This window comes from Camelus bactrianus, chromosome X (assembly GCF_048773025.1).
Source record: "Camelus bactrianus isolate YW-2024 breed Bactrian camel chromosome X, ASM4877302v1, whole genome shotgun sequence".
Taxonomy (NCBI): domain Eukaryota; kingdom Metazoa; phylum Chordata; class Mammalia; order Artiodactyla; family Camelidae; genus Camelus; species Camelus bactrianus.
The window spans coordinates 104,860,867-105,005,045 of NC_133575.1; the positions used below are offsets into that span (position 1 = coordinate 104,860,867).

General features: G+C 41.2%; 2 protein-coding genes and 1 non-coding gene across 11 annotated transcripts; all 3 read right to left on the reverse strand.

Annotated features, from left to right (window-relative positions):
- Positions 1-1,366: 1,366 nt before the first annotated feature.
- Positions 1,367-96,807, reverse strand: ARHGEF6 (Rac/Cdc42 guanine nucleotide exchange factor 6). Of its 7 annotated transcripts, none has more exons than XM_010952521.3 (22): positions 96,356-96,807; positions 95,058-95,141; positions 68,957-69,041; positions 66,684-66,808; positions 65,190-65,391; positions 54,479-54,549; positions 44,849-44,943; positions 41,587-41,682; positions 39,918-40,040; positions 23,202-23,340; positions 20,291-20,350; positions 18,338-18,484; positions 16,760-16,846; positions 15,344-15,422; positions 14,181-14,326; positions 12,984-13,109; positions 11,382-11,402; positions 10,188-10,281; positions 8,971-9,060; positions 6,681-6,780; positions 4,887-4,941; positions 1,367-3,766 (listed from the first exon to the last, which is right to left on the reverse strand). In XM_010952521.3, the coding sequence occupies exons 1-22, from the start codon at positions 96,518-96,520 to the stop codon at positions 3,626-3,628; spliced, it is 2,331 nt and encodes a 776-aa protein (XP_010950823.2). In that variant the 5' UTR covers positions 96,521-96,807; the 3' UTR covers positions 1,367-3,625. The 7 variants fall into 7 exon arrangements, 6 of the variants coding, with proteins under 6 accessions (XP_010950823.2, XP_074215767.1, XP_045370851.2 ...); XM_074359666.1 differs by lacking the exons at positions 95,058-95,141; positions 96,356-96,807 and adding exons at positions 68,510-68,555; positions 85,566-86,216; XR_012504800.1 differs by lacking the exons at positions 95,058-95,141; positions 96,356-96,807 and having other exon boundaries at positions 1,367-2,105; positions 2,436-3,766.
- A 39,967-nt stretch (positions 96,808-136,774) lies between these two features.
- On the reverse strand, positions 136,775-141,671 carry RBMX (RNA binding motif protein X-linked). Of its 3 annotated transcripts, none has more exons than XM_074359992.1 (9): positions 141,504-141,671; positions 140,271-140,425; positions 139,966-140,072; positions 139,314-139,485; positions 138,685-138,837; positions 138,304-138,418; positions 138,083-138,226; positions 137,909-137,991; positions 136,775-137,273 (listed from the first exon to the last, which is right to left on the reverse strand). In XM_074359992.1, exons 2-9 carry the CDS (start codon positions 140,377-140,379, stop codon positions 136,963-136,965), a joined length of 1,194 nt encoding a protein of 397 aa, XP_074216093.1. In that variant the 5' UTR covers positions 140,380-140,425; positions 141,504-141,671; the 3' UTR covers positions 136,775-136,962. The 3 variants fall into 3 exon arrangements, with proteins under 3 accessions (XP_074216093.1, XP_045370854.1, XP_010950827.1); XM_045514898.2 differs by having other exon boundaries at positions 140,271-140,399; positions 141,504-141,670; XM_010952525.3 differs by having other exon boundaries at positions 138,083-138,208; positions 140,271-140,399; positions 141,504-141,666.
- LOC123616168 (small nucleolar RNA SNORD61) lies at positions 140,151-140,222 on the reverse strand. The gene has a single exon (XR_006724052.1). It is a non-coding gene; the product is annotated as a small nucleolar RNA SNORD61 (small nucleolar RNA).
- Positions 141,672-144,179: the final 2,508 nt, after the last annotated feature.

Sequence of the window (144,179 nt, forward strand, 5' to 3'; positions counted from 1 at the left end):
GGTTGAATGAATGCCAGGAGAGTTGGGCTCATGAAGGCCAAGGAAGGAGAGATCTATCAAGGAGGCAAGCGTCAAATACTGCCGAGAGTTCAAGATAGGTACTGAAAGGGCTCCCTGGATTTGTCAACAAGAGCTCATCAGTGACTTCACAAGAGTTGATGTCAAGGTAGAAGCTGACTTAGCAAGTGCCAAGGACAGAGGAGGAAATGCAGTAGAAAGAGCATGGATTAGGGAGGCAGATAGACTTGGGTTTCAAGTCCCTGCTCCACACAGACTAGCATATTCAACCTCTGCACCCCTGTTCACTTGTGAGATGGGGATAACAATAGTGAATACCTCATGGAGTTGTTGTGCCGGTTACAGGAGCTTATCCACGTAAAACAGTACAGGGCTTCCCCCATGGGCGGTGCTGTGTTATAGCCATTGCTTCAGCGTAGGAAACATAAAGCAGAAAGGTAACATTAGGTGCCTACAAAACTGCTGGCTATAGAAGGGGACGTCAGGGGGCTTCCATTAGACTAATGGCTTCAGGGTCATGCATAACACTGTAGCTGTGATCCAAATCTAGTTTCGGAAGATGCTGCTGCTACCACCATCACTGCTGCCACTCTGATCTCCCAAACTGTGAATAGATACACTGGACTGTAGAAGCCACGAACATATCCTTGGAACTGCCTGCCAGCCACCAAGCCCCTGGAAGATGGCCTTTGCCTACTTGAAGCTTTTCACACATTGTGCAAAGGCATCTCATTAACTGAACTGAAAATATATCAGAACCTGCATTGTATCTGGAACTCTAGCTGCAAGGGAGTCTGGAATATGTATTTTTTTTTTCAGACTTCAGGGATGAGGTGGGGACAAAAAGGGGGATGGATGGATGCTGAGTAGCAACAGATAATATCCACGGTATCTGTCTTGAGGTGGAGCAAATATTTTCACCCTGACTGCTGACACCAGCATTCCAATTGTGGCCAAAATCCTGCAAAATATAAAGAGGGGTGGGAACAAGACTGAAGATAAAGGGATAAGCCTGGACAGGAAAGTGAGTATCCCTTTTTCTAATATTGGAAGGAAAATGGTGAGAAGAGGTACAGATAGTTGATAGGTTGGGGCCAGGAGGAGAGGGGTGGAAAGTTCTGGAAGGTTCTGTCTCGTGGTCCATATTATCTCTGTTAAGTGGGGAACAAATATCATCTGCCCTGAGTGGGAAAGATAGAAGCTGGCTAGGGGGCCTGATGAGAGTGGGCAGCTAACAAGGGAACGGGAGAGGAAGCTGACGCAGCATAAGAAATCCTTCTGCACACCAGATAGCAAAACAAAAACAAAAACAAAAAAAGAAGTAGAAGAAGAAGAAGAAACACAGGACTTATTTTATAAAGCACTGTTATTCTTATTTATTGAAAATGTTGATTTTAAAAGTTTTCAAAATAAAAACAAGTTAGAAAATTGAAGCTTGGGTAAGAAGGGACACGACAGAAGAGGAGCAGTTTAACTACAGGGTAACGGGACCCACTTGTAGAGTCTTGTAAACAACACAACTATGGAGACACTGCTGTCAGGTTAACATGGCTTCATTTCCTGTATATGATTGTTGAGTGTGTGAGCATGGCCACCACTCTGCACAAGCTACGTTACCCAGAGAACCAAGGGCCTCTCACCAGAAGGGCCAAGTCCCCAAAACATGCATATGTACACTTCACTTTAAAAGAAAGACCTTTTCAATAGCTTAAGCAATCCTAGATACTTTATCAACGAAAGTATTATGTAATCACAAAAATGTGTCCTAGGGATAGAGTTTGCACATTTATTGCAAGCCATTGATGGACCACAGACAGGGCAGATGCTATGATCTGTGTTGTTATTGTTGTTTTTAATTTTTAGGTGAAGAATGGCGTCTCTAAACTGTTGGGCTAAAAATAGAACAACAGCCAGTCCTAGAAATCTTCTTCGGTCTTGAGCGTCCAAAGACGGCGGTGTGTGGTTGGCTGATGCTGGTCTGCAGGAAGGGTCCATTTCCCATGGATGGTGTAATTTCTGCCATGCAGCAAGCAGTCAACAGCCCCATACTGTGTAGCTATGGGAATGGAGACCACCCCCCGCCCATACTAGAAAAGAAAAGGGCTTAGCAAGCCGGGGGGTTCAAGCTTCAAGTCTGGTTTCTAACCAACATTTGCAAAACCCACACTTATAGACACCCATCAAATGGATCTGGGAGACAACTTTGATCGGTCCATTGGCCCTTGGCCTCTCTTTCTGGTGATCTCCCCGACCTGGCCCAATTTCCCCTGCCTTTGGGAGAGACAGGGGCAGGCTGGACTGCTCGGTGGTAGAGCCCCAGGCCAGCCTTCAACTGTGCTGACTTTGGGTGTGTGCTGTCCTTCTGTGACCCTCTTCTACGCCTGCATTATCACAGTTCTAATTTCTGAGATACTTACAAAGGCGAGGATTTGACTCGACGAGCAACTTGAGGAAACCAGTTCCAAATAATTAGCTTCACTAGTAAACAGCACACAGCTACCAGAGGGGCCTTTTCTTTCCAGCTATACAAACTGGACCCACAGCACATTTCTGGAAAGAAGGCTTAGAGTCCTACTCGAAGAGGTGGAAGAATATTACAGCTTCTCACAGCGTATATGGGGGAGCAATCAAGTGAATTAAAGCTGTCTGCTAGGGCGCAACATTTCCTCAATGTAGTTTGTTTTGAAGGATGAGAGGTCACAACTTGAATATGCAATGTAGATAAAAAGTAACTGCTTACAGTCTATATCTGTAAAAAGCAAAGCGCACACATACTAGTTTACACACCGCTTGGTATGGTTGGCTGAAAGCACTGGGGAAATAGAAAACTTACACACAAGGCAGAAGGCGAGGGACAAAACCTACCATGCACTGGGACGAGGTGGGCCACTCTGCTGCCAAAGGGGAGGACTGCCCAGTGCAATTTGCTAATGCATTTGGTGTTGGCGTGGGTGACCGGAGCTTCTACCTCACAGAGTTAAAATGTCAACCAACACAAAAGGAATAAGGGCGTTCCTGTTTTCTTGGTCTTATAGACAACATAGGGTAGTAATTTTAAAAAGGTGTGCATTGAGGGGTGGCACATGATGGTTTAAGGAAGGGCATCTGGATCACTGGGCAAATGTGCTGGTGTCCACCCTACCCTAGTCAGAGTTCCAGAAGTGCTGCCTTCTGTAAATTAGCTACTGAGGGGCTTCTGGGCACAGGAAAGCATTGGGGAAGAAGTCAAGTTCACATGTCATAAGCCATGGCCAGCAGCTTTGCGAGAGCAGCCAGCGCAACAAGAGTGAGCCGAGAATGGCTGTGGAGGAGGCACTATGAATGGAAGGCCGTCTGAAGACCGTGGAAGTCATCTGCCTATGTTAGCTTTCCTTTTCTCACTGATTAGAAAAGACTCCGGAAGGCAGCTCCCCCCACCTCCTGCTCTTACCCCTGTCGGAAAAAAACAACCAATCAATAACCAAATAACAAACACTCAACCAAAGAGAGAGAGAGAGAGACTAAGATACAAAATAAAAACCAAAGAAGTGAGCAGACTGAGTCAGATTATTCAGCTGGACACTTCCCGACGCCCTGGAGGCACGCTCTGCCCACTGCACAGTGATGGTCATGGAAGGATGGCACTCTTGCTACTGGCCTCGGCCCGAATACACTCATCTGTTTGCTTCAACAGCCTCCGGACCAGTTTTTCTAGGTCCCTTCTTGATTTCAACTCTTCTTCCAGGCATTGCTTCATTCTTTTATTCTCCTATGATGGGAAAAGGCTGGTTGGTTACCAAAGAAACGGACCCCTTCTCAGGGCTCTCTGCTCAACCGCTGGGCAGCCTCCACCACTGACTACACTTTCCTCCTTCAAACTCCTCTCCCTCAGCTTCTAGGACAAGGTGGCCTCTTGATTATCTGCCTTGTTGCTGACCAACCCTTGAAATACAAACGTGCTCTAGGGCTCTGGCCCTGGCCCTCTTCAAACTAAACACTCTCAGTGTCTCTTCTCTTTCAAGTCCAGTATCTCTTAAGGGGCCTCTCCAGTCTCTCTGGTACTGATCGCATCTCATCTCATGAGCACTCAGTCCACAGTCCCCAGCGCCAACTTGAAATTTCCACCTCAATGTGTTACAAGTACCTCAAACTCGTTACGTCCTAAAGTGAACTCAGTACCTCTGCCATCCCCCAAACTTCTCTTCCTCCTGTGGTTCCCGACTTCTGTGAAGGACACTACCATATCGAACGTCAATCTCTGGCTCTTTCGTAATCCCCGCATCCCGGCCCCATTTCCCACAGGCTCTAACTCTGCCACATGCCTTCCTTTCCATCCATGTTCCTCCACCGCAGCCTCAGTGGCGCTGCCTCCTCAGTTCAGGACTTGATCAGGGCTCACCCTGAATTTTGTAATAACCTCCTAAGCGGTCTTCTAGCCTCTGGTCTCTCTCCCTTCAGTCCATCCTTTACCCTGTTACCAGGTACAGTCAGTCCTCACCTACGAGGAAGAATGTACATCGTGGGCCACTGGATCATATCTGCAGAGGAGCCCACAAATTACCATCTATGGTTCTGTTGACACCTCTGCACTCATGAATCACTTGTCTTTTCTTAAATTCTGTTGGCAAATGTCAGGGAACATGAAAGTTGTAACTAAGTCTGGGACCCCATTGTCAATCCCTTATAGGTACGGAAGCAAGGTTCAGAAATGGAAACCCAAGGCCACGTGGTGAAATCAACAAAACCCACCTTGATGACACAAGGGAAATCAGAGTCCCTACCTCACGGCCTCATTCCTGGCCCTTTCCTCAGGGCATCTACCAGCGCGTGGCAGGGAAGAGGGAGTGGGCCCATTAGGATCTGAGAAAATGACTTTCCTATTTCATTACCTGTTTCAGCTCTTTGACCTCATCCTTCAAGGCATACACAGTATCGACAAGGCTCCTAGAACACAAAGATAAAGCTCAGAGATTAACAGCTGGCACTTCAGTATTGTTAAGTAATACTTAAGAAGAAAAGCAGCTTTATGGAAATATGGTGGGCTTTCTGGCTGATCAGGAGAGAGACCTCCATGAACGGTCCTCGTCTTCCTCATTTTTACGGACTGACAACTGCCACCATGCATGCACATTCAAACTCCACATCACCGCACCTTTTCTGTACTTCCCTCCTCCTCTGCCACTGGCCTCCCAAAAAAGAGACTAGTATATTGTACACCTCTAACTTATATAAAATTGTATACCAAGTATACTTCAATTTAAAAAGGAAAAATAAAAGTAAATGATTAAAAGGAAAAAAGAGTCTGGGGCTCCTCATAAGGTTTTGATTTTTCTCTGGAAGGCAGGAAGGACCATCACCGGACATACTGTAACAAGATGTGTCACCAGGCCTTGCCTACCCTACGATATCCACACTACGCCATGGCCTTTCTCACCTATCTGACCCGACACCATCATACAAGACACAAAGTGAGGGGCATCATTTCTGGAAGATTCCATATATCCCAAAAAAGGATTAAAAGCCTTGGCTGAGTTGTGGAAGAGCCATTTCCTCTCTGGCTCTCTCCCTGGATGAGGACTTTGGAGATCTGGGTTCTAGTTCTGATCCAACAATTTACCAATACTCTAGCTCTGGGTAACCAGTCGTCTTCTCATCCTCTCTTGGTCTTACTTTCTTCACATACAAAATGGGGATAATATCACATTTCCTGAACACCCCACCAAGTTGTAGTGGCAATTAATATACCTATGATAATACTAATTATAACTGTCATCATTTATTGAGTGAATACCATGTGCCAGCCTTGGTACTTCTTATTCCATTTAACCTCACAACACTGAAAGTATTACTATCATACCCATTTTATAGATGAGGAAACTGAGGCACAGAGAGGCAAAAAAACTTGCCCCAGGGCACAGCACTAACAAGCAGTGAATTTGGAGTTGAAGCAGGGCTGTTCTTCTCTTGAGCCCAAGCGCTTTACCATCCGACTGCATCACTTCATGCACCAGATGGAAAAATGCATCGACGATGCCAAGCACTGTGAAATACGCTGTCCTATGCAAATTCGGGCCTGACTTCAGAAATGACTCAAGTTTAAACAAATGAATTGTTTGTCTACTTTGTGTTTATTTTATGAGCCTCATGGTATTTAACCCGATTTTCCATTAGGTCACCCTCACTACTGAGCAAAGGTAGGCCAGGGACATCATTTCCCTGAACCTCAGTTTCCTCAACTGTAAAAGTGGTGAAAATAATGTTTATCTATCTCCCTGGATTGCTGTGGGAGTTTCAGTGAGTCTGTGAAAGTCCAGTGATTGAGTCAATAAACGTGCGGGGCTTCCCTCTGGGCGGGGGGAGTTTGTGCTATGGCCTTCCCAACACCTCCTAAACCCATCTGGAGTGGTTGTCTCGTGTCCCCTGAAGTCCCTTACTGTACAGGTTGCTGGCTTCAGGGGCACCAGCCATGCAGAGAGCTCTGCCCCCTCGGCCTCTCCTTCCCTCTTCCCTTGGTTGTGAGGGAGCCCACCCCAGGCTCCCAACTGCATGATCAGCAAAAAGGGCCACATTCCCAGATGAGGAGGGACTGTCCATCAGGGCAGGTTTGGCAAGAGCCACGTGGCCCCGCCAGAACCGTTCCAGCCTGCAGACAAATCCAAAAAGGCTGAGCCCGCTCTACTCACTTTTCTTCGATGATGGTCTGGCCGTTGCTTCTGGTTTCTTCGATGATGAGTTTCTCTTCCTCGGGGAGTAAGACCTGTGGAACGGAGTCTTTGCGTGTACCTGCAGACAAGGGTGGCGAGAGGCGGGAGGCGGGGAGTTACTGGTGGAGATGATTTGTTGGGTGTTAGTCCCTTTCTATTATTGTTTTTGTGGGGTCTTTGCTAATGGCACGCGGCTGCCTGGCACCCCGAGCACAGTCACCCAACACTAGCTGATGAAATCTTCTTGATGTGAGAAGTTTGAAATGGCCAAATCCATAGATTCAATCCCCCGGGCAGGGCACATTTTGTAAATTCAGAAACATAACATGAAAGGGCCACCATGAGACCTGTCCTCAACCAAGACCCCAGCCTTTCCCGTTTGGCCTCCTGCCGAGCAAAGAGCTGGCCAGCCACCATCCCGTCCCTGTGCACCTTCAGGGAACGGCTCACCACACCCTGGGCTATGGTGCTATGTGGTTTAGTAAAAATCAAGCAGAGAGCAGCATTGCACTAGGACACAACATGCTTAAAGAACCTCAGAAGCATCATTCCCTGCCATGTGTCCTCTTTGCAATCCTATGGGGTGAGGCAGAGGTCAGTTAAGAGCATTTGATCACGGGCAGAGGGGGCGGGGAGATGATCACATTAGCAGCAAAGCTGCAGGCGTCCTCACCGCTCTCTGCTTCAGCCAGTCTCCAGGCTCTGGGATGGAAGAGGTGACAGAGCAGCCACGAGACCTAACCAGACATCTCTCCTGCACCTCCAACCTCCCCCTCCCTTCTAGACCCTTCCTTTCGGACCTGGAGCCCTCTGTTTTCTGTCTCCCTGAGCCACTGGCTTCCTCTTTTCTAAGCCACGTTCCTTCAAGTTGTGAACACTCGCTGCCTTCACTCAATCACCTCCCCTTTCCTGAGATGGATGTGTCTCTGTCTTCCGCAGGGCCCGGTACTTCCTTGGTGCTTAATAAGTGGGTAACAGACCGACTGACTGACCAATTGACTGGATGCAGCAAGAAACAACAGCGGTCAGTTCTAGGAAACAGGACTTCCGGCTGGGGAGGGACGGACGGTGTTGGGCACCACCAAGAGGTTTACTGCATGCCAAGCGCTGTGCTAGACACTTGACGCTTTCCCCACATGAAAGGGGGGCTATGCAGGAGGGGCGAACATGTGCCTCCATCAATGTCAAGACAGCAGGCGGTGGGAGGAGATGAGGTCAGATTTCGTATGAGGGCTTCTGGTGTCTCTGTGCCCTTCTCTTTCCTCGTTTTTGTGATAAAAAGTGCTCTCACTTTCCTTTCCTGGCTCCTCCAAACTTGTCATCAGAGCTGGGCGTGCCCAAAGCTGCAGCCAGATTTTGTCTGAGAAGCAGGTGTGACAGTCCCCCTTCACAGTCAAATGTGTCAACTTTCACATCGAACGCTTTCCCCACAGCAGCCTTAGGGACAGGTGACTGAAAGCATCTCTCAAGGCAGTCCACCCGAGGAAGCCCTCCCACGTGCAAGCCGGGGGTCAGTGGCTGTCCAGATGGAACGTTCTGGAGAATGCATCTCTTATGCAGATGCAAAACCTTCACACAGGGTATCCTGAATGTCTCTAATAATGGAAGACAAAGAACATAAACGATGTGACCTGGCTTTTCTAAAAGCACAGGATGAATCAGAAAATATTATCTCGTTTTCTGTTTCTAGCTTGAAAGTTGTTGGGGGAAATACCCTCACCTAATAATTAGGTGATAAATTGTATACACCCTGAACGGGCACTGCTAAGCAGCTACATTGCCAGATTTTCAGAGCAACTCTGAAACTTGAATTTGGTGAAGCACTGTTTGCTTAAATATGCAGCTGATCAAAGATAGTATTTTGACTTCCTCTCCAAATCTGCCTATAAGAAGAGATTAGCATCAGTTCACAGACACAGGAACTCTCTGGGCTCTTTAATTCCTAACTAGTGTTGCTGAAGTTTATCTGTGTACTTCAAAGGAGAATGACTTCTTTAAAAAATTAATTTTTTCATTTCTATCACCTCCAACTTTTTTTCTCTTGCATCTCTCTTTCTCTCTGGGTGAAAAGAAACAGTGGGTAAACAAACCGCCTGGCAGCTCAAACCAGCTTATCTGAAAGATGCAGTCCTGCACGGCTCCTCCGCTGCAAATCAGCTGCTTTCCACACCCTGCAGCCCATCTGGGGTGCTTTTCTCTTTTTCTAAGAGGCAGGGAGCAGTAGAAGAGAAACCTCACTCATTAGAGAAAGTGGCTTGGGGGCACCTACTTGAGCCATGGCCTTGTTGAAAATTTGCGCTGGTGCAGTAGGCTTCGATCACTTTCAGAATCTGAGCATCCTCTTCCAGAGCAGCCGTACCTATCAAATGGAATGAACCGTGACTCTTTGTGGAGTTATCTGCCTCTGGACCCTCAAAACGATGCGGTGAACTCTGGTGCTGGAAACTGGCTTTTCTGACCGATGGTGTTACCGAAGGCAGGAGGAAAAGCCAACCAGCCCCATGAAGGAGCAAGAGTGGCAGTGTCCCCAATGAGCTCTGGGGTCAGCATCAGCAAGCTGAGCACTGAGAGCAGCCTCCTCCAGAAGCCACCCAGAGCTCTAAATTGGGGAGTCCAGTCAGCATCTCAGAGGCCACAGAGCCAGCACTGGGCTTGGCTCTGGCCTCAGTTCTCATCCCATACACCATACCCCTCCTCTCCTTCCAATCTCAAGGAAGCTTTCCCCCATTAACTCCACCCATTTTTTCCCACCAGCCAGCATAGTCAGTGATTCTCCCTCCCTCACCGCCCCCTCCAACTCATTCTTGAAATGACTGGACGGCAGAATCCTGTGAACATGCTGACGTGCACAGCAGGGGTGGGGTGGGGGATGGGGGATGCAGAAGTTAGAGTCCACCAAAGATTTGTCCAGACAGTTTCCTACTGAAACAAACAGCTCTATCACCCCTTTGTGATACATCACTGCCTCCTTCATGTGGGTCCCAAAGTCCCTGGTTCCGAGCCACAGAGGTGAATGTACACCTATCGACTGGCTGACCGACTCTGCAGTCTGTCTCTCTGTCCAGCCGTGTTTCTACGTGCCAGCAGGCTGATTCCTTGGCTGACTGAGAACATCACGGAACATTCAACTTCCAGAAGGATCTCAGCCTTCAGGGCTATTTAGTCGATCTCAGTAAAGGCAAATACCTCAGGCATCAGAAACTTAGAGGGGAAAAAAAATGAACCCATAACAAATGGGTCCCTTTAGTGGTTCTAAACCAGGTAAGGGCAAATACTCAACACGAAAACCATCCAGATGGTGTCAGCCTAAGATGACATGAAATGCAGCAGGAGATGGCTTATTACAAAATCTTCGAAGTGACCAAAGCCTTCCATGCATTTTTCTTTATGTAAAAGATGATGCCGAGACCAAACTGCTTGAATTGTCTGCAATATTCCTTTGTGAGTTCATCAATAACCACCTTTGTACACGTACAAAACACTCACTTTTCCGGATGACATACTCCTCCTCCGATGGCTTTCTTTCAGTCTTTCTTTTATGAAGAAACTTCTTCATTGTTTTGGGGCTTTTACTAGACTCCTGTAAGGATAGAGGTTTCTTTATGAATTAAGATCCTCCCCCAAAAAAACAAATTAAAAAGAGCAAATGAAATTAAATAGAATGGCTCTCTCTGATTTTGACAGTCTCATTGAGGAGTGGATCAAAATTTAATACTATACACAATAAAAATGGCTCCGATAAAGTCTAAAAGGTCAAGTAAGACCGAGGCAATGACATTATCGTCTCAAATGCCAAGTGCCTTTAGGGTACCATCTGCAGAGAAAGTACTGGATGTATTCCTAACTTGGTTTATCTTCCCCACTGATACAGTTTTCAGGGAATTAAATAACAATTGTAGCCACTAACGTGGTATAATGCCGCTTTTCAAAGAGCTTCAAAACTAGTTAAATAAATTTTCCTTAGCAACAGCCCCACAAAGAAGAATATCAATTTCCATTTGTCGGACTGGAAAATTAAGGCAGAGAGACTAATTACATTCTCTGTAGTCAGAGAGAAGAGCCAATTGAAGGATCTCCCGATAAATCATTTGGGGTTAGGAGTAAGGTACCTACAGCTAAGCTTAAATATACATCTATAATGCCATATTTTTCATTAATGGATAAAAGAGATATGATTTGTTGGCATTGCCTTTGCCATATGAATAACCAGCAGGTCTAAAAATGTGCTAAGTACCCAAGTAAACAGTGACCATCTTATCCCAATCTCCCACGCAATGTATATACGTGATGCTTGAATACCAATTACTACCTTAAAATACATACAACAAAAGAATTTAATTTCTTCCACTTAGGCTCAGTAATCCACTTTGACTTGAAAACAGACGGACATGAAAAACTCACATGTGACAAAAATAACAGGAAAATAGCATTAAAAAAAAAACAGGAAAACAGGCCTTTTTTAGGCATTATACCATGCCTTTTCTTATACATTTTTTATATGTATTTCACAAGGGCCTGCTTTTTGAAGACAGTACTTACATGTCAGAATTGAATCTTCATATTTTAGCCACCAAATTATAACAAGGCATAAAACAAGCAGAGAGGAAAGGTTCATTCATCAAAGGTTATAGCACAGCATTATGACGTCACTGTACAGCAAAGAGATGGTTCTACCCTTACCTTTAAGATATAAGACATCCTCTAAAGTGAATATGTAAAGAAAGAGAAGATGAGCGTGAGAGGTCGATGGTTATAGTGACCAAATCCATTTATCAATAATTCTAAAACAACATTTGAAATGTTAGTGTTATCATAAATTACACAGAGAGAATTTCATCATGTTTCCCACATTAGTTTCAGAGGCAATATCATCATGCAAAAGCCCAAGAAATACAGTTCTGTGCAGAATAACAAATGCTGAAAATAACTGAAATACACACAACATAGTAAGATTGTATTAATTAACTCTCTTCTCCCAGCAGAAACAAAGTGATCATGCCTTAGTTTTAATGGATTAGTTCTGCGAAGGATTAAGTCAACTTTACCCTTCAAAGCTCACCTTAATTTGAATTTAGTAACTGACAATTATAAAGTATCCGTCATTAAAAGGGGAACTTAGATAACTATGAAGTGGCACTCCTGGTTTAGGTAATCAGAGAAGGAAATTGGATGATTGCAGGTATCACAGGTCAATTTCCAAAGCAAACCTGTGGGGCTGTTTCCTGGCCAAATTCTGAACAGAAGTACATAATAAAGATTTAGCTCAAGGATTGTTTCTTCTATCATGTCAGGATGAAAGGATCAAAAAATCCTCCACTATCCAAATATTGCTCTAATTTTACTGCACTAAGAATTAGAGGCAGGAGTTATGCAGAATCATAGCATGGTGTTTTAAATCAAAAGAAACTCAAGATCGAGCTAAGTCTGCATCACTCATCAAAACACACATTTCATACAAAAATATATATTGCCTTTGCCCCATAATTCTAAGACATGTCTCATAACTGTCACAAACTTAAATCTTCACTCAGTAAGACCTATTTATAAATGAAGATCTTTTCTGAAGGTTGAAATGATGATAAACATGTTGCGGGGCGGGGGGGGGGACACCATTTGGATGGAAAAGGTAACACGCCACATAGTTACAGAAGCTAGTGACTGACATTTCCTGACTGCAACTTCGAGAGGAAAACAAAACAAAACAAAACAAAAAAACCTTGAAATCCCCACACTACCTAAATACCAAATGTCCTCTAGGGTTGTCACTTAGAAGCCTCTTTTTAAAAGACATTCCTTTCATTACTTCTTTTCCCTTTCCAACTGCAGCAAATAGCTCAGACTTCCACAGTTCAGACCCATGGCTTGGTCCCATAAGACTTTTACTGATTTGGTTTAACAGATCAAAATGATTCAAAATGCAGACTTGGGTCTGCTTTGGTTAGCAATCCAACTCTAGAAAAGTGGCTTTTGTTTGAGATGTGTGTACATCATTACCAATTTATAGAAGTATCATCTCATCATAAAGGCAAACCACAGGCGCTGCAGGAGGGGACCGGGGAAACTCAGGCAGTGCACATAAGCCCCGCAGATATTCAGGAAATATCCGTAGACAGTGGGGAAGTAGAAAATTAAGAAATGAAAAAAATCACCGAGTCTAGCAATTCAAGATTGACTGTCAGGTATCACCTATCATAAATTCTAGCACATTCCCACAGAAGTCTTTGTACTAAGCTACAAAATTAGCTTGGCAGAAGCATTTTATACCATATGTAGCAAAATTACCTCTTTATAACCTAGTGCTGCTGATGGTCTAAGTGGAGGTGCCGGTCGCAGACAACTTAAACTCCACGGTTTTATAATTTGAGGAGGCTCCAAGGGTCCTCGGGGCTGTCCAGTAGAGCTAAAAGACTGGGAAAATGTCTGATGAGATGTTGGCAGTCTGCCCTCTGAACCCGACCTTGTGCCACAGGGTGAGAGAACACAGCTTCATTGGATCAGCAAAGCCAGCCACAGAAAGGAGAAGAGGGGAAAACAAGTCTCCAGTTGGAGAACTGGCACTTTCCGGGCAAGACTATGGGGTCTCTAAGGAACAGCACAGAACTGACTCAACACCCCAGGAGCCTGTCCTCCCTCTCTCCTGGAATTTCATTCAAGTCAGGTGTTTTTTTCCCCTGACAGGGAGGAAAGTGGAGTGATGGTCAACATTTAATGAGTTCAGTCAAGTGTCTGGCACTCGATTGGGTGCTTAAATAGGTTATTTCATCTGAAAACCCTAAGACAAACCTTAGCAAAGTGAAGTAACCAGCCAGCAATTGGCAAAGCCAAGATTTGAACCCAGATCGGATGCCCAAAGCCCTTGTTACTTCCCACAACGCACTGTGCTCAAAACTGGAATTTGGACATCACAGGTTTGAGTGTTAATAGAAAACACAGTGTATCTTTGCTCTCACTCAGCAAGTACAGTAAAATCTCATCAATTCAAAATTCCATGAATTCTAAATGTATGATAACTTGGAAGAAGGCAGTGCTCAAAGCTTACCCTTAAAGGTTCCTGAGAGAATGTGATAGCGTAAATGAGATTACATGGAGACGTTCACATACTTATGAAGGTAAACTATTTCTTCTGACTTAGCACATTACTAATCTGAGCATAACAGTTGCTAATTAAAATAAATCTTGTTCATCATTAAAACATCCGACCAGGACTTCGGGCTAGAAAAACTTTGCTAGCAGTTAGCTGGAGTAACTTAGTATTGTCAGACAAAACTGCACATCTCTAAGTAAAACTTCATGTTAATTTGGATGGGCTTCCCTCCATAACGAACTATCAGAATTAGTGAGGTTTGACTATACTTCAGACCCTACAAATACAGGCCATCCAAAGGCTAAGGGCATGCTCACCACTTCTTGTAAGTCCTCTGCAGGCAGGATTTGACAAGACACTCAATAATCCCTGGGCAGGGCAAATGGTCTACTTACGGAATGAGCGCTACAAGACGACGATGATGTTTTGGATAACGAACTGCAAGAGGCAGGTCCTTTGATCAGCCTGTACAGATGCTCCAGCCATTCCTGGAAGTCCTGGTTGTTGCCACAGTGGACCACAATTCTGTCTACTATGTTACCTGCATCATCCCATTATGAGCATTTGGAAACAAAAGGCAAGGAGGACCTTGAGCTCACCTCATTTGTAAAAACACTTCCGAGCAACTAGAACTTGGGTGTCTATTTTCAGGAGTTTTCATACCTATGGGCTAACTCTGTTGAAACTTATCAGGAACAGATAAGCTGTGATAATAAAGATATAAATATTCATATCTGATTTATAAAAGCATCCTTGGTTTGTACTGCTTACAGAATCTTGAAAGTAGTATAATACTTCACTTCTCAACAAACTCACAATCCCAAAATTTCAGCACACTGTCCATCTAGTTCATGGTCAAAAATGAGAATATTGTACTGCTTTACCCAATGTCAAAGTTGAAACAAGATCCAACTAAGACTGGTTACAGTCTTTGGGACAAACACCAAATCTCAGGCTCCCTGTTGGGAAAGAAAGGGATAAGGCATGGGGCCAACATCCCAGGGTAGCCCCTGCACCGCATCAGTGCAAAAAGTACAGCCATTACGTGGATACCAAATAGGTTTGGCCAAAGGGACAACAGGCCATAACGTCCCGGAGACTAGGCGAGATGTGGCCTTTTGTTCAATTCGTGAAGAAAGTTTCATGACTTCTTGGCACTTTTTAGAAATGCGACCAGATCTCGCTAATTCCGAGGCTGATGATAAAATTGCTGATAAAAGTCCACATCTCTGGCTCCTCTGCCACCAGGGAATAGATGACAGACAGTAGAGAAAATTGATTTACATCAGTCCATTTTGTTATTTCTTAGCTCTAACAAGGAGCTCTCATGCAAGAGAAGATTGAAACTAATGGCAAAGCCGAGACTTTGGAATGACCAGGAGGCTTCCCAGTTCTATGGCTGTACCCCAGTCACCCCGGGAAATGGAGGATACTTTGACATGCTCGTGTAGAACTTGCTCAGGGACTATATAACAGAAAATAATAGCACTGATTTATTTAACCCCACTTCATTCCAAAAAGGATTCGAAGTAGCTACATGAAAACGAAAATTACCTACCTGTGATTTCAAATGTGTAGTCATTCCCTTCAGTTTCATCTAATCTATTCACCACCATCCCTGCTATTGGTATTTTTCCCTATCAGAAAAAAAAAATTCCCATTAATTCTGTGGTTATTACAGGCCTCTGCTTCTTGCTGTTAGATTCTCTGACCCTCTTAGGAATCTGGGCTGAATTATGGCGAGACAGATTTCTCCGGTCCGTCAGTAAATAATGTGTTTCCCTGCTTTAAATTTTAATCAGATAAGAAAGCAAGGCAAAAATGTGGGTTGAGTTTTCCTAACACGCTCTAGCCCATAAGGTTAGGATTCACACACAGTTTACGTTTCTAACACATTATCGTGAGAATCAGTCAACCAAGTAGAGACTCGAATTTTAAGAAAATGAGTCATTACTAGGCCAAGATAGATTACGCAACAGTAATTTATAATCTCCATATTTTGGGAGCAGGCTGAAGAAAGTCTAATTTCCGAAGGAGCTGAATGACTTATCTCAGAAACCCGAGTCACATGATGTATTAAGACAGTCATAGGGGCAGAGGACACAGCTTTACATTTTCTTGGCAATAATGATGTGATATGGGCCTGTAAGATGATGTGCTAATTTATCTAGTTGCAGACTTAGATTTCTATTTATACATTCATAACCTAGCAGAGCAGTGGACATCCAGAATAAACTCATTATGGTAACACAAAGGTCTCTGATCAAGGGAACATCTGCTCTTATAAGTTGTTTAATTACAAGGAAGGGTCATTTTTGCCTTTTCTGGCTGGAGCTTTTTTTTTTTTTTACATTTTTTTAATTGAGTTATAATCATTTTACAATGTTGTGTCAAATTCCAGTGTAGAGCACGATTTTTCAGTTACACATGAACATACATATATTCATTGTCACATTTTTTTCTCTGTGAGCTACCACAAGATCTTATATATATTTCCCTGTGCTATACAGTATAATCTTGTTTATCTATTCTGCATATGCCTGTCAGTATCTACAAATTTTGAACTCCTTTTTTTTTTAATTTGATCATTTATTTTACTTTGTATGAGTAGAAGAAACAGAGAAATGTCTCAGGTCTATCACTGACAATTTAAATTTTTTAAAAATTATGAACACAACATATTCTAGAATGATATTATCATACATAAAGAAACAGAAAATTCGTTTTCCAGGTGGCAGACAATGTTAAAATGTTAGAATGTTTCTTTCAATTATATTTAGACGATTGGATTTCTTGAGTTTATCCTTTATCTATCTATCTATCTATCTATCTATCTATCTATCTATCTATCCATCTATCTAGGATCCATCTAACTTGGCTGGAGCTTTTAACACAATAGTGGAAATATTGCATCTGGATGGAAACCTGTTTTCATTACAGGTCCTTTTATTTGCTTTATATGAAATCTACTAACCTGATAAATAAAGCCACTCATCCGAGGACTTGCAGACAACATTATCACGACACCTGAAAATAATAGGAGGTACCGCTCCTCTTTTTCCTGAAGTGAAATGAAAAATATTAAGTGGAGAATAAAAATTGCGCATTTTTTATTACGAATTTGTGGAATCATTCTTGTAACATAGATCTTAAATAAAGCGATGAAACACAGTGATTTTTTTTTAAAGATACTCAACTAAGTACAAAACTCATCGGATTTTACTTTGTAATGGATATAAACCCAGTTTATCTGTCTCCTTTCTATACATAACAGTTAAATACAAAAAAAAACCAGGCTTGTTTCCCAAGTATGTGAGCCTGAAAAGTTAATGCCTTCCTGCTCAATCTGCAACCAGAGCACAATATATAATTGAATATAGTTCCCTGGACTATACAGTAAATCTTTGTTGTTTATTTTATATACATGGTAGTGTGCACTGGTTAATGCCATCCTCTTAATTTATCCCCCCTCCTCAGCCCCAAAGACCAAGGAAGACAATTTTAATACCTGATAACTCACACCAGGTGACATAATCAACCCTCTTCCTCAGCCCCGCCCTCTTCCTAAAAGACATAATCCATTTTCAGGCCACTGTGCTTCTCCCTGGATGTTTACTTCCCAGGAAGGCGTGTCTGACAAGGACATCCAAATCTAAAAGTAAATCTGCCTCCAAGTCTGACCTCCTACGCACATTTCTGTATGGCTCCCAAAGCTGCCTACAAGACGTCTCCACCTGGATACCTACCGTCCTCGAAAGCTACCAGGTCTAAAATGACATCCATCATCTCCTCTAGTCCTTGGCTCACCGCTTCCCATAGGCTTTCCCTTCTAAACAGGGCTCAGATTTGCCCCTTAAGTTTCATACTCTCTGCCACCACCTCCTTGGAGGGTATGTATCACTTTCCAACCCAGCCGGCCTGGCTCTAGTCCCAGCCCCTCCAGTTTATCTGACATCCATGGCTGCCAAAGTGTCCTCAACACCTCTTTCGTGGTGTTTCTCTCCTTCTCAGGACCTTCATGCTGCATCCCTCTGAACTACGCTTGCCTGACATCTGAGGTTCTCCATAACCTGCTTCTGTCTGACTCCACCCATCTGCCCAGGACGCTTCCTCTGCTCCTAACAAACAGGCTTCCTCACTGCCCTGGGGAAAAAGGCTGCATTCCTGCTCTCTCCTGAGAGAAAAATGACCTCTACCTTACAGAATCTTCCCCTTTTCTCTCCACGGCCCCTCCATAAAGTCTTCTTGCTCCCTCTCTTCTCTGAAATTCTATGGGATCCATTGTTGTGATCGCACAATATGGCATTGACTATTCTGGTTTATTTTCTAGTTGCAGCTTGTCTTTTAACCTGTCTTTAATGAGTTCTTTGAAGGCAGAGATCGGTGCTGTTCTTTCCTCCTAACTCCCTCCCACAGCACCACACAGGGGGCTGGGCAAAGGACATGTGCTCCGATTTGAAAGTTCAAGCATATTTGACCTTGATGGGAGAAGAAATAAAGGAAGAAAAACATGACAGATGGAAGAAATAGTGTTGAGATTGGAAACACTTACCTCACATGTTCCATACTGCACCATTACTTGTGACATAAAAATCACATTTCCCAAGGTTTTAATATCCTCCCCTTCCCATGCCTGAATAGGCTCCGAAAGTATCTGCAACTCCAGCTGTTTTCTCTTTCTGAGATCTTGGCACTGCCCCTACAGACCAAAGCAGAACATAATGGAGTAGGAATTCTCCTGAAACAGACTTAAAACAAGACGCAAGTAAGATGTGGCTTCTGACTCTCAGATTTCCACCGAGTCCCTATTCCTTGACACGAGTCCCATCACCAGATTTGTTCCTGACCCACAGAAAGACCCACTACCTTAAATCTCTAGCCTTGAGCCCCCGAACGTTTTGTAAGGTAGGTTCACATCTGCTGCTTGGTGTCCCTGCTCCAGCTCCTCTCCATCTTGTCTACCTTTGTGCAAATAATGCTTTTAGTTACAAAGCAATTTTATTTTTCTGACATACTCTCAATTTCCAACCAAGTAACATCTTAATTTAAAAAATGAAATTCAATTCCTTTTGCCACAGTGAAGCAAATTGATCTTAAAGCCCTATACTTTGCTTTGGGACCAGTAGTAGATTGCTATAAACAAATACTAAATTCATTTTTATCCCTAAAAGGCTTAGAAAAAAGAGATACAACTGAATTTCACAAATACAAAATGAAAATTCAAGCCAAGAAACAATATGTGGGGTATGAATACTATACATAGTACATATATACTATATATTTATATATATATACATATATATATATCACTGTTTCAGAAAATGTGAAGTTATCTTAAAATAATTTAACAGTATTCACTCCAAACTGACTATGAAAATAAGCCTATGGTTAGTTATGTTCCTGTTTCCAAATGACTGTCATCGTGTTTTGGGGTGTGTTTTCAATAAAATCTCTTCTGCCCCTTCAGCTAAATGGAAACTTGAAGAAATAAAGTTAATTGTACACATTTCTAAAGCATCTAGAATGGGAATAAATATACCATAACCATCAGAGCAAGTTTTACAAGATGTAAAATGATTAAAATGAAATATCATTTTTAAAAAGAGACATTTTATATTCAATTTACTTAGAAAAAAAGGGGACATGAATAATAATAAATGCCACGGGTTTCAGTAGGCCATTCTATTAGGTTGGACCATGTAAAACTGGCAATGTTCGAGTATTTTTTACCAACAACAGCGATTTTAACCTGACACCTTACACTCTGGTCTTCAACTTGCTGTTTAACTGTGGACACAGCAGGTATAGATCTTTCAACAGCAATAAAAAAGAGGGATGGTGAATGTGACATCACAGCCCCACAGCAAGAATCAATAACTAAACATTGATCCCCATCACTCGGAATGCTACCGAAATGTCTAAAATGGAGCTCAACTTCATCAGTCACCTCAAATAACATTTTCTTTCCTCCTAAAATGCCACCAGGTGAGTTTACATCAGTGGGTTCAAGAAGACATTAGCCATCATGCTCAAGATACAAGATTAAGGTATCTTTGAGAGCAATCTATATAAAGAAATTGTATTTTAGTAGGGTTTTTTTTCCTTTTAAGTTTGATGAAGGATTTCTTTTTCATATGCAAATAGACTCACACCTTTTGTCATAAGCAGATGAATCCAGTTTTGATGTCAATCAGTGAAGGACGAGTTGCACAGACGTAAGGTGAGCAACACTGGGGTAAAGACCAAGAGACAAAAGGAAACCCCCCACCTACACAGCCATGCTTAATGTGGCAGAGACTTCAAATGTAAGTGCTTTATACCCTCAGCCTGGCAACCTCCCACAGGTAAGCATGATGTTTGGAAGCCAACATTATATGAAACAATCACTGCGATACGGTCACTAGAGCTTCTTTCCACTCTAAAGACCTTTGCAGAAGGAAACATTATACACAAATCACTCTGTGAAGGACAAAATGGAGAATTATAATTTTAGAATATCACCTACCATGAGACTTTTGAATGCTATGATCGCTTTCAGAATATCCTGATGATCTGGATGCGTATCCTATTAGAAGAATACATTTTAAAACAACATTAATGGAGAACAGCTCATCGGTGGTTGCCAGGGGTTGGGGGTGGTAGGAGGGTGTGGCTGCAAAGAGACAGAAAGATGACATTTTGAGGGGTGATGGCGCTGGTCTGGATCATGATGGGGGTGGTGCTGGTAATCTGAATCTATACAAGTGCTAAAAGCCATAGGACTGTGCACCAAAAGAAAAAAAGTCAGTCTTCCTGTACGCTAATTTCAAGATTAAAAAATAAAATATCATTTGCGCATTTGGAATCGCAGCACCTCTAATGATTAGGTGAAGAAGAAATTAAGATAGCTGGGAACACACTATATATTTGGTAACAACATACTAGGTATGGTTATTAAGGCAAGAGTTCCCATTTCCCTTTTTGCTGTTATACTGTAGATAATAATTATTTGGGGAGCATCATTTGATCAGGTTGTTAGTAAATGACAAGAAGCAGAGAACTGTGGAAATAGAGCAGTGGTTAGAGAAAACCCAACCCAATCTCATTTCCTAAAATGCCTCCATTTTCTTTCAGCAGGCACAGCACAGCAGACGAGAAAAAAATCCCAAGTTGCAAACCATATGCTCCTTCTTAAGCAAGGTTATTATATTTGGTCTGGAATTCCATGGTACTTATAACCCCGAAAAGTGGACAGGATCAAAAATGGCTCTGAGGAATCCACATCTCCATAACTGTTTCTGAAGGCAAGGTAGAGCTTCTTGCGGGAGACACAGAGCTAACCTTTGGGATTCAGCTGGAGTAATGGGAAGACAAAATCTGCTGTTCGACCAGCCTTAGGTGATAAAATACAGAACTGAGGAGACTAGGGATCTGACCCAGGCCAAGATCAGCATGGCTTATGAAAAGACAGGCGGTATTTCGAGTTAAACTTATCCTAGGGGGGAGGGTATAGCTCAGTGGTAGAGTGCGTGCTTAGCATGCACAAGGTCCTGGGTTCAATCCTCAGTACCTCCATTAAAAATAAAAATAAACAAACAAACCTAATTACCTCTCCTCCAAAACAAACAAACTTATCCTTACCCAAATCAGCTGATAACTGAGAAGTTCAAGTTCTACTCTACCAGACTAAATGATCAGAATGTCGGATAAAGGGTCTCCCCAGATGGTGAACTCAGGCTAAGGGCAAGTATGATCTGATGGTGGGAAATGAAAGGCAGCCCCAGGCAGGTGACCCACAGCCCATGAAGGCAGGAGTAGACAGCGGCTCGGAGACCAGGAGGGCCAAGACAGAGGAGCGGGGCAGTGCGAGTCTCCGGGGATTTTTCTCCTCAAAGGAAGGCTACATTCGTGCTCGAGCATGAGCAGTTTCAGAAAGTGAGGCCACTGGTTTCTGGATTTTTGTAATAAACAAGGAGGGGCCAACCTCAAACGGTTCAGTGAACTGGTTTTAGCTTTTGGAAAGCCATCCAGAGGTCAGCACCTTCCCGAGCCCTAACTGAAATTTCATTCCGGCAGGCTTTACGCACTAGCTACCCTGCCTCCAGCTTTCCGGCAGGTCAAATAACCTGAGAATGCGGTTTCGCTCAGAGTGCACGCTTTCAATCCTTACAAATGCTGACAAGACCGGCAGTGTGCAACCTTTTTTCTTTAAAGATAATCAAACCCTTTAAAACCTCAAAACCTTTCCCCAGACACAGGAAGAGCAGGTCGGGTAGAGGCAGCCTCACCCAGTGAGCCCTCCTCTCCCACCCACGCCTCAGTCCCCCACGCGCGATCGCACACCAACAGCTCAAGAAACTATCCCTGTCAATCGGTTTTTAATACGAGGATTGGGTCTCTTGAAGCAAAAATATTCAATTCTCATGCCTCACTGCAAATCTTAATAGTTACCAAAGATGAGAGCTATGTTAACAGCCGTTGCAAGTAAACTCTAACTTTCTAAACAAAAATGTGAGGTAGCTTTGATGTAGACAGATGGATGCAGAGGGAGAGAAACTCATACTGGACCCATTTGTTCATCTGTAAGGAAATACCAGACTCTTCCATTGTAATCCAGAGTCAGAAAGCTGAATGACCGAAGTGCTCTAGGGATTAACACTTCTGTCTACAATGAAAACTGTTCTTTACATTTTCTGACACTGTTTTGTTTTATCTCCCACAATAAAGTTGGTTCATATATCAGAGCAACAGATTTCTGGGCCGAGTTTGATTGAACCACCATCTACAGATGAGAGGGCAGAAGAAAACCTAAGTCAACAAGCTAGGAGAGACTTGAGGGAAGCAACAGGACGGAGAAGTCAGGGGAGGGAGAGTGACCATGAGTATTTCATAGTAAAGGATGGGTATCTTTCAGTTACATGACAAATAAGTTCTAGGTATCTAATGTCCAGCACGATGATTATAGTTAATAACACAGTATTGTACACTTGAAAGCTGCTAAGAGAGTAGAACTGAAGTGTTCTTATCATAAATCCAATGGTAACTATGTGAAGTGATGGATGTGTTAAGTACCTTGATACAGTCCACAATGTATATGTATATTAAGTCATCACATTGTACACCTTTAAAAAATCATGTTGTACAGCCTAAGTGTATATAATTTTTATTGGTCAATCACACTTCAATGAAGCTGGAAAAAATAAATTAGAAAGTAAAAAATCTTGGAAGAAAAAAAAAAGAATGTCCCCTTCTGATTTTACTGCATAAAGAGGAAAACTAAAAGCCTGGGAAGAGGGAAGCCTGGATCAAGTAAATTTTGAAACCAAGGCTTTTTCTGAACTCCGCTGCAAGGCTAATTTGGAGGCAGACCAGCTGTTCCCTCCAGAGCAGAGGCCCAGACTTCGTACACAAGCTTAAAAAAGCTTGCCTTTCCTTACCTCCATATGCCGTTCCAACTCTTGTAAGAGAGTAACATACTTTTCCAGTCGCATGAATGGTTTGCTGAGGCTTGTTGTTAAAATGAGGATACCTGGGCTGGCTGCACCTTGGTTTTCCATAAATTGTTCCAGCTCATCACTAGCAAAAGAACGAATACAGTTTTGTTACTGCTTAATAGTTCATGGAAAGAATTCTCAGCTGAATGTTCTTGTACTCTATTTCATAAAACAGGAAATCAAATGAAACTTTGTATCACCAGCCCAAATGCTGTCCAATATATTTCAACTCAATTCAATAAACCTTTATTCCAGCTCCTCCTATGCAATCAGCATGGCGCGTGGCACCAGGCTACGGTGATGACACTCATGACCCCTGGCTTCATCTCCTCATCCAACGATGATTTATTGAGCATCTACTAAGTGACAGATCTCTGTTTTCTGTTGGGGATACAGCTAGGAAGAAAACAAAAGTCCCTGCCCTTAAGGAGCCTGTACCCCTGGACCCAAGGCATACAACCTATCAAATGACCTCAATGTTAGGTTTGAAAAAATCTTTTCTTAGTCACTGTAAACATTCTAGTTATTGGCTGGTGAGATGCCAAGGGTAGTAACTCACCAAATGCTCCCTTAACACCAGGACACCCACTTGTAATGCTCCAGAATCAAGTCCTAAATTCAGATAGCAGCACGTTTGTATGACGAACCACAAAGTCACTTAGCCTAGGATCTGAAAACAGTGCAGCAGGCTACCCAAACAACTCGGCTCAAAAAAAAAAAAAAAAAAAAGACTATTAGTATCTTCAGAACTATGTCCTGCAAATGTCTGGGTCTAAGCTTGGGTTTTCTCTGCCCTTCAGCATCCTCTGGAGTGTCTCCCTTCCACCAGCAGGATACTGAGTCTTGGGCTGCAAGATCACTGTAATATACATTTATGCAAAATAGAATTAAAGAAAGAAATCTGCTGCCTAACTGACAGCACATTTTGAAACTTCTGCTTTATCACTTGATCCCTTTTCCTTCTTGCTCGCCCATGCAAATCCAATCAGTCACAAGCCTTCCTGTGTCTTTTTGCTCCTTTTTATTCCCATTGCCAATGATTTAGTTCGGACCTTCATGTCATCCCATCTGGTTCACTTCAACAGTCCAGCGGACTTCCTAGCTTCCAGGCTTCCTGGCTTCTGAACCACCCTGCAGACCACTATTTTAATCCTGTGCCTGAGAACTATATTCAATACATTGTATTAACCTTTAATGAAAAAGAATATGAAAACGAATATATGTATATATATGCATGACTGGGACATTATGATGTGCACCAGAAATTGATGCCTTGTAACTGACTACACTTCAAAAAAAAAAATCCTGTGCCTTTCCTACCCAAGAACCTCTGATTGCCTGCAAGCTCAAGTCTTAACTTCTTAGACTCCCACTGGCCCCATCAATCTTTCTCATCAGTCTCCAGTAGGAACCTTCTACCACAAAATGACCTACTTATTCTCTCTAAAACACATCTTATGCAGCGGTTCCCAACTGTGGCGTGTTGCAGTAAGTTGTAAAATGTGGTCAAAGAAACTTGCTATCGGTGATAAAATACTAGGGGGTTTAGGGATGGGGAGGTTGCAAGTTACCCCTATTATAGACAGTCTCCCTCTTCTCGGGCTTTTGTGAACAGTAGAGAAAAGGGAGTTTCAGCTATTGTACCAGCAACCTTGAGTCACACAGAATCACTAGTAGGTCAAAGGGCAAAAGGGCTGGGAATCGCTGTCTCCAAGGAAGCGAGATCTCCTCTGAGTGGTCACATCTAACAATCCATCCTGATTATTTTATCCATTTTTACAGTCTTGCTCCAGAAGCCGCCAAGGGAGGGAAGTGCCCTGGACTTGAAACCATGAAACAGATCTGGTGACCCTGGATCAGTTATCAGCCTCAGCTGACTCATCCGTAAAACAGAGATAAAACCTACTTCCTCCTAAAATTGTGAAGCTTAAATATTGGGGTTTATAAGGCTACTGTTTCATGCTAAGATCTTTGCATGCACCCATCTTTGTTTAATAGTCACAACAACATTTTAACACAAGTGTTATCCTCATCTTACAGATGAGAAACATGAGACTCAGGAAGGGCGAGTAAAAGTAAGCACATAGCTAGGCTGGAGTTCATATCCAGGTCTGATGGAAATCACGACAGTCTGATGCTCAAGGTGGACAGTGATGGCTTGGGCCATCTCTGAGGTCTAAACCATGAAAGAAAAGGAGGGTGGGAGCTGAGCTGATTCAAATAATGCAGGGAGAGCTTCCACAAGAAATGGTGCTTGATGCAAGTGACTAGGAAACACCTAGGTGAGTATAACCGCTTGCCTCTGGATCAGATTTGGCTTAGACTTAAAAAAAAATTCATCACATATAAAATATAATTGGGAAAATCACTCGCAGCTGGAGAGTGCATTTGAGTAGAAACGTAATTTTGAGAAAATCGCTTTCCTAATTTCTTTTCAATTTGGTAAACAAGTCTTATTTTTCCTTTCCATGACTAAATAACTGCCCGCATCCTCAACATTCTACTGTAATTGATACGAGGCTTACAGCCATTAAAAGCAAATGCTAATGTGTACTTTATTACTTCCCATGTGGCATTCTAACTTCTAGGCTTGTTAAATATTATACAAGAATTTAAAAAAAAATTTTAAAGACCACATGAGATTACTATCTCAGAATAAAACATTGGCTTTGGGGGAAAAATAACATTTTACTAGTGTAACAAAAGAATAAAACTGTTTTATAAAGCCACTGCCCATTAGATCCTAAGAGACACATTTTACTTACACAAATAAATTGAATGCACCAATTGATATGGTTATACCCAAATATAATACACAAATATGTATCATTATACCAAAAAACAATCTTTAAAAAGCAGCTTTTCATTTTACACAGCCTGTTTGAAATGCTTTTCAAGTTTAACATGTTCTGTATATGTGATGTGATACAGCAGAAGTAGTTTTCAATGTCTGGATGTTGTTTGAAACTCAACATACACTTAAAGAATGCATGGTGGATGGGGCTCTAGTATATTCTGGGTTGAGCTGGAAAACTCAAGAAAATTATTGTACATTATAATACCATGACAGGGCTTAACTGTCTCATATAATGATGTTCCTGTAGAATCTTTGCATAGATTTCTGCTTGAAATGATGATGATGCTACTGAAAGCAGCTAGAAAGGGATCAGATACTTCTCCCTTCTTGTCTCACTCTCTCCGCAGTAGCCTCCCGTGGGAATCACTGTGGTCTGGAAAGTTGGGGAGTTGAGGGGTGAGGCAGGAAGAACTGGGAGGCTGGGCTTCCGGCCAGTGGAAAATCCCAGTATGCTGCTGACTTATCCAGTCCCAGAGCCTAAGCGGCTGCTTCTTTTGTGTCCCCACCACTTTGTGTTTGTGACCAGTCTCACTTGCGCCCTTCCACGGTTGCTCAAAGACAGAAACAGAACAGAATCTAGTCTCATAATTTTTCCTATGCTCTTTGTCCCGGAAGCAAGTACACAGCGCTGGGTTTTTCTTAAAGTCTTCACTGCTGACAACAGTGGTAAACGGAGGGTGAATAAAACTAACAAGAGGAAATGTACACATGGTGGTGGTGGTAGTCACTGTCATAGAGACGGAAGTAAGGTCCAGACCTGCCTGAGGGCTACCTCTCCCTCGTGAAAAAGATAGATGCCACATCGAAGCACAGGAGAGAAGTGTGCTTTTTGTAAGGGTTAACTACTCCCAGGAAGAAACAAGAGCTACATTCGCAAGCTAGAAGGGGAGAGACAGGGGAAATCCCAAAAGATCTCATCCAGAGGAGAGCAAAAGACTGGGGTAGTCATTCAGATATATGTAAATACGGGGAACAATATCAAGGTTGGGGTCTGCTTATATATCCAAATTCAGATAACGCATTACTGCATTTTTAACAAGGCACCAACACACAATCATACACTTTTCAGGCTTCATGTCAATTCACTGCCAATCGTCACAAGCATTCCTAGTGTGATATTGCCACCTGCTGGCCGAAATGAAAAAGTACACCTGACTGGCTTGCTCGGAACTCACAGTGATTTTCCTGCTACTAAGCACCTACAGCTTTAGCAGAAATCCGCCAATGTCCCTGTTTCAGCTGAAACCGTCATACAAAACAAGATTTTGTTCTGATTTTGCTGCAAATCTCATTCAACTACGCTTTGCCTCTAGTGTGTCAGCATAAACTACTAAAAGATGTATATAAAATGGCTGAGATGTAGAAGCACATCGGAGAATCCCAAGTATTTTAATTTAATTTTCCTCCCTTACATGTAAATACACCACTAAGATAAAAATTCAGTTCTATGAGACTCCAGTGAGTCTTCTATCATTTCAAGGGATATTATAAAATTCTCAAAAAACATCACTAGCCCAAATCAAGCCAACAGGGTATAATAATTCCCCCTCAAAGCTGGGAATCTTTCCATTAACCGTGGACCAAATTTTAAATCATAATGTTTGAAGGAATCACTACTCTGTTATTTATAAATAAAACTCCTAATGTGGGTAAATGCAGTCAGTAGCACTTACACATAGAATTACCACAGAAAATTCTCTGAACACTGCAAAAATCTGCCATCTGAGGTACACCATTTCTTTCTGGCATTCATCCGGAATTGTTATTCTCTGATCAAAAGGAAAAGACTGTGTGCTCATATAAATGGTGAGCTAACATGAAGGGGATCTCTTTTTTTTTTTTAAGAAACTTACCCTTATCCACACAGGATGTTTATCCATCACGGGAAAAATGCCTCTGAACTATTTTTTTTTCTTTATTGAAGATTAGTAGTAAAGTATAAAAACATTCCTGGAACTGATAAAAATAAATTCAGGACTGCAGTTCCCTCGAGTGAGGGAGGGAGGAGCAGGAAATGTTGGGAACTAAATCCAAGACTCCCATTGCAGCTTTAATTTCTTTCAGCTGGGTACGTGGGTGTACTTTATCTCTGTTCTTTGTATGCCTGAAATATTGCGTAATTTTTTTCTAAAAAACAACTAGGAGCTGGTAGAAGATGGATCAAGTAGAAGTGAGCAGTGGTGGCAACTACCTTGTACTACGTGCCGGACACTTTGTATACGTTATTGCCTTGAAGCCTCACACCAACACTGCGAGGTAGGTGGTTTTAGCCTCATTTGACAAGTGAGAAAATTAAGGCTTAAAGATTAAGTGAATCACTCTGGGTAACACAGCTTCTAAGTGACAGAATTGTAAACTGAGACAATATAAAAGTGGTTAAAAAAAAAAAGTTTAGGCTGAGATAGGAGTGGACCCAGCCTGACCCATTCCCTAAGGAAACAAGCAGAGATATTGGAACCTATCGAAACAACCATTGAAAGTCTCTAGAAAGTGTCCCAGTGGCATCCGGTAGATAAAGAAAGCAGTTATTCAACAAAATATTCTAAAACTCAGCAAGAACAAGGAGAGTTGGTGGTATTTGAGCCAGGACCTTCTAGCTCCGTCCCGCCCTCCTCCCAGCTCAGCTCGGCAGAAGCTCCGCCAGGCAAGCGTGGACAAGAGCACAGGCCTCCCTCCCCCCTCAGCTCCGGGCCCCAGGACACCAGAGCTCACGGGCCTACCTCGGCTGCGTTCCCGGTGAGAGTGGCTGAGAGGTGGAATGGAAGCTTCCTTCTCCGCTCGGCCCCTGCACACAGGGAGGATGCTCTACCCTAGGAGCAACAGGCTGAAAAATACTGGCACCATAGCGCCCTGACCCCAGCTCACTCGTAGGATGGAGGTCCTGTGCTGGGAGAGGTCAACAGAGAAGACCAGAGGCCACTGCACTGCCCGGCACCCGGCACCCGGAGTGGTGGCTCAAAGACTTTGCCCGGGTGGGGGAGGAGGCTCTGAAGCTCTCCTCAAAGGAATGGGTTGAAAAACAGTGTGAGGAAATTCAAGCCTGAGGGCTCTTGGAAAAACAATGAAGATTTGGGTGGTAAGCAAATAAGAGGAGGCTGGTAGCTTCTCTTACTTAAGAGCAACAAGCTACACAATAGGCCGGCTGGTCACTAGAGACCCAGGGAAAGAGACAGCTACGAAGTGCTAAGACGTGCCAGGACAAACTTCAAAGACTGGCCTCAAAAAACTACCCCTAGCGGGGAGGGTACAGCTCAAGTGGTAGAGCGCATGCTTAGCATGCATGAGGTCCTGGGTTCAATCCCCAGTACCTCCTCTAAAAATAAATAAATAAACAAACCTAATTACCTCCCGCCTCAACAAACAATAAAATAAAATAAAAACTACCCCTAGAATAGAAAGCCCAAGAAATAAACCCACACACCTACAGTTAATTAATATTTGACAAAGGGGGCAACAAAATACAATGGAGAAAAAAGTCTCTTCAGCAAGCGGTGCTAGGAAAGCTGGACAGCCTCACGGAAATCAATTAAGTTAGAGCACTCCCTCACACCATTCACAAAAATAAACTCAAAATGGCTTAAAGACTTAAATATAACACATGACACCATAAAACTCCTAGAAGAGAACGTAGGCAAAACATTCTCAGACATAAATCATAGCAATATTTTCTTACATCAGTCTCGCAAGGCAAAAGAAATAAAAGTGAAAATAAATAAATGGGACCTAATCAAACTTACAAGCTTTTGCACAGCAAAGGAAACCATAACAAAATGAAAAGACAAACTACACACTGGAAGATAATATTTGCAAAGAATGCAACCCACAAGGGCTTAATTTCCAAAATATACAAGCAGCCCATGCAACTCAATATCCATAACAACCCAATCAAAAAATGGGCAGGAGACCTAAATAGACATTTCTCCAATGAAGACATACAGATGGCTAATAGGCACATGAAAAGATGCTCAACATCATTAATTATTAGAGAAATGCAAATCAAAACTACAATGAGGTATCACCTTTTATCAGTCAGAATGACCATCATCAAATAATAGATACTAGAGACGGTGTGGGAAAAAAGGAACCTTCCTACACTGTTGGTGAGAATGTAAATTGGTGCAGCCAATATGGAAAACAGTCTGGAGGTTTCTTAAAAGACTAAAAACAGAGTTACCATATGATCTAGCAATCCCCTTCCTGGGCATATATCCAGAGGAAACTCTAATTCGAAAAGATACCTGCACCCTAATGTTCATAGAAGCAGTATTTACAATAGCCAAGACATGGAAGCAATCCAAATGCCCATCAACAGATGATTAGATAAAGAAGTTGTGGTGTATTTATACAACGGAATACTACTCAGCCATAAAAAATAAAGTAATACCATTTGCAGCAACATGGATGGACCTAGAGATTATCATACTAAGTGAAGTAAGCCAGACAGAGAAAGATAAATATCTTATGATATCACTTATATGTGAAATCTAAAAAATTTGATAGAATTTTATTTGTTTTATCACAATAAAAATAAAAGGAAATAAGTGGAGGTGAAATAAAACTTTCTCAGGCAAACAAAAACTGAGGGAAATTGTCACCAGTACACCTTCTATGCAAACATTGTTAAAAGAATACTTTAGAGAGAAGGAAACTTGGATCTATATAAAAAATGAAGAGTGTCAGAGAATAATAAATGCATGTAAAATAAAATCTTTTCTTTTTATTATTCTTCATAAGTCTAATAGGTTACTATTCCAAGTAATAATAGCAACAGTATTTGAGTAATCTTACCTTGTGGATAAATGGAATTAATGAGAACAATAAGAGATGAAGGGGAAAAATTGAGACTACTTTACTGTAAGGTACCTGCACTACATGTGAAATGGTAAAATGTTATGTGAAAGTGCTGTTAGATTAGTTAGTTGTAAATGGATATTAAAAACTCTAGGGAAATCACTAAAATTTTTTCAGAAGTATAATATGCTAAGAAAGAAGAGAAAATGAACTCATGTAAAATATTTAACTAAAACCAGAGAAGGCAGTAAAAGGGGGCTAGTAAAGAAAGAACAACTACAATAAATAGAAAACAGTTACAAACATGGTAGATATTAATCCGATTATTTTAATAATCGCTTTAAATATGAATGGTCTAATTATGCTAATTAAAAGATAGAGACTGTCAAAGTGGATTTAAAAAAGAAGACTCAATTATATATTTCCACATGCAAAAGAATGAAATTGGACCCCTACCACACACCACATGTAAAAATTAACTGAGAAAGGATTAAAGAACTAAATTTAAGAGCTGACACTATGAAATTCTTAAATAAGCATAAATCTTCATAAGCTAGTTTAAGCACCGGTTTTTTAGATATAACACTAAAAATACAAGCAAAGTAGATGAAATAGATACACTAGACATTATCAAAATTAAACTTAAAATGAAAACGTTTGTACTTCAAAAGATACCATCAGTGGCTCCCTCCTCCTTCAGAGCCGGCCCGCACTCTGTCTATGGAGCGTGTATCTACTTTTACTCTAATCTGAGCACCCAACCCCCACACCTCGTGGCCTTTCTCTTGCCTTTGGATGTATCTCTAAGTAAATCTACCTTTACTCAATGGTGGCTCACACTTGAATTCTTTCCTGCGCGAAGCCAAGGGCCCACCCTTGGCGGGGCACGTCCCAGGGGCTCAACCGAAGCCTGGGACACGGCCCTCCTCACGCCCCACACCCGTTTTTCCTGCATCATCTCTCTGGCGCCCAACATGGGGCATTTACATAAAGACATGGGGCTCAAAGGGCATCATCTCGATCCGCCTATTGGGCTACGGCTCCCCTCTCTTCGGAGGGTGGCAGGGGGTTTCTCCCGCGCCGTGCAGATCCAAGTAGCCCTTAGGTGGCAGCTGACGCTGCCTGCGGGATCTGGCAGAGACCAGCTCTCTAGCCGTGAAGGAGCCCACCGTGCCCAAGGCTCTTCTCCCCTCCATCTTTTCTCATTCTCTCCTCTATCGCTCTCTCTCTTCGGACTCCCCTCTGTGGTTCCTTGAGCCCAATTCCTCTTCTCTGTGCGATCTTGGTCCAGTTCCAGGAGGCCGGAACTGCGAGAGGGGGCCCAAATTAGGGGACTCCGGGAGTTTCCCTTTAAAAATCTGCGGCCCAGCCCTCCCCGAGCGTCCTCGCGGTGCAGGGCCTCATTGGATCCGAAGGCGGGAGTCGCGGGCAGGCACTCCCCTTGTGGACCGAGGTTTCTGGCACCCCTCGGTGGGGTCAAAGGTCTAAGCACCCCTGAGCGAGAGGTGCTGGCGAGCGCTGTCTTCACGGGTCGCAGTTTCTTGCACCCTTGGGCAGGGTGTCAGTTCCGTTATACCCCTGAGTGGGAGTTGCAGGTGGGCACTCCCTCAGGGGGCCTAAGGATCTCTGGTCTAGGAAGCGCTGTGGCTATAGCATTCCTGTTTCATCCTAGATTTCTACCTTTTGAAGCTATTTTGTTTCCCCTTCTCTCATAGAAGGTAATCGGCTTAGCTGTCTCAGGACCTAGGTCTGCTCCTTCCCTCTAAAGGATTTAGACCCTGGGACTCTAGTCACATTTTCTCCCACTGGCCCTTGCTCCTTTCATTAACTAGTCCAAAGGAGCCACCTCAGGCTCATGGACAGGACATCCTAACCAAAATGGGGACAACTACAAGTATCTCAAAGGACTCCCCGCTAGGATGCGCATTAATTAACTGGGAAAAGTTTAAACAGGATAGTTTGAGGGAAAAGGAGTTAATTTTCCTTTGTAATACTGCATGGCCCCTATACAAACTAGGGGACCAAGAGGTCTGGCCAAATAATGGGTTATTAAATTACAATACCATCTTTACAGCTAGATCTGTTTTGTAAAAGAGGAGGTAAACGGGGGGGGGGGCATACACCCAAATGTTCCTGACCCTGTCCCAAAACCCAGATCTAGGAAACTCCTGCCGGGTATGCCTGGCTCGCGTGCCCTCAAAGCGTCTCCCCCCACAGGAGCTCTCTGTTTCAGATGACCCCCTTATGGGTCCAGCTCTCCAGTGTCCATAGCCAGGGAGTCCCACTTCCCTCAACTCTGAGGGGAAGTCGTCCTCATCTCCGTCACCAGAGGAAACTCCTGCCAGCACTACTCGAAGTGGGGCCACCTACCAACCTCCTACCAGCAAACTCTGCCCCTTAAGGGAAGTGCCAGCCGGTGATGGAGGAACAATCAGAGTTCATGTCCCTTTTTCTAGGACCGATTTGGCTACTTGCAAGGAGAAATTTGGACGTTTCTCTGAGGACCCCAGTAGGTTTATGGATGAATTTGCCAAGCTGACAACGGCCTATGAGCTGACCTGGGGGAACCTACAGGTCCTCCTTTCAAACTGCTGCACTTTCGAGGAAAAAAGCCGGATCCTCGGCACAGCTCCACTGTGTGCCGACGAACTGGCTGTCTGCAACCAGGGACATAAAATCTGCCTTACCGAGGCGGGGGGATGCAGTCCCTGACCAAGACCCCCACTGGAACTACCACCAGGGAGGTAGAGGGCTTGAACACAGAAACTATACGGTAACTTGCCTCGTAGAGGGGATGAAAAAGTGCGTTGTTAAGCCCTTCAGCTATGACAAAGTGAGAGAAGTAACAGGGAAAAGATGAAAATCTGACCGTCTTCCAGGGCCACTTAGTGGAGGCCTTTAGAAAATATACTAATATTAACCCTGAGACCCCTGAGGGGGAAGTCCTGGTAAACACCCATTTTATCACTCAGTCGGCCCCAGACATCAGGAGGAAATTACAGAAGGCAGCTGTGGGACCCCAGACCCCCAGGAATTGGCTCGTGGAGCTGGCATTTGGAGTATTTAACAACAGAGACAGGGTTGAAGAGGCAAAAAGGATCCAGGGACAACAGCGAAAGGCACAATTCTTAGCGGCAGCCTTCATCCCTGCACCACCTCGGGGTTACCCTCCACAGAGACCCACGGTGAGGACAGGATCTAGGATGCCTGGATCAGGGCCACTGTCTCACCAAAAAGGAACCCGTGTTAAGTGCAGCCAGGAGGGCCACTAAAAAACATGCCCCATGTATGGGGAAAGTCCACCAGGACCCTGCCCCACATGCAAACAAAAAGGCCACTGGAAGTGGGACTGCCCTCAGTCCCGAAGGGGGCTTGGGGCTCCCAAACCAATGATGGCTGAGATGATTGAAGACTGACGAGGCCCGGGACCCTCCCTGGCTCCCACAGGCCACCTGGTCATTTCTCCAGAGGAGCCTCGGGTAACCCTTGACATGGCAGGTAAAAAAGTTGTCTCTTTATTAGATACAGGAGCCGCCTACTCCATGCTGACTGATTTCCCTGAACCCCTGTCCTCCCAAGCCTGTGTAATAACGGGGGTCAATTGAAGGCCCCAAACCAAGTGCTTACTAAAAAATTGGCTTTTACACATCAGTTTTTGCTGGTGGCTGAGTGCTCCGTCCCCTTGTTGGAAAGGGACCTACTTGCTCAGTAAATTCCAATTCGGAGACCCTTACATGAAAGACACGCACCAAAAAAAAATGTCAACTCTTGGCTTTGGGAGCCTGCCTCAGTCCCAAGCCAGAAGAGGTCTATCTGTCCCCCATATTGTTTCTCAAGTGAACCCTGCTGTCTGGGAAACCGAGGTCCCTGACAGAGCTTCTGTTGTCAGGTTATCATCAGAAATGGGACCACGTGAGGCTGTAGGCAAGCCTCTTCAGATCAAGGGCCGAACCAAGAACCTTAATTAAAAAACTTCTCAAACCCAGGAAGGCTCCTCAAAAGTGTTCATAATTAGATGGCCAAATGGGAGGCCATCAGTTGGACTAAACTGACCATAGCTGATATTCGGAGCCTAATAAAAATATTTTGGAAAAGTCTCACCTAAGCTAAATGGTTTACAAATCTAGTCTTTACAGGACCAGAGGTGTGGCTCCAAAAATGATACAAAGCCTACCAATACTTAAGAGACAAGACAATCTTAAGAGAAAAGTATTGAGAAAATATTTTTTTTTCTGGTGTTAAAAAAACAAAGTCTTTCTAGGAGAAACTTGACTTCCTATGCTTTTGAGATACAAATATTCTACATTGTCTTCTCAGGGAACTCTGATCTCACCATCTTTTTAAAATATAAATCTCCAAAAAAAAGGGGTGGGTGGGAATAATTTGAAACTTAATTTGTTAAGGACAACTAAAAATTTTGTCTCCTTTTCATAAATATTTGTACAAAGGCTTAGCCATCTAGATGGACAACTTTGATTTGTTCTATCTGCCAAAAACCCAGTTTAAATCCAACTTCTTGTAGCTAATGGGTTTTACTTAGTTATATCTGATTCATGACTAAAACTTTAAAATGAAAACTCTAAGGTGTCTGGTTTATATGTCACAGATGTATGGTATTGGCAAAATTAAATGGTAAAAGAGCTCTTTAATTGGCTTATAGGAAATTAGGTACTTATATAAATACTCAAACATAGAGAAAACTGGCCAAAACAAATTCCAGTTTCATGTTATCTAAAAAGTGTTCAGTACTGGTATTGGTATTAAAGCTCGCTTAACCTTGTTGGTTTAATTAATATAAACATGTCTTTACAGACATCAACGTTAAGTATAATACTTCTGTTGTGCTTAGGCCTACTAGAGGGCAAACAAGACTTTATTTTATCTGTTACAAATTTGTCAACCAAAAAAGTAACTCTATGTAAAAAAAACTTTTAAAAAAGTAAACAAATAAGAGATTTGGGGTAAACTTCATAGGAGTTTTATTTTTAAAATATCTATCTAAAACTGTCTCCAAATTTTGGTACTTAAAACTTGAAACGAAGTTTAAAACTTCACTGGCTATCTGTGTCATTTATAAAATATTAAAACATTAATTGCTGGGCAGGTCTAAGGTTATCTACCTTTGCCTTAGGAGAAAAAAACTAAAATGTAAGTTTCCAGTCAAGAAACGGTGATATGACAACCAATTCACAGTTGCTTGCTTCTTGGTTTTTGCCAGAGATTAAAAGTTTTTAAGGGTTAAAATTATAATATATGTAATTAAAGCTCCTAAAATAAGAAATATTTCAGTATACAATGGGAAAGTAAGATGTATGTTTTTAGTAAGAGTTTTGTGAAAAAATACTAAAAAAGTTTCATGCATAATCAGGATTTTAAATATTTAGCAAGTTCTGAAAATTCTTTGTAGCTCCAGCTAACTTTGAGATGCTTTAAAGAAAACCAGAGGCATCTTAGATATTAAGTTAACTAAGATTATTTAATATGTTAAGTTAAATATAATCAGCCATGATTCTAGTAATTACAAACAAGTCTCTTTATCAATTACAGATGTTTAACCATGCCCTTTAAGTCTTTTTGTCATTACAGACTGTTAAACTGTTGTTACAAAGGTGTCTCATCTTTAAGAAAATTCATCAGAAGTCAATGGAAACAGTGGGTTACAGCAGCCCCACATTAGATGCTGGCTGTGCGAGGATTCCAGCCCACACCCTCAGCCCTTGGACACAAACACAAAAGACTGTCCTGCCCCTGGGGCCCCTAGACTAGACATTCAGAAATTTTTTACTCCCTAATAGGCAGGATCAACGCCCCTACTCAGCATGGAAGTAGTTTCAGAAGACGGACCGTCGCCCCTCTGCACCCCCATAAGATTATGGGAGTAAAATCTCTGAGGGGGGAATGAGACAGGAAGGGGGCAAGTCACAGCCATTCAAGGAACAACACAACAGTTACCACCAGAATGGCAAAAGATTCAGCCCCCAGTAGGCCTTGAGGCTCTAGACGGTGGGAGATTTGACTTCTAGCAGAGCTTGAGCTTCATTATACACCCACTGTAATCTATTAGATGGTGAATAACGTGCCCACAGGCGCCATGACAGTCCCAAGGCTAGCCACAAAAGGTTAAAGAGTGGGAAACGGCCAACTTCCTGGGAATCCCAGCCCCTTCCCCAGGCTACTTAGACTGGGCCTTCCACGTATTAGCATATGAAGCCACTGAGCCCATAAAAACTGGCAACACAGCGCCTCATGGCCGCCCCCTCTCTCTCCCTCTGTCTGTGGAGTGTGTACTTACTTTTACTCTAATCTAAGCACCCAACCCCCACACCTCGTGGCCTTTCTCTTGCCTTTTGATGTATCTCTAAATAAATCTACCTTTACTCAAAAAAAAAAAAAAGATACCATCAAGCAAGTGAAAAGACAATGAAAAAAATGGTATAAAATGGGAGACATTTTTTGCAAATCAAACACCTACTAAGAGTATATAAAAAATATATAAAGAAATGGTTGCCACTCAACAAGGAAAAGATGAATAACCTACCTAAAAATGGGCAAAGGATTTGAGCAGACATATTTCCAAAGAAGATATTAAAATAAAAACAAGCACAGGAAAAGATGTTCAACATCATTAGCCACTAGAGAAATGGAGAATACTGCTACTGGGTTTTGGGTTTCTTTGTGGGTGATGGAAATGTTCTGGAACTAAATAGTGGTGAGGGTTGCACAACCTAATATATTAACAACCACTGAGTTGTACACTTTAAAATGGTGACTTTATGGTATGTGAATCATATCTCAATAATGAGACAAATAACCCAATTTAACAATAGGCAAAGGATCTGATTAGACAGTGCCCCAAATGAAGATACACCAATTGCCAATAATGAAAATGTAAATCAGTGTCACAGTGAGGTATCACTTCATACCCTCTAGGATGGCTATAATCGTAAAGACTGGTCTGAAATTCAATAAAACGTATCATCATCAAAAAAAAAGACTGATGATAACAAATGTTGGTGAGGATATGGAGAAAATGGAACCCTCACACATTGCTGGTAGGGATATAAATTGCTGCAATCACTTTGACTTTGGAAAACAGTCTCCCAGTTCCTCTAAAAGTGAAACATAGAGTTAACCATATAACCCAGCAATTTCACTCCTAGGTGTCTATGTTGTGTGATTCCACTTAAATGAAATTTTCAAAATAAGCTAATCCATAGTGACAAAAAGTATTTTAGTGGTTGCTTTGGGCTGGCAATGGGGAGTGACTGCTGAGGAGTATGAGTTTGTTTGGGGAATGATGAAAATGTTCTAAAATCAAACGTGGTGATGGTTGCACAGCTGAATACACTACAACTAATTTAACTGTACACTTTAAATGGGTGAATTGTATGGTATGTAAATTATATCTCAATAAAGCTGTTATATAAGAAAGGAAATGGTAACATTTTATTTCTTAAGTTGGGTAGTGGATACATGGGGATTCATTTTGTTATAATTCTTTAACTTTGCATTTAGATTATTTTGTTTGTAGGTGAACTACATGTCTGAATAAAAACATTTTTTTTAGAAGTCTGATAGACCTGGATTCTAATTCTGGCTCAACCACTTAACAGCTATGAGTTCTTGGGCAGATTACTTAACCTTCCAATGTCTTATCTGTAAAGCAGTGATGGTAATAATAGTAACTCCCTCAAAGGCTTTTACATCATGTGCCTGGCACATTGTCAGTGTTATTCTTAGCTAATGTGAGCTCTAAGCAATTCAGCCACTTGCCTAAATAATCCAGAGTCATGGCTTCTCTTTCTTTAAACTGCAACTTCCATATTTGCTATTCCACCAGAGTTCACAGCTTTAACCAGGGGAATAAAATTGACCTTCAAGTAGGACCTATTGAACTCTTACCTTTAAAATGCCCTTATGTGACAGCTCTATAAAGCTAACACAGCTCCTAATGAATGAACCAGGGCAAAACCAAATTTTCTGTCACTCCAGAGGTTTGGTGTCAACTAGTGATCTAGCCTGGTGCTGGGAGTTCAAGTCTGGCCAGATTAAGGGAAGAATCATCTTTTCAGTCTTGAGCCGCCTTCAGAATCCATGTCTGTTCTGAATCTCGTCTCCGAGTTCAGTCTTAAGAGCCTCTATGTGTTGTTCTTTCTACTGTCCCACCTGGATTTCTAGCACACAGTTTCAAAGTCAAAACTGTGTCTTCAAGTCTATCCTACAGTATTCTGGCCCAGATGCAGCAGAGCAGGTGTCAAGGATGAGTTGTCAGAGGGCAAGAAAGGGTAGGAGAGATGTGAACTTATCTGGGTCCCTTGCAAGGACTGTTAAAGAAGAGACTATTCTGCTGTTCTCCATGAATCTGAAACAATGTATCATATATAATTATCACCAGAGACCTTTGCTTAAAGTACCTGACACACAGCTCACAGTATTGGTTTCCCTGTTGATAGCTATATTTTAGCCCTATTACTGCTTGAGACTTCCGCTACCAGAAAAAAGGGAGAGTAAAAGAGACGAATCTAGGCAGTTTACCTCTGTCAGCAACTCGGATAAAACATTCACTGGGACAGGAGATGGCTGGATCTAAATAGAATTTTACTTCAAGAAAGCCTTCCCTGACCCTTCCCTCACCCCACGCTAAGTTGATAGCACGTTCAAAGTCTCACAGTATCCTTTTAATTACCCTTTTCTAATACAACATGTTCACAATGCTTAATTTCATGTCTATTTCCCTCAAGAGTCTATGCTCCATGAGGGGAGGGACCTGCTCTTCCTTGTTCACTACTGTACCCCCATCAACTACTACAGGATTTTGCATATAGTAGGTGCTGAGTAAATTATTTGTTGCATTACTGGACAATCAATCCATATAACAATGAATCAATTCCTGGTACAATGAATGGGGATAATCAAGAGCTCAGCTGGACACCTTAGATTTCCAAATAAGGTGGTCCTAGGAAGGGATATCATTGCAAAATAGCTAAACATAGGAAATGTTAACGATTTACCTGTGCTGGGTGAGTACATTTACAGCTGAAGGATGATTTGCACAGTAAGCCAGATACATAGATTTAAAATGAGGCATGAGGTTCAGTAGACAACCACCTACTTTGTGCTGGTTTTCTGGAAATCTGTAAGCAAAACAGGTGAAACACAAAAATATGAAATAGGACACAGGGGATAAAGGAAGATGATTCCAATTAAACCCGGCAACATGCAAACCTTCTGAATTCTTTTGCCAAAGTTAAAAAAAAAACTTCTATATTATAACCATTCTATCTATGAAATGCAAGTTCTTGTCCATGGCTTTAATCTCTAGCCACCAAACACAGCTCTAATACATAGGGCCAGTTACCTAATTGGAATTAATAGGGTTTTTTTAAGGTACTTATTCAAATGATAATATTCAAATTTAGCTGGGCACACTAAAAATACTCTTGGTTAATTTATATGAAGTTCAAGTACAGATAAAACTAATTAAATCAAAAATGACACATCACAAAGGACTATTGTGTAGTCTTGGTGGCCTGGTGGTTGCTAAGCAAGGTAACCTTCAGATTTTTAAGATTACAAGCTACCCATTTTCATTTTGTAGAAAAATCAGAAAAGCACAAGAAAGAAAAAAAATTACTCAGAATTCCACCATTCAGACATATCTAGTGTAACAATTTTGGCATATTCCTTGGACTTTCATGTTTCTCTATAAAATAGAAAACAAATATTACAAATCTAGCTAGTAATCTGCTCTTCTCACTTAGTAATCATCTTGCCATAGCAATAATCCGGATCCCTCTCACCATTTGGAGTGGCTCTTCAGGTCTCTTTAGTGGGGGCTCTCACCATCTTCTCCCTGGACAACCACCTGGGTCTCATAAAACTCAAGAAACAGGCAATTGCCCCAATTTCCCTAAAGACGATGAAAGGTACCAATTTCTCTGAGATCCACTGCTTGGAAAATTAATCTTGCTCCAGAAATATATTGCCTGATGATCATTACAGTTCATTCTGCACTATGAAGGTGAACAACCTCAACAATCTAGCTAGCCATCAAGGATGTGTTGTGTTCACATAAAGATACACTTTTCCAAAATTTAAAACGAATATATATGTATGTATATGCATGACTGGGAAATTGTGCTGTACATCAGAAATGGACACATTGTAACTGACTATACTTCTGTTTAAATAAATAAAAAAATAAATAAATAAATAAAATTTAAAAATAAAAGATACATCTTTCCTTTCCCCACTTTCTATGTGTTTCAACTGCTAATACAGTAGACATGATACCAGGAGTGATTAAAAGAGAAGAATAAGTTCGTGGAACTGAATGAATAATCTGAGTAACTTTTCCAAGTAATTGGCAACATACAAAAGAAAAATATCTAATCAATGACAAAGGCATCATCTATGGTCAATTTAGACCTTATTTGTTGATATGATTTTTAAATAAAGTTAGAAATAATTGACTAAATGTAGAGCCCTGATATGTAACTAGTGGTCTGACACTGTGAATACCACCACTTTGTATATTTCCTCTGTACTGGGACAATCTATCAAAGTTGTAATAAATGCATACATATAAAGTTCCCGTATCTAAAATATCAGTTCAAAGGAAAACAAAACACACAAAGAACAATGTTGCTGCCTATCCTAATGGCAATATGTGATACTTACTTTGAACATTCTTCCAAGGCTTGGCAGAGAGTCTGTTGAAATGTGCATACTTCCTCGAAGTTTCCCAATAAAGATGTAAACTCCACAGTACTCAGACTGAAAATAGTAGATATGTAGTTTCAGTGAAGAGGACTTGAGGATGACTAGTTATCTACCTCTAGTCTAGTTAGTGGAGAGTTTGCTCTACTAACTGGCAAATGGGACAAGGAAAGCAGTTCCTCTATTTATAACTTTTGCTTCGCAATTTACACCAACTCTGTGGTCTTAAGCAACTTTCTAAAGCGTCTTTCCTTGATTTCTGTTTTCTATAATTAGAATAATGATCCTAAAAAATGAATGTTTATAAGGGATATTTAGGTATTTTACAAAGCAGAGTAAATGAATGACAAGGGCTTAATATTAATATCTAAGCATCTACAGAGAAGAGATTGGTGGATGTCAAAGGTGCAGGGAGGGCTGGGTGGAGTAGGTGAAAGGGGTCAAAAGGTTCAAACTTCCAATTATAAATAAGTTAAGTCACGGAGAGGTAACGTCTAGCATGGTGACCAAAGTTAATAATACTGTACTGCATATTTGAAAGTTGCTAAGAGACTAGATCTTAAAAGTTCTCATTATAAGAAAAAAAATTTTGTAACTATGTATGATGATGAATGTTAACTAGACTTATTGTGATCATTTCACAATATATACAAATATCGAATCATGACACTGTACATCTGAAACTAATATAACATCATATGTCAATTATACTTCAAAAAATATATCTAAATATCTAACTGGGTAGAATACATCATAGCTGGGAATAAGTGTAAAAACTTTTGAGTACTCTCCTCTAGAGGAGCTGGGAAACTAACTGAAAGATATTATACATGGCACAGGGAAAAAGAACAAAATCCAGCTTCTCTTATATTAAAATGCTCATAAATCAACTAAAGGAAATCTTGAGAGGGATTAGCAGGGAAGGAAATAGTACTGATTTGTTTGTTTGTTTGTTTGTTTTTGGAATGGAATGGAGTCAAAGGCAAACTGATCAATTTTCTCCAGGGCCTCTGCACTCAGAATTTTCTCATCCCTTCTTCCCCTACCAAATTGTAGGTGATGAAAACAATAACGGCACTTACACTAACATACTAACATAGTGCTTAACACTTAGGTAAACATTTTACAAATAACAACTCATTTTAACCTCACACCACCTTTATGAGGTAGGTACTATTGCTGTCTCCATTTTCCATATAAGAAAACGCAGGCACAGAGAGGTTAAGCAAATCAAAGTCATGATGCCAGTGAATGCTGAAGCCAGAATCTGAACCAAAACATTCTAGCTCCAGAGTCCATGCTCTCAACCACCTTCTGAGAGAAAATTGTGCTGAAGATTTACTTAAAAGGTCCATGTCTGCCACCTGCCCTTCCTCCTTAATATAATACTACTAGGGGAAGGTTTCCAGGAGAGTAAATTTTGCTGACAAAGAAAAGGAATACCCAAACAGATGTTACCAGTAACCCCTAGAGGAGAGAAAGCTCCCACTTCCTCTGCTCTGATGCCCTCCTGAACCACAAGCTGGAAACCCCCTCTCATGGGTGTCAAAAGCGAAACCTCGAGCCAGTTTCCTGAGCTGTTGTTCTCCTAGAGCAGCAAGAACCTGACTGTGGGCTTATCTGGACCCTTCAGGGTCAAACAGTCAACAGTCTGGTTTGCTCAAATCCCTCTGGGGTCTACACGGCAGAACCAATTGAAACTGACTATAACTGCATGTTTAATTTCTCTGGAACAGTGCAGTTCTGACTCAGGTCTCTCACCATCTCTGCCCTGACTCTTCCTTTCCTTTCTTTGCACTGTTTCTTGATTGCTAATCAGTCACTCCTTCATCAAGTCTTCTCATCTCCGCTCCCAGGGTTACCACCTGAATTTCCCTCTCCTCCCCTGCCTGTCACCTCTAGAACACGGAACCACAGTTCACTCGGTGGCAGGAGACGCGGTGGGTTCAGCCCAGCCACTTACTGGCCGTGTGATACCAGTAAGAGGGCAGTAAGCCTCTCTGGACTTCAGTTTTCTTATTTATTCAATGGAGACAGTCATTTCTTCCAGGGCACTAGACCCAATGATTCACTGAGGTTCCATTCAGCTCTAAGAACTATGATTCACACAGCACTTCATGTTTTACATAATCATAACAAAAGCCGCTTTGTGGTTGATCGCTTAAACTCTTACAAAACACAGGAATCCAAAGTCTTTTCATACTGAAGTAAGATTCCCATAGTGCCATGAAAATAACCAAGTGGGAACTTTACCAAGACATTATGCCAAAGTAGGCATGATTGAGAAAAAGGGAGAAAATAGCGAAATACATTAAACTTAGTTAAGCCTGAAGCCAACAGTTTGGGCAACAGTCCGGCAAAAGTCAATTCTTCCTGAGGTAAAAGAGGAGGCTTCCATCCTCCACTAAAGGACCAACTGCTAAATCTCCAGAAAAGTTTCATCAATTAAAACAAAAACATAAACAAATGCAGTTAGCCTTTATGGGTTTTTTTCTTTTTTTTTTTTTTAAATGGAGGTACTAGGGATTGAACCCAGAACTCTGTGCCTGCTAAGCATGCGCTCTACCACTGAGCTATTCCCACCCCCTGTCATTACTTGTTAAATATACCTTGCCTACAAGCACACACACACACACACACACACACACACACACACACACACACATGAATTTTCTTTGGTGAAAACTAAGTTTTTAATTCAGGCCTTTCAGATTTCTAAAACCAGAATAAAGTTTGAACATTTTCTTTTTAAAGGCATTTTACCATCTCTTTCTCATTCCCATTTGCTTGGGTGAAATACTGGCTTGAATTGCTCTTAAGAACGTTCACAAAATGCCACCGCTCTCTGTCCAGTGTCAGAGCATGGGAAAGAGGGAGCACAAGAATTTCCAGTGTACGTGCTTTCTGTATAAAAACGCCAGCAAGTCCTTTTTCGGGAAGGTAAAACCAGATGTATCACTTTTCAAATGGACAAGAGAAAAACTGACAGAAAGAAATGCAGATCTGCTCAACTCTTCCACAGCCGGAAGAGGAAGAAAGCCAAGCTCTCCAAAAGCAACATCTTGCATAATTTCTGTTGCCTCGACCATGTTCTTGGCAACCTGTGATCTGTGGAAATTCTTCTAAAGGGCAAAATCAATTATTCAGTGACATAAGAGTAATGACTCCATCTGCTTCTATTATCTTGCTTTACTTAGCGAGGGGTTTACAATGTAAATCTTACTTGTTATTGGACTGCAGGGGTCTTAAGTAAGTAACAAGAAGAGACTGAAGTTCTTTAGCATAATCTTTTTCAGTGTCCAAGATGTTCTGCAACACCTATGGAGAAACAAAGGTCAAGGTATTGTAATTGTCAGGAAAGTCCAAGGTAAAAGAGATCTTTAGATCTTGTAACCAAATTATTAGGGGGAAAAAGTCCTATTTACTCAGGTTAGCACTGTAAGTAAGAAGCACAAAATCTGAATGCACTTTGTTTCATTGTAGCAAACTACCTTAAATAATGGCACAACTGGTTATATTGCATAACTCACACGAACACATATATTCAGAGTTACCCGTAATTGGAAAGGCCTTGACGTTTACACAGTACAGTTCAGCATGCTTTCAGGTGCTTTAAATCATTTTACCTCCGGGAAAGGTCTCAGCTAACAGAGGCTCACCATTCCCATTTTATGGATGAGAAAATTGAGACCATCTACCTTAAGACCTAGATTCAATGTCAGGATAATTTCACGATCACTGATGTCAAACATCAAAAAAGTTTTTTTTTAAGTTATGTTTTTGATAAGACCTTTAGGTGACAAAATCTGAGGACGCTGAATTTTCAAGCAGGGTTCATTTACTTTAGCAAGGTTTATTTTAATCAAAGTAAAAGGGGCTAGTATGAACATCTCAAGGAGAAAAGGAAGCTGCAATGTGAGGAATTTAACCAGGGAAATGGCCCTCACCAGGACTGTTCATGATAATCACATGAAAATCCCCTAGGCGAAACAACCAACGTACTTACTGGTCCACAATTTCTCTTTCCCCAGCAGCCCCACTTCTGGAGGCAGCTACAACCTTCATTTCGAGCTCCTAGAGACGACCAAGCTCACATTTTCATATCTCCTAATCCATTCAACATAAATTTACTGAGTGCCTCCTCTGTGCCAAAGGCCATGCCACCCTTAGGGAGTTTCTACTCTATCTGCAGAGGGGGATGTTGAACGGGTGCTAACAAGACAGTGGAAGCCTTCTTGGCCAGGAGAAGCCCCTTAGCCTACCAATGTGCCTGACGTATACTCACAAGACAGTGTATGATGACAGCTTTTGACAGGTGGAGTGGACAAAGCAAGTGGAGGTCCCTGTAAGTGTGGGCTTAAGGGGAAACTACTGGACTAGAAGGTCTGCTACTGACGGACAGGTCACTTCAGTTTTAAGGCTTCACTTGCCTCATCTCAGATTGTGACATTTCACCTGCCTCAGGGACCACTGTGAAGAGGTAGCGAGACACTGTACAGGTAGGTGCTGGGTGAGCTGGGAAACAGTCTCATCAATTTAAGGGGTTAAAAAAAACCAGGTTTCTCAATGGCAGCACTACTTCTATTCCAGAGCAGATAACTTTGCTGTGTGGGGCTGTCCTGTGCACTGTAGGATGTTCAGCAGCATCCTGGCCTCTACCCACCAGATATCAGTTGCACACCACCCCCGACCCCAGTATGACAACCAAAAATGCGCCTAGACACTGCCAGATGTCCTCTGAAAGGCAATATCACCCTTGGTTGACAATGACACAGGCCTCAGGATGGCTTAAGTTGTAGCCCCTCCTCCCAGCCACTCATGTCTATTTCAGTTTCTCTGTTCCTCAGGGAGGGTGCTTATTCCCTAAAGGTGTACGCGTAAATCTCCAGGCCTGGAGGTACCGGTGCTCTGTGACATCGATCCAGCAATGGAATAGAAATGTAAAGCCCTACAGAAAGTCAAAGCACAACAAAGGAAATTAGACACTACCATGAGATAGATAAAATAGAAAACGCCCTTAAAAAACTTATGGGATGCAGTTAAGGCAGTGCTTAGAGATTGTAAATAGTTGTGAATGCCTATATCAAAAAAGAAGAAAGAGGACTTCTGGTTTCCAGGCCAGCATTTTAGGCATTTGGAAGTCATTACTTCATCCTAACAAGAAGTAAATAGCTGAACAAACTGGAAAAAAAAAAGTCTCTTACATCTATCAAGGAATTGGGGTCAGAGGGGAAAATGCTACATCCAAAACTGGAGAGATGGATTGACCAACTGAGCATCAAAACTTGCTGGACCAGAAAACCATGAGCAGAAGCCTCCACAGGAATTGGTAGCAGGGTAGGAAAACTTGAGCTGGAATTGATGAATTGCTAGGGGCTCACGCAGACAAGTCTGAAAGTTAAAAACACAAGGGTGCCTAGTCACAGAGGAGCACACCCACACTTTTGTGAGTTTTACCTCCAGTAGCCCTACCAGGTTCTTACAATAAAGATAGGAAGAAAATTCCCCATGTGCTTCAGAAGGGGGAAGGGAAAAGTGGCCATTTGGAAATACACCAGAGCGTTTTGTTCTTCATAACAAGGTCTGTTTTACCACACCTTAACCTACTGGAGTTTTATCAGAGTCTAATATACGTAAGAGAAGGCAAATATTCTACTCCAGCTCCCTCTAGCCGTCCTGTCCTACCTAAGGTAGGAAAAAAACTGAGAAGGACTGGTGAAGTTCACAGGCTAGAGACACAAGCCACCAAAAGACTGAGACCTTATCATAGGACTTGAGGACACTTCCCCTGCCCCCATACTTCACCACCGTATTACTAAAGGCCTATTTACTGCGGTTCCTCTTACCTAGTACATCACATCTGGCCTCCAACAAAACATTACAAGACATGAAAAGGCAAAAAACACAGTTTAAGGAGACAGAGCAAACATCAGAACCAGAATCTGATATGGTAGGAATATTGAATTATCAGACTAGGAGTTTATACAATAATGGTTAATATGCTAAGGGCTACAGTGGAAAAAGTAGACAACATGCAAGAACAGATGGGTAATGTAAGCAGGAAGAAATACTAAGAAGGAATAAAAGTGAATTCTAGAGATCAAAAACACTATAATAGAAATGAAGAATGTCTTTGATAGGCTCGTTAATAGACTGAACCACTGAGGAAAGAATCTCTGAGCTTGAGGATGTGTCAGTAGAAACTTCCAGAACCGAAAAGCAAACAGAAAAAAAGGAAAATGGAACAGAATATCTAAGAGCTGTGGGACAACTTCTAAAGGTGCAACATATGTGTGATGAGAATATCAGGAGAAGAATTAAGAGAGAAAGGGACAGAAGAAATATTTGAAACAACAATGACTGAGAATTTCCCCCAAATTAATGTCATACACCAAGCTACAGATCCAGGAAGCTCCAAGAAAACCCAGCAGGATAAATGCCTCTTTCTAAAAAAAAAAATACCACCTAAGTGTATCATATTCAAACTCCAGAAAAAATTTTAAAAAAAGAAAAAATCTTGAAAAAAGCCAGGGAATAAAAACACCTTACCTATAGTGGAGCTAAGATAAGAAGAACAAAGTTAGATCAAATTTCAAAACTTGCTAAAAAGCTTCAGTAACAAGACAGTTTAGCCCTGGTATAAGATAGGAATATAGATCAATGGGGCAGAATTGAGAGCCCAGAGATGAACTGATTTTTGACAAAAGTGCCAAGAACTTCTAATAAGGAGAGAATAGTCTTTCCAGCAAATGGTGCCACCAGACAACTACATGCAAAGAAAGAATTTGCATTCTTAATTCACATGATTTACAAAAATTAACTCAAAATGGATTCAAGAGTTAAAATTACCAAACTCTTAGAAGGAAACAGAGGAGGAAACCTTCATGACCTTGGACTTGGCAAAGGACTCCTGGATGACACCAAAAGCACAAGCAACAAGAGAAAAAATAGATAAATTGAAATTCATGAAAATTAAAAACTTTAGTGTGTCAAAGGACCTCATCAAGAAAGTGAATAGACAACCTACAGAATAGGGAAAATATTTACAAATCATAAGTCTGATAATGGTCTACTATCCAGAATCTATAATGCACTCTTACAACTCAACAATAAAAATGATCAATTAAAAGTTGGCAAAGGATTTGAACAGACGCTTCTCCAAAGAAGATATACAAATGGCCAATAAGCACATAAAAAGATACTCAACATCATTAACCATTAGGGAAATGCTAATCAAAACCACAGTACTACTGCACACTCATATAGAGTGGCTATAATAAAAAAAAATAGACAATAACAACTGTTGGTGAGGATGTGGAGAAACCGGAACCCTCACACGTTGCTGGTGGGAATGTCAAGAGCTATAGCTGCTGTGGAAAACAGTTTGGCAGTTCCTCAAACAGTTAAACACAGAGTTACCATGTGACCCAGCAATTCCACTCGTAGATAAATGAAAACATATGTCCATGCAGAAATTTGCACACGAATTTTAACAGCAACATTATAAATAATAACCAAAAAGTGGAACTAATCCAAAGGTCCATCAACTGATGAATGGATAAACAAAACCTGGTACAGAAGGAATGAAGTACTGATACATTCTACAACATGGATGAACCTTGAAAATATTATGCTAGGGAAGAAGCTGGACACAAAAGAATAAATGTTATATGACTCAACTTATATAAAATGTCCAGAATAGGGAAAACCCATAGAGACAGAAAGTAGATCAGCGGCTGTCAAGGGCTGGAGGAGTGACTACTAATGGGTACAGAGATTCTTACTGGGGTGATGAAATGTTACAAAGTGGTGGGGATCATCACAGAACTCCAATCATTTACTAAAAATCTGTGAACTGTACACTTTAAAATGGTGAATTTTGTGGTATGTGAATTATATGTCAATAAAGGTGTTTTTTAAAAAGTCAATGCACAAATTACTCATCTGTTACTAGACACTTTTCTGGTTTTTCTTTGACTCCAAGTCTTTATCCAGTATAGGGTCCCTCCAAACTCAAATTTGTCCATCATTATAGCTGGGCTGTTGTTCACTGCAATGTGTTAAGTAATTACTTATACTCATGCTCAGGGCCATTCATTTTTTTATTCTTAGAAATGGAGAGAATTGCACTAGAATTCAACAGTACCACATTTTATGAAGAGGTAAAACTCCTATGCCTTTGTAGCAATATTTATTTGTTTGTCTATAGTATTTGCATTGGAGGAAAAGGGGGATGGTGGTATGCCTTCCCACCTCTATTCAAGGAGAGAACAAAGTCATCTAACCATCCCCTTTATTCACATTTTTCAAGAGACCCTGCTGATAAAGAGCAATTTCACATCCTCACTCCCCTTTCAAGCACTTTTGTCTGTAACTGTCACGCTACCCAAATTATAATGTCTGTTCAAAAAAAAAAAAGAAAAGAAAAAAGAAAAGAAAAAAAAATAAACTCAGTCATTGCCCAAGCGAATTTTTAAATGAGAAAATACACAGATATTATTTACATCATAAAATGGGATTTTTAAGACAAACATCATTGCTTTAATTCCATGATGGCTTTATTATTTCAATTTCCTTTAAAATGCTATCATCTGGAGTTCCTTTAGGAGAAATCACTAAGACTTTGCAAGAAACGTGCCAAATGTCCTGTTCCAATGGGTTTATTTGCTAGAAGAAGCAGCCTACTTTGTAAAGGTTCCATCTGTGCAGGAACCACTTGCATGGACCAGACAGAGGTAGGTAGGCAGACACTTCCCGCTGCCTTTGAGCTAGTTCTGGAGAGCTGAATGGAAACGTACGTTAAACTCATATTGTTGCAAGTTTTGAGGGTGGCTAAAGGCTGACTTTACACACTAAATTGACAGAGGTGATTAATGAGTCTTTCATTGAATAATACAAAATGTGTCTGAATGATGATGTACTAAATATTGCCCTGGCTGTGGTTTGATGAGTAGACATGCTCATCAGGGTGGGTGCCTGGGGGTTCTTTCCCAAATTCGCTTGGACTTTTATTGCCTTCCTCAATCTCAAAAGACCGACTGGTGAACTTCTGAGACTGGTTCTTTATTTTTCAGGCCACAGGGCATCGACTGTAAAAGGATAAAAAGGGAAGCAGACAGAGAAGGCTGTGTGTTCCCAAACAGAAGGCCTCAGTGATGAGTCAGAAGGCAAGGAGTCTGGCAGGCCAACCAACTTCAGAGCAGTACAATGTGATCGAGATGAAATCCACTCAAACTCACTAAAATAGACTGCGTCCAGACACTGCCTTTGCCTCCCTGCCTCTGCCTTCACAAGGACAACTGAGGATCCTTTTGCTCAATTAACCTTTGACTAAATTCAGAGTAAAACAGATGGTGAGAAGCCATAGAAAAAGTGGTACAGGCCTTTTGTACCTCCACCCTGGGCTATTGATTTTCCAGTAAAATATATTTTCTACATTTCCTGGAAAGGCTTTAGAGTGAGCTCATTTTTATAACTCTGTCTTCCAAAGGGAACGAGTCATGTAACTATGAAGAAAGTATCTTATGAGACTAAAATGCATAAATAAAGGCTGAAAATTGAGATATGTCCACCGATAAAGGAAGACTATAATGGCTTCAGGAAACCTTAAATCAAAGCAAAAACATCCTATTATAGGAATTCTGAGATACTTATGATGCCTACAAAAATGAGTTCATGTTGGTCAATTCCTATGAGATGGAAAAGGCAATGTATTATTGTATTTATATCATTTGACTAATATGGCAGTAGGGTCACCTGTTTACATTCAAGTGTAGTGATCAATGTCACTCCTCTAGCTTCTTGGCTTTTACAAAACAAATGGCATTATGCCCTGTTACCAACAGACTCCGCAAAACATAGACTCCAAAAACTCTAGTCACCTCCCCTGCCTCAGATGCAAGGTACGCATGCATAAGTAAGACAGGAAATGGTAAGTAAAAATGAAAAGGGGATAGGGAGAAGGAATAAAAGGATAGATATGTAAGGTAGTTTAGGCTGGTGGTTTTTAAAAAGGAGGGTGAGTAGAGGTTTTTTTTAAAGCAGTGGAATTACTCTGAACAGTCTAACAGTGGATACATGCCATTACACGTTTGTCCAAACGCACAGAACGTACAACACCCAGGGGGAATGGTAACGTAAACTGTGCCTTTGTGATAATGATGTGTTACCGGAGATTCATCACTTGTAACAAATGTCCCCACTCTGGTGGGAAACACTGATAGTAGGGGAGGCTATGCATGTGGACAGGGGGTCTACAAAACATCTCTACCTTTTGATCAATTTTGCTGTGAACCTAAAACTGCTCTAAAAAATAAATTTTTTTTTTAAAAAAAAGGTCAGATAAACACTAGAAAGAGTTCAAGATGGGAGCAAGTGGGTAAACAGATGAAGGAGAGAGAAAACGGGGGTAAACAGAAAGCGGGTGGTAAAGCAAGAATTACAGGAGGCTTCCTGGGATTTTGATGTTATTTAACAGGCCTCAGATTTCTTTTCCTACTGCACGGATGTTCTGTAAGACAGACCGCTTAGGCATCTGCCATCCGTTACAATAAAGGAGAAGAAAGTCAGAAAAAATAAATAATAGTGGCCCTTACTGATTATATTTTCCTATTTGGATGCAGGGAGATATCTGCAAACAGGTGCTTATCCCCAGAGTCTAGTACAGGCAGATCCAGTTACAGAACGATCGGTCCAACTGGTCTCAGTAATTCAGCAATATTCACACCACAGCTCTCCAGTTCCTTCACAGGCCATCACAGGCTCCCTGAGAACTTCTGTTTTCTTTATTAAGTCTAAGGTTTGAGATAAAATCTATCAAAACTTTAAAAATAAATATATATGTGTGTATATATTCATATATGTTTTTGACTCAACGATTTAACTTCTAGGACTCCACTCTACAGATCTTTACATACTTTGCCAAAGTTACGCACGTAAGATGTTTACTACAGAATCGTTTATAATAGCGAGGAAATGGAAACAATGCACATGAATTCTAACAGGAGGTGGGTGATACAAACCACAGTACATCTGAGTTTGTATGTCGTTTATCTAGGATTTACATAACACCCATAAGAATCACAGAGGTTTGTTTGCCTTGGATAATCTCAACAACATTTTAAATTGGTAGAATCAGCAGAGGCAGAGAGAACTCCAAAGCAGAGCCATGGTAAGTTCCAGACCCACAGGGAGAAGCAGCTATGCTAAGATTTTTATCCACCATTTGGCTGAGCCCTTTCATTAAAAATGAAATCATTGGGGATCACCTGGAAGCTTAAAGAAGTGGTCAGGACCAGAGGCAGGGGATGGAGGATGGGCAAATTGGATGAAGGTGGTCAAAAGGTACAAACTTCCAGTTACAAGATAAATAGGTACTAGCGATGTCATATACAATATGATAAATATAATTAACGCTGCTGTATGTTATATATAAAAGTTGTTAAGAGAGTAAATTCTGAGTTTTCATCACAAGAAAAGCATATTTTTGTCTATTTCTTTAATTTTGTATCTCTGTGAGATGACGGATGTTCAATGAACTTATTGTGATCATCATTTCATGATGTATGTAAGTCAAATCACTATGCCGTCCATCTTAAACTAACACAGTGGGGGATGACAATTATATCTTCATAAAACTGGGTAGGGGGGAAGAAAAGAGAAGGAAAATAAAGCATTGAAAATGATGTAACGTTAAGTGAAAAATCTGGACACAAACTGTGTCTATAGTATGATTGCAGCTATGTAATAATAAACAGTTATACATATGTAGGGAAAAAAATGCATCAAAACACTACTGGTTTAAAAAAAAAAGGAAGGGGTCAGGGACGAAGGGAGAAAGGAGCCACACTCTGCTGGATAACATATTTTTAACCTCAGAAATGTAAGAGGGAAAATAGTGATCAAATTGTCCCCTATGATTATTATCCACATTTGATTTTTCATAAAAACTTCATTTTTCATACCAACTACTGTTCATGTCATCATGATGGAGCAAATTCACTGAAGAGGGAAATTCAAAATTTTGAAACCAAATATAGACATATTTTTAAACTGTCCATCCATGCACACGATGAAAGGCGCACACAGTACCAATGCACAGAGAACACAGGATGGAAAGTGAAACTATTTCAGCAGAAATGGGGGAAAAGGACAGGACTACCAGACAGGGAGACTCAGGGGTCGTGAAGACCTGAACCTTTTCATTAGTGACTGAGCCAAGTCTGGAAAGGAGACATGAAGGAAAGCAGACAGTAGATTAAGGAAAAGGATACAATTTCTTTTTCAAACAGGAACTTATTTTGAGTATTGCACATGCCCTATTTATAGCTAATATATTTTGATATATCTGTGTCCAAGCCAGAGCCATTTCAGTCCTCCCTCTGTGCCAAAGGGCAGTCTTCCCTTTAGGCTCTTCTCAAGAACACAGTTGATAATATTTCAGAGGGTAACATAATGGGTTGGTTGATTCTAAAATAAAATCATAGTATGCAATCACTTAAGACTTATTGCATTAGAGGAACTTGGGAATTCACCTCCTAACTATCTGGTCAGGCTATCTCTAACTGCTGGATTTCCCCATAATGTCTACATATTAGCCGATTTCCCTTTTACCGCAGTTTAAGAAGCCTTGCTGTGACTCTCTATGCTACCCTTGAGTTTTTCAGTACAGTGGATATGAAACCTCTAGACGTCTATAAGCAGCCTACAAGTAGAAGAACGCCCTTGTAACACAGCTGACATTACACCCTTGCGATGCAATGTTACCCAGTCTTCTGTTTCTGTCACCTCAACACATCAGTGGTTCTCCATATAGAGGGTCAAGAAAATTTTTGTTCTTTATCTGAACACTCACCACGGTATAATAATTCTTGGTAAGTGGCGTAGTTTCAAATCCTTTGACAGCCTTGGGGGAGAGCGGTCTCTCTGTGAAAAAGACATTGAAATTATGTTAATATTGTACAAGTCTAAGATGAACATTTTATTACACAGGTCAACTAACATACTGTAAATATTGTCAAGTGGAAGGAGCGATGGAAATGTACGTTCCTAAACAAGTGAAACTATAATCTTAGGAAACTATAGATGGTCAAGTTAGAGCTTCTTGTCCAGGGTCCTCAATTTCTGAGGGGGAGAGTAAACCAAGGAGTTGATGTCTAGCCTGTTAATGACAGGATCAAGGCAAGAACTTCAGGTCCAGTTCGGGCTGTTTCTTCATTCCAGTCTGCCTCTCCATTCAACGTATTCAAAACCGATAAGCAAAGCCAGCGTTAACCAAATGTGTGTGTGTGTGTGTGTATGTGTGTGTGTGTGTGTGTGTGTGTTTAACTTACAACTTACTAGACAAGTATAATATAACATAGACAGTAGTGGCCAACCTCTCTTGGGGCTGTCAACTGTGCCAAAAATAAAATAATCAGTATCTTTAACACATTGAAAACTGGCAGAAAATCTCTTCTTTTATGTATCATTTTAATATCACTACATTGTGCTGTAAAATGCTGCCTTTCTTTTACAAGCTTAGTCTTAGCTCTTAAACTCATGGCTGAGAGACATCCTAGGACATTTTCTTCTTTAATAAAGAAACCACTTAACAAAAATACAAGACAGTGATCATAAATGTTTAACAGCACCCCTACATACTATCTTCCCTCCCCTCATTTTCTCCTTTGCTTCATTTTGTTTCATAGTCCATTTTTATCTTGCTATATCGTGTGCTGCTTTAAAACTCTTTCTGAAGTATGGTGGAGGATAAATAATCAAGTAATATCAACAGGCATTGATTTTTTTCTGTTTCAAAAATAGTATTTTCTAGTTTTAAATCTATTATATTCCCACCCTAAAAATGCAAAAATAGAAAATAAAAAAACCAATAATTAGCCCATCACTCAGAAGCTAACCATCCCGCAGAGTAACATTTTAAAGTATGTCTTTCCATATGTGTTTGTGAACACACACACACACGGACCTTTCCTACTTCACCTACAGCTTTGTATTTCTCCTATTACAACATTATTATTTTCCCATTTAACCTTGATTTCTAATTACTATTACATTTAAAATATCCCTTATGTTTATTTGGCACTTAACAGCTTTTAAGGCATTTTATTTGATCCTTACAACAACCCTATCAGGCAGAGATGATCTCATTTTGCAGAAGTCACTAAGGTTCGGGAGGTTGAAGTCAGCTGCCTCAGGACATGAATCTGGGACATGGTAGAATCAAGACTGAAGCCCAGGTGTGTCTTGACAAGAGCCTGTGCTCCTAACCCACACGGTATCCAGAGATTAAGCTACCGAATGGCCCTGTTGATGGCATGAGCAGTGATTCCCGCTAGAGTACAAAGGGGCCATCAGTTTGATCTGGGATGGTCAGAGAAGACCTTGCTGGGCTGGGGGGACTTGATCTGTCCCTAGAGGGTGGCTGGAATTCCAACAGGCCGAGAAGACAGTAGAGAATTTTCTAGGCAGAGAAGGTTCCAGAAGCAGAGCTGTAGAAATGGCAATGCTCAAGGCAGGGCTGTTCCTGGACGGTGAACTGTCCAGCCGAGCCAGGCTGGATGAAGTGGAAATAAAGCAAAAATGCAGCAATGCGGGCCAATACTGTCACTCCTCAATGATGGAAAACGGGGCACAGCCAGTTTGGGGAAGCTTCATGCTACTTTGAGATCGGCCTGGATCCACATGGTGGCTTCACAAGGCTTTCCTGGGGGAAGCTGAGCAATGCAGAGCCACCCAGCCTGTTACTTGAGATTGTAAGTGGCAGAGGCAGGACTTGAACCCAAGTATTATATTGCCAAGCCTGGTGTTTGTCTTAGTCCTCCACAGTTTTGCACTTTCAGACATATTCAAAATGGACAGTTACTCCATTCTTTTAGGTTTTCATTAGGCAAGTTTTCTACGATGTAGCCATCATGGTTCTACTTAGAACCCAGCTGTTTGTGCAATTATGATGAAAATCAGTCTTGCTAAAAATGAAATCTTCTAAAGAAACCAGCAAGTTGCAGTCACCTTTCGAAAGCAAGGCTAAAAGGAAGAGTGAAAAGTAATGGAGAGCCCGCCAAGAGATAGAAGAGGAAAGGCCACAGGAATGGGTTGTTGTAAAATGAAACAGAATGTTAACTGTGTAAAGTAGAACGGAGAAACAGGAATTGAAAAGGAAGCAGTGGCTGGCGTGGAGATCCCTGGGTGGCCGAACAGGGTGCGGAAAGAGCTGGCGCTTTGATAAGATGAATAAAATTGTGAACAAAAAGGATTTCCTGTATAGCACAGGAAACTATATTCAATATCCTGTAATAAACCATAATGGAAAAGTATCGAAAAAAAGAATATATCTTTATACATGTATACATTTTGCTGTACACCTGAAACTAACACAATATTGTAAATCAACTATACTTTCAACTATACGTCAATAAAAAAATTACAGTGAAAAAAATTGTTTTAATAAAATAAAACTGTCAAACCCCTAGCAAGACAGACAGAGAAAAAAAAGAGAGAAGACACAAATTACTGATATCAGGAGTGAAACACGAGGTATCACTACAGACCCCGGAGATACCGAAAAGATAATAAAAAAGTACTATGAACAACTCTAAACACATAAATTTGATAATCAGGTATGAAATGAAGCAACTCTTCAGAAAACAAAAACTACCACAAATCACCCAATGTGAAATACACCATTTGAATAGCCTTATAACTATTAGGGAAACTGAATTCATAAGTTTAAAACTCTGGAAAAAGAAATTTCCAGGCCCATATGGCTTCAATGGAGAATTCTACCACATGTTTAAGGAAGAAGGAATATCAATTCTCCCCAGTCTCTTACAGAAAATAAAAGAGAAGAGATCACTTTTCAACTCATTTTATAAAGTCACTATATTACACTGACACCAAAACTGGACAAAGACAGTACAAAAAAGAAAACTGCAGACCCATACCCCTCATAAATTTAGATGCAAAAACTTAAACAAAGTATTGGCAAAGAGCATTCAGCAGTATTGTAAAAGAATTGTATACCATGGAACTCATCCCAGGGATACAAGGGTGATTAAATACTCAAAAATCCATCAATTGAACCCAGGACATGAATTGTCTAAAAAGAAAAATCACAAGATAATATCAATGGATGCAGAAAAAGCACATGAGAAAATTCAACACCCATTCAAGAAAAAAAAACTTTCAGGAAAAAAATAGAAATAAAGAGGAAATTCTTCAAGTCAATAAAGAGCATCTGCCAAAAACCTACAGCTAGCATCTTTCACAGTGGTGAGAGACCTAAAGCTGAATGCTCTCCCCCGAAGATCAGGAACAAGGCAAGGACGCCTGCTGTCACCGCTCTGACTCAGCATCGTGCTGGAAGGTCCAGTTCTCCCCCGTCGTCTTGGTGTAGGACGGGGGAGCAACACAGAGAGTAGAAGGAAGACAGATTTGGAAGGACCACCTTGGAAAAATCTTTTTAAAATGTAGCTCTTGCAAACGACTGGCTCCATGAAAAAATTCAAGGTGTGGATGCAAAGAGAGAAACACCAGCATGAGGCCTCAGTGACAGTTTCTTGCCTCTGGTTCCTCCCTTGCCCTTTGCACCCCACCCCCAGCCGGCCCCTGTTGACTCCCACTGCGTGCAGTTCTCACCGAAACCTGCTCTCAGGGACATGCAGAGAAGGAATACATACGTGGAGGTCCAGAGGAGACAAGTTCGGTCCTTGCAGGTGGTTCAAAGTGACCGTAGGGGAGCAAAATTTGCTAGCCTAAAATATCTCTCTCTTTGGCATGTGGATTATTTTGAGCTGAAAACAGTCAGGGTCCAAAGGACTCAGGGTGTTTTTCTTTTTACCTCCCCCTCAGCTGCCTAAAGAATTTAGATGGACAGCCTGTCCCTGGAATAGAGCTATCAGCAGAGACACCTGCAAAGAATATGGGCTTAGCGTGGTATGGGAAACTCAGAGATCAGAGTCCACTGCCTGTCCCCTTGTCCCTGAAGGGCCCAGCAAACATTTGTTTACCAAACATTTGCTTTTCCAGCCCCATGTGAACTGTCCTCCTCCCCTCTGAGGTCCCAAACCATTACTCCCAACATCCTCTTTTGTCTTGAACAGAAGATGGTATTTAAGGTGAGGGTTTTGTCCTTTTCGGCGACTCACCCAGTTTTCCTGGGTCTCTCCCATGTTACTAAACTTTCGTGTGATTTTCTCCTGTGAATCTGTCTCATGTCAATTTAATTCTTAGACCAGCCAGAAGAACCTAGAAGGGTAGAAGGAAATGTCTTTCTCCCCGATATGACCTATTCAGAACTAACATGAAAACATAAACACTTGAAGGTAGTGTCTCTAAGGCAATGAAAAAAGTGGTCAATTCAATTAAATCAGTGAAAAAAAATCAGTGTAGTGAAGAATTCACACGGATTATTTAGCATAAAATAACTCGAACAATAACAGTACCATAACTATAAGAAACCCTCCTAATTCTGATGTAAAGATCCCTTTCATATATATATATGAATATATATACACACACCAGAAACTAACACAACATTGTAAATCAACTATACTTCAATTTTTAAAAACCCCTTTCCAGTTAACTCTTGCTTCTTTCTCCTCCCTTGCTGAGGTACAGATTCTTATGCCAGTTGATGGTGACAGATCAAAAAGAAATCTAGTGACAACTAGTTTTTTTCTGGACATGAAACATCTATGTGATACACCCAGGGGATTAAAACAGGAAGTCTAGATATAAAGCCCAATCGGAGTTTTGGTTTATAATGAGTAGGAAAAGTCACTTCTTAATCTGCCTTAATACAAATTTAATTAGCCACCTCACCTAATCCCCTCATTTGACATCTATATTTACCTGCTAATAAGAAGTTTTAGGAGGATTTAATGACCCCTAAACTGAATCAGTTGCAGAAAACAGAACTGGCTTAAAACATCTGCTCCAATCACACTCGCCTCAATATTTTCTTGGCATGAAAATTTTGCCAGGAAAATTTTAATGCAAGGTCCTGACAAAACCCTTAGCTTTTTTTGGCAACAAAGACAAAAATTAAAGAGAGATATAATTTACTATGTCACTGATGGACTGGCAGAAATTATTCTGATGTATAAATAACATGTTAATTTACAAGTTACCAATGACTTTTAAGAGAAAGGACTAAAAATTGGATCAATGTCTAATTTTGATTTATAATATATTTCTGACTCAAATGAAATAAAGGAGCAAAGGCCCTTAATATATCTTCTGTAGTTTATATAATGACTAAGTTATTCATACGTGTATATTTTTCATGCCATAGATTTTTGAAAAAAAATTTTTTGCTCAGAATAGGGTTTTTCTCACGTAACAAGAAATTGAAAAAAAAAAAAGAAATTGAGAGGTGGCAGGTAAGACTGGTAACAACGGCTTCCTAATGTCACCAGTGTCTGGGTTCCATCATCCTTGGTGAGAGGCTTTTATCAATCATCATGGTCACAAAAACCCACTCTATCTTGGGGGAGTGGTTGGTAGAGCTCAGTGGTAGAGCACATGCTTGGTGTGCATGAGGTCCTGGGTTCAACCCCCGGTGCCTCCGTCAAGAGAAGAAAAAAAAACCTACTCTATCTTCAGCCATAAGCTCATGTTGAAAGGAGGTGTGTGTGTGTGTGTGATTTATACTCAAATATTCTATTTCTTGACTTTCTACAGTATTAGCTTGGTGGTTCTGTAAGTCCTCAGAAATCAACCTCCTCCAGAAGAGAGGAAGAAGCTATCCCCAGGGCTTCAGCCATAATTATCTCTAGACACACTACTATCTATAAAATTGATAAACAAGGACCTACTGTATAGCACAGGGAATTATATTCAATACCTTGTAATAATCTATAATGGAAAAGAACCTGAAAATATTTATACATATGTATATGTATATTTATAACTATACACCTGAAACTAACATTGTAAATCAACTACACTTCAATTAAAAAATAAATAGAAAATAAATAAAAGCTACAGTGGAATCTAAGACAGAAAAGACCACTCCCCAAGGGCGAACTTCCCAGACCATGAGGTGCCCTTGTCAATAATAGGTTCGAGGGAAGAAAACTGAGCCCAGGTCCCCAGCAGCAGAGCCGTCTGCAGGTGAGGGTTGTAGGGGCTGAGGTTGCTTGGTTTTGTCTCTAAGACCATACTCAAGAATCTGAAGGATCTGCCTGAATGGTACCCCAGGCTACTATGAACCAATTTGTCAGAATTGCTGACTATTCAAGTGACCTGTGTTACCCATTTGCCCCAATAGTAAGCAGATGGGAAGCTCTTTAGTTCCACGCCTGATTCAGTTCATAAAGGACCCAGAAGTTGTACAGCAGAGGGGTGTAAAACGCTAAATTGAAGGTCTCATTTGTTTGAGATAGGCATTTAATCTATATATCATTTTTTAAAAACTCTTCAAAGATAAATTTTCTTTTCTAAGCTTACACATCAGGATGGACTTCATGGAAAGAAATTTAAAACTTGACAAGTATTTTCTAGACCAAACATAAAACAGCACAGCATCGGATTTATAATGTCCCTCAGCAGCACCCTACATCGATTTTGGTCTTCTTACTGTTTAGTGCGGGCAGCAAGACTTGGGGTGGGAAAGAATTCAAGTCAGCAAAGACTCGGTATCTACCTTCCCAGGAAGACCTTAGCATTACACCTCGCTAATCTCTTCCAACTGTCCTCTAAACTCACTCTGCTCGATCCTACCACAGATCCATCACAGTTTTCCTTCTCCCCAGCCAATTGCTACGACTTAGATGGTCCTCCCCTCTCTTCTTGGCCTGTCCACACAGACTCCAGGTCTTTGAGGATTCCGCTCAAGCCCTAGCTCCTCCAGGAAGTCTCTCCCAACCTCTCCGGCCACAGCGTACTCTCTGTCCACTGATGATCTGCTATCTACTTTACACTCCCTCGTCCATCACTTCATACTGTCACTGGTCAGTTTCATCTCCAGCTCTTAACCTCACTCCCGCGCTCCAAATCCATATGGCCAACCTGCTAGAAATCTTCAGAACTATGACATGCTGGCACCTCCACTCAACATGTCCCAAAACAACCCATCATCTTCAGTGCCAATCATCCCCCTCAACACACACACACACACACACACACACACAATCTCCTCCTCCTCCTATCTTCTCTATTAATGGAGTTCAGCATGTATCAAACATTCCCTATGTCTAAAGCACTGCATTAGGCACTTTGGAGACAGAAAGGTATACAAAGATAAATAATTTCCCTTTGATCTCCCTGTCGGGACGAATTAGGGACCCCTCTTCTGCTCACTACTCTCCAAAGTGCCCTGTATTTAGACCTTACCTATCATGCTAACAATATCTTCCCTTCACTAGACTATGAACATCATGAGGGCAAGAGGTATGCCTTAGGTTTTGCTGCCCCAGCAGTGCCCAGGTCAAAGACCAATATCCTAGTCATTGTAAATAAACTTTTGCTGGAAGGCTAGGTGGACGACATCACGTGCCCTCAATGAGCTCACCAGCAAGCTGGACCCCTAGACTTGAAGTCATCCTCACCTCTTCTCTTTTCATCGTAACTAATCATCAGCAAGTTTTTCTTGATTCTATTTTCACACTATTACTGCATCCATCCACTTTCTCTTCCTCTCCACTATTACCCAAGTTTCCCACACCACTATCTGCGTTGCCTGGACCTCTGCAGTAGTCTTTGCTGGTTTCCCCACATCCTTATTGGTCATCCCCACCACTTCCCTGCAATCTAGCCCCAACACCACCACTAGAAAGATCTCTCTAAACCACATGCTATCCCCTGCTTAAAGCTTTTCATTGGCATCCTTCTTAATGTAGCTCCACCTCAAGCCCCCCCTTCTCTTCATCAACCCAAATCATCCTACCACCCACCCCATGCTTTCCTACTTCCCAGCTTTAACTTAATGACTCTTTCTAACTTTCTTCTGCCAGTCAGAAGCCTCTTTTCAATATTCAAAACCCAATTCAAGTGCTGTTTTCCTCTTAGTTTATTGTTAATCAAATCATTTCTTTACTCCTCCAAAAGCTTCATAGGTAGAACTTTGTGTTACTCTGTCCTATCGTATCATGGTTGGTTGTCTACACACCTATCTTGATTACTAGACTGTCAGGTCCTTGGGGTCAGGGTCCAAGAGGACAGATTATTGTAACTCTCTCTCCACCAAGTACTCAGGAGGTGCTCAATGAACAAGGTGAACAGAATTAAATGACCTTCCCACAATAATCATTCATTTTACAAATATTTACTGAGCCAAACCAACACAGAAAAAAAAACCCACCTCTGCCCTGGTGGCACTTACAGTCTAATGGTAGGATACAGGCAGTAAAGGAAATAAATAAGTAAATGTACACTATGTTAGATATAGAGAAATGGTAAATAAAAACTAAAACAGGGAAGGGGTATAGGAGCAGTGGAAATAGGGTTCAATTTTCCCCTGGGTGGCCAGGGAAGGTGCTACTGTGAAGATGACAAGTGAGAAAAGACCTGAAGCAGGCAAGGGAACCAGCTGTGCGGATATCTGGGGAGAGTGCTCCAGGTGGAGGGACCGCAGGTGAGGCAGGAGCATATCTGGAACAGGCAACCAGGAGGCCAGTGTGGCAGCAGTGGAATGAGCGAGGCGGAGACAGGTCAGAAAGGGGGTCAGAGGGACAACAAGAGGCCAGATCCTGGGGGGGAGGGTATAGCTCAGTGGTAGAACACATACTTAGCATGCACGAGGTCCTGGGTTCAGTCCCCAATACTACCATTAAAACAAATAACTAAATAAAAACCTAATTACCTCCCCCACAAAATAAACAATTTTTTTAATAAAAATAAATATTTTTTTAAAAAGAGGCCAAATCCTGGAGGGCCTTGTAGGCTATTGGGATGACCTTGACCCTTACTCTTTTTGAGATGGGGAGTCATTATATTACTCAAGTTAGATTCTGAAAGAATCTGGCTACTGAGTTTAAATTAGATTCTAAGAGTGACAAGGACAGGAGCAGGGATATCAGTGAGGAAGCTACTGCAATAAACTAGGTGGGAGACAGTTCATATACTTCCAGTCCTGGGCCTTCCCCAAGGAGCAGGCCTCCTTGGCCTCAGCTATCCAGGCCTATCTTTGACAGCTGGATAAGATGCTCCTAAAGCTTAGGTTACCTCAGTGCTCAAACCAGAGCCAGAGCTTGCCAGGTGAGTCCTTAACTGAGTTCTAAACCAAAGAGAGTACAGGAGAAACTCGAAGGGAATGGGTGGAAGCTCAGGGCGGTCCACAGGGAGGGGCCAGACCGCCAGACAAGGCATCTCAGTGAGGGACACTATAATGTCTGCTTCTCACGTCCCCTCAACAATGCTTGGGATTCCCAGGCAAGGAAGCAAGAGCTGTTCCTTTTAGTTTTGCAGATGAAGGCACTGAATCAGGGAACAGAATTAGAGTGAATCTGGAAAATTATTTAGAGATCCTAACGACCAGATTACACCAACTGAAAGATGTAGCAAGGGATAAAAATCAGCTGTGAAAATCATCAAAACCAAGGAAGTTCCAGGCAAAGCCCATGAAAATACTTCAGGGCTCAACAGAAACTTCTGACTTCCCAGTAATAAAAAATACTAAGTCTACACATCCACATATAATTATAAATCTGTTAGTAAACACTTATTCCAGTAAAGGAGATGCCCCACCTTCACCCAACACACAACACAGAAAAGTATGAAACTAAATTGTATCTCAAGGCCTATAATTTTGTTAATTAATAGTATTAATTTTGAGACATTCAAAAATGCACTAAGGAGCTTACTACTTAAAGGAGCCCCTGGGTAAATATTTTGAAGAGTGAAGAGATACAATAAAATGAATAACTGAACATTTATTTTATCTGTATTGTGACATATTTTTATAATGCAGAGGTGGGGGAGCTTTGGTAATATAGGTGGGACCGACTTTCTTAAATAATAAAAGGCAAGTAAGTTACCTAAGAAAGTTCTAGAAAGATTATGGATGCGTGATTAGATTTCATTCTCTGGGTATCATTACGAAAAAGGGTAAGCAGTTAGCAGTATGCAATGACTTAAGAACAATCTTATTCACAATCAAAGCGGCCAGACAGCTTCCTGCAGTCCTGTCATTGCTATTTCTCCTACACATCTCTGAAGCATTTAGACTTAGGTCTGCTTACAGAGCTTAGGGCTAAAAAAGGAAGTTAGCACATGGCCTCTCTTATTATTGTATTCTGCCATGGTGATTCTTAGCTTAGCAGGAAGAACTATGTACTATATTATGTGGGCTAGAATTAGTTGACAGAAGGGGACATAGTTAAGGTGGAACAGTTGTCTGAGCTTTGAATTCTTCTGCTTTTTTAGTTTTTTGCTGCCTTGGTGTAATCTAAATACAACTTCGTTTCAAAATATCGAATCACAGATTTTTCCCAGTTCTGTTCTAGGCTTATTTTTGACATACACATACAAGTACAAACAATTTCTGTTCACCAATTAAAAGCACAAGATTATCTGTCAGAATACCAAGAGTCACATTCAAAAATGCTTTGCAAAGATTTACTTACCACTGGATTTAATTTCTCGGACATAATTACTAGGGAACCAGCCTGTTCTCCCATTTAATGTTCCTTCCCACCAGCCTCCTTCTTCAACTCGAGTGACATAAATGATGTCCCCCTTACAGACCGACAGCTCATCTTCATTAGTCTGCTTAAAGTTGAATCTTGCCTTTACTATCAACTGGTGGCTTCCATTTTCCGTCATCTCCTAGAGAAACAAAAGCCACACCAGATTAGGCGCTCATCTAAATGAGGCAGGGGCAGAGATTCTATGAATTCAGGAAGATAAAGCGGGGTGACCAAGAATAAAGCCCCAGGTCCACCTCAGCCTTGAATGTTTAACTTAGGCCTAACATGAGTAGGCCTTTGGTGGGGCTAGTGTGGGGTCGGGGGATTAATAAAGGCTTCAAAATCGTTTGCAAACTTTTGCATTTGTGATAACGCGTATTTTGGAGGCAGTCATAGCTTTTCCTTCCTTCTCCCTCACCAATTATCTAAAGATACTTATTTAAATGAGCCAGGAAACAAAGTAGAGTAATCAACTATCCTACCCGGCCTCTACCCAACACCCAGACATAGTCTTACATAATTATATGGCCAAGATTAGGTGCTAACCTACTCTCATCAAATCTGCCTCCCACCTCCCAATTACTAAGAACATCTTAAATTGGCTAAGACTTAGTCATATGCAAAGATCAAATATCTCAGAGTTACCTAAATCAGGAGAGCTTAACCTGTCATGGTCCCTTTGAGAAGCTGATAGCACAATGAGCCTGTACCCAAAACACAGACCCGTAAGTTCACGCACAGGAGATTTTGCATACAATTCGAGAGGGCCCAAGGGGTGTGGAACCAACATAGTGTTCATCAGCTTCTCAAAGGGATCTGTGATCTCAAAAGGTTAAGTGCTTTGGAAGTAATTAAAGCACTTTGGAAGTAATAGCTCCTGATGGCTTAAAGCAAGTGGGTGGCTTTTAACAAGGAATAAAGGTCTCAGAGGAGCAGAAGACAGAGCGCAAGCTCCCCTTAAGACCAAATGCAAAGATAACTGAGCTAGCCCAACATGGGAGCTCATCATGGGCTCGACGGGAATGCAAAGAGAAAGAAACCGATGATGAGACAAAGAAACAGATATTGGTTGCCTGCTACGTGCCAGGCACTAGTTAGTTCTAATAAGCCGAGGGAGAGGGGAAATAAGAGCGAACTTCCCTCAGGAAGTCATCATAACGACTGACATTTGCATAGCATCCTCAGTTGCTCAATTCTAGGAAGGGACAGAAACTTTGGGGCTCCCACCCAGATTTGCTGACTCTCTGCCCCACATGCCTTTGATTTGCTCGAGGGGGCCAGCCTGAATTGGTGCGAGGTTTCAAATTTGTTTCCTCACAACGCCCCAAACAAACAGGATGGCCATCTCACCACCTATGGAGATGTAACCGAGATAGCAATCGAATTTTCCAGGTTTTAAAACAGGCAGAGGGAATTGGAGACTATACTTACCACTGGCTTTGACTGCCTTTGCAGCCCTGGAGCTGTGCCAGAAACTGCTCCCTGCGGGGTCGTCTGAGAACTATTAGCAGCACTAAGAGAAGAGGAACGTCCACATGGTCTCTCTGATAGCTGATCTGTGAAAAGAGGAAAAGGCACGGTCAAGAGAACCACTTGTGTCAGAAAAACATCTACAGAATAACATTCTCTTTCAGGGGACATTATCAAAGGCAATCTGACCATAATTCGGTTATCATGATGAACATGCCCAGCATATTTCATTCCCCCCCCTCCCTTTTTGGTGGCCAACTTCTCTTTCTTAACCTTACTGGCCATTGCTCTCCAGTAGAATGAAAAACAACGACAGAACCACATTTTCTCTTAACCCATTTCCCTACAACTCTTCCCTCCTGAACCAGTTGCAACAGTATGCCCTGTTAGCCCAGGCAGAACTATATTGGGTACCAAACAGCTGTTTGTGGCTCTCATTACTTTGAAATATTTCAAATTTCTCTCTTTGTTTTTTGGCCCATAAGTGAGTGGTTCTTTTCTTCCTCACATGGAACAGCATGTGGGGCACAGAGAATGTAAAATCCCCCTTGCGCCAGGGTGGGGCTGTGGGATGAGAATGAGGGAGAATGCGTGTCTGGGAAAGATGCGATCTTGATACTAGAATCTTTTTTGAAATTTTAAATCAAACTCAAGAGCCTTCTCCTTCCTTGAAACCTTGTGAAATTCGATCAGACCGGTGCTGAGCTGGGTGTTTTCAGTATGCTGAGCATGTGCGAAAGAGAGAAGCTGGCTTCCTGACAAATTCAAATGAGGGTTCTTTTCCTCTCCATTTATTTTTAAAAGATATAAACTGCAAAAGTCTCAAGCCCAAACATTCCCTAGGCGACAAGCTCAGTATCCAAGTGATTTCCTTGATGCTGTGGGTTTAACTTTCACCTCCTTGTATTTTATAAATATCTGTGGCAAGGGAAGAGACTGTAAAACTTGCTCAGAGAGTTTGGCAGAGGAACGTATAATTTGTATGGCATAATGTTAGAATTATATGCTCCTCCCTGCCCAGAACTGGAGAGTTGTCATGTGTGTTAAATATAGTTACTTGAATTAGCTGTACTTTCTGCAATAGCTCAAAAGCATTTCCTTCCAAATAGCAAAAGAACAACTTCAGAGAAGTATTTTTACATTTATTGCTATTATATACAGCTCCTTTGACTAAAACTATAATTACTTGATAGCTTCCTAGATGCTCCAGCCTATCTGGCACTTGATTATATTGTCTGCCCTTGATCTCTAATTGCTTTACGTGGGTAAGTTGAGTCTCCCTAAATAGACAGTAATTTGCTCAAGGGCGGGGACCCTGTCTTCCACTTCCTTTGTGGCACCTGGCAATGCTGGGCAAACAGCCTGTTGACTCTCAACCAGTTTGAGCAACGAGACCCGTGTTTGGGCATCAGGGCTGTGGAGTCAGCCAGATGTGGGTCTGAACCCCAGGAATGCTGCTTACTTTCTTGGTTGGCAACTACGGGCCTCACTTTCCTTATCTGTACAATGGACCTAATAATGATACCTCCTCCTAGGGTGGTTTCAAAGACTGAATGAGACCACCGACGGCTCTTAGGACAGCCTAGACCCGGGGTAAGGACTCGTCGCATTTTAACTATGGTGACTACCACCCAGCTATAGGTAAGATGCTATATCACAGAAGGAAGAAGTTATACTTTAAACTTTAAGGTTATCATCATTTTCTTCACATTTACTAGGATTTATATTTAATTCTTCCAACGTGATGGGTACTAAACATTTAAATCAAGGACATGCTTTTCACTCACTCTGAATCCAAGGTTTCATTTCCAATGCAAGGTTACTGAAGGCTTCCTTAACCCGGACAAAGACACAAGAAAACTATGAGAAAAATATGTCTGCTGGGGAAAGGGAAGTAACGGTTACATTTTGTAAACTTTACAAAAAAGGGAACTGATCTTTTTCCTCTTTATTTTCTGTCTTGTTATACTTGGTTGCCTAGTCAATAGCTTTGAATGACATTGTTTCTTGGGTTTCATTATACTAAGGGCATTAGAATAACATCTGTGATAAGTATGCTGAAACCCTAAACTCTGACGAATTAAAGCATTTGGCCCCCACTGGGGCTTATTTCAAGGGAAGGGAGAAATCTGTCCCCAGTGAACAATCCTGGCCAGAGTTGGCTCCTAGGGTGACCAGAAACACATGAACCCACCCATGTCGCCCAGAACTCAGACATCACAAGCCCTGCTCACCTTCTGTGGCTTTGTTGACAGCTAAAAGAGTGTTCAGAACCTTGGAGAAATTGACTCCTGCATACAGGTCATCAGGATCAAATACCTATGAGAAAAGAAATTGAAACTCTAAGTATTCAACTCAACAAACCAAACGACCAGGCCACTTCCTCCAGCTCTCGGGAGAAAAAAAAAATGTAAAAGCTAAGACCCAAACCTCTGTATACCTTTGGGAGAAATGAAAGCAGCAGCTGGGGCACCTAATGACATGTGGCAGGCCATCGGCGAGCAGAGACAAGTAGTGATGGGAAATGAGAGCCACTCCTCTGACCCGAACACATCAATACTCTCAGCCCAGGTACCGGAAACTCTACGCATGGCTTACAGTTAATGCTGGTCACCTGCAGAAGGTCCTTAACTGTCCGCAAAGAAGAAGGGAGCCTTTTTGACGCTCCCTGTGACCACCCACTGGGTCCCAACTCCCTGGCCTCCCCACCTCACATCACTCAAAGGCACCCATTTCTGCCCCGGCCTGACCCTTGCGCCCAGCCTCAGCGACTGGTTTCTCTTGTTTGACCTGGCCCCCCTCCGCTCATCTTCATGGATTTGAACCTTGGCCTGCCTGAGCCTGTAAGTTCTTCCTGCCTTAGGTGACTTTGCCAGATAGGCCCTCTGGCCTTCCTGGTATGACTCAACTGCCAGCAGCAAAATATTTAATAAGCACAAATTTTCACTTTGCCCATTGCAGCCATCATTCTCATATCCCCCTGTCCCTAGGGAAGATCCCAATCAGTCCTTGTTTTAAAGACAATTTACTCGTTAATTTAAAAATGTATTCAATGTATTAAAACGGATGGAGACGTCCTCTAATCTCACATACGTATATTTGAAACGATAAGTATTCTCAAGCACAGGCACAACCTATTCATCTACCAGCCGATGATGCAGGTGTACATACCTGTATGTAACCAGACGGCCGCCTTCTGGATGGAAATGCACCTTCTAAAAACATTTCGTTCCAGGATGTTTGCATCTTTTTTCCCCCTCAAATGTGGTGATGGGAATAAAATGCACCTTTTCATGTGGGGCTTGGTGGGGAATGAGTCTAAGATTTACAAAGATCTGTCTTCCTATTAGGTAGAGTCATTTGTTTCATTTGTAATCTGCATGTTTTCTGGGAGCCCCATCAAGACCTAATTTTATCATTTTTGTGTACATAATCTTGAAGACCTAAATCTGCCCCTAGAATGAAAATATATAGTATCCATTTTTTTTCAAATTTGGGGGGGGGGCATCAATATAAACAATATATGAGAAACAGACTCACAGACATAGAAAACAAACTTATGGTTACCTGGGAGTAGGGAGCAGGTGGGAAGGGATAAATTGGGAGTTCAAGATTTGCAGATACACACGACTATATATAAAATAGGTAAACAATAAGGTCCTCCTGTATAGCACAAGGAACTATATTCGATATCTTGTACTAATCTATAATGAAAAAGAATATGAAAACGAATATATGTATGTGTATGTATGACTGAAACACGATGCTGTACACCAGAAATTGACACAACATTGTAACTGACCATACTTCAATAAAAAAAATATGTAAATGTGAACCTACAGAAATCTGCCTCTTCTGAGGCTCCCAACTCTTTATTCATTTAATCAATGAATATTTCACATTCAAACTTAAAATGACAGAAGAGCCCCATCACATCTGAAAATAAGACACTAATATAGCCTTTTACCAAAGGGAATGCCAATATTACTAAAGAGTTAAATGACACTGTGATCCAAATATGTTTCTGGAATGCTACAATACAAAATGCAAAGATTTCCAGGAATAAACTGATAGGCATTCTGTTTTAGTTTGCCAAGGCCTGGGTGAACAAGATGCAAACGACCCTACAGGGAGTATCTAGTATCCTAGGGGATTCCACAGTTATTGAATCTCCCTTCGAACTGATCGATGGGAAAGTTGTTAATGACACATATGCCAAAATGGTAACAAGGCAAAAGACTCATTTGCTTTTAGTCTTTCATTCTTAATGGGCATGTGAGTATGTGTGCGCCTGTGGATGTGTGCGTTGGGTAGGTGTGGTGGAGATGAGTAGTCTCTAAAATAATAAACAGATGTAAATATGAGCAGAATAAGACTGAGAGCAAAAGCTGTGATAGAAACCTCCCCCTTTCTTTTTTTAATTGAACTGTGGTTGATTTACAATGTTGTGTTAGTTTCAGGTGTACAGCAGAGTGATTCAATCACACTTATACATATATTCTTTTTCAGATTTTTTTCCATTATAGGTTATTACAAGATATTGAATGTAGTTTCCTGGGCTGTACAGTAGGTCCTTGTTGCTAATCTATTTTATATACAGGAGTGTGTATCTGCTAATCCCAAACTCCTAATTTATCCTTCCCCTACGCCCCTTTCCCCTTTGGTAACCACAGTTTGTTTTCTAGGTCTGTGAGCTCCCCCTTTCTTTTTCTGTCGTTCCTTATCCAGGTTAATTGACTGCCTATACATGGCAACACCGGCAGTATTTACTCGCATTGGTACTTGACTGCATTTGAGAGCAAGTAAACTAATCAGAAAATGAAACCCGCATCAGCGAGAGGCACTGTGTCTGCTTGAGGGAAGTTGCCTGCACTATACAGTTCCTTTTTTAGAAAACCTCAACACACTAGAATTTACCCACAGATGCTGTTCTGAAGCACTCGGAACTACATAGGAAGAAGTTGGAAGGGGCCTCTAGGGACTAGTAGAGAAGGCAATGCCTAAGGGTTATGATTTCAGAGCAGATGGAAGATTAGTTATAACCATGAACACCCTCCGCTGCGCCACGCCTTCCCAAGTCTCAAATAGAATGATACCGAAAATTCCACCCCAGACCTTTCTTCCATGCCCTTGAGATTGGTCACCTACTAAAATGGAAATATTATTTGGAGGGAGTGCAGTACTTTCAGCTGTTATCAGTCTTGTACACTTCAGTGGAAATGAAAGGTGTGAGACCGAGTTTAGAGGTTCTGATGTGGAGGAAAATGAAGGGCACTGGTGCCCAACTGCGAAAAAGCAAAGAAGACTGTCCCAACGGGGAAAGGGTGTGAGGAGAGCAAAGAAAAGTAGATTCTAATACAAGCCATCGGCCTAGGACTGATTCCAATCATTCATATGTACAAAATGGAGAACAGATTCCCCTTTTCCATCTGGGATCTGGGATCATTAAAAGATGATTCAAATGTGGACTTGCATGCTGTATGTATGTGATTTCCCCATACAAAGACCAGATGCTACTCAACTTCCAGTACTCTCTGCAAGCCTCCCTTGACTGTTTATTTAGTGTCTGTGCTAGGAAACTGAGCCCCAGATCAGCTGAACTTTCTTGATACCTATTTTGGTGCAGAAATTGGCTGGTGAGTTCCTGTTGGATCTGGGGAGGTCAGATGAACAGGATCCCCTCCCTCCATCTACCACTACTGTGAGGCCAACAGGAAAGAAAGGATGGCTCCTCAGACGACTGCTAGATGGTTTCAAGGTCCCACGCCTGCAATGGGATGGGGCAAGGTTCAAGTATAACAACAACAACAACAACAAAACATTTACTCTACTTTGGGTAAGCAGCAGGAGAGACGGGGATCAAAGTTCATTAAAGATTTTTTTAAATGTTTACATATAGCCAGCCCAAGGTCGAATCCTACAGCAGGAGCTGAAACCAGACAAGACACTGCATTTTTAAATGTTTCCCCACATTTCTCCATTTTGGACATCCACAATGACAGCCAAACCTACTTTCCATCCACTAAACACCAGGTGTTAATTCTGAGCCACTGGGGATCTGCCAGTATAAACTGCACAGAAGTTAATATTTATATGGCTTTACAAATAGATCCTTTTGGAGTAGTCTTCAGTTTCCACGTGTACGCTATTTTATGACATTTTCCCTAAACTGACAAAAGCAAGGGAGCACATGACAAGAAACTCTCCCAAACAACCAATCATCTTGCAGCTACAACCTCCTGATTTACTGAGCCCTTGCTCGGTGCTCTGTGCTGGCACCATGCTTGGATTCATCCTAGCCATCCATTCATCGCCCTTGATTCTCCCAGCAAGCCTGCAATGTGGGTACAATGATCTCCTCCATTTCATAAATAAGTAAATTGTGACTCAAAGTCATTAAGTCACAAAGCAGGAAAGTGATGGGACCAATAGAAATACAGAAGAAAGTGGTCAGAGGGGCACGGTAGCCCTGCATGCGGACTTAATGTTTCAGGAGACATTTTTTTAAAAAATGAGAAAGTAGTCTGTGCATTTGTGCACAAAAAGAAATCCCTCGCTGCTGTCAATATGAGCAGCATCTGTAACATCTGCAGCAAGTTTGTTACAACCCCTAAGATGACTTAATTCAATTAATCGTGCCAAAGAGAAAAATCTCCCATATGACAAAGCTGTCTCTGCAGGGGCTTTGCCTAACTCCTGTTCTGTCCTTATTTCAAGGGGCAGCCCTGACCCAGAAGGCTCCTGGTAATGTTTGCCTGAAGGGGGTTAGGGCGGCACTGAGGTACTTCTGTTTGTTCATCTGATTCCACCATCCATTCATGTATGGTGTTGGCTGGGAGGGGGTCCAGCCCGTGGTCATAGGACCAAGCTAAACCATTCCTTGGCATCACGCTGTAAGCACCTGAGTTAACCAGTCACAGCTCCAGCCACATCCTTGTTAAGAGAAGAAGCCATCTCGCACACTATTTCAGACCTGGGTAATGTCTCTAATGTCTCACGGCTTCAGTACCACTCAATCAGCTTCATTTAAAGTGAATCTATGGGAGACGGTATAGATAGGTGGTAGAGCGTGTGCTTACCATGCATGAGGTCTCGGGTTCAATCCCCAGTACCGCCGTTAAAAATAAGTAAATGAATAAACAAACTTATATTTAAAAAAATAAAGTGAATCTAGGGTTTCAGGTGATGACAATGGGCTCCACTACTCAACTATTAAAATCTAATCAACTGCAAAGCAAGTGATTCAGTAGGACCAAATGGACCTGGCTTCTTTTTCAGGCCTGTTTTTAAAAATTCCAAATATTTTAGGAACATTCCATCTTTTCCTTGTTCTTATTGTTCTTACAGAATAAAATCTTAAATTAACTTAGCCCATCTTGAATCACATTCTCTAATCCTCACAGCTGAGCACGCTGCCTCTGTTAACCCCTGAACTTTGGAGGAAATGTCATTACCGAGTGCGACAGAGCAAGCAAATCTGAGCTGCTTAGTCATATTTCACTGGGTGGCAGTGCTCCTGGCTCTGTGAACGCGACTTGGGATGCTTCCACGCAGCTCCTACCAAAAGCAGGCAGAAAGTCAGCAACAAATGATGCTCTTTGCTCCAAAATTGGGCTCAATGTGCCACTGGTATTCCACTTACTAGAATCCAGTGGATGGCATTTGGACCCTGCCTGGTTTTAAATAATAGCCGTTCCTATTTGGTATGGAGCAAACTTAAGAGAGCAAACACCACTCTGCTTCTCTCTTATTTCCTTCCTTTCCATTTCAGCAATTTAGGGAACAAGTTCTGACTTAACACACATAGCTGCAATAACGTCGGTGTATTGAAAAAAGCAGTGAGGTGACAGTTCGGAGACCATGACTCCAATCCCACACGTGTCCCTGCTGAGCCATTGTGAGGACCGAAGGAAAGCAACACTATTTTTTTGTGGCTCAGTTTCCCATCTGGAAAGTGAGAGATGTCTTTGACTAAAGGAGCGCAGTGAAAGACCAGCTGGGCCATCCTCTGAATAGGGGGTCCCAAAGGCAGCATCCTGGCTGGGTCCCCAAGGTCCAGAACCTGGTCTCGAATTCTCAAGGCTCTTGAAAATGGATCCGCATTAACCATGTTCACAAAAGGCCAATGCATAAACCAAAATGCCAGTTAACTAATTTTTGCTAAAAATAAAAAATGAACCATGAAGAGGATTGGCTACTTTCATTTTATGGCCAGATCACTCTCTCTCAATAGAGAAACCTACATAGTAAATCAAATTATAATTAGAAATTTGTCAGATAACATAGAATCAAAGCAAAGGGAGTTTGGAGTATTGCAGCCTAACGGAATTATTACCTGTTTATAGCTGATTTTCTCAAAATGTCATTTTTTAAAATGGCCTATTTATAAATTCTGGCTCTACCTTGCTGCCACTGCCTCGTGGGACTCGGAATGCAATTGTGGACAGCTTTGATCATCTACATCCTTTTGTCTCTGTGGATTTATATAGTCACCTTAGCTAACTAATTCGGGCTTCTAGATTACTTGGCCGTCGTGATATCCAGAGCCAGGAAGCTCAGCCCCACAGAGCTCCTGTAATAGAAGCAAAGAGCTGAGCATAATCTGTCACTACTCATGCCTCACGGCAAAGTCCCCAAACCCACTTCCGGATGCTCTCCTCAGCATCACCAACATCCACGTATCACACCTTATGATCTCCATCCTTCCTTGCTAGCACTCATTTAGGGGAAAAACCACTTTCTCCACCACAGAGTTTCATCTTCAGTTGAATAGTAAGTGTTCAGGAAAGAGGCGAATGAAGGAGGAGTGACACAGGCATCTTGGTGGACATGGACACAGGATGAAAAAGAGAAAGAGCGAGAGAACAACTGGCTTTGGATAATCTCACAAAAAAGAGAGGAGGCATGAAGGAAAGGGAAAGAAGAAATCTCTCTTGTCAACTGCGCTTGCCAAGCCAAGGACAGGAAGCAGGAGGCCTAGACCCAGCCGCGGCTCAGCCAGCCAGCCACTGCCACCAGCGCCCCGCCTCTCCTCCTGTGCTCCTGTCCCTGGAGCTACACCGGCTGCCAGTTTTGAGGGGTGGGGGGAGCCGGGCGATGCCTCAGCTTCTGGAGCATCTGTGCACCAGAGCTGGGGGTGTCCTCCTCGAGTCCCTCGTCCCCAGCCCCTTCAGAGAAGGAGACATTTCTTTGTCTTGCAAACTGGACCACAGAACACATTTTCCCAGAGACCTAGTGTCACACCTGCCCCTTAGTCTCTGTGCCTTCCAGAGTCCAGCCACACTAGTTCCTGAGCAAGCTGTGATGGGCCAGCCAGAAAGCAGAATCACCACGTGGAACTTTGCTTCTATGGGAGAATGTCTTGTCTTCCTTGCAAGAACTTCAAAATGAACTTTTGGAAAAGAATCCATCTTTACACTGAAGGATGTCTGAATGTGTGGTCCCAAATCAACGTCCTCATCCTTCATACTTCTTCCTCGTCCTTTCACATAAAGGATGAATAAAAAAGGCTGGCTAAAGGATGAATTTAAAAAGTAAAACTACTCTAGACACTCCAATGCTAGTTATTTTAGAACTCCCCACGGCACATCCAGCGAGACCCATGAAGACTGGGAGAACGGGTTCAGGAACTGTAAGACATGACAGTTTCTGCCTGTTTAACAGTCCAGACAGTCAAGGAGACTCCCCTGTGAAGACCCGGCTCCCGGAGCCCCTGCTCTCCTAGGAGCCTGCTACGATTCAGGGTCAGAGTCTGGGCACCTAACAGAAGCAGCTCTTTCACTACGAATTCCATGCACAGGGCGAGCCCCACGAGACCTGAGAAGATCAGGGAGGGAGGAGGGCGATGAAAACAGGTCTTGATCATCTACCACTGTAATGTTCTCTTTTTACTCTGCAGGGGGCAAGACTAGTCCTGGCTGTCCAATTGGTAGGCAGACTCTTTGAAGTCCAAAGCACCATGCTACCCTAGTCCCTTACTCAACATTCATGAGCCACTTGATAAATAATCATTCATTGGTTGATTGACAGGATATACTGTCAGAGAAACTTAAACTCAGATTGTGCCTAGAAGGTAAGCCCCATGAAGCCAGCTGTTTTTTACTTTTTTGAACTTTTTCACGTCTGGATCCTCAGTGTCTAGAAGAGTACTTGTCACATAGGAGGCACTCGATAAATATTTGATGAATTAATGAAAGTTCTCACCAATTGGTAATTAATCATCACTGAGGAGACGGCATGGCCAAAATTACAGTAAAGTCAAAAAGAAAAATCATTAAGGAAGAAAAAAATCAATTACCATGTGACTTTGCAGGTAACATCTACTGTCTAAAATAACATACTTGTACTTGTCCACAAACTGAAGCCCTGTGACCATGAGGTGACCAGTGATGCTTCAAACTCTGCAGTGGTGGATTTCGTTGACTTGTGTGCTGATGCGATTGCTGGCCTGTCCAGGTAGTACAGCTTTCTCTAAATCTCCCCACAAAGCAGCTTGATGTAAGCACTATAGAGAAGGGAAGCTGGAAAGACCTGTGAGATGTTACTGTTTGGCTAGGATTGGCTATCTTTTTTTTTTTAAACAGTTTGTTGTAAAATAGCTTAAATACCAGCTGCATTCACCTGTTCATCCCTTACTCTAAAACAGGCTCCGAACCACAGCAAAGCACAGTGGAACGTGCCAAAGTCCAGCAATGTAACCCGCGAGAAGCAGGAAAAGGTGACAGGCAACTGGAAAGACTACAAATCACACGCCTGGAGGCCCTCTTACACCAGTAATCTGGGCGAGAATGATGATGTGCCAACGTTTCTCCCACTTTCTTTCTTTATTTTGATATCACCTTCAACAACTCATCTGGCAAAGACTTTTGGTGCTCCTTGCTGATGTCTCTACATGAGTCCCTTTTTCCAAAGAATGCCATTTTCAGAGAGGCCCATCAATGCCTAAAGACACCAATCAACCCCTTTAATTAATTATTAATGAATTAATTTTCCTCCATGTGACCCCAAATAAGATTTGTGCCTAGGAAACCATCCAAACATGAGAAGGTGGGCATTCGGGAGCTCAGTTGTCAGAGACTTCAGGAATGTGCTTTCAGGGAACATCCACGTCTCCCAGCCTAATGTCACCTAGCCTACAAGATCAAGTCCACACTCTTCAGGCCAGCATTCAAAGTCCTTCTTAAGCTAGTCTTTCCTTTTAATCCACAATTTAAGCAGGTATTTCTTCTATCAGAAACACCTGTCCTTTGGGCATGCCTTCCACAGAAGGAAAGACAGGGAAGAGGTCATTTTTTTTTTCTGGTAGAACTTGATAAATCAGGGCTCATATATTTTCCATCACCTGGTAAGATAGATTTTTCTTTTAGAAGAATATGATTGAGAGAAGCGAGGAATGCTGACAAAGCATTTACCTCGCCAAAAGCAACCCAAGTTACTGCCTGGGATCACTTTGGAGGATCAAAGTTACAGAGTCCTAGATGTGCAAATCTCCCACCTTGTGAAATGGAGAGTTTGGGTAGCATAAGAAATAAGAAGTGACCCGAGGGCTGGAAAGGCAGCGAAGGTCTTCCATGTGACATTATGGGACCTAATCTCTCATACCTTTAATTTTCTATTCTTTTCATTTTTAACTTTTAGAAACTGGAGGGGGACCTCAGCATGCACGAGGTCCTGGGTGCAATCCCCAGAACCTCTATTTAAAAAAAATTTTTTAAACGGGAAACAGGTGCTCTAGCTTGGCATAAAGAAAGTGGTTAACACTGTATTAGGAGATACTCAGCTTTCCTTTTAGCCTTATTTTCATCCACTAAAGAGTCATTTCTAGGAGTAAAAGTCAGCTCTAAATATAGACTGTTAGATATTCAAGCTATCTAAAATAAATTTTTAAAGATTCATCCATTCTTTACCCAATCAATAAATATTTACTGAACACCTGGTATCTATCTGCCAGGCACTAATACATAAATTTATTTTGAGATATGAAATCAAAAGGATACTATATAAAATCTAGCAAATAAAGAAGCCACCCACAGGTATGCCAACTATCAAACATTGTCTTTCATTCTGTTCTCTTTCCTTGAAATTGATTTTTTTAATCCCCAATCAAGATTTTTCCCCAGTCCATAACACATTCCCAAACACCAACATATCTTCAAAGAATGCAAACTGGTTATATTACAGCACAAATGCTTATTTACTTATTTACTATCACAACATATATTTCCCCAAAGAAGTGGTAAAATTTCTTTTGTTGGTAAAATACCACATTCTGTTGGTTTGCATACATTTCACAGAAATTATTAAGGAAAGGAGCCCCAGTTTGTTGGAAACCTAGCCATGAAGAGCAGACAAATTACAAGATGGAATGTTTCTCAGTGTTCAGGCCTGCTTCACAGGCTGGGCTTTTCAGAAAAGATGTTAAGAGCCTGACACCTTAAAGATGCCTCTTAAAATAATGTCCATGCTTCCAAAAGGTAGGGAAACCTGTACACTGTCGTCTAGGGGGAGACAAGTTCTTATAACACTTTCACCCATTGCTTTGCAAATGGCTGCATTTCATCTCACCTTAATTTAATTCCTTCTTTTCCCTACTGCCTTATCCAATCCCTCAATTGACATGTCTGATCTCTGTAATAATATTCAAGTCCCCAAGAAAGTATAAAGCTGGGATTTTACTCTATTTGTCTAAGCAGAACTTAATTAGGAAGGTAAATCTTCTGCCAAGAAGTCAAACAGAAATGATGCATATGTCGTCTTGGATGATCCACATCTCTGAACCCACATGCCCCTCGGTGTGGTAGGGTCCAGTTTGCCAGGGTAGGACAAAGCCGGGAGCTAATTAGACAGATGTCTGGTGTCATATGTCTTTCTTCCAGATGACAAGAGAAGTGGCAATGCCAACTCTGAAACGCAGAGATGGCGCAGCTTCTGCACTGAGTGGACATACACCCGTCCTTCATTTGCAATTCAAAGGCCAGACCTGGCACTGCCTTTCAATACCAAGCCCCAAGTCAGCAGCACCCAGGGCTCTGCATACTTAGGCTGTGCTGGCAACGTCTTCACCGCTCAAGACGGGTCCGTGGGGACCACCTCAGTGATAACATAGGACCAAATTAGAATGGGGCTGGCATAGGGGAGAGCTGGCCAAGACTGTGTGGTTTTAATAAAGGGCTATATTGTGCTCTGTTGCCTTCAGAAACAGCCTGGATTAGAATCAACATTAAAACCAAATTAGAGTAAGTTAGATTTAAAATAAGATAACTTTGACATCTCACATCGGGAGATTCAATTGACCAAAATTTCTAACAAAATGCCTTCCTTTTGGTATTATCAGTACACATTCAACCCAATTCAGAAACTACATGTTTCCTTTTTAATTATTACATACTATGCGGGGTTTTATTTTTTGTATAGAGGCAATTGATTTTTATTTTCCCCCCTCAACTATGCCCAATTCAACAGGTTTATTACTTATTTCCTGGGGGCAAGGGGGCAAGTTTTTGTCAGTCATCACCAAAAATAAAAAACCATTTGTTGAATTGTTTAACTAAAACAAGAATCATCTTGCTCTGGGGTGGATTTTTAAATTTCAAGCAATGGTAATTAGAAAATGAATACGTGTGTTTTCAAAGATACACAAGTGAAACTGTTGCATCCAGGTAAACATGAGAAATGGAAAAGACCCCTTTTACACACTCTGCTAGTTTAGATATAGACTAGAAAAGGGTGAAGAGCTTTCCTGATTTTTCAATTCCAAGAGGAATCCATCCAAACTGTTTCTATTATTAGCTCACAAAATGGTAGCTAAAGAAGTTACTGTGGTTAACAACTGAATAATTCATAGTCTCTGAAGAATTTGGTTGCTTTGTCTTCTCCAGTTCCTCTTTAGAACTGGATCCCCAAACATATTTCCAGTCCTGAGTTGTCACAAAGGAAACCGTGTACAAATTCTTTTCAGCAGTTATTAAAAATTGGCCACGCAAAGCACTGAGAACAGCAGTAAGACAATCAGCTGGAAACTTAACATGGACTTTCATAACCAGTTCATAAAACTCTTAAGATTACACATCTGTTGTCAGAAATTAAAGATTCTGGTTTCTGATCCATGGATATCATTGGGCTATAATATCATACAAATGTAAACTGTCTTAATGCAGTCTTCCCAATAATATATGTAAACAACGGAAATACAACATACAAGTAATTTTAAACATATTTCAACACTCTGTAAATTCAAATACTTTCTATGATACAAGGCACTCAGAATTTCAAGTCCAGAAGAAGGAAAAAAAAAACCTTCAATTAGTGAGTGAAAGATGCTAACAATGTGGACAGGATTAATTTCTGCCGTTCAACATGAGAGCAGAGGTCAAGGCTGCCATCATTCTTCATCTAAGATTCCCAGCAACGTTCAACTTTGTTTTGTCTTCGGAAGAGAGATGTTAAGTATTAGAAAATATGTGCCAATTTTAACCTTCGACTTTATTTTGTAAAAACGTTTTTCCAACAACAAGCAGTCTGCCAAATAAAGCACAAAACTGAGAAACAAGATGGCTGGATTTTTTTTTTTCTTATTTAAAGCTTCATCCCCGTCTAAATTCTCAATGTAACTAGTGTAAAGCTTCAGAACCCCTGGAGAAGACATCATCCCACAGAGCCCACAGTTTACCCTCTCCTATACCCACGGTTTTTTTTTTTCTAATGTTCAGATTTCTAAAGGAAATCTTTCTATAAAGCATGACTCACTTCTTAAATGGAGTTTGCTTAACATAGCTGCTAACAAAAGAGGTGTCCCTTTTTTGATAATGCACTGTTATCGCTTGTGAACATCAGCCTACTGAGATATATTAAAATTCCAATTAGGAACTAGCTTTTACTGAGAGTTTACTCAGTGCCAGGCACTGGGGCTAAGTGCTTTATTCGCCTTCTCTCATTTAATGCTAAAAGGTAGCATATATCTAATTAGCATATACCCAATAACAACATAGTAGCATATACCGAATATCACCTACCACCACCACCAAGGAAATTAGCATATACCTAATAAGTGGCTACCTCCGTTCAGTTCAAGTCCAAAGTTCAAGCTCCTGGCCACTGCACTACCCTACTCTACTACTTCTCAAGAACAAAGTTTCCCTGAGCAGAAATCAGACCCAGACCTAGGCAGAGAGTCACAAATTCTAGCCAGTAGACCACACAGCATGTGTGGGGTTGACCCCACACCAAAAGGGCCCAGATGGTTATGTGTTTGGCAGTCTGCTTTTTATAGTTTTTGTCCCCTGTTGATTTCATTGCTTGCATGTTACACACAGATATATACTCTTCCTGCCCATTGTCAGCACGTCTAATCTAGAGCTACCCTCTTCTCCCTTTATCGCTACTTTCTATTTAGATGCTGTTTTCCAGTTTACAAAGTGCTTCCACATACCTTATCTCATCTAATCTAATTTGCTGTTACTAATCAGTTTGGGGACTCACAAGCAGATTACCCATAATTCCAACAGGCTTGGATAAATAAAAGTAATTAGGCTGTGAGTGAGGGCCGGAGGCAGCCTCCTAGGAATAACGTGCACAAGTCTAAGTACACAGATGGGGCATCCCTTCTGCAGCCCAGACCTTCTCCGACCATTCAGTCATTCCATCAATCATTCACTTAATAAACATTTCCTGAGCACCTGCTCTGTGCCACGTTCTGTCCTGAGTGCTGGCATTATAAGGATGGTCAAGTTCTGGTTCCTGTCTTTGAGAAGCTCCAAGACTAGTAGAGAGATACAGGAGTCTACAGATGATCATGGGGAGAGGGGGCAGGCAGCAGAAAGGTAGCTTGGCACAAGGGATTATGGGAAAATGGATGCTAGCTGCCCAATCCAGCAGAGAAGATTTTCTAGAAGATCCGAGGCTTAGGGGGAGGTTGGTAACATTAGAATCACCAAATAATAAGAAGACTCGGCCACTTTGGAAAAGTTTGGGGCAGTCTGTAAAACGCTGGGCACTCAAGCCAAACATATACATACCCTGTGGCCCACCAGTCTCATTTCTATGTATAAACCCAGCCGTAATGTGCCCCAGAAGACATGCACAAGGATATTCATAGTAGCATTGTACTCAGCAACCCCAAACTGGAGACAACCCAGATGTACATCAACAGGTGAATGGATAAACCAAATAGGGGACATCCACATGATGGAATGTTACTAGCAATAACAAAGAAGGAATGACTAATATCCACAGCAACATGGGTGACTTGTACAAACATTACCCTGAGTGAAAGAAACCATATACAAATGGGTATGTACTGTATGATTCCACTCATATAAAGTACTCAAACAGAAAAATACAAATCTATTGTCTTAGAAGTCAGGGCAGTGGTGCCTACTGGCGAGGGGTAGTGACTGGGAAGGGACACAAGTTGGGGGGTGGCTTTTGAATGCTGATAACCGCGTGATTCTGAATCGGTGGGCTGATGATACGCATGTGTTCGATTTGTAAGGTTTCATCAAACTCTATCCTTAGGATCTGTGCAGTTTTCTGAATGCATGCTACACGTCAATATAAAGTTTATTTAAACATTAAAAAAAGGAAGAAGAAATCCCAAAGCTTGGGTTTCACTGCAGACCGATTAACCCAAAAGCTCAGTGCAGGGAGACCCCCTCATCTATATTTTTTAAAAACAGCCCCAGGCCTGTGTGAAAACCAAGGCTAAGTGTTCTTGTATTTAGCAATAGCTCCTTGGGGCGACAGCCTGGAACGTGGCAAGGGGAACAAGTTCTGAAGTAAGGTACATCAGGGGTTACATTCTGGCTCTGTTTTGCATTGGCATTGTGTGGCGTTTGTCTGGATCACCCCCAAACCTCAGTTTCCACCACTGTATAATGGGCACAGTATCACCTCCCTCCCAAGATCGTTGTGAGGATTAAATCAAATAATACCCATAAAGGACCTAGTACAGTCCCTAGAACATAGTAGGGTGCTTCAGAAATGGAAGGTACTTGATTCCTTTTCCTCCTTTGCGTCTAAGTTCCTAAGTCTCACCCCAGTGATGAGCAGATTGCTGTCAACGAACAAAACTCGCAGTCTCCAATTTCTCCTCCTGAATGAGTTTCTTTGTAAAGACCAAAGTAATATTATACCTGGGCTAGTGAGGTCAAATGAATATCGGACATTTCTGGGCCCTAATTGCTCACTCTGTTCAGCACCTGCTACCTCTGAAGATGAACGAAGAGGAGGCAGACAGTAAGTAAATCCAAACCACAGACCCTCCTTTGGAAAGTTTTGCTCCTGTCCTCACCCCTAAGAACAGTGCCAGCCCTGTGCGAGCAAAGACAAAGCTAGGATGTGAGCTGGCAAAAAGGAAAGAAAAAAAACAGTAGTTTGGAAGACATACCATCCACAAAATGTGCGAAATGAGACACTTTTGTATCAAATGTCATGTTTTCATAAAAACAAACAAAACAGAATCCTGGGCTGAGGGCAGGAGATTCAGGTGAGTGTTCTGATGAAACCCCTGATCGGCTGTATGAATTTGGTTAACTCAACTTTTCTGTTTCTCTGGCAAATGAAAGTAGTGCCATCTCTCCTCCATTCTTTAAAAGGGCACAGTGAGTTTCAGACAAGATAAATAGAAAGCTTTCCCCAAAAATGAAGCAGTGAAGAAACGCAAGATGAGAATTCTAGGCTGGAAATTTACTTTGTTCCAAACTCCAATCACCAACCACCACCCTCCCTCCCCAAGACTGAGAACTCTGATATTAACTGCTCCAAGTGCACCCAGGGACTACACCAGCCTGAAGCTCGCTTATGTAAGAAGAGACTGCAGCACTGCCTGGCATGTAGCATAATACTTTGCTTAAGAGAAATCCTTGGAAATGTCTCAGCTGAAGTACAAGGGCAGGCCCAGGCCTTACGTATTAGAGACAGGCGCTCTCAGTCACGGAACACCAGGACTGTGGCTGGAGCAAATGATGTCATCGGAGCTCCTCTTACCACGGTCAATGTCAAAATTAAGATAGGAAGTTCAAGGACAAATTGTGGGGTTCCCAGGAAAATATAAGTTAGAAAAGCAGTTGGACCCTGGAATCTTGCTTTAAGCATTGTATCACATCTGTAATGGTTTTTGGTTTATGTGAAGCTTTTCTTGACAAAAAAAAATACATAGTTACATAGAAAAATACATTCCCTTACTCTATTTTTACATTAAGAAAAAAAATCATGTGAGTCACCCCTATATCCAGAAACAATAACAAACCAGTAATAAAGATAATAAGATTTTCGAAGAGACAGAGATAAACTTAAGGGCTCTCCACTCTAAAGCTGAGACATGAAATCGCTCAAATACCTGTTGGGTTCCTAAATAACTCGAAAATGAAAACTCGAAATTAACCACGGGTACGTTGGAACGCCTTGTAGATACAGGACTTTCCCCATCCACAAACCATTCCTGCGACAGACCTGTGTACTCAAAGCCGAAAATATTCCCAAATGTACCGATGCTGGAGACTGGGGTGGGGGGATCAAATCAGTATCAAAAAATAGTACTGTTGACTCCCGTCCTGGTTCCTAGGGAAAGAAGGAATCCGGTCTGATGCAAACCTCGCGGCCAGAGCCGGACAACTCGCCCGTAAGTTTGGCGCGTCCCCGCTCTGCGCCCTCGGCCCCCGCCCCCGCTCCCTGCACCCGGGATCTCAGAGCACAGCGAGGCCCTGGCGGAGAACGGACCCCGCGGCTGGGGCTGGAAGCCACGGCCCGGGGAAGAAGGGCGGTTCCTCTCCCGCGGGGAACCTTCGGCCCCACCCGAGGCCCTCACGCGCTCCCCTTCCCCTGACCTCTCGCCCCCGGGCAGATCACCTGGCTCGGCCGCTGCCCGCTGGTCCTCCGGCTGCTCGCTCGCTCCTGCCGCGCCGCCGCCGCCTCCTCCTGGAAGCCGCTCGCCCTCCCGAGTCACGGGGCCGGGGAGCGGGCGGCCGAGCCCTGGCCAAGGCTGCGGGAGCCGTTCAACCCCGCCGGAGCCGGGACCCTGCCCCGAGCGCGGCCGCCACCAGGGCGAAACTGGAGAGCAGAGCTCGCACGGGCGGGGAGGGGCGGCTGCAACTTTGCTCCTGGACGCGGGCGAGGAGGGGGCGCCCGTCTCCAAACTCCGTGCAGCGCCCGCAACCTCTCCAGTCCAGGGATTTTTTTTTTTTTAATGCCTTTTCTTTTTAACCTAAAGGAAAGCCAGATTCTTGCCCTCAAGTTCTTGTTTCCAGAGCGGCCGGGCCACCCAGCGGGCGGAGGATCGCGGGGCCGAAAGCGGGGTGCGAGAGACGCACCCCGCTGGGTGCGCTGGCGGCGAGCCGGCCGAGGGCGCGCGGGGCGGCGGCGGGGCGGGCAGCGGCTGCCCGGCGAAGCTGCCTTGGCGGCCGCTCCGGACCCCGCTCAGTACCGCGCGGGCCCCCTCCAGCCCGGAGCCAGAGCCCGGGGAGGGAGAGCGGCCTGGACGGACGGGCCGGCGGCGGGGAAGCAGTGACCCGGACCTGGATTGCCGAAGTAGGAACTGGAAGTGACAGCGGCGCAGGGCAGAGCAGCAGCAGCAGCAGCAGCAGCAGCAGCAGCAGCAGCAGCAGCAGCAGCAGCCGCTGCCGCCGCCGCCCGGGTAGCCGTGGCAGCAGCAGAAGCCGCGGAGCAGCGGCGGCGGCCACACTGCGCATGCTGCTGCCACCCGGCTCGGCCCCGAGCCCAGGGCTGCCGCCGCCTAGCCTGCGGCGGGCCACCGCCAGAGCCTCGGGCTGAATCCCGGCCTCGCCGAGCAGCCTCGCCCAGTGGCCCTCTTCCTCCTCCTGCCCCGGACGCAGCTCGGACCTCCCAGGCTCTCTGCTGAGGGGCTGAGACACCCCAGCAAGAAAGCACTCTCCAGGGGCCCTACACATCCCTCCCTTCCCCGAACTATCCTGGATGCCCTTCCCGGACTCTCTGACAGCAGGCCCCACATCAAATAGTCTCTTTGAGGGTGAATGAAAAGCTTTGTGACTGATGGGAAATATTTACTACCTTACTTGAAGTCCATTTTTTACAGAAAGACAATGCAGTCGGTAGATCAGGATAGCCAGAGTCATGGGTGTCATTTAAAGGAACTCAAGGAAATTCCAGTAGGAGTGTCAGACTGGCTCAACAGGAAAAGAAAAAAAAAAAAGAAAGGACCAAAAACTTACCAAATCCTCTTTAGTCTTCCCACTAGCTCAAATTGAGCAGCTAAATATACAAAGCTTTCCCCAGCGGAAACTGATGGAAACGGGCCAGTTAAAAACAGTGTCCAACAGTGAGGCATTACCAATCCTTACTCCAGTCTCTTCATTTTACGAATGAGTCAACCGAGGCCTAGGGAAGAGGACTCTGACTTCTCTGGGAGAAAGTGGCAGGTTCAGGGTCTGAAGGAAGGTCTCCCGATACCCATGGCAGCTACTGCTTGGTTGCCTGGCCTTATGCCTCACTGCTCCAGGGACGTTTTGCTCTCCTCGAGCTGGGAGATTTAGCCTTGACTCCCGATCATTAGTAGAGCTGCTTTCCTTCTAGAACTACTTCCTTGCAGAGCAGCCCCTGGGAAATGGCAAATCGTCCATCCCACAGGCCCCACTTTGCGGAGGGCACCCATGCTGTTCCAGTGACAAGGCAGATGGAGTGACTCAGGGAGACAGGAGGCTGTGAGCGGATGGGGGCAACGAAAAAGTCGTACTGATACCAGTTGGTGAGAGAGAAAGAAAGAGAGAAGGAGGAGGAGCAGGGGAAGAAAAAGGAGCAGGAAGAGGAGGAAGAGGTGAGAAAGAGAAAGAGAAAAAGAAGTACTAACTGAGCCTCATCCACATTCAGTAAAATCAGCCACAAACAAAACATCTTTTTACAAAGTAGGTTTGGCCCAGGAGCAGAATAGGAGCTGGCAGGGTATGCCTGGCAATAGGTTGCTAGTAAGAGTGGCACATGATGAAGCAGCAGTACCTGCTGCGGATGAGGCGAAGAGGCGGGGAAAAGCCTGGCTGAAAGGAAAGCCACAAGACTAGAGCTTGGACAGACCCGTCATTCATGGGGCTGGAGCCAGGACAACACTGTCAGAGAGGTACCGCCCAGGCCACTCTCAACGGATCACAAGAACTGTATCCCTGACTCGCACCAAGTTCAAAGGCAGAACAAAAACAAAACTACCATTATGAGAACAGTGTTGTCAAGGGACTAGCTGGTCACGTCAGTGACACTCCACCTAGACATGAAGATTTTCCCATACATTCTGGAAAATTTTCTCTTGAGGCCTGAGTGTCTTCCCTGCCCTCTCCATTCTGTAAATAAGTAAGAAAGATGTATCTGGTTCACAGAAAAGGAAATACAAAATGAACTATAAAGGGATGAGAGATGCCCAACTCACTAGGAATCATGAAGTTCAAATTATAGCAATAAATGAAATACCATTTTCACCCAACATTTTAGCAAACATTAAAGATAGATAATATCCAGGGCCACCAGGGACATGAGGAAGAAGGCACTTTCTACATTACTGGTGGGAATATAATGTCATAGAGCATTTTTGGAGGGGAATTCAAAAGTATCAAATTTTGACACAGTAACTCCATTTCTATGAAGAAAGATACTTCAAGAATAATCACAGATGTGTCCAAATCTCTGCATATACAACATGACCCACTGGTATTTACCCCAGGAATGTAAGATTGATTTAACATATGAAAATTAATCAATGTAATACAATATATCAGTATAATAAAGGACAAAATCAATGGTCATCTTAACAGATGCAGAAAAAGCATTTGACAAAATCTGGTACCCTTTCAAAAACACTCAAAAGCTGGGAAGAGAAGGGAACGCCTTCAACCTGACAAAGAGCATCTATTAAAACCCACAATTAACATGATACTTAATGGTGAAAGATCGAAGGCTTCCCCTTAAGATCAAAAATAAGACTACGGTGTCCACCTTTATCACTTCTATTCAACACTGTACTGAAGGCTCTAGCCAGGCAAATTAGTCAAGAAAGTGAAATAAAAAGCATCCAGATTGGAAAGGAAGAAGTAAAAGTATCTCTCTGCACAGATGACATGACCTTATACAAGAAAGCCACAAAAAGTCCAAAAACTATTGGAATTAATGAACAAATTAAACAAAGCTGAAGGACACGAGATCAAGATACGAGATCAAGATATAGAAATCTGTCGTATTTCTATATGCTTGCAATGAACAATCCAAATATGAAATTAAAGAAAACAATTCCATTTGCAATAGTATCAAAAGGAATAAAGTACTTTGGAATAAAATGAACCAAGGAGGTAAAAGGCATGTACACAGAAAATGACAAAACATTGCTGAATGAAATTTTAAAGACCCCAAATCAATGGAAAGACACCCTGTGTTTATGGTTCCAAAGACTTAATATTGTTCAGATGATGAGATTCCCCAAAGCAATATACAGACTGAACACAATCCCTATCCAAATTCCGACTGACTTTTTTTCAGAAATGGACAGGCTGATCTTAAAATTCATATGGGCACACAAGGGATCCAGAATAGACAAAATGATTTTGAAAATGAAGACCAGTGTTGGAAGATGCATGCTTTTCAATTTGAAAACTTCCTACAGATCTACATTAATCAGTTCAGTGGGGAAAAGAATTGTCTTTTCAGCCAATAGTGTTGAGCCTACTGGATATCCACAAGCAAAAGAATGAATTCAGACCCTACCTCACACCATATACAAAAATTAATTCAAAATGGATCAAAGAACTAAATATAACAGGTAAAACTTTAACATCCTTAGAAGAAAACATATGAGTAAATCTTCATGACCTTGCATTAGGCAAGCAACAAAAGAAAAAATAGATGAATTTGACTTCATTAAAATTTAAAAATTTTAGTGTTTCAAAAGATACTATCATCAAAATACCAATGACATTTTTCACAGAACTGGAACAAATAATTTTAAAATTTGTATGGAAACACAAAGACCCTGAATAGTCAAAACAATCTTGAGAAAGGACAGAGCTGGAGGAATCACACTCTCTGATTTCAGGCTATGCTGCAAAGCTACAGTCATCAAAACAGTATGGTACTGGCACAAAAACAGACACATAGAGCAATGGAACAGAATAGAGAGCCCAGAAATAAGCCCATACACTTATGGTCAATTAATCTATGACAAAGGAGGTGAGAATAAGCAATGGAAAAAAGATGTATCGTCAATAAGTGGTGCTGCGGAAACTGGACAGCTACATGCAAAAGAATGAGATTAGAAAATTTCTAACATCATATACAAAAAGAAACTCAAAATGGATTAAAGATGTAAATGTCAGACCGGATACTGTAAGACTCCTAGAGGAAAACATAGGCAGAACGCTCTTTTGGCATAAATCACAGCAACTGGTGGGGGGGGGGGTGTCTATCTCCTAAAGCAAAGGAAATAAAAGCTAAAATAAACAAATGGGATCTCATGAAACTTAAAAGCTTTTGCAGAGCAAAGGAAACCATTGACAAAATGAAAAGACAATCTATTGAATAGGAGAAAATATTTGCAAATGATATGACCAATAAGGAGTTAATATCCAGCATATATAAACAGCTCATACAACTCAATATCAAAACAAACAACCCAATTAAAAAACAGGCAGAAGAACTGAATAGACATTTCTACAAAGAGGAAATGCAGATGGCCAACAAGCACATGAAAAGATGTTCAACATCACTAATCATCAGGGAAATGCAAACCGAAGCCACAATGAGGTATCACCTCACACCTGTCAGAATGGCTATCATCAAAAGGTACACAAATAACAAATGCTGGCGAAGATGTGGAGAAAAGGGAATCTTTGTACACTGTTGGTGGGAATGTAAATTGGTGCAGCCATTGTGGAAAATAGTATGGAGGTTTCTCAAAAAAGTAAAAGTAGAACTACCATATGACCCAGTAATTCTACTCCTGGGTATATATCTGAAAAAAACAAAAACACTATTTTGAAAAGATTCATGCACCCCCATGTTTATAGCAGCATTATTTACAATTGCCAAGGTATGGAAGCAACCTAAGTGTCCATCAATAGATGAATGGATAAAGATGTTTTAGATATAGATATAGATATAGATATAGATATATAAATATAATGGAAAATTACTCAGCCATAAAAAGAATGAAATTTTTCCATTTGCAGCAACATGGATGGACTTGGAGGGCACTATGCTAAGTGAGATAAGTCAGACAGAGAAAGGCAAATACTGTATGATATCACTTATATGTGGAATCTAAAAAATACAACGAACTAGTGAATAAAACAAAAAAGACACAGACTCATAGATATAGAGAACAAACTAGTGGTTACCAGTGGAGAGAGGGGAGGAGGGGGGACAGTAAAGGGGTAGAGGGAAAAAGAGGGTTATCCTGGGATTATTATGAAATCATGTGTGTGAAACTCTTGAGAATTGCAAAGCACGATAGAATTTAAAGACTCTTTCATTCAATAAAAAAAATTTTAAATTAAATTTTAAAAAAGAAAAAGGGGGAATATTAAAAAAATATATACTATGAAAGTTTGGGAAGGGCTTCAGAGACACCTTTGTCTCCCAGGTGTCTCAGCAGACTTCCCTGACCAGCTGCTAGCTGTGTGATCCTGTAGAGACCCTAGGACACTAGAGCCATATGAGAACACAGAGATGGAGGTCACTTGGAAAGGCCAACTGGCCACCCAGAGGGTCAGAAAGCAGCAGCTCTTTAATATGGTCACCACGCCCCACAGCCAACACTCAGAACTGTCAGGGTGCTGCTGTGTCCCCGACTTCATTTTTCTACATTTCCAAACTGACCATTTCAAGCTGGCACTCTTTCTTTATATAAAATAATAGTGTGTTCTTGGCAATAATCAAGCCCTGCTCTTCTTGCTTTTTCTACTTTATCAGTTTTCTAGCATCAACAAAAATATATAAAGCATGTCCTATACTAGGCACTGTGCTAGGTACTTCAGGCCTGAGAGATACTCTATCTAAAGTGACAAGATATGGAAACAACCTAAATGCCCATCAAAGGATGAATGGATAAAAACAAAGATGTGATATAAGATGGCTAACAGGCACATGAATAGATGCTCAACATCACTAATTAGAGAAATGCAAATCAGAACCACAGTGAGGTACCACTTCACACCGGTCAGAATGGCCACCATCAAAAAGTCTACAAATAATAAATGCTGGAGAGGGTGCGGAGAAAAGGGACCACTCCTACACTGTTGATAGGAATGTGAATTGGTGTATTCACTATGGAGAACAGTATGGCGGTTCCTTAAAAAAACTAAAAATAGAGTTACCATATGATCCAGCAATCCTACTCCTGGGCATATATCCGGAAAAGATAAAGGCTCTAATTCAAAAAGATACAAATATTACAAGTGAACTTATTTACAAAACAGAAACAGACTCACAGACATAGAAAACAAACACATGCTTGCCACAGGGGAAGGGGCAGGGAGAGGTATAAATTGGGGGTACGGGATTAGCAATACACACTATATTACATAAAATAGATAAATAACAAGGTCGTACTGTATAGCACAGGGAACTATATTCAATATCTTATAATAAACTATAATGGAAAAGAATCAAAAAAGAAGAATATATATACACACACACACACATATATATATATACACACATACATATATAGAATATATGTATAAAAAAACCAAATCACTTTGCTGTACACCTGAAGATAACACAACATTTTAAGTCAACTACGCTTCAATTTAAAAAAAAAAAGATGTGGTATACATACACAATGGACTATTATTTGGTCATGAGAAAAGAGGACATTCTGCCATTTGGTACAAAAGGGATGGACATTGAGCACATTATGCTAAGTGAGATAAGTCTGACAGAGAAAGACAAACACTGCAGGATCTCATATATGGAATCTAAAAAAGTCAAAGTCATAAAAAACAGAGGGTCAAATGGTGGTTGCCACGGGGTGGGAGGTGGGGGGACAAAAACTGACATTGTTCAAGGTTACAAATTTTCAACAGTAGTAAATATGCCTTAGTGACCTAAAGCCCACTCCAGTGAACACAGACAATACTTTACTATGCTTACGTGATGTGGTTTAAGTATCACAATCATATTACAATATCTGACTGGATCAAAGTAACACATTGTACACCTTACATTTACACAATGTTGTATATAGCACATATATTCCATTTTAAAATAATTTTTTAATTTGCAAATATTTGTGTTTAGGTGTGTCTCCTAGCTACCTGGGATCTTGAGACTGGATGGGCAGTATTCTTGAGTGCTGGGTGCACCCCAGCTCAGCTGTCAGTCCCATTCCTTATATAGTGACCTTATGAGAACCTCAAGATGACCACCACACACCCATCACAGGTATAATGTTGCAGACAGCACTACCTAGAGCGAGCAGCTATTGGGCCGATCTTATTTGCAGTGACATATTAAGTGCCTTAAATGCATTATCTCATTTGATCCTTAAAACAATCCTATACAGTGGATATTATTAATATCTCCGTTATATAGATAAGAAAACTGGAGTGGAGAGAGGTCAAGTAACTTTTTCCAGAGGCACACAGTCAGTAAATGACCAAGCCAAGACTCTGACCCAAGTCTGTCTGTCAAACTGGAGAAGGTATGTGCTTAACCAGGGTGCCAGACATGCCCTCCTTACAATATTCATCTGATGTTCAGATTATCAAAAGAGATAAAAATATGCCTGGTGCCTTTCAGTTAAGAAATGAAAATTATGTTCTACTTTTTTCAAGAGATTTGTATCCAAAGTGGATACAAATATTTTAAGCATGAGCGCTTAAGAGAGTAAGCATTTAGTTATCAGAAAAATCCACTTCTGTGAAACGACTCATTCTCCAACAATGCCAGACCCAGGAGGTGTTTCTGTATCACCTAGTATTCTTAGAGCTGTAAAGAAGCTCAGTATACCTTCTGGCAGCTTCAGAGTGCAGAAATCATTGGCAACCTCACCATATTTTTATTTGACAAATAAAAAAATACCATGACCTGTTCATAGCAGACATCATTCCATCAGGGGTACAGAGCGGTCTCAAGTTACACTTACCTCAAAAGCCACATACACCCATGTGTCCATACTGTGCACACACACACAGAGACAGAGACACACACAGACACAGACACACACACACACACACAGAGCTAAAATTAGGCAACAGGGAAACCTGGAATAAAATATTCTGAAACCAGCGTGGCCTGATGCTAACTTTTGGAAAAATTCTGAAGGAAGCAAAGTTTATCTGGGGCAAAGGTACTTGTACTGCCACTCCTAAATAGCTAACCCTCGGAGAAGACTTACTGTGAGCCACGCCCTCTTCCGGGGACATGAATTCACTGAAATCTCATGCCAATCCTATGAGACAAGTGCTGCTCTTATTCCCATTTTACAGGTGGGGAGACTGAGGCATAGAGGCATCCTTAAGTAACATGCTCAAGGTCACAAAGCTACTAGTGAGAGAAAACTGAGATTTGAACCTACGCAGTCTAACACCAGAGTCCAGGATCAAATCACTACTAATACTTCTCCACAAATAAGACCATTAATGCATCTCTACATTTCTTATGTCCTTGGTCCTGTGCTGAACGTTCTCCATATATTACCATATAGATCCTTGGACATTGGAGCTCTTAGCTCTAAATTATTATGCAGTATCTCATTGGATCCTTCAAACGACCCCCTGAAGTAGCTATTATTGTGTCCATTTTACAGATAAAAACACTGAGGCTCAAAGACATTAAATAATTCGACACATGGGTGAAAGTCTCAGCTCCTTCTCAGCAACACCCCCTATACATACTGTAAGGCTCCATATAACATAAAATAGTGCAACATAATTTAACATACAATGTGTACCCCAGGGCCAGCTTCTCTCAGCTCTTTAAGGCCTCTGCTGTAAAGTGTTCATAGGAAAAAGTGAGAAAAATCTTCCCACTCTTCCCAGTTTGGGGTAATCAGAGGGAATCCCCTCTGCAGCAGCCAGTGGCCCACTTTTGCTACCACTTAGTACGGACGCCGCACAAGCTCTGGCACCGGAAGCCTGCCTTCAGGGCTTGGATGCTGTTTTTTAAAGGTATCATATTTTGAATTTTGATTTTGTTTTGTTCTGGAACTGGTTTCTGGAAAAGACAAACTAGCAAGCCACAACTGGGGGCCACTGATCTTAACCGTGGATTCCAAAAGATGCCACTGTTTAACCGTGAAAATAAAGCAAGTACTTTGACTACAACACCGTCTTCATTAGCAGAATGAAACGAAGACAAAGACGACAAGGAAGGCAACCTGGCTGGGCTCACCTCCACTTGAAGGGCTGCACATCCTTTCAGGAAGTCGTTGATGTTGCTGGTACAGTCGGCTTCGGTTTGGGGCTCCAGACAGTACTAGAGAAACATAGTCAAATGTCACTTGGAGACTGTCACCCCATGCCAGGCATACTATATTCATCCTGCGCTTTTAACTAGATAAGGCAGGCTTTTTAAGGCAGAGGCAACATTGCTATCTCCAGGAAGAGAAATTAACCGCTGAAGGAAGTGATGCAAAAATCTAAACGGTCGGTCTTGTTTCAAATGTCACCAAACCCTTAGTCCCAAGCCATCTCTACTTACAAATTTTTTCTCCTGCTTTCTGCCAAAGCCTGGTGATAGCAAATTAGAGAGCCCCAGACAACTTTTTTTATCTTGGTTCCTGCTCTCAACCTATTACCTCCCTCCGTCCTCCTCATGATAATTTATTAAAAATTATATTTCCCCCTTTGCTGTTCTCTACATTTGATCACATTTCTCAACAATTTCCCACCTTTTCATCACTGTTTTTTAAGTTTGAGACGTTATAAGTAAATCACTTTGTTCAAGAAGAATACAAACTGATTCAAGGAGGCAAGAGACACCTACTCCCAGTCAAAGTCCCGGCTGACCTTAAGAAAATAATTATAGGGCACTGCCGTTACACTTATAAAAAGTGCCCACTTTAGAAATTATCCATCCTCATGATCATGGGTTTCCAACATTCAAAATTTTGAATTTTTGGAAGAGAGTAAGGTTAGTTTCACTTTGAACACACGTTGCATTCGAAACATACGTTTGGCTTCTATTGTTTTAACAAACCTGATGTAACACGTTGGATTATTTCTCCTGGTTGCTAAATAGCCTCTCTTTCCTCCTCCTCCTTATTTCTTTGAGAAGAAAATCTACATTGATTTTAGCCAAATTGTCAGTAAGCACCATCAATCTCTGTTAGAAATTGTCCTGTTAGTCCACAGGCTCTTCGGACCCTAAGTTCAAAACATGTCCTCGGTACCCGGGGAGGTGTAACAGGCATCTCTATGACAGAGCAAGCTTGTGACACGGGCGTTCTCCGTGTCCCCGGTACCAGCAGTGTAACAGGTTTTTCACGTACTAATATTTGGTGGCCAATTCCTAAAGGATAACATTTCACTTTCTGACTTTTTCCAGCCACACACTCACACACAAAAAAAGCAGTAAGAAAGAATATCTAAGTCTTAGAGATGAAAGTTGCAGTGTCCCTGTACTCTGGCAATTGGAAATCTCCAGAGTTAATGACTGCCGCTCCCTGGTGGTAAGCAAAGTTCCCTTACCTTTTCTACTGAGCCAGGCCTAAGTCTGTTGATGAGTTTGCATAGAACGACCCCATTTTTCAGTGAGGACTTCAAGAACTCCTCCGGATCACAGACGGTCTTTTTGGGGGAATCTAATACTCCCAAGGATATGAGCCATGTCACAATTCGCTCTTCGGGATTCATTACTGAGGACCGTACCCGCCGAACAGCTCTCTGGGGCAGCTGCAAGGACTAAGCCACATCCGTGATTGCATCTGCTGTCGTCTTCCTTTTTATGAGTTCTCTTCTGGTGCTTGCAGAGCAAAGCTCTAAAACAACTTTTCTTAGACAAATCAGGGGATTTGAAAACTCCAGATATCACACTCAAAGATGGGGAAATTGAATGGAAAAAATCCTGGATAACGCTGGATTTCTTTGTCAAAAATCTGCAAAACAAATTCATTAGGATAAAAAAGAAGAAGAAGAAGAAATACACACACACACACACACACACACACACACACGCAAAAAGAAAAAAAAAAACCCCAACGGTGCAAGCAGCTGTAAGGGAAGGAAGTGAGGAGGATGCAGGGGAGGGAGGAGAGAGAAGGAAGCAAATGCTCCGGGGAACCAGAGGTGAGCCAGCACTTCAGGGGACCTTGGAAATGAGATACTCATGGGCCAGCCTCGGAAAACACTGTCAATAAATAGTCTAGCCCCAGTGAAGATCTGGCTTCTGTCAAGAGGAAGATGCCAACTGGCTCGGAGGTCAGACAGATCTGAGCCTCGTGGGGTGCTGTGCTGGCACAACAGGGCTCAGAGAAGGTAGGCTGGGATAATTCTTCCAAGCAATGGCCAGATGTCCTCATACGGTCTCACCAAGATGATGTGTCACAATCATGCCTTGCAAAACACATCGAGTGGCACAGTGACAGCATGCCAAGCAAATGAAGATGTGCCTGCTGTCAGCCATCGCTGTGTATACACACAAGCTAGAAGAATGGCATTTTACTCTGCAGCCGAAAAGCTATGTTTAGGGAAATAGGATAACATCTGACATCCTGTTTACTTGCATTCTTTAGCGATTCTTTTTCTGGACCTGGTTCCACTACACAATCCAGCTGCAGTACCCTCAGCAAAGGCTCAGACACAGTCACAGAAGAGGGTAAAAAGCACTTGAAAACAGAATTTTTGAGAACAAAAGAACACTTGTCCTCTGTCTACGCTACAGTCTGGAAGGTTGATGTTTCCCCAATAAGAAACACTTGGCCTTAAAAATGCTGGGAAAAAAAATGGTCTATAACCAGAAATCTTCACTTTTCTCAAATGTTTTCAAAACCAGTTGAAATAGTCATATAATTAGGAGATTTCTGATAAGGCCAACTTTAACAATATAGCCTTGTATTGGCAAATTCATGGTACTCCCCATCACTGCTCCCTCCCCGTGCATGGGATCCTGCTAAGCCTCAGAATCCTTTTCAACACAGCTTTAGGGATCGACGACCAAATAATCAGCTTAAACATCACTGGACTGGTCTTCCAGACAGAAAATCAATAAGGCAACAGAGATACTGAATGACACAATAGAAGAGTTGGACTTTGTTGATATTTTTAGGACATTACATCCCCCAAAACAGAATGTACATTCTTTTCAAGCACTCATGGAACATTCTCTAGGGTAGGCCACACACTTGGGCACAAAAGGAAATAAATAAACTAGAGATTAAGAAAACAATAGAAAAACATCAACCAAACCAAGAGCTGGTTTTTGAAAGAGTAAACAAAATTGACAAACCTCTGGCCAGGTTCACCAAGAAGAAAAGAGAGAGGGCACAAACAGACACAGTAAGAAATGAAAATGGAGAAATTACAACCAACACCACAGAAATACAAAAAATCATAAGAGAACACCAGAAACAACTATATGGCAATAAACTGGACAACTTAGAAGAAATGGACAACTTTCTAGAAACATACAGTCCACCAAAACTGAATCATGAAGAAATAGATCATTTGAACAGACCAATCACTAGAAATGAAATAGAATCAGTAATAAAAAAAAAAAACCTCCCTACAAACAAAAGTCCAGGACCAGATGGTTTCACTGGGGAATTCTATGAAGCATACAAAGAAGAGCTCATACCAATACTTCTCATACTCTTCCAAAAGTAGTTTGGTGCAGCTGTTATGGAAAACAGTATGGAGATTCCACAAAAAACTAAAAATAGACTTACCATATGATCCAGCAATCCCACTCCTGGGCATATATCCAGAGGAAATCTTAATTCAAAAAGATACATGCACCCCAATGTTCATAGCAGCACTGTATACAATAGCCAAGACATGGAAACAACCTAAATGTCCATCAACAGATGACTGGATAAAGAAGTTGTGGTATATTTATACAATGGAATACTACTCAGCCATAAAAAGAATAAAACACTGCCATTTGCAGCAACATGGATGGTCTTGGAGAATGTCATTCTAAGTGAAGTAAGCCAGAAAGAGAAAGAAAAATACTATATGATATCACTCATATGTGGAATCTAATAAAAAAGACAAACAAACTTATTTACAAAACAGAAAGAGACTCACAGACCTAGAAAACAAACTTGTGGTTACCAGGGGGGAAGGGATGGGAAGGGATAAATTGGGAATTCTAGATTTGCAGATACTAACTAATATATATAAAATAGGTAAACAACAAGTTCATACTGTATAGCACAGGGAACTATATTCAATATCTTGTAGTAACTTGTGGTGAAAAAGAATATGAAAACAAATATATGTATGTTCATGTATGATTGAAGCATTGTGCTGTACACCAGAAATTGACACAACATTGTAAGTTGACTATACTTCAATAAAAAATATATATATACCAAAATTTAAAAAATAATCAGCTTAGATAATCCTGCTAAATGTTTTCAAAGCCTCCCCTCCTTACCCCGTTGTAATGCTTCCCAGACTTTACTGTTATCACCTGTTGATCTGTCTCCTCCACAGAAGGCACCCTTCCTAGAAAAGGGGTCTAGTTTGCCTTGTTGAACACTGTCCTCAGCAGAGTGCCTGGTACACAGTAAATGTCTTAATGGCTCAAAACATTTTTTCCTTGCTAATGACTTTTATACTTTTATTGAGATATAATTGACATAATAAACTGGGCATATTTAAGATGTAAGATTTAATGAATTTTGACCTATGTATATACTCTGTGATACAATCACACACACACACACACACACACAATTCAGATAAGACTTTCCATCACCCCCCAAAAGTGTTCTTGTGCCCTTTCAATCCCATCTTCCCTCCCTTCTCCCCAAATCCCAGACAACCAACAAGCCCCTTTCAGTCTCTATGGATTAATTTACATTTTCTAGAATCTTGTATAAATGAAAGCGGATCTCATGGAAACTTCTTTTGTCTGACTTCTTGCACTTAACATCATCACTCTGAGATTCATCCATGTTGTGTCTATCCATAGTTCTAGAACAAAGATTTGCCCTCTAAATGTTTGGTTTGATATAACCATATTTATGAGCAAAATAAGTATAGCCAATCAAAAGTTTTAATTGATTTTGGACCCATGGCCAAATCTATGTAATGAAAATAAAAACAAAATCCATGTGTTGATCAATGAAATTCTTACCTCTGAACTGCTTAAACACATTTTCATATCTCGTTTGGCCAGTTTTCACAACTGCTCATCAAAATTATACTCTATAGACAAACAAATATGGCAATATCATTGACATCTCACACCTTTTGATAAAGAACAAATCCTGAGTACTTTCAGGAATCCAGCCCAGTTCAAAATAGGCTTGAGCCCACTGGGGTCACCTGGATGAAAAGCTGCCTCATTTTAGACAGTTGCCAGAGCAAATTACTCTAAGTAATAAAGTAAATCAGAAAGGCAAGGCTACCTCCCCCAGGCAGAAGAAACAGTTCTACTAGTATAAAGATTGAAACTTATGGTTGATATGGTCAAATGTCAAGAAAGCAAGGAATTCCAGGACAGTAGCAAGCACATGGAAGAAATGACTGAGCGTGGAACCCACACTGGGTAGGGAAGCAAGGGCAGTGGGAAGGAGCTGATGAAGGGGGAACGGAGTGGAGGGTCAAAAGACTGGAGGTCACAGAGGCACAAAGAGCAGGCTTTGAAAAGAGCAAAGGTCTCTCGCTCTGCTTCAGGTCCTTGGTACCACACATCCTGGGCCACTGAACCTGCCTCCTCACTGGCTTTCCCACCTCCATCCTCTCGTCCTAATGAATTGTCTGGCCGAGCACCATTTGGTTGCTCTTTAATAATGGAACATCCCTGCTCAGAAACTCTCAAAAGCTTTCCAGCGCCTAAAGCAGTGATTTACAAATGACAATATACAAAAATAGTCACCTCTTGTGAGGGAGGGAGGAGAAAGAAATGAGAGTGGAACTTGAGCCAAAATAGGTAATATTATATTAAAAATAAAAAGACCTGCAGGAAACAAGGCAAATGTTAACATTTGTTAAAACTGGTTTCTGGGTGTACTGGAACCTATTATATATCCTATTTTCCTTACTTTTGTGTATTTGAAATATTCATAGTTAATTTTTTTAATTTTAAATCGACTGGGGCACTTGTTAAAAAGATTTGGGGGCCCAATTCACTAATACTCTAGTTCAGGAGACCTGTGGTAAGATAAAGGAATCTGTATTATTAAAGTACCCCCTTGATTCTGATGCAGGTGGACCAAAGGCACACTTGGAGAAACAAGTATGTTCATAACCTTTCACTCCATCACAATATCTGCCAACCCCTGCGATATTTCACTATCCACAAGAACAACGATCCAACGTCATGACCACACAGTTCCCTGACCTCCTGTACCTGTAACTGATGTAGTACCTCTCAGCCCTCTTTATTCCTGTTCTGTGAAAATGGACCTGGGGCCTTTAAATATGTTTTACCTTGACAGCTGGCATGATAAGAAGTTTTATCGGTAGATGGTGGTGGAAAGACGTGGCAGGAAGAAGGGGTTTTACTTCCTGTTTCCTGTGTGCTTACTCCATGGGGTCCTGCCGAGCTCCCCACTTTCCTAGTGCTCACCTTCTGCAGCACTGGCTTCTTCCATGCAGAGTGGGTGGCAGCTTCCCCTGGTACCACCCTTGGGTGGTTCTGTAGCAAAGTGTCTGTAGTGAGACACTTCCCCCGTGAAGGGGAAGCATCCTAGGGAGGCACATTTTCAGCAAGTTCCAGAGGGTGGGTGTCCAGCAAGTTCCACTGACTCAGCACCATGGCCGCTTCCCTAACAAAGACTGGATATCAGCTGTGCATGAGAAGAGGGGTTATCACAGCTCTACGGGGAGTGACATACATTGTCTGCTATTATAGATTACATCTGCTATTCCTATATTCTTTTAGATTTCCCTTTACTTCTTACTAGGCAACCCCTGTCATTGTTAATAATTCTTTATGTTAACCTTTGCCTGTTAAAATCCCTCCATGGTTTCTCTGTCCTGATTGGACCCAGACTACGATGTCTCATTAGCTTCAGTGAACACACCTCCACTTTAGCCAGCCACTTGCAAGATCACATCTTGACCTTTGTCATCACACAAACTTCACTGCCTCCTGAATCATGAATTCAAACGTTACATTTTTCTAACCACAACCTGCCATCCTTTCAGCTTGTTTATTCAGTTGCTCCCACTACAGTTAGTCCTTACCCTCATAGGGATATTCAAAGCATCGTTTTCCAACATGATTATAAAAATTTACATTCCCACGAACAGCCAGGAAAAGGAATGAAGTATTGATACATGCTACAACAGAGATGAACCTTAAAAACATCATGCTAAGTGAAAGAAGCCAGTCACAAAAGGTCATGTATTATATGATTTCACTTATATGAAGTGTTCAGAAGAGGCAAATCCACCGAGATACGAAGTAGATGCACAGTTGCCTTCAACGTAACCCAAGACTTGTTATCACAACTAAGAAAATTAACAATAATTCACCGATGCCATCCACTTTTCAGTTTATACTAAGACTTCCCCGTTTATGTCTAAAAATGTCTTTCAGAGATTTTTTTTTCAAAGCAGCATTCAATCAAGTTGCCCCTCCCCATGTCAGAGAACTGAATTTGCTTCTAGGCAAAAATCTGAGTGACCATCAGGGTTCTTCCTCATTTGTTTCCCTTCTCTTGGGGATCAAAGTCCTGTATTGTCTGCCAGATCAAATGTCTGGAAAGAGCTGTTTCATATATTTTAACTACTTTTCTAGTTGTTTATGTCGGGAGGACAAGTCCATACCACACAGCCCTTCATGGGGAGAAGCAGAAGTTGGCTTAGTCTCCTTTTAATTATGTCTTCTATATCGTGCAACGAATGAGACCTAATATAGTTTGTTCTTGTTCATTTAGAAGGGCTCTGTAGCTATTAAGAATATTAACCTTTTGGTATATGTTTTAAATTGTTCCCTAGTTAGTATTTGTCTTTTAAATTTTACGACTTTCTTAACAATTACTATACAGAAGTTTTAAATTTTGTATATAATTAAATATGCCAATCTTTCCCTTTATGACGTAGACCCTTTTATCATGCTTAAAGATTTTCTTCAAGCTCATTTTAGGAATTTATCCTAGGGAAATAATGAGAAGTTCAGAAGACAGTAAAATCACAATGCATGGAATAAAAAATAATGTAAGAAGTTAAGCCTCATCAAAATTAAGAACTTCCACTCTGTGAAAGCCTGTTTGAAGAGGATGAAAAAACAAGCTACAGACAGAGAGATGCTATTGCAAACCACATATTTGATAATGGCCTACTATCTAAAATACATTTTTTATACAATGAAATACTACTCAGCCATAAAAAAAATGAAATAATGCCATTTGCAGCAACATGGGTGGACCCAGAGATTATCATACTAAGTGAAGTCAGACAAAGACAAATACCATATGATATCACTTATATGTGGAATCTAAAAAAATGATACAAATGAAATTATTTACAAAACAGAAACAGATTCACAGACATAGAAAACAAACTATGGTTACCAGGCAGCAAAGGGAGTAGGAAGGGATAAATTGGGAATTTAGGATTAGCAAATACAAACTACTATATATAAAATAAATAAACAACAAGGACTCACTGTATAGCACGGGGAACTATATCCAAAAGCTTGTAATAACTTATAATGAAAAAGAATATATATATGTATAAATTAATCACTGTGGTGTACACCAGAAACTAACATAACATTGTAAATCAACTATACTTCAATAAAAAAATAGGATACATTTTAAAATTCTCAAAACTCAACAGGAAAAAACCAATCCAATAGAAAGTGAGCAAAAGATATGAACAGATAGTTCATGAAACAGGATATCTGGATGGCAAATAAACACATGGAAAGATCTTCAATATCATTAGCCATTGGCGAAAAGCAAATCAAAACCACAGTGAGATCTCAGTGACAACACCAAATGCCACTGAGGATGCAGAGAAACTGAATCATTCCTACATTGCTAGTGGGAATGTAAAATGTACAGCCACTCTGGAAAAGTAGTTTGCAGTTTCTTAAAAAAACTAAACATGGCACATGCCATATAACCCAGCAATTACACTCCTGGTCATTTATTCCAGAAAAAAAATGAAAATATAAAAACCTATGCATGAATGTTCATAACAACTTCATTTGTAGCAGCCAACAACTGGAAATAAACCAAAGAATTTCCTTCAACAGGTAAATGGATAAACAAACTGTGATCCATCCATATCATGGAATCCTACTCAGCAATACAAAAAGGAACAAACTATTGATACATATAGCAACCTGGATGCATATCAAAGGAATGATGCTGAATGAAAGAAAAGCCAATGCCAGAAAGTTACACACAGTATGATTTCATTTATATAACATTCTTGAAATGACGTGCCCACAGGTCTTGCAATGCCAGAGGTGCATGTAAAAATTCTGTTGCTGAGAAATAATGCAGAGACATCCAGGGTTATATAGTCTGCTTTCCCAAGGAGAATTGGATTCTCTCCTTTTGGAAGGGCAGCTTGGAAAAAGTCATCATTTATATCCCCAATCAAGCCATTAACTTTTCCTATAAGGTCAAGTTTAAGCAGGTGTTCTCAGGATGAGTGGACATGCTCATCAAGTGTTGGAGGTACTTAGCTGACAATCTGGCCTCTAGTGATACATTGGAAGTCACTTCTTTTAGCTTTTTTTTTTTTTAATTTAAAAAATATTGGTGGGGGTCTCTGAGGTGGCAGCGCACCCTTGAGGAGGCGGCGCGCCTGGAGATGCCTCGCAGGGGCCACTGTGGCGGCGCGAAGAGAAAAAGAAATTGGGATATAGAATACCCATCCTTTCCAGGAGAGAACCCACTGCGGTGCAGAAGAGCAGGCCTCAGGAGCGTAGGGCAGCTGCTTCCCTCTCTGAAGCACGGCTCAGGTATGCAGAAGGCTTTCAGGAGACTGCTGGGGCTCCGTCATTAACAGCTGAAAAGAAGACTAGTACAGAAAAGCACCTTGAATTATCCTCTAGACCCAAGAAAGAACCTACTACATCCAAGAGTACCAGTGGGATTACAGCTATAACTCGGAGTTCCAGTGGAAGTGATCTGTCAGATGAAGATAAAAATTTTAAACCACAGAGAGATAGCAGACGTGGTTCTAGAATAGACAGATTTTATAACAGGAATAGTTCATGTCCACAGGATGGGACCAGTGAAGGTAAACTGACAATTTTCTAAGAAATTTAATTCCTGTTATAGATTGGATTTCAATATTGGAAAAAACTTCTACTCCTTTTCTAATACTTAGCATTGGTTATGATCGTACTAGGTCCCAGCCTCCCAGCCCTTTAGAAACATTTTCTCATAATAATTCTCACAGTAACTCTAAGAGATTGGTATTACCCGTATTATTTTTACAGCTAGTAGTTTAGGCTTGAACATGTTAGAATTGGTTGAATTCCACTTTGGGTCTCTTTGGTGACAAAGCCAGTTCTCTAAAGTACAGGCACAGCTCTGAGATATTGTGGGTTCTGTTCCAGACCACTGTAGTATAGGGAATGTTGCAGTACAAGAAGTTACATGAATTTCTCGGTGTTCCAGTGCATATAAAAGTTGTTTATGCACTACTGTAGTCTATTAAGTGTGCAATAGCATTATGTCTACGAAAGACAAAGTACCATACCCTAATTAAAAAATGGTTTATTGCCGAAAAATGCTAACCATCATCTGAGCCTTCAAAAAACAATAATAATAAAAATATTAGGGAGGAGGTAATTAGGTTTATCTATTTATTTAATTTTTTTTAATGGAGGTACTGGTGTTTGAACCTCGTACATGCTAAACACGCTCTCTACCACTGAGCAATACCCTCCCCCTTCTTTTAGCTTTTTTAGCCCTTAGATTTTGCCTGAAACCATTTGACAACCAATACGGAAATCTGACAAGGAAAGCAAATTCAGCTCTCTCTCCCTTTCTCTGCCATCATGGTTCATATGGTTGACTGTTCCCCACCATGTCTTCTCACAAGACTTTCAAGATCAAGCAATTCCTGGCCAACAAGCAAAAGCAGAATTGTCTTATTCCCCAAAGGATTCTGATGAAAACTGGTAATAAAATCCAGTATAACTCCCAGGGGAGACATCCTTGCAAATCCCCTCATCTTTCTTGCTTCACTCTTCCTTCAGCCGCCAAAATCCCAGCCCTGGTGAAATTCAACTTTCCACTAGCCGAACAAGACCTGAGAAACACTTAAATGGTGATTACTGGACCCACTTTGAGCTTATTACCTCACATGTTGAGTGGCCTTTAGCACTGCCCAGCAGTCTTACTACATTTCCCTAGTTCATTTACTTTTCCATTTTACCAGAAGATTATTTAAAACATAAGCTTCTCTCATCAAATCTGCAATTTCCTCTCTACCCTCTTCATTCTCAGCTGATGATCTTGCTTATGTAACTGAGAAAATAGGATCAGTCAACTCCCCATCTCCAAATCAACCAACCTACCTGCATCCCTACCCTCCCTCCTATTACAGTGGATGGATGAACTATCAGTGCTCCTGGCAAATATCAGTCTCACCTACTCAAGGACTTTACTCCTTCAATTATCCCTCATATTTCCTGCAACACTATGTTAGTCAGCTAGGGCGGCCACAACAAAATAACACAAACTGTGTAGCTTAAACAACAGAAATTTATTTTTCACACAATTCTGGAGGCTAGAAGTCCAAGCTCAAATTGTCAGCAGGCTTGGATTCTTCTGAAGCATGTCTCTTTGGCTTGTAGATGGAGGCCTTTTTGGCCGTGTCTTCACATGGTCGTCTCCTTGTGAGAACACATGTCTGGTGTCTCTGTGTCCAAATTTCCTCTTCTTATAAGGACACAAACCATGTTGGATTAAGATCCACTCAAAAGACCTCATTTTAACTTAATCACCTCTTTAAAGATCTTTTCTCCAAATACAGTTACATAAGATATTGGGGAGGTTAGGACTTGAACATCTGAATTTTGAGGGGACACAATTCAGTCCATAACAATCTCCATGTTATCAAATCCAGGGGCAAATCATAATGGCACCTTACCAGATCTCTCAATGGCATTTGCAACATTTGATTCTCCCTCCTTCTTGAAACCAAGGTCACTATGTAAGGTTGTTCAGGTTGTCCACTGCACAATGGTCTTCCATCTAAGGAAGTGTGATTCAGAATCATAGATATCTTAATTATTAGAAATTTTTTCATATTTTTCCAATTTGAGGACTCTAAGTTTAAAATCTCCAAGCCTTTTCAATTGGTGATTTCAATATCTATGTATATGATCAATTCAACACCCTGTTTTCTCAGTTCCTTGAGGAGAAGTGAGTTTGAGGAGTATCAAGAATTCAGTTTGTGGCATGGCATCACAATTGAAAAGCTTATTGGTTGTCCAAGTACAGGTGCCCTTGAAAGCACTGGAGGAAGTTAGAAATTATTTGACAAACACTGAAGAATGATGTTTAAGGAAAATATATTAATGACGCTAAACAAATTGTAGGGTCTTTTAAAATTGAGACCAATCTCTTCAATGTAGAAATACCATAAAAAGGGAAAAGACAACTCATTTTAACTGTATATCTATGGTGAGCCCATTTATGATCAATTTCAAATTTAACTTTTTTCTATATTGTATACAATATCATACTGAAAAGATTTATAATAATTAAAGAATATCATGGCTGTATTAGTTTCTTTCAGCTGCTATAACAAACTATCACAAACTTTGGTGGCTTAAAACAACAAAAATTTATTCTTTCTTTCTGACGTTTCCTAGAGGTCAGGAGTCAGAAATCAAATAGGGCCATGCTCTCTTCAGAGATTCTAGGGGAGATCACTGTGCCTCTATCTTCACATCACTTTCTCCTCTGTAATCTCCATTTGCCTCTCTTTTATGAGGTCACTTGTGATAGCATCCAGGGCCCACCTGGAGGATCCAGGATAACCTCAAGGTCCTTAACTTACAAACCTGTGAAAAGATCCTCTTTCCAAATAAGGTTACATTTACAGGTTCCAGAGATTAGGTCCCAATTATTCAGCCTAGTACAGTGGCCTTTTCAGTGTTCCAAACAATATATTATGGAATAGTAATATGAATATAAAATATAAATCTAATTTATATTTAAATAAATAATAAAAATCATTTACATATACCTATATATGAATCAATAATAAAATAAATGTAAGATATAATATAAAATAGTAATAAAATAAATTAATACATTTATGAAACCTTTACAATTGAAATGGCTGATGAAATTATACAAGGAATGTGCTATTGATAGTCTTTGATGTACGAGGAACGAAAATCTGGAACTAAAAAGCTGGTTACTAAAATCTAGTAAGCCTTTTGTTGAAATACTTGATATATTTGCAGCAATAATTCACCAGACACATTTCTGAATATTTCTAGAGCTCTCAGGATGTGTTTAATTTTAGAGAATGCAGTTCCCCAAAATTAAAATTTATTAAGAATTACTTGATGTCCACAATGTCAAAAGAAATCTATCATATATAGTGATCATTTCTATAGAGATAAAGCAAGTAAGTATTGAAACTGTTGTAAAGATTTTTGCTTCCCATAAAAGCATGATGGAAAACTATTGAATAATAAATTACTATACCCTGATGGTTTTGAGTTCCTAATTGTTGTAATTCAATCTTTTGAGTTGTCTGTACCTACATGTTCAATAGTTGATTTATATAATTTATACAGAATGACTTTATAGTTTTATCATTGTTCTTATTGTAAAATAAATAGCATACTAACTTTTTTTTTAACTTGCGGAAGAGATTGGGTTTTTGTTTGTTTTATTATTTGCTTTGTTTTGTTTTCACAAAGGAATAATATAGCCTAGCAATTGCTCAGCTTGAAACAGATTCTGCATTTGGCTTCTGAGTCACCACACGGTTTTCCTCCGACTTCACTGGTTTCTGTTTGTCTGTTTTGCTGATTCCTCTTCGCTTTCCATAAGTTAAATATTGGAGCACTCCAGGGCTCAGTCCTTGGCCATCTTCTCGTTCCTGTCTACGTTCACTCCTTAGGTGATTTCATCCAGTTTCATGACTATAAGTCCCAGCACTGACCTCTCCTTTAAATTCCAGACTCATATATTCAACTACTCGCTTGCCATCACCACTTGATTGTGGAGCAACTCCATGAATATACTAAAAACTCTGAACAGTACACTTTAAATGTGTTAATTGTATGGTAGGTGAATTATAGATCAATAAAGCTGTTGTGTATTTTTAAAGAAGAATAAGAGATGAATTTAAGACATCTCTCAAAAAGAGAAGGCTATTTTTTAAAGTAAAAATTAAAAAAAATAAAAATAAAGAAGGGATTTTACCCACAAGGTTACAAGACATACAGCATTGTAAATTGACTATAATTCAATTAAAAAATAATAAATAAAAATGAGTTGAGGTGGGAGGAAAAAGGACTCCCCCCCACCCACCCAAAAATCCCAAACCATAAACATAGGCTTCCTTATCCTGACTCCCAGGATTAGGCAGTCCTATTGTAGTAGCCACTGGCGTTTGCCCCTTTTGTACTCATCTTCCAGCTCCTGGGAATGCTGCAGCCAACAGCTTACAACTGCAACCTTGTCCTTGGATGTGCTTCTAGCTGTTTGGGACTACCTTGCTGTTAGTTTTTTATTGCTGCAGTAACAAACTGCTACAATTATAGTGGTTTCAAGCAACACAGATTTGGTGTCTCATAGTTCTATAGGTCAGAAGTCCAACGTGTGTCTCACTGCACTAAACTCAAGGTGTAGGGCTGGGATCCTTTCTACAGATGCTCGGTGAAATCCATTTCTTTGTCTTTTCCAGCTTTCCTGCTATGATCTGAATGTTTGCGTCCCACCCCCCAAATTCATCTATTGAAATCCTAGCCCCCAAAGATGATGGCATTAGAATATCAGGCCTCTGAGAGGTACTTAGGTCTGGGGCTGGACTCCTCATAAATGGGATTAGTGTCTTATAAGAGGCACCAGAGAGTTCCCTAGTCCCTTCCACCATGTGAGGACACAGTGTAAAGGCAGCAGCTATGAACCAGGAAGAGGGTCCTCACCCAACCATGCTGGCATATTGATCTTGGACTTTGCAGCCTCCAGAACCAACAGAAATAAATTTCTCTTGTTCTTAAACTACCCAGTCTATGCTATTTTGTTCTAAGAGCCTGAACAGCATTCCCTGGCTTTTGGCCCTCTTTCTCCATCTTGAAGGCTAGCAACAAGAGGTTGAGTCTTCACACCACATCTCTGACCCACTCGTGTGCCTCCTTCTTCCATTTTTTAAGAACTCATGTGATTAGATTGGGCTCATCTGGATAATCCAGGATAATCTCCCAATCTCATGGTTCATACCCTTAATCACATCTGCAAAGTCCCTTTGCCAAGTGAGGTAGCATTCACAGGTTTCAGGAATTAGAACGTGGGCATCTTGGGGGGCTATTATTTTGCCTAAGTTGGAGAAATATGATTAAAAACAAAATCTCTCCAAACTCGGAAATCCCTTCCACAAATGATAGTAGAGAAAGAAAAACACTTTCGTTACTGAATAAGCATTAAAGCAGAATGTGATGTGGACCACAGGTAATCTACTGAGAGATTGCGAAGACCGAAAGCCATCTCACCCTCTCGTATGGCCAGGCAGAGACACCCTATTATGTACATGTCCTCGAGATCAATGATAATTACTTCTTAAGTAAGAGGACTCGACAGCATGATTTGTCACACATATTTAATCATAACTTTACCTGGTAATTGGGGTGATTATGTGTGGTAGCTAATTGACTTTATCAAGTTAAAAACCAAGTTCTCCTATCTTTTTTTTTAGTAGTCTTAATATGTAAGAAGATTTTTTTTTATTTTGGAGGAAGGTAATTAAGTTTACTTGTTTATCTTTTTAATGGAGGTACTGGGGAGTGAACCCAGGACCTCATGCATGCTAAGCACGCACTCTACCACTGAGCTATACCCTCCCCACCAAACTTCTCATAACTTTCTGACAAGTTGTAGTTTTGCAACTTGGAGTGACGTGCCCACCACCGTTAGGCTCCTATCTTCTCACAGAAACTAGAAGGTAAGTGTACTATGTCCCCTGATGTTTGCATCAAAGAGATGGCTCCCAGGTCCTTAAGAGAGACCTTCCCGGGTTGTAAAGCTGACAAAAATCTAGAGTCTTCAAAAGGATTTATATACATGTCAAAGAGATAAGAAATACTTAAAATTACAAGTTTTCTAAAGTAAACATTTTGAGAAAAAGGAGGGGAGGGAAAGCTTATACCTTATTTTCAACAGAGAGAATTAACCTTCTTATTTTGAATTTGGACTTGTCTTTATAATCTCCTTCCTGTGTTACTATGAAATAGTAACATTAAAAAAATTGGAGGGAGAGGGTAGAGCTCAGTGGTAGAGCACATGCTTAGCATGCATGAGGTCCTGGGTTCAATCCCTAGCACCTCTGTTAAAATTTTTTAAAAAATTTTTTAATTTTAATTATCTCCACTTTTTCCTCTCTCTGAGGAAGTTGTAGCCGTCTTAATGCAGCAAATTCAGAATGAAAGATAAAGCAAAACAACTATGAGAATTGTAATAGAAGAGCAGAATGAATGAACTTTTAAAAGTCAGGATATTATCTGCCTCGGGGAAGTAATCTTTTAATAGGTCATACCTATAAGTGAACAGTTAAATCAGAGAGTTGATTCTCACAAAAAAAGTTTTACTCATACATCAGTTTTACAAATTGTTATGATGCCTTTATTGCTTGTGCTTTCAAATGATTAACTACCGAGTATTATTTCTTAGTTCCTTATGAGTGCTTTCCCAATCCAAGCCTGAGGAGTAGCTTAACTCAGAAGCCTGATCATTTACATTTTTAATTAAGTGTTTTCCTTTTAAGGCCAACACATTTGTCCTGAGTGTCCATTGATTACGCAGGTAATATCACATTTACATGATAATTTAGGCCCTTCAGTAATTGTTCCATCTTTCCAAATAATTTTTTTTCAGATGTGAAATACAAAGATACCACGTCCATCACCTAGTATCAAAGTCTTATTATGAGGCACCAGTTCAAGAGTACAGATGTAGCACAGGGAACTATATTCGATATCTTGTGGTAGTTTATGGTGAAAAAGAATATGAAAACGAATATACGTGTGTTCCTATATGACTGAAGCGTTGTGCTGTACACCAGACATTGACACAACATGGTAAACTGCCTATACTTCAATTTAAAAAATACCAAAAAAAAAAAGAGTACAGATGGAACTTTTAGTGTTTAATGTACACGGCTCTAATGTCTTAAGTCTTGAGGACAAACTCATCTTATGGGCCATTTTTCACATTGATCTAAATCAATACTTACATTATTATAACAGTCAATGGAATCTCAACAAGTCATAGGCATTCACCTTTGTTTATCCATCCATTACTGGGACTGGAGAGAGCTTGCCTCCCAATGTTAATCTAGCGGTATCAACCCACCTTCTGCGGTTTCCATCTGTAGATGCCAGCTTTCGGTTTGTCTGTTAATTAAAAGTTTTTCTTTTCTACATCAGCCTTCCAATCAAACCCCGTAACAAAACATTTCTGTGTTCAATTTAGAGCTCAAGTACCTAGCTGCGTCCTACTGTTACTTTGTCACGTTAAACAATCACTAATAAAGATGGTCCCACTTGTACAATAATCAGATTGTTGGATTTTAAACCGAAATCATGTCAAAACCGAGAACACAATTTAGAGCTGATTGGAAATATGTGAAGTGCAGAAAGGAAAAGTAGTGTAACAACGTCTGTTTTCTTAGTAAATGTGATTCTTAAAGTAACTGAAATAACCACGGCTTGGTGTAGGACAGCCACGCAGCTGATGAGAGTAGTAATCACTTTTCTAGACTATCTCTTTTCAATTGAGTTCATTATCAATATCCATTAATCTAGAAAAGTCCTTTATAGGACCCAAAGTATAGTCCTCCTGCAGTGCTGGCTTCACGTGGAAAGCATGAATACAGCTAAGTTTCTCCTTTACTTTGATAGCCATATGGGTAACCAGCAGCACTGGAAAAATTTCAGCTCAGCCCTGTCTTTCCTCTGGAATCCCTTTATGCAGATGAAGTTTCCCAGTTGATGGAGGTGGCAGACATCCTCAGGTAGGTCCTTTCAGGTCTTATGACCTTAAGTCTCAAGGTTTCCAGGGAAGAGAGAAGGCTTTTTAAGTAGTGAACATGATTAAGAGAGGATTCAGCTAAATCAGGCACAGTACCTGGTCTCAGAACCATTCATAGACCTGCCAAACTAAATTCAAAGGGAGAGACTCCCTGCTTGCTGGCAGGAGTCACTCTAATTTTCAATAAAGCTCCAGGCCATTTTAACCTGGTAGATTGCTGAATCTTAGCCCAGGACTTCGATTCATATGCTCTACATATCCAGAGGACTGAGGCTTACAGGATCTGCAAATATTTGCATAACTCCTGAACAACAGTAGAAATTAAATGACTCCCTCTGTCCTATCAGTCTACTCTAGTATCTCAAATGGAGAAATTATGTATATTAAGAGGCTTTACCATTGCCTGAACATTGGCTTTTGAAGTGGGAAACATTTCAGGCCATCCAAACATCATACATAACATAACGAGATAAACTCTCTCACCTTTTACAAATATTAGTTCTATGAAATCCAAGTGCCACCAGGTTCCTGGTAAATTTGGTTAGGAAGATTTTCCCGTACTTAACCCTGGGTGGTGGCCTGTAAAGAATTCTGCTGACAAATAGCAGATCTCTTTAATATGTTTTTGCCTTCAAAATTCCTTTTTTATTCAGATGGTTTTGTTGAAGACAACACGAACTGGGGCATGAGGATTATTGTTAGGTAATTCCCACACCGCAACCAAATGTAACCCCTTTTTCAATCCATTTGCCAATTTCGTTTTGTGATACACATTTTTCAAAATAAACATCTCTTTCTTACTGTGTTAAGAATAGGGTTTCGGGGGGGAGGGTATAGCTCAACGGTAGAGCGCGTGCATTGCATGCAAGAGGTCCTGGGTTCTGTCACCAGTACCTCCATTAAAAAAAAAAAAGAATAGGGCTTCTAAGTTTGGTGTCTGCAGTGTTTTAACAGCAGCTTTTGCAGCTGTGTCGGCAAAATGAACTGCTGGTACCCAAGCAGGTATTTGTAAAGCCCCTAACAGATCAGCTCTCAGCTTTCCATGAGATTTTTTGTTTTAGTTCTTAATAAAGTAAAAATCCTCTATTTTTTAAATTGTCCTTTGCATGACAGATAGCAAACATATGTTTAGTAGTAGTAGATATATTATATGTTTATTTTAAGTCCAGAACCAAGAATTGTCACTCTAGGAACTGGTATTAACTCATTCTCGCTTCTGCAGGCTTAATTCCAGACAAAACATGCGCTTCCAAGGCTGTGTGACAAGTCACCACAGCACAGGAGGACTTAAGTGGGTCACTTTTAGCCGCAGTACATTGCCCATTGGTAAATATTATGAAATCTGCATTTTTGACAAGAACATCACAAAAATCAGGTCAGAGTTTTCACAATGCGGATGCCTCAAAGCCAGCGGAAAGGCAATCGTCAATCTCAGTTCTTCAAAAGCCTCTTCAGAGTCTAGAGACCAAACCAGAAGGTTTGGAGGAGTATCTTGCAGTTGCTTCATCAGAGTTGATATCCCTTCTGCAAAAACTGGAATCCACTGTCTACAACGTTGTACTAGTCTCAAAAGTGTCTAAGGTTTTTTTTAAGTAACTGTTAGATCTGGAAAATGGGCTGACTCCTAGACTGTCACACTCTGTGGCCCACAGCTGACAATAGGTGCCCTGTTTTACCTCAGATAAGCAATACTGTGATTTGTCTAGTGAGGCCGTCTGCCCTCGGAAAGCAAAGAACTGTAACAGGGCCAAAGTAGCCGTCAGTTTTACATTGGTCTTTGGTTTCTGAGACTAGAGGCAGACCGTCTATATTTTGAAAATTCTAAATCCCTCTAGTGGAACATATTTCTCTAAGTTTTCCTGTAAATGACTAGAAAAAACAGTAGGGGGGTCCACAACACTTGAGGAATTCTTTGCCGTAAATACTGGACTCCTTCATAAGCAAAAGCAAATAAGAATCTGGCTTCATTCACTAGAGGAACAGGATAAAGGGAGGTGGAAGGAAGAGAGGAAGGGAGGGAGGGAGAAAAGAAAGAAAGAAATGGGGGGGGAGGGATGTGAGCCAAGGCTGATGGTAGGAGATGCTATTACAGAACTGGGCTCCCTCCTAGCAGTAGGGGCGACAGGATTTTGAAATATGTGAGGCCAGGTGGTAGCACTTAACCATCAGAAGCAAGGTCGGTATAATTACTTAGCAAAGTTAGAATGTCACCAAAGTGTGTCCAACCCACAGGTATCTAATAAGATGACTCATAGAACACTGTGTTCCTAGGGGCAAGGCAGAAAAACAGCCAGCGAAGGTATCATGTGCTTTCGTGCACTCTCTCTCTGTCTCTCTCTACATATATATACACACGCATATATGTATATTTTAAAAGATAAAAATTAAATAAGCAGAATCTGAGGTTGCGATAGATTGAATGTGTCCCTCTCAAAATTCATATGTGGAAACCTAATCCCCAGTGTGATGGTATTTGGAGGTGGGGCCTTAGGGAGAGGATTAGGTCCTGAGGGTGGAACCCCCATGAATGGGATTAGTGCCCTTATAAAAGAGGTCCCAGAGAGCTCCCTCATCTCTTCTGCCATTTGAAGTTACAACAAAAAGATGGCCGTCTATGAACCAGGAAGTGGGTTCTCAGCAGACATCAAATCTGCCATCACCTTGATCTTGGACTTCCCAGCCTCCAGAACTGTGAAAAATAAATGTTGTTTATAAGCCACCCAGTCTCTGATATTGTTATAGCAGCTCAAACAGACCAAGACAGAGGTAAACTGCCCCAGCGGAAAACTCACAACTCCTTTCCAAGTTCCTGGTTCATGGATGGGTAGGCTCCATGTTTGAGCTCTTTTGTCATGTGTCAGCTGGTCATAATGGATGCTTTCCTCTTTCATGTGCCCATAGGTGTGATCTGAGGGAGAGGCACTAGTGCAACGGCGGTGGGTGACGTAAGTGTCTGGACCACCTGTTTCTACAGCTTACTTGTGTCCCCTGGGTCTGCTTGAGCCCAATCCTGCTGGATGTACCACTTTGTCTTAGAATGAACTGCTGCTGGGTCTGGCCAGTCTTATGACTACGTAGATCTGCCAGAACCCAGCTCATGATGGGCAGTTCTGGGAACACGGTCACTTGATGTCCCAAGTCCAGGTGTTCAGTCTCTACTCGGGCCCAGTCGCATGCCAGGAGCTTCTTTTCAAATGGTATATATTTATTCTTTGCTTCCAGATGGCATGGCCTTTCTCCAGAACCCTAAGTGTCTGCACCACACTCTTCCTATTTGGCCTTGTCAGAGACTCCACAGAGCATTTTTTTAACCACAGATACCTCTAGTATCATGGAACTTTCTGGGTCATATGACCCAGTGGCAAGATGGCATTTACTACAGCTTGGACTTGCCACAGAGCCCTTTCTTGCTCTGGGTCCCATTCAAATCTAGTAACCTTCCATGTCATTCAATAAACAGACCAGTGCAGTATTCCCAAGTGCAGAACATGTTGCTTCCAGACCCAAGGGGGCCCAACTTTGTACTCTTTCTTAGAGGTAGGAGGTTCAAAGTGCTACTAGTTGTCCATCACTTTGGAGCAAATGTCCCAGCATTCCCTAGATGATACATCTCTAGAAGCTTCACTGGTATGGCTGGCCCCTGAATCTTTTCACGTTAACATCCACCGGAGAGCCTCCACTGCAAAAGAAGCACTAAATGACCAAAGAGATAGGATGGTCTGCCCAGCCTGTCTTCTGCCACCCCAGGCCTTGAACAATGGAGTAGACACAGTGGCAGCGACAGAGGCTATGCATGGACACATCAGCATGAGCTTCACTCACCTACACATTGCCGAGGCCAAATGTTTAACCTTCTACCAACAGAGACCAACACCCAGTCCCCAGTATGGCACCATCCCTTGAGGATATCAACCAGTCACTTGCTGTCAAAATGATTACATTTGACCGCTCCCTTTTGAAAAGGTCAACTGTTCATTCTGACACGTATGGCAAACATGGATTTGCCTTTACTGGCCCACAAAGTCTCAGCCAGCACCACTATCTGAGAGTTCTCAGAGCATCTGATCTATCAACATATGCCAAATTCCTAGTCTCGAACTCACAATTTAGCATGTTACTCCTCCTCGCATGCGGAGAAGTCAGTGAGGGGCACAGAGAAGCCTGGAGCGTTACTTCAGTAGACGCCCCTCCACCTGCAAACTAGGGGAATAAAGGAATAAGTAACCTCCTTGCCTTGGGTTGGGTTCCCGAGAAGCAGATGCTGAGATGGACATGCGATTAAGGAAGTGCTCCAAGGAGAACCTGATAAGAGAATGGAGGAAGCGGGAAGGGAAAGGGGAAGAAGCTAAACAAATGTGTACTTTCTGGCAACATCTTGGGGAGGGTTGCTTCAGCAAGGTCCAGCAGAGGAACGATGAATGTAAATTCTGCCTCAGAATTTGTCCCTACTTGTGGCAAAAGGAACTAAATTTTCATACTCCCACAACGGTCAGCCATTGGGTAAAGGCTGCCCAGGGCTTGCGGCTGGAGGGGGATGAGGCTACGTAAGGATGACTGTAAGCTCACAGGCAATGCCAGCGCTCTGCTTGTGCAAGCAAAGCGGCTCCATTAACCCAAAAACAGGCTTCCAAGTGAATTAGAGACACAGGTGCAAGCCTTCAGAAGCAAACACACACAAAAGCTAGGGGAGTGGTACTCACAGATTGTTAAAGGGATCGGAGGCATACAGAAAAACACACTCCTGCTTTCCTTTACACACTCGCTACTCTCAGTACTAGTCACCAGATATGTGTGGGACTTTACCCCACCAAGCAGTTCTTTGACCCCAGCGGGGTGCCCTACAATTTAACTCAATTCTGACAGCATCTACCAGAAAATAGGGTCAGATCCATCAGGTTAAGGGCCCCCACTTCAGACACTAATCACAAATCCAGGTTGTTACCTGTGCTTCTTGACCCACGGGCTATAAATCGGAGGTTCCCATGACCCCCTACTTGGGTTTATTAATTTGCTAGAGTGACTCACATAACTCAGGAAAACAGTTTACGGTTGACCCTTGAACAACATGGGTTTGAACTGCAAGTGCCCAATTATACGCAGATTTTTTTCAGTGGTAACTATGTCTGTACTATATTATCCGCAGTTTGTTGAATCCGAGATGTGAAACCTCAGATACGGAGGAACTGCCCACGTAGAAGGGATTTTCAACTGCTTGGAAGGACTGTGCCCCTAACCCTTGAATTGTTCAAGGGTCAACTGCACTAACTATTACCGGTTTATGGTAAAAGGATACACCTTACAACTCAGGACTATCCAGATGGAAGAGATGCACTGGGCAAGGTCTGTGGGAAGGAAGGCAGAGATTCCACGCCTGTCCAGGCATACCACCCTCCCAGCACCTCCACATGGTCGCCACTAGGAAGCTCTCTGAATTCATCCTTTTAGGTTATTATGGAGGTTTCATTACTTAGGCTTGAATGATTAAATCATTGGTCTTTGGTGATTGATTCAACTTCCAGCCCCTCTCTCATCCCCAGAGATTGGAGGGTGGGGCTGAAAGCTCCAATCTTCTAATCAGGATGTTGGTTCCCCCGGCAACCAGCCCCTCAGTAGGGGCTTTCCAAAAGTCACCTCATTAACATAAACTCAGGTGTGGTTCAGAGGGGCTTGTTGTGAATAAGAAAATTCACCTTCATCTGTCTTATCACTTAGGAAATTCCAAAGGTTTTAGGAGTTCTGTGCCAGTAATGGTGAGGAAGACTTAACATATATTTCTTTTTTTCCCCCCCAAATCTATAAGCCTTTCTTCTTTTTTTTTTTTTGAAGTATATTTGATTTACAATGTGGTAGTTTCTCATGTACAGCAAAGTGATTCAGTTATACATAAATATATATATATTCTTTTTCATATTCTTTTCCACTATGGTTTATTACAGGATATTGAATATACTTCCCTGAGCTATACAATAGGACCTTGTTGTTTACCTATTTTATATATAGTAGTGTGTGAATTCAAATATATATTGCTTATTGTAAATAACAATATCCCTGCAGGGGATCTGGGCAGAACAACAACAGTAACCACTGCACAGCCTTCACATTCATCAGATTTTTAAAAATATATCTTTATCAATGCATTTTTTAATGTATCATAAAATTTACCCATTTCAAATGTACAATTCAATGATTTTTAGTAAATTTACCCAGTTACGTGACTATCACCATAAATCCATTTTAGGACATTTTCATCACTCGAATAAAATCCTGTTTACTATTCATCCTTGTTCCCATCGTGAGGCCCATGCAACCTTCTGTCTCTATGGATTTGCCTGTCCTGGACATTTCACATAAATGGAATCATACAATACGTACGTCAATATGTAGATTCAATCCGCAAACTTTTGTGTCTGGTTTCTTTCACTTAACATAATGTTTTCAAGGTTCATCCACATAGTAGTGTGTATCAGTCCTTCATTCAGTTTTATGGCTGAAGAATACTCCATTGTATAGATGTACCACATTTGTTTATCAGTTCATCAGTTAACAGACATTTGGTTTGTTTCTACTTTTTGGCTATAATGAATCATCCTGCCATGAACATTTTTGTACTACTCGTCTCCTCTTGGATATTCATTCACCTTGGAGAATAACTGCTGGGTTATACGGTAAACTTAGAATTAACATTTTAAGAAACTGCCAAATTGTTTTCCAGTATACATTCCCGTGTACACTCTGCACCATGGACATTCCCACCAGCAATTTATGAGATTTCCCGTTTCTCTATATCTTTGCCAATAATTGTTATTGTCTGCCTTTTTTATTTTAGCCATTCTAGTGGATATGTGATGGTATCGCATTGTGGTATCCTTTGTCTTTTCCATGGTAACTAATGATATTGATCATATCTTCATGTTATAATGTTTTTTAAAACTTTAGGGAGGTATAATTTACATATCATAAAATTTACTCCTGTAACAGCTCAACAATTTTTCATAAATTTACAGTTGTGCCATCATCACCACAATCCACCACAAACATTCCATCAACCCAAGGAGATCCATCTCGTTCATTTGCAATGAATCTTCACCCCCCGATTTAGATAAAAACTAATCAACTTTCTGTCTATATAGACTTGTGTTTTTTGGACATTTAATATAAATGGAATCATAGAGTATGTAGTCTTTTGCATCTGGTCTTTGAATGTTTTTGAAGTTCATTCATGTTATAGTATGTATCAGTAATTTGTTCCCTCTATCTCTAAATGGTATTCCACTGAATGAATAGTCCTCATTTTATTGTTCTCCAGTTGGTGGACATTTTGGATTGTTCCTAACTGTTGGCTATTATGAACAAAGCTGCTATGAACATCTATGTGCAAGTGTTTCTGTGAACACATTTTCATTTCTCTTGGATACCTAGGAGTGGAATTGCTAGGTCATATGGTAAGTGTGTGTTTTAAGTTTTGAGGAACTATCAAACTGTTTGGCAAAGTGCCTGCAGCATTTTATATTTACATCATCAATGCATGAGGGTTCCAATTTCTCTACATTTTTGCTAACACTTGTTATCATTATAAATGTCATTTTTCATTTCTAGTAACCTTTTTTATCACATGGTACATCGTTTTCCATCCTCTTACTTTCAACATATTTGTGTCTTTGAAACTATAAGTGCGTTACTTGTAGACAGCACATGGTTTGATCTTGGGTTTTTAATCCAGTCTGACAATATCATCTTTGATTTAGTCACTTAATCCATTCATATTTACTGTTATTATTGGCATGGCATGGTTGGATTTATGTTGGCCATTTTGCTAACTTTTTTCTATATGTGTCATCTTGTTCCTCTGTACCTCTTTGACTGCCTTATTTTTTTTAATTAAACACATATTTTCTAGTGTATCTTCTTAATTCCTTTGCTAAATAATTTCTTTTTTTTAATTATTTTTTCTTAGTGGTTGCTCAAGTCTTTTGTACTAACCTATATATTACCATTTGCGTTTCTCTTTATTTTTTCCTGGGTTTCAAATTACTGTTTGGTGTCATTTCTTTGCTCTAATATAGTTTCATCCCTTCTCTCCATCATTATGACACTATTGTTATATATATGTTTAAAGTTTATAGTTTTCTCTTTTATGCTCCCTTTCTCTGGTCTTGATATCACAGTAATACTAGCCTCATAAAATCAGTTGGGAAGTGCTCCCTCATCTATTTACTTCGGGAGATTGTATAATATTGATGTTAATTTCTTAAATATTTGGGAGAATTCCCCAGTAAAACAATGTGAACATAGAGATTTCTTTTAAAGGAGACTTTTTCGTTGTGAATTCAACTTCTTTCATGGCAAAAGGACTATTCAGATGATCTATTTTTATCTTGGTTGAGATTCAGTACAGACGGACCTCATTTTATTGCTCTTTGCTTTATGGCACTTCGTAGATATTGTTTTTCTGTATTGAGCATCAAGCAAGTCTATCAGTACCATTTTTCCAACAGCATTTGCTCACTTTATGTCTCTGCATCACATTTTGGTAATTGTCACAATATTTCAAACTTTTTCATTATATTTGTGATGGGTGATCTTTGATGTTAACATTACAAAAAGATTATGACTCACTGAAGGCTCAGATGATGCTTAGCATTTTTTTAGCAATAAAATATTTTTAATTAAGATATGTACAGTTTTTAGACATAATGCTATTGAACATTTACTACATAAACTACAGTATAGTATAAACATAACTTTTATATGCACTGGGAAATCAAAATATTTGTGTGACTCTCTATTTCAATATTTGCTTTGTTGCAGTGGTCTGGAACGAAACCTGCAATGTCTCTGAGGTGTGCCTGTACTGTATTAGGGTTCTCCAGAGAAACAGAACCAACAAGATATATATAGACATACAGAAAGAGGTTTATTATGAGGAATTGTCTCACATCATTCTGGAGGCTGAGAAGTCCCACGATCTCCATCTGCAAGCCCAGGAAAGCTGGTGGTATACTTCCGGTCCAAACTTAAAGGCCTGAGAATTAGGGGAGCCAATGGTGTAGATCCTAGCTCAAGTCCAAAGGCCTGAGAACCAGGAGCACAGATGTCCAAGGGCAGGAGAAGACAGATTTCCCAGCTCAAGCAGAGAGCAAATTCACCCTTCCTCTGCCTTTCTATTCTATTCAGGCCCTGGGTCTATGATGCCCATCCACGCTGGTGAGTGCAGTCTTCCTTACTTAGTTTACCAATTCAAGTGTCAATCTCTTCCAGAAACACCCTCACAGACACACCCAGAAGTAGTGTTTTACCAGTTATTTGGGCATCCCTTAGCCCAGTCAAGCTGACACATAAAATTAACCATCGCAGGTACCTGTGGTTTTGGGGGAGTTGGCACATTCCTTCGGTTTTCAAATTTATGAGTGTCAAGTGGTTTCTCATATTCCCTTTTTCATCCTTTCGGCATCTGTAGGGTCTGTGCTTCTAACCCTTGTTTGAGTCCTGATATTGGTATTTATGTCTTCTCTCTTTTTATTTTTGTCAATCTTGCTAGAGTTTTATTAATAATATTTATTGATTTCTGGGGGGGAATCACTTTTTGTTTCACTGATTTCTCTAGTGTTTTCCTGGTTTTAATTTCAGTGATTCCTGTTCTTATTGTTTCCTTCCTTCTGCTTTCTTTGGTTTCATTTTGCTTTTTGTTTTCTAGTTGCTTGAAGAAGGGAACTCAGATGACTGATTTGAGACCTTTCCTCTGTTCTAATGTAAACAGCATTCAGTGTTACAAATTTCTCTTTTGTGGGATTGTAAAGTGAAGTAGCAACTTGGGAAAACAATTTTGTGTTAACTCAAAGTGGTAACCAATGAATTACCATATGACTCAGCGGTTTTACTCTAGGGTATGTACCCAGGAGAACTGAAAACACGTTCACACACACAAAAACCTGCACGGGAATGTTCACGGCAACATTATTTATGCCAACCAAAAAGTGCAAACTACACAAATGTCCATCAGTTGTTGAACGGGTAAACAAAATGTTATTCCTAGGCAATGGAATATTATTTGACACAAAAAAGAGAGTTCTGATGTATGCTACAAAATGAACTTTGAAAATATTATCCATCACATAAGGCTATATATTGTATGAGTCCATTTACATGCAAGTGGAAAATAGGCGAATCCATAGAAACAGAAAGAAGATGAGTTATTTCTAGGGTCTGGGAGCAGGGAGGAATGGGAAGTAACTGCAAATAGGTATGGGGTTTCTTTTTGGGGCAGTGAAAGTATTCCTCAATTAGATAGTGGTAATAGTTCCACAACTCTGTGAATACGCTAAAAACCACTGAACTGTGCACTTTAAAGAGGGTAAATTTTATCTCAATGAAGCTACTATATAAAAAACATTTCCCTTTCAACACTGCTTTAGCTGAGTCCTACGTATTTTGAGATGTTGTATTTTCCTTTTCATTCAATTCTATGTATTTTTAAAACTTTTTCCTTTGAGAATTTCTCTCATCCATGGGTTACATAGCAGTGGCAAAGTTCTATTTCTAAGTGTTCATTGATTTTCCTACACTTCTGTTACTGATTTTCAGTTTGGTTCCATTACAGGTAGAGAATGTACTCTGTGTGGGAGGCAGAAGGATGCCCCCCACCCGAGATGTCCATATTTGATATAAATATGTTACATTACACGGAGAAGAAGAGTTCAAGTTGCACATGGAATTAAAGTTGCCAATCAGCTTTCATAAAATAGGGAGATTATTCTGGATTATCCATGTGGGCCCTATCTAATCACAAGAATCCTTAAAAGTTGGAGAGGGAAGAAGAAGAGGTCAGAGAGATGCAACACGACAAGGACTCCACCTGCCATTGCTGACTTTGAAGATGGAGGAAGGGGGATACAAGCCAAGGAATTTGGTAGCCTCTAGAAGCTGGGAACATCCCTCAGTTTACAGCCTACAAGTAAACATGGACCTCAGTCCTGTCACAAGGAAATGAAATCTGCCAACAAAGCAAATGAGCAAGGAGTGGATCTTCTCCGAAAGCCTACGGAAAGGAATGCAGCCTTCCTGACACCTTGGCTTTGACCTGATGAGACTTGGACTCTAACTCCCTGTGTTGCAGTCAGGCAAGTGTCCCGAGGCAGATGACTGGAGTGAACATGCGGCTCCTCTCACGTGTTTCCCTTTTCTCAGGGATTGTACTCCTGTGATACTTAGTGAGCAATGCCTGAAAACAGCTGTCTGCTTATATTTTGTCCAGTTTTACAGTTGTCTATGGTGAGAAAACAGGTTTAGTACCAATTACTCCATCATGATCAGAGGTGGAAGTTGCTTTGTTTACTTTTCTGCATGTTACATTTCAATTTTTTTTAAAGGCTTTTTAAAAGTTAAAGGACGATTAGGGGGCTGGGGGTTATGGCTCAGTGGTCCAGCACGTGCTTGGCGTGCACGAGGTCCTAGGTTCAATCTCCAGTGCCTCTATTAAGGGGAAAAAACAAGTTAAAGGAAGATTACTACAAAAACACAGTAATTAGACTCCTCAGCAATGAAAGTTTAGGTTATACCACCAAGTGAAATACCATGAACTGAGGTAAAAGGGTATATAAAATGGATCTTTAAGGAAGAATATTATAAATACCAATTTTGGCCTTGTGGCCAGTTACCTAAGCAAGGCTCATAGATTCCACTTGAATTTTGTCCCTTGCTGTATCATACTCGTTTCCTCCCAATACTTTATATAGAATGCTTGGTAATAAATTCAACATTTTTAGTCCATATCTAGGAGAATATAAAGATAAGATCCCAGAATTCTACATTTGGAGTTGAATGCAATTATTCACATAACTTTGGGTTGTCTTTCTTTGGGGTGGCCCCGGAGCAGTATATTTGGGGATATATGCAAAACGGTTACAGTTAGGCAGAGACATTTTTGGAAGAGTAAGTAGGGGGAGAAAAGTGTATTCATTCATTTGACATATATTTGTTGAACTGCTCTGCCAGGCTTTTGCAATACATCAATAAGCAAGCAGGTGAAGTTCCCTGATCTCATGGAGGTTCTATTCTAACAGGGGAAGACAGAAAAGAAATAATGGATGTAATAGGTAAATAATACAATATGTAAGAAAGTAATCAAAGTTATGGGGGGCAACTAGAGCAGGGTACTGGAGCTCAGGCTTGCTGGGCATGGGGTGAGATGGGATGGGCGGATTGCAGTATTAAGTAGAACAGTCAGGGTAGGCCCCATTGAGGGGGTAAAAGAAGCAAAGACTTGAGGAAGATGAGTTAATCAAATGGATGTCTGGGTGGGGCGAGGAGTCTATCAGAAGTCCAAGCTGGCCCTATTGGGGTCTTTGGGGTCCCCTAAAACTAACATCAAGGTGTTGGCTGGGATGGGCTGTTCTCTTGAGGTTCTGGGGAAGAATCGGCTTCCAATTTCATTTGGGTTGATGGTATTATTTAGCTCCTCTTCCTTGCTGGCTGTCAGCCTGAGTGAGGCTGTTCTCACCTTCTAGAGGCTACCCTTATTCCTTGGCATGAGCCCCCTCCAATTTTAAGCAAGTAATGGCACGTGAAATTCTTCTCATCTCTCTTTCTCTTTTGCTACCAGCCAGAGAAAAATGTCTGCTTTTAAAGAACTCATGAGATTATATTGGGCCTAAGATAATCTCCCTTTTGGTGAACTCAAAGTCAACTGATTAATAACCTTAATTATAACTGCAAAATCCCTTTTACCATGCAACATAACATAATCATGACTGTGACACACCATAGTCACAGTCCTGGGGATTAGGGAGGGCAATCTGGGGGGCTATTATGAAATCCTGCCTACCCGAGACACAAAAATTAGGAAACCTGAGTAGACCTGTATTTATTCAAGAAATTAAATTTGCAATAAAAAAAAAAACTTCCCACAAGGAAAATTCCAGGCCCAGATGATTTTATTAGTGAATTCTATCAGACATTTAAGGAAAAGACAATGCCATTCCTGAACAGTCTTTCAGAAAACAGAGGAAACATTTCCCAATTCATTTTATGAGACTACATTTACCCTTCGTACCAGTTACCAATTTATTCCCTCCAGCTCCAAATTCATTCGTTGCTTGCTCTATGAAAATAAATCTGAGCCTCTAAGTATTTTCCTTTGCCAATTGTAAATGGAAAACTTGTTTTCTCTCTACCACTTTCAGTATTTCTGGCCACCAAATGTGTGGGTATTTTCCCACACTGACCTATTCTCTGACAACAGCTGGGTGGCCTACAATTCAGTTGCATTCTCTCCACCTGGAGAGAGTGTCAAATTCCACACGTTAAGAGCTCAGTCCCACAAGACCGCCCGGGTCAAGATGCCAGTCCCAAGTCTGGGCCTCCTGTACTTCTAACTGATCGGCTATAAATCAGAGGTCCCCCCTGCCTCCAGTTTGATAATTTGCTAGAACAGCTCATGGAACTCAGGAAAGTGCTTTAGTCACTATTACCCATTTATTGTAACAGGATATAACTCAGGAACAGTCAGATGGAAGAGATGCATAGGGCCAGGCAGAGGGAAGGGGTGAGAAGCTTCCACACCCTCTGTGCTCAGCGCTCTCTCAGTGATTCTGAATATTCACCAACCGGGAAGCTCTCCTGTTACCCCTTTGGTTAAGGTTTTTCTGAAGGCGGCATTTAATAGGCTGATTAAATCACTGGTCCCTCCTCTCCCCTCCCTGAGGTCAGGGGGTGGGGCTGAAAGTTCCAGTCCTCTAATCACACAGTTGGTAACCCGCTCCCCACCCTTAGGGACTTTCCAAAAGTAATTTTATTAACCTAAACTTGGGTGTGGTTGAAAAGGGCTTGTTATGAATAACAAAAGACAATCTTTTCACTTTTGTCATTCTGGAGCTATTTCAGGAACTGGGGACAAAAACCAAGTATTACAACAAAAGATGCTCTTTTCACCTTTCTAACTCTGGAACTGTTTCAGGAGCTGGAGATGAAGACCAAAATATGTACTTCTTATCATATCACTGTATCGCATTAGGTTTTGTCAGTAAAGGACATTGGAGAGACACTGCAAGGAGAAAACGGGTTTTGCTTCCTGGTTGTGGTGAGCTTGCTTGGCAGGCTCCTGTAGGGCGTGCAGCTTCTCCTGGTGGAGGCGGGTGTCTCCCGCCTCAGAGCCTTACTGTGCTCACAGCTCCTGCAGTGAGCCGTGGGCAGCAGCTTCCCCAGAAACCCCCCGCCCTCGGCAGCTTTCCAGCCAAGTACCACTGGTGAGACATCTCTATATCAACAGCCTTCTTCTGTACCCTAAAAGACACTTTCAGCAAGTTCTGTGGGTGCCACACCAGTGACTTCTCTACCATCCCGCAGGCCAAAGCCATACCTCTCGAACAGTGTCTAGATTTCAGCCCTGGGGTGGGAGTTGGGCTCTTCCTTGAGTACTGCATCTTGGTTATGATGCTATTACGTGTTCTGTTATCCTATTATTATATCTAGTATTCTTATATTCTTAAGAGCTCTCTTTTTACCTAAGTAATCTCTCATTATTCCTATCCACGGTAAATAATTATTTATATCAAACCCTCCCTGTTCATGCTTAGCATGCATGAGGTCCTGGGTTTAATCCTCAGTCCCTCCTTTAAAATAAATTAAATAAATAAACCTAATTACCTCCCCCTAAAATTTAAAAAAAAAACTTTAATTGCCAACTGAAGCACATGCTTTGGAAGCCCAAGTAGCTGCTGCATTTAACAGACTAGTAATGATGAACATAAATACTGCAGCAATCGGTGGATTTTTCCAAGTTCACCTGAGTGCTTACAAAGGAACAAAATTACAAGTTCAAGTTCATTAACTCTCAGTTCAAACTTCCATGACAGCCCTAAAAAACTTATTTCTTGTAGTCATAGGGCTGATATTCCTGAAAACCCACTGTACACGATGCTGAATTACAACAGTTGAATTCAGTCTCAAGTTTCTCATGTGAAAGGGCATTGACTGATAACGAACGGGACCCTGAAACTTGGAATGGAGACATTTGCTTGGACCCAGATGAAACTGATAATCTTGAACCCCCAAGCCATTCTGACATTCCCTTACCAGTTGAAGCAGCTTGTCCTGCAATATCTGTAGCAATAAGCCTTTCTATGCTTAAAAATCCTGTGATAACCTCACCTGGGGCAGATTCCATGAAAGGGGATGCTGTTCTTAAGATCCACCACCACCACTTCCAACGCCAATAAATCCATAACTAGGGTCAAATCTCGGGATACTCCAGGCGGCCAGACATACGCTAAAACCCCAGAATAGCTTACACAGCAAACTGGGAGAATGGATAGGCAAAACAGGGATGCACACCATGGGATACTGTACTACTTAGAAGCAACAGACTAGATGTACATTTGCAACATGAGTAAACCTTCAAAACATGGAGATAAGTCGTAAGAAATAGAATTAGATACGTAACACAATCCCATACCATTTAATCAAATATATGCATATAAAACCTGGATGCAAACAAAAGGATATACATTAAATGCATTAGAATGGTTGCCACTGGCAGGCAGGTGAGTGGGAGTGGGAATGGGGAAAAAGATGAAAATAAAATGAGAAGGGTCTTGTCTGGACTAATCACGAGAATGTACCAAAAAATTGAGTATGACTCAGGAGAAAAAGAACACATGTTAGCCAGTAGGGACTCTCAGTCCTTGACAAGATGCTGATCTAACATAATGTGCTGCCTCTCCCCCCCAATTCCAGCCCTGAAGATGACACACAGGATAACTGACAGATGATGAAATCTACTAATTATACAGCATTTACCATGTGCCAGGCACTATTAACTCATTTAATCATCCCAGCCAATACTGTATTATTATCCCCATTTTACAGATGAGAAAACAAGTAGAGGTTAAGTAACTTGCCTAAGGTCACACAGCTGGTAATGCTAGACTGGAATGTTAACCCATATAGTCCAGATGACACTAAGAAACATCTAGACTGGAGAGGGCGAGTCTCAGGTGGGGCTAGAGGTCAGGGGCCAGTGGCCTAAAATGGAAGAGGGATAGGCACCAGGGACAAAGGAGAGGCCAGAGGAAAACTGTGTCCTTTTGTTTCTCCCCACCCCTATGTTGCTCTGGGAAGATCACTGTCCACCTCATTACCATGGCAAGGAGAGCAGCGGTGCCAAGGGTTACACTAAGGCAGCAGGCAGCACCAGCGCTGCGGGGGTCGGGGGCACATGACAGGTGCAGGGAACAGGCTGAGTCATCTCTCACCACACACACAGGAACTGAAAGCTCAGCCCTACCTAGTCTAGTGCTAGTAAATAAACACAAGACCCTCAAGGCAGGAATTTGGCCAAGATTTCCTTGAGGAATTTGACTATCCCAAGAGGAAAAACCCAAAAGCACTGGTATCAGGAGTTCCCCAGCGAAGAGACCCCACAGCGAAGCTGTGAAGTGGCAAAGCCCTGAGAGCTTACATGTTAAACCCCTACTTACAATCATGAGCACCAAACCAAAAATCCCCACTCACTTCAGGAAAGCCTCTAACACGGAAGAGTTTGAAGCAGAAAAAAAAGCAACAATAGGCAACGATAACTTTGAAGGGGGAAAAAAAACACACTGTAGGAAGAAAACTTAAAATCATCTTTAGCTTACTATGAAGCTACAGTAATCAAGTACTATCATAGTAAGTACGGTAATAGACTGTAAATACAGTATATATTGGTTCCTACAAAAATAGAGGTAATTCCATGGGAGGGTAGTCTTCGCAACACAACATGAGAATAAAATGTAAACCAATGTATTAAAAAATAAACCCCTACCCTCACCATAAAAAAAAAAATCAATTCAAGATGGATCATAGACCTAACAAAGTTAAAACTACCAGACTTTGTAGAGGGGAAAGAAAAAAGTTATGACCCCTAAATTAGGCAGTTTCAATTGACCTATTACAGAAAGCAATAATCATTAAATTTTTAATTAGATTTAATTTGCTCATCAAGAAAAATAAGAAAAAAACAGGCAAGACAAAGTAGGAAAAAACATTCACAACACACATAGAAACTTGCATGCAGAACATATTAAGCACTTTTATATTTGAAAGAGATGATCCAATTGTTGAAATGGACAAAAGACTTGGGAGTTTTTGAAAGAACATAGAGATGGCTGTAAGAACACGAGAAACTGCCCAATATGAAATACAACACGAGATACTCGATTGGCTCCTGGAACAGAAAGAGGACCGTTGTGGAACTTCAATAAAATCTGGAGTTTAGTTCATGTACCAACATTAATCTCTTAGTTTTGATAAATATACCATCCTTACGTAAGATGTTAAAATTAAGGTAGGGGGAGGGTAAGAGCTCAGTGGTAGAGTGCATGCTTAGCATGCTTGAGGCTCTGGTTCAATCCCTAGTAACTCCATTTAAAAAAAATTAGGGCAAACTACGTAAAGGATATACAGGAACTCTACGCTATGTTTGCAACTTTTGTGTAAGTTTAAAATCATCTCAAAATAGTGTTGTGCATCACTTAGGAAAATGCAAATTAAAATCACAATGTCATACCATCCCACCCACCCACTAAAATGGTTAAAATGAAACTGATCAACAGCAGCAAATGTTGGATAGCAACCAGAACTTTCATAAATTGCTATGATGCCATAAAATGATAGTCAATTTGGAAAAACTACTTGGCAGTTTCTTAAAATGTCCGTCAACCTCATTACCCCATTGATTCTACTGCAAGGTGTTTCTCTAGAAGAAATGAAAATGTAAGTCCAAGACTTGCACAAGAATTATTAATAGCCCAAAACTGGAAACAGCCCAGATGTCCAGCAACAGAATGGATAAACTCTACACTGGAATTCTGCCCTGCAACAAAAAGGAATAAACTACTAGTACAACTATATGGATGAGTTTCAAACATGCTGAAAGCTAAACACAGAATGTACATTGTAGAACTTAATTCATACAAAGTAGTAAAATATGCAAAAGCACCCTACACCAATAGAAACCAGATCAACGCTGCTTCTCTAGGGGGTGGGAAGATGAGCTCCTGACTGGTAAAGTGCACGCAGGAACTTCCTGGAGTAAGGGAAAATACTGTCTTGATGTGCAGGCTACCAGTCACTAAGTATCTTTCAAGATTAATCAAACTGAACACTTGGCACCTACCCTTTTCACTGTAAATATTTCCATTCAAAAAATCTTGAGTGCTACTCATCATTATTTATCAGATATACACATTTAAACCACGGCAATACAAGGTACTCACTAGAATGGCTAAATTTTAAAATACCAAACCCTGATGAGAGTCCAGAGTAACCAGAATTCACTGAATGGCAGTACAACTTTGGAAAAACTGGCAATTTCTCCTAATTTTCTGCTTTACAATCCAGCAATTTCATACCTAATGTTTCCATCATTAATCATGCACACAGAACTTGCACAGGAATGCTCGTTCAGAGGACTTATTATCCGTTAATAGCCAAGAGCTGGAAAAAGATTTCCAGCAATAGGCAAAGCATACTATGCTCACATACTCATGCAGTAGAAGGGAAACATGATATACACAACGTGGGGGACTCTCAGAAGCATTTTGCTTAATGAAAACCTTATACAAGGATCCGTATTTTGATTGCACTTCGATGTTCCAGAACAGGTAGCTAGTCTGCGTCTCTGGGAGTCTATTCGTGGGGGATGAAGTCAAGTATTGTATAGCAAAGGACAAAAGATTAATTTGCTGGGGTGATAAGATCTTGATAATGGGTATTTTTACCAAATCTCATGGCACGCTTATTTAAACATTTGATTTAAACTTCCTTCAAAATCTGTAAATATTGAGCTTGTTATTGTTACAAATGCTTGTTTGGTTATTGACATCTGCAACTTAACAAAGATTAATGAATTGAGATAGATTTGAGTTTTTCCCAAAAAATTGGTTTGGAGCTGAAGCTATTTATAGAATGACAGTACTTAAGGCTTTTTCTGCCCTCCTCCTAATGCTAACATTATTTTCCATGTTACAAGTTCTGTTCAACTGGCTGTATAACCCAATTGCAATCCCATTTTAGATGCTGATTAAGTTACTGCATGTATCAAGACCCATAAAAATAGACTGCCCCAGTGGTCTGGCCCACCTCAAAGGTAAACCTAAATCAGCCTACACTTACAGGGAACACTTGTCAGAGACCTCTAACACACCAATCACAATCCTCCACTTGGCTTTGGCTAGCTCACCTTACCCTAGAAGACAGGACCCCATAGCTAATGAAGCCTTGAGAGTTCCTTTTAACACTGTGAACTTGGGAAGAGTGCTTCACTGCTTTGAGGCACTGCACTCCTAAGACATCGATCGTTTTCCCTTGAATAAAGACAAGTGTCACTAAATTAGTTTTATCAAGTGCAAATGAACATGAGTCAGATGTACACAGAACAGTAGATAAAGCAGAGAAAGTTACCAATAAAGAAGCACACTGACCATGTGCTGGTTTAACGGCATCCCTGAGGGACTTGGTCTGAAGTGGGACCCACTGCCAAATCGATTTAACCGACCTGTTCCTCCCAGGAGTTAGTAGTAAATATTAAAAAGCACTACATCTTTGGCATTTTAGCTTCTAGTTCTTTGGTGTTACAGCTCCAATTTCAGGGTAAGGATTAAATGAAGTCATCTGAATCACCCTGCTGCCTACCTGAAGCTCCCTCCGCTACTAAAGGAAGCCTGGTTGCAGGCTGCCTCAGTGCCTGTTCCCTGGCCAACTCCAGGTGCCAACGGTGTGAGAACTAGTTTGAGGGAGGGGGACACGTGGAGGTGGTTATTTAAAAGCATAAATCCCTTATTACAAAAAATGAACCCAGGGCCACAGAAAAAATGCATGTTAACTTTTATTAAGTTTCAAATACAAAACATTCCAAAAAGAAAAAAGCCATCTATTATACCTAAGTTCTATATTCAACTACCAGTTAAACAAGGAAAACACATTATTCTTTTACAACCAGTATAAAGCCAGAAGAATCAAGACAGATTCTTTTTCCAACAGGAGCAGAATTAAGTCTGCTGGGTCAGTAAACTATTTGCCAAACAGCTGTCTGGTCATTAAGCAAACTTCTTGAATATTCATGTTTACTATGATTAATCTCTATGTTCTACACTATCTTTAAGATACCTAAATAAAATCTCAAGAGCCAAACGGTCCTCAGAAGTATAAACCCAAGTAATTTAGATTACAGTATGATTGAGGAAGACAGCTATGTAAGTGCAATAGCTACTTAAATTTGGTCAATACCCTCATGCCCTGTGATTACAAGAGCCTGTCAAATGAGGGTTGTTTTCTGGATTATTCTCCACAATTGCAAATGTTAAACATGATAGTACTGATATTTATGACACAAAAACTCAGTTTCTTCTAACCCAACAACTCAAATCTGTTTCCTTTGAGACATTAGCTTTTACACTATTGGCTCTAGTCTCCAATGCAATAAATTATAAAGTTGTATCTTGATTGGCTTCCAAAACACGAGGTGGGGTGGCGGGTAAAGTTGACAAATACAAAACATCTTATTAAAAAAAAAAGCAAAAGCCAAATGGCCCGATTTTGTTTCCAGTTTTTTAAAGTGTGCTTTTGACCATTTTTAGCTATGTTTCCAGTTACTTTAGTTTCCAGATATTAGTCTTCCCTTTAAAGACTACATCTCACTTCTGGATAAACAAGAAATATTTAACTTGCTGAATATCAGACACTTTACTGGATAGTTATGTCTTATGCCTTTCATTTTTCTAATCCAACTTTCTGACAGTTGGTGGTAATTAGGAAGACATTCTTAAGTGCAGTTGTCCTATGACTTTAGCTAACGAAAATGAAGGTCAAAGCTGTAAAATTGCACAAAGAACCACAAGAACTTCCTGACTACCTCCACTTACCAATTTCCTTCATTGCTCCCCTTTCTTCACCTGATCAATTACTTATTTTAAGTAACTGCCACTCCCTAGTTAAGAGTGCTAACCAACATTGATGCCTTCCTTAGATCCACAAGAATCCCTGAAGGCAAATATCTATTGTCTGCACCAAACCAATTCTGATGAATACTGCTCATGCAACTGTTGTGCCTTAAGGACAATCAGCATTCTTCTGCTTCAACAACTCTGTAAAATGAAAAGCATGCTATCAGGTCACAGGATATTTACTGTTTTACACTGGAAATTACTTTCCCTCTTACCTACTCTTTAAATACATACTTTTTGTTGCTTTAACTGGCAATAGAACATTTGCTTTAAATTGCAAGCTCAAAAAAGCAATCATAAAACCCAGTAAAATTCCTCTAAGCACTTTGGTAATAAAAAAATAGCTATGTCTTTACTTTGCCAATAAAAGTTACTCAAACTAGGAGACTCCGTGACACCTGCATCTGTTCACCCTTCAGCCAATTTGTACGTGGCTGAGCAGGTAATCAACAACTATTAAGAGGGAACTTCTTTCCTCACAAGAGGAAAACTATGGGGGAACTTAACAGAAACTTTAAAAAAGCTTAACAGTTTTTCCTCTTAGCAGTGCTTAGGTAGTTGTGATAAGACATGACAGAACTTTTACAAAATGCATAGGATTAAGTCTGAACCTCACATACCAAAATGCTAACCGTATATACAGCTTAGCCAACAACTAACTGCTAATGAAGATAATATTAGCAAACTGTGTATACATTCAAATACAGCTAAGAGCACTGCATGACTGAGCCACTAATGGAAATATACCTGTTTAAAATAACCTCAACCCACAGCCAAATGACAGTTAATGTGCCAGGTGTTACACATTACAGCACTTAGCTTTATCCTCATAATATAAGAACTAAGGTTATTATCCCCCAATCACAAGATAACTTACCAACAGATTCGCAACATAGCAAAGCTAGTGTTTATTTGGGTTTTTTGTGGGGGGGGGGTAATTCGTTTTATTTATTTTTGGAGGTACTGGGGATTGAACCCAGGACCTTGTGCATGCTAAGCATGCGCTCTACCACTTGAGCTAACTCCCCCTACAAAGCTATAGTATTTAAACCTAAAAATGCTACTGGTTTCAAAACTTACCTTAGCATTTCATTTCTCTTGCTGCCAGCTTTATCTAGTGTGAATAAATCAGCACTCCATGACCATCATGACCATAATGACCAAATTCTCAACCTGTAAAAATTAAATAGGTAACTAGTTATCTCTCTTAAGGAAATTCTTCAAAACTTGCCTATAACTGCCCTCTTTTCCAGAAAGAAAAGGCAAGTTCAGACTTGCAGCTTAACGTATTTCGTGTTCTACTATTTCTCTTAAGTGGTGGAAGATTCACTGGCTTGGGATGGACTGGAATGGCTTAAATGGCTTAAAGTTGCATGGCTTATGGATTCCCATTCTGTTCCAATGGTGCACTGCCATGTTTAATCCATAAGTTGAACGGACAAAACTTATTTGAAGGAATAAGTGCAGTGTAAGGATTTTTAGTTGGAGGTCTTCAAGTTTACTATATTCAAGAGCATCTTTTTCAACTTCATGGCTGGACCTGGGTCATGCTGCCTCAGGTTTTGCTTTTTAAAGACCACTTGCAATAGATTTTCTCCATACAGTGTAGTTTTCATAGAACTAAAAACAAGTCAGGCATCCAACTAAATGTCAAGTTTGCAATGGCTTACAGGGGTAGAGAGGGGGACCCCAAACTTAAGCCATTTCCTACAGTCTAAAAGACTAATTTGAAAAACGTTAAAACGTATGAATCATGTTTAAAGGTCTTCATCAAAAAATACTTTTAAAAAAAACCCCCTCCCAAGCCCCAGATTGCTATTGGTAAACAGCTGTATTAGGCCTTTAAGTGCCACACATGCTTTAAAAAAAAAAATTCCAAGTGTTGAATTTGGAGGACTTCTAATATGCTATCGAACACTGTTTTCCAAAAGTTTTTTTTAAATCTAGAAAGCATTTCCATTGCCATGAGGTACAGTGTGTTTCACTGTACTATGAGGAAGGTTTAAGTGTTCAATTTCGACTTAGACGGAAAAACTAGTTTGCTTTGCTTACCATCTTTGCTGTTTCACAGGCATTTGATGCTTTAAATCTGATGTGGAATGCTGATAGATTCACTTTTTAGAAGTCATAAGCCTTTGAGAAGTTGGAGATAACTTCATTGCTTATCTATTTTCTCCTTTGCAATCAAGCTGTTCCTTAAAAGTGAGACACTACAGAGTTGCAAAAATTTGAAACAGTAAGAGCAAGCATCGTTTGCAGCTTCATGGTTGGTTTTGGCCAAACTTTTTATTTAGTATTCTGTAGTTGCTTAACACACACTTATATGGTCTTATTGGGGGAGGGGAAATAGGGGAGGTTCTTGTAGATTCCCAAGGAAATGTCAGAAAGGCATAATATGGCCAGCATTATCCATTTGCTTTTTTGGGTTTACTGGGCGAATAGCACTTTCCTTACATGTAAGCATCTGATCTCAGGTTTTTCATACTGAGAACATTGAGATTTCAGTTTGAAGACACTCTGAAATCCAAAGAGTAGCATACCCCGACCACCCTCTAATAGCTAGCTTGTTTGTATAGGCAGGAGGATTCATTTCTCCATTTTAGATGGCTAGATATTTTGTGGAAGATCTTAGAATTGCTTGCCTCATTTACTGGGAAAAAAAAATCTTATAGAAGTGGCCTTTGGGGACACTTTTACAACACTAGTACACATGTCAAGTCTTAACACATTTAACATTTGCTTATTGAAAGCAATGTCATAAAATCAAATAAGATTAAACATGTTTTACTCTTTTCCTCACAAGAACATAAAAATTAAGGAAGGGGAACTTAACAGGAAATTTAAAAAACGTAACACAATTTTTCCTCTTAGTAGTCCTTGGGTAGTTACGACAGAATAGGTTCCACTTTTGTTTGTTTCTTTGAACAGGGATTTTGGTCCAAAGTTTTGTTTGTTTTTAATATCTGCTTCTGCCTCCCCCTCTATCAGATCGGCTTCCTCCACGGCCACCACCTCTTGGTGCTCCGCGGCTTGAACTGCTGTAGGAATCACGTGGAGGAGGGTACCCCCTTTCCATAGAAGGGGGAAGCCCTCTTTCTTGTCTGCCAACCCGATCACGACCACTTGAGTAGAGATCACTTCGGCTGCTTGAGTAACTGTCTCGACTTCCACCATATCCGTCACGTGAGCTGCTGTAATCATCATAGCGACTGCTTCCACCATAAGATGGCGGGGGCCCTCGTGTAGGTGGAGCACTACGTGAGTTACCTGCAGGGTCAATGGTCAGGTAATATGGCAACACTATAAATTGGATATATACAACATTTATATCTGAATTTACAGAATTCTTGTATTAAACGTTTACTTTCTCAACTGGGAGGTTTTAAACTCTGCCATTGCTGGCCATTAACAGGGATTTGCTCATCTGCTGAGATATGGGCATGGATGGATTTTAATGTTTGTTTGAAAAGACTGAAGACGGTGTGTATTTCAAGAGGATATTCCAGACAGCTTGTTATTTTATAGTAGACACTCAGCCACTTTCCAGTGATAAGTTGCAATTTTGAACTGTAGACTTTCCTTCATATTGCAATGGTAAACATTTCATCTTGTTAATAAAATTTTTAAATTGTATTTTCACTGTTGGGGGAAAACACATAAGGCTGCCAATTTAAGCAAGCAAAATCCCCTCCAAAGCAAGCAAACAGCCTCAAAAAAAAAAAAAACTTAGAAAAAAAACAAAAGCCCCTCACAAGACTAGGAAAAGCCCAGCTGATTAAGTTACCCCCCTAAAAGCAAGCAAACATCCCTTTAAAAGCAAGCACCACACAGCCTAATAAACTGGCTCATGAACCTAAAAACTCAAGCTGGTGATATTCAAAGACCCTCAACCAAAATCTTACCATAACTCTCATATGAATCTCTGTAGGAACCTCCACTTGGATGATCTGAATAGTCTCGATCACGACCATAGCCATCTCTATCACTAAGTTAAAGAGGAAAATGTATAAGCCCCAGAGCATCAATTTACTCTTTTTTTTACATCAAGCCTTGGCAGCAACAGCAAAGTAACTTACCTATAGCCTCTTGATGGATAGTCATCACGTGAACTGGAATGACCATAATCACGGTAAGTGTAATCTCTTGGCGGTGGTGCATAATCTCTTGTATCTCGAGAACTTGGGTAATCTCTACTTGAATAGCTACAGAAACAAAAGTAACTGGTTTATACTTTTGATGAGCTCTCCCTTCAATCTTAGCTACTAACGAGACAAAAGCTACTATGCTTTTCTGTTACCTGTCTTTAGTAGAATATCCATCATCTCTTGGGGACAAATAAACATCTCTACGAGAGGGTAAGGGTTCCCTTCGAGGCGGGCCTCCATAACTATCTCTTCCACGTGATACAGGAGCTTAAAGAAAAATATATAAAAAAATATATCCAGAGAAAAGTCAAAATATAAAATTATATTCGGGCAATGAAGCAATTCAACCAAATATGACAATATGGAGATAAATCAAGAAATCCTCTAAAATTCTTACACCTAAATTCTTTTCAACGCTATGCACTTAACTGCATGTACCTAAGATCACCTGGAATCAGTTTAAAGTATGTTTAAGATTCACCTCTCAATCCTTTCCTGGTGGTAAGATGAACTGACATAAAGGAAACATTTACCTCTTCCACCCATTCCACTGCTGCTGCGAACTGGTCCTGAAGGGGCAGATCGTTTAGGAGGAGGACCCCCACTTCGTGGTGGTGGTCCTCTTTTTACTGGGAGTGGTCCCCTGGAAGAACTCATGTTAAAATTCATGGAATAGCCACCATCATCTACATGAGAACAACAACAACAAACAACACATTACTACTTACATGAAGTAAGAAAAAGCTACAAGTTTCCTTTGCTTGACCAAGACCGACCATCATTTGTTTACTGGGGAATCTTCAGTTTTCACTCATACAAGATTGTGCATAAGAAGTCTACATAGATTAGAAAAATGAACTTAAGTGTAGTCTTAAAGTTACTTCAAATAAATATACAAACTTACATTTTTGTATGACCAACACCTATCAAAAATTTTCTGCAAGTGTTTTTTCCTACAGAATGAACTACCTGGATAAGGAATAGCTTACTTAAACATTGTAATGTAACTGAGGATGCCTTCACTGTTTCCCTTAAGTCATTATCAGTAGATGAACAAGAGTTCTCAATTTCAAAAGCTGGGGCCTTTAAACAAAGCACACATCGGTGTTGGTTACAGTTCCCAACTTAATATAATAGTCCTGAAGTAAACGCAAGTCATTACCCATGTGTCCTCCACGTGAAGGAGGTCCCCTGGTTCCTCCACTTCCTCCTCTTCCACCTCTAAGGCCTCTTGGAGGGCCTCTGCTTCTTGGAGGTGGAGGTGGTCCACGTCTACCACTTTCAAACGACGGTTTAGTGGCTTGTTCAACTTTGATGGCTTTTCCATCTAAGGACTAAATACCAAACATGGCTTACTACATTAGTATTTAAAAAGCTTTCAGATCCACTATGCACTGACCCCAGTATGTTCTTGAAAATGCTACTTTTTCACTTAGCACTTACATGCTACTCAGTTTTTTAGCAAGATGCTGATATGAACTAAAACCTAAGGTGGACCCACTGCACTGCTGGTCAGTAAATTTAAAACAATGCCAATTATTTAACTAATTATCAAGACAGTCAAAAAGAAAAGCCAAAGTTATCAAATCAGTTCCTGGATCTCAAAGTATAATATATACTAAAACTGAAAGACTCTTGTTAAGAGAACATATAATCCCGAAGTGACTACAAAATTTGGTTCTAAAATTACAAAGAGCAATGATCAGCGTCCTGGAAAGGTATACACTCAAATTTCAAGAGCTGCCCCAGAGCAGACTTGGGTGACATATTGCACTATTTCACTTCCTAGGCAACATGGTATTGTGCAATCTCACCTTTCCATTCATGTCTCTGGCTGCATCCTTAGCATCTGCTGGGCTTTCAAAGGTGACGAAAGCAAATCCTCTGGATTTGTTGGTTTCACGATCTTTCATCAAGAGAACTAAAAAGTAGTTTTCAGGGGGGAAAGAAGTGTTACTCTAGTTCGAATGAGAAAACAAAAGTAAATCTGTAAAAAGAAAAGCTCAGAACTTCTTAGAGGACAAAGTACATAATCATTTCGTAAGATCAATGCAATCAAATTCATCATAGCTTATCTTTTAAAAATTCTGACAGCCTCCCATGTACTTTGTTAACTCACCTTCCACTATTCGTCCATATTTGCCAAATACTGCTTCAAGGGCCTTCTCATTTGTTTCTGTATTGAGGCCACCGATGAAGAGCTTCCCTGGGCGATCTGCTTCAACCATTTTTCCCCCCTAGTGAAAGTCTGTTGAAATATCAGTGTTACTCCCCCTGGAAAAAGTTTACCCGACAAGTACTTATTGGGGCTCATTTCCCCCTGCTTTAATAAAATCATCCCTTAGTCACTCAAGGCAAGCAAACTAATCGTTCCTAAGCCTCAGCAGGAAACCAATTTAAGTATTTTAGTGATAGCAGTTAATGTTAAACTGGTTAAAGAGCCAACTAAACTTATGTCTTTATCCTTAATCCACCTTGGCAGTTTAGCAAGATAACAGCTATTCAGTATTTGAAAAAGTGGGTTTTATTTGTAATCCTAGGTATGTAGCCTTTTAAAGATTCTATTATCACATCCCAATTACCCTATTTTTAAAACCTGTCGACTCAGTCAAGGTCACAGGCCAAACGCAGATGCGTTTAAGACCAAGCCCTCTCCCAAGAACTGCCTCTCATTAGGATTCCCTAGTAAATCTAAGCAGCAACTTCAAGTTTTAACCAAGTTACGGCTCCCCTCCCTCCAGTCCCTGCCTCGCCGGAAAGGTTACCGACTTAAGAAAATCGTCAATAACATCCCATTATAAATAACGGAATGCGGACGCGCGCATTTTAACACTCAACACTCCATGACTGCAGCGGAACCCAAATAAAACCCGTCATTAAAAACCGCGTGGAAAATACAAAATGGCGACACTTGGAGTCAGCCCAGAACCGCCACCGGTCAGCGGAGTAACTTTCACCGGCAGCGGCGGCTGGGAAAATTCAAAGGGCTTCCCGTCCGAGGCCTCCAATGAACAAGGACCCCGCGCAAGAGTGCACGTGCCCGCCCGTAGCGCCAGCGCCATCCCCATGCAGGTAGCGACCGCGCCTCCGCGGTCCCTCCTCGTCCCGCTCCAACCCCGACCTCCGCCACCGCCCCCCCCCCGCAGGCGACAGCCAAACTTTCCGGAGAGGCACACAACGGCGCGGACCCCTGCGTCCGCTTCCCTTACGACACTCGCAGCTTTATCTAAATAGGTCGGCACCTCTGGGTTCTTAAAATGGCGCCCGCCACCCCCCATCTCTCGGGAGATAATCCCAACTTCTGACGCGGCAAGAGAGGACCAAAACGGACTGGAGAAAAGGACTCACGTACCGGCGGGGTGACGGCGGTTTCAGGCTCCTAAGAGCTCACCGAAAGCGGCTTCCTAGCACCTCAGCACGCGGAAGAGCGGCCGGTACCGAAAACGGAAGGAGGAAGGCGCTCGCACTGCTGCGCAACGAGGGCGAACAAAGGAGACAGCAAACTTTATACTGCCCGGGAACGAGGCTGAAGGACCCGGATGGAGACGGAGCTTAGAATTTGAAACCCGAAGGGAGGGGGGAGCGGTTCCCAGCTTCCCCATTGGCTGTCTCCGCTGTCATTCATCCTTCGCCCCTCCTTTTTTCCCGGGCTCTCCGCTCTCCGGCCGGCCCCTGTTTCTAACCGTTTTCCCAGCCCCCACCCGTGCTCCACAGACCCGCGTTTTTGCTTTCCGCTAAAATGGTTCACGGGCTGCCTGTAATAAAGAATTGAAATTTATTGCGTGTTCTTGTGGGCTGGGCATGGCGCTAAACTTTACACTCATTTATTTAATTCCCAAAACAATGTCATAAGGCCGGATACTCGTACTGTGCCAGTTTTGCAGAAAAGGAAAACAAAGAAGTTTAGATAGTAAAATGTGTTTTCCACAAATATCTTTAACAAGAATTTTTGGTGAAGGGGGAAATTCTGATAAGTAAATGTCAGGCAGGGGGAAAAAACTGCAAAAAACAGCAGACAGATAATCCCTTTATATGGAACAAATACTGAGCACCTACAGAATGGCAGGCAGTCTCGGCTTGGTGTGAGGGAACAACCCAGAGCAAGCGCGACAAGGGCAACGTGCCTCATAGGTAAGGCTGCCAAATTTAGCAAATAAAAATACAGGACACTCAGTTAACTTTGATTTTAAGATAACAAATAGTTTTTCCAATATAAGTAGGTCTAAGTATCACACAAAAAACTAATTTCGTTGTTGATCGGAAACTCAAATTGAACTGGGCATTTTGTATATTGTCTGCCAATACTACTCATGGGGGGATTACAAAAATTTCTAATTTGCTAATTTCTTTAAAAACTAAATAAAAATTTAAGTACAGCTAACAAATAAAACAATTGCATGTTGTGATTAGTGCCAGGGAGGAAGTAAACTAGGTGCTTTGATGGACAATACTTGGAAGCCCAAGTTCAATTTAGCAATCTGGGAAGGTCTATCTGAAGAAGCCACTTGGCAGATCAGAGCTGAAGGAAGAAACTAGCGGTGGGAAAGCTGTGGGGTGGGGAAGCTTTTCAGAAAAAGAAGCACAAAGTGAAGGAGAAGAGCTTGCATGTATCAAGGGACAGAGATTCAGGGTGACCAGAATTTAAGGGGCATAAAGTGACGGAACCAAGGTAGGCAGAACATTCAAACCCATTACAAGATTACAGGAAAAAAAAATTACAGGGGAAAAAAAAAAAGATTGCAGGGGATAAGTGTGGAAATGGGGACACCAATGAGGCTGTGTAAACAGACGAAGAGAAAGAGGACAATGGCTTGAGTTAGGGTTGTGATGGTGGATCTGGGGAAGAAGGACAATTGCTAGGTGTATATGGCAGGTAGCATGGATAGGATCTGTTAATGAATTCAATGGGAAAGCACTGGGGTGGAATTGAAAAACACAGGGTAAGTCTTTATGGATGACTGAGTATCTAGTATTAGCAGTGGTGGCCATTTACCAAAATGGCTGCAGAGGAGCAAGTTTGGGAATGGCTGGGGGGCAGTGTAGAGAAATCTGATGCTCAGAGCAGAGATCAGGACTAAATTTGTCACTTTAGAAATAGTAATGAAACCCAACAGAATGAATGATACCACCAAAGAAAAGAATACAATAGGAAAAGAAAAGAAGGTGCCAAATCACAAAATATTAACTGTAATTTTAAGTGCTTGTGGAGAGAAAAACACTAGAAGGAAATATGTTAAAAAGTTACCAGTTTATCTTGGAGGAGGGGAAGAAGTAATGGGCCATTGTTACTTTTCTTCTCCACAGTTACTCTATCAGGGTGAATTATGATATATGCCAGGCAGGTGGTGGTAAATGATGCTCAGGTCATGGTAAAAGCCCCAAGGAGCTTTGGAACCAGCTCTGAATTATTACCACTGATGGAGAGAATCATACTCAGTAGGACAAGAATATTTGTTCTTGTTTTTTCTTTTCCCAGCCAAATAATAACCAGTGAAGCCAAAGTCATGTCCACTTGCCTTCAGAATGAGTTATGTAAATTATTGGCTCTCTCGATACTTGGGAATTGGCCAGGTTGGCAAAAACCACTTAAATGCCAGGCTCAGCAGAGTCTGCACCCCCAGGCGGAACTCGGAGCAGTCCTTCCCCCTGGACAGGCAGGCACTCTCTCTCTCCGTCTCAAATCCGGACAGAAGGACTGCAGGACCTTCCCTCGGCTCTGAGTCTAAGCCAGGCCTACCTCAGTTTAGGGCAGAACAGGGCTGACTCTACCACAGATGTCCCTGTCCCCCTGGGTCGCAAGAAGGAAACGTGCTTCCCTGTGGAACAGATCACTCTGGTCTTTGCAGTTCGTGCTCAGCAATGTGGAGGGGTGGGGAGTAGAGTGCTCTAGACAGGGGGATGGCACCTCCAAGGACCAGAAGAGAGAGGAAGGAGGAGGGAGTGGCTAGTTGAGGAAACTATAGGAGAGGATCATTAAGGCTGTAGCTTAGAATCTAGAGGTGAGACAGAGAGGAAAAAGGAAGTAGCT

Bases quoted from the DNA above. Each gene is read 5' to 3' on its own strand.
- RBMX (XM_074359992.1), bottom strand. From the start codon at position 140,379: ATGGTTGAAGCAGATCGCCCAGGGAAGCTCTTCATCGGTGGCCTCAAT. The intron at 138,838-139,313 runs GTAATGACTTGC...GTTCTCATGTAG, and splicing joins TTCACGTGGAGGACACATGG to ATGATGGTGGCTATTCCATG. The intron at 137,274-137,908 runs GTAAGATTTTGG...TTGACCCTGCAG, and splicing joins AGATTCATATGAGAGTTATG to GTAACTCACGTAGTGCTCCA.
- ARHGEF6 (XM_010952521.3), bottom strand. From the start codon at position 96,520: ATGAATCCCGAAGAGCGAATTGTGACATGGCTCATATCCTTGGGAGTA. The intron at 10,282-11,381 runs GTAAGGGTAGAA...CTATCCTTACAG, and splicing joins GGATGTCTTATATCTTAAAG to GAGTCTAGTAAAAGCCCCAA. The intron at 4,942-6,680 runs GTGAGTAGAGCG...TTTGTGTTCTAG, and splicing joins CAGACCATCATCGAAGAAAA to GAGCCTTGTCGATACTGTGT.